At 61.0% G+C, this 138661-nt stretch overlaps 2 protein-coding genes across 15 annotated transcripts in view; one reads left to right on the top strand and one right to left on the bottom strand.

The window, feature by feature from the left end:
* Positions 1 to 18989: 18989 nt before the first annotated feature.
* On the top strand, positions 18990 to 79770 carry BRSK2 (BR serine/threonine kinase 2). Of its 10 annotated transcripts, none has more exons than XR_006208280.1 (22): positions 18990 to 19136; positions 55298 to 55392; positions 56658 to 56743; positions 59298 to 59438; positions 61009 to 61125; positions 61810 to 61843; positions 62015 to 62083; positions 62179 to 62325; positions 63410 to 63441; positions 63774 to 63938; positions 64031 to 64128; positions 64214 to 64364; positions 66461 to 66526; positions 68574 to 68634; positions 69372 to 69579; positions 70192 to 70240; positions 73565 to 73688; positions 74995 to 75175; positions 75247 to 75336; positions 75528 to 75622; positions 77914 to 77961; positions 79618 to 79770. XR_006208280.1 is itself a non-coding variant. In XM_042958289.1 (21 exons), exons 1-21 carry the CDS (start codon positions 19043 to 19045, stop codon positions 79635 to 79637), a joined length of 2076 nt encoding a protein of 691 aa, XP_042814223.1. In that variant the 5' UTR covers positions 18990 to 19042; the 3' UTR covers positions 79638 to 79770. The 10 variants fall into 10 exon arrangements, 7 of the variants coding, with proteins under 7 accessions (XP_042814223.1, XP_042814221.1, XP_042814225.1 ...); XR_006208279.1 differs by lacking the exon at positions 79618 to 79770 and adding an exon at positions 79158 to 79199; XR_006208281.1 differs by lacking the exons at positions 66461 to 66526; positions 79618 to 79770 and adding an exon at positions 79158 to 79199.
* A 7518-nt stretch (positions 79771 to 87288) lies between these two features.
* Positions 87289 to 138661, bottom strand: part of MOB2 (MOB kinase activator 2) — a 75137-nt gene continuing 23764 nt past the window's right edge. For 3 of the 5 annotated variants that reach the window (XM_042959505.1, XM_042959508.1, XM_042959507.1), the window contains exons 2-5: positions 96329 to 96489; positions 95686 to 95779; positions 89094 to 89218; positions 87289 to 88386 (exon numbers count right to left, since the gene is read on the bottom strand). In XM_042959505.1, coding sequence (XP_042815439.1) covers positions 88055 to 88386; positions 89094 to 89218; positions 95686 to 95779; positions 96329 to 96489 — 712 coding nt within the window. In that variant the 3' untranslated portion in view covers positions 87289 to 88054. Of the gene's footprint in view, positions 88387 to 89093; positions 89219 to 95685; positions 95780 to 96328; positions 96490 to 103566; positions 103730 to 104171; positions 104307 to 138661 lie in introns of those variants that run through there. The other 2 variants (XM_042959506.1, XM_042959504.1) reach the window with 2 other exon arrangements.

Raw genomic sequence — 138661 nt, 5'->3', positions numbered from 1 at the left:
CATGAGTATTTTCTGCTTATCTTTTCTCTATTGGATTCTAGCGTCATTCCACTGCGGTCAGAGAACAGACCCCGTACACTTTCAATCCTTTCTGATTTTTAAAACATTTGCTTTATGGGCCAGGATAGGATTCATTTATGTAAATGATCCATGTGCTTAAAAAAAAAGGTACTATGCAGCTGTTGGTTTGTTCATATAATCTAGGTGCTTACTGACATCTTCTCTACTTGTTGTATCAGTTACTGAAAGCTTTATTTAAAAAGTCCCACTATGACTGGGGATTATCCATCTCTCTTCGAAGTACTGTGAATTTCTGCTTTACGTGTTTTGAGACCATGTTACTGGGTGCATAAAAATTTAGAATTCATATCTTCCTGGTGAAACAGGCCTGTTATCATTATGAAGTGACCTCCTTATCCTAGTAAAGCTTTTACCTTAAAGTTTATTTGTTTCTGATATGGTTGTAACTATCTCATCTTTCTTTGGGTTAATACTTACATGGTATTCGCTTTCCCAGCATTTATTTTCAGTCTTCTACATCTTTATGATTTAGATATGTCTCCTGTACATATCACAGCGTTGAGTTTTATTTCCTTTTATCCAGCCTGACAATCTTCGTCTTTTAAGTGGAACATTTAGCCATTTTATATCTAATATAGTTACAGATATACTGGGGGCTAAGTCGTCATGTTATTACATGAGTTCTATTTATCCTGACTGTTCTGCGTTTCTTTTTCTACCCAATGTTGCTTTCTGTTGAATGGATTGGGTCTTTCCTGTTATTGCATGGTTTTCCTTCTGTTAGTCTGTAATGTATATAGAATGTTGGAATGACCGATCAAAGATTCAATAATGGCACTAGGTTGGAGAGAAAGACTTTGCAAAGCTGGGCACTCTCTCAGAATTCCACCTGCTCAGCATTGATAGATGGTGCTGTTCCTAGTGGTGGCAGCTTCCTAACTGGAGCAGAGGCAGAAGCCCCAGTGGTGGCAGGACTCTACCAGGATTGGGTATTGTTTCTAGGACAATGATTCCTGATAAGTTTTTGTGACTTTTTAAACAAATCCTTTTCTGCTTAAATTACCAGCAGTGGATTCTGTTGTCTGTGATTAAGGACCCTGATCAACACAGACTTCAGTCTTTCATTTATACTTTTGAGCATTCTAAGTGCCCTTTGTCAGACTATTCTACAAAGTTAATTTTATATGATTGTATAACCGATAAATAATTAATATCCAGAACATACAAATAACTATTACAATTCAACAACAGACAAACTATGCTATTTTTAAATGGGCAAAGGACTTGAATAGACATTTCTCCAAAGAAGATATGTGAATGGCCAATAAGCACGTGGTCGGTGAGAATGCAAATCGGTGCAGTTGCTGTGGGAAACAGTGTGGTAGTTCCAGAACTACTGTTTGATCCAGCAATCCCACCACTGGGTATTTACCTTAAAGAACTGAGAACAGGGACTCGAGTGGATGTTTGCACACCTGTGTTCACAGCAGCTGAAACATGGAAGCAACCCAGTATCCATCTATGGACGAATGGATAGACGTGGTCCGTCACCTCCCGGGACTGTCACTCAGTCCTGACAAGGAGGGACGTTCTGACACCTGCCACCACGTGGACGGACCCGGGGAACGTGATGCTCACGTGTGATCCACTCACACGAGGCCCCTGGAGTCTCCAGACTCCCGGAGACAGAGAGTGGACGGTGGGTGCTGGGGCTGGGGAGGGGCTGGGGGTCCGTGATTCACGGGGACAGAGAGTGGACAGTGGGCGCTGGGGCTGGGGGTCCAAATTTCATGGGGACGAAGGTTCCATTTGGGAAGATGGAAATTTCTGGAGACAGAGGGTGGGGACAGCTGCACAACAGGGTGAATGTGCTTAATGCCCCTGAGCTTAGAGACGGTGAAAACTGTACTTTTCATACTCTGTATATTTTACCACAGTTAAAAAATTAATTTATCTGGAATGCATTCGTGCTGTGACCATTGGCTCTTGTCACTCGTATTTCGGTTTTACCTCCATCAAGCTGCGAGATACCTTTAAAAATAAAAAAAAATTAAAGCATTATTATGTGTGAAAGAAGCCAGACACAAAAGACTAGGTACAGTTTGATTTCATTTCTGCGAAATTCAAGAACAGGCAAAATGAGTGTGGGGTGCCAGACGTGCGAACGGTGCTCGCCGGGGGCACGTGAGGGTCTCTGGGAGGCGCCCCGGGAGCACGCCGTGCCGCCATCGGGTCACACACGAGCGTGCGTTCAGCAGGAGTCATGAGCTGGTGCTGCCGAATCTTCAGGTTTCAGGTGCAGATGTGTTTTCTCTTGGTTTAAGAAAAACGCGTGATCTAAGTGGAGAAGTAGACAAATCCACATTTGTTGTTGGAAATCTTAACCCACTTCCCGGAGAGACAATAAAACAAGGGAAAAAATCAATACCTCTATAGGAGAGGCGAATCCCGTGATAAAACAGACTGGTTCCCAGGAGCGACGCTGTTGGAACTCCCGCCTTCCCACGTGTAAACATCTGGAGAGACACAATCGCGTTCTGGTCCACGAAGCAAACGTGAACCGCTGAAAACAGTTGGCGCTGCGAAGGGTGTGCTCTCGAGGATGTCACCAGGGAACACCTGCACGTCTGGAAATCGGGAAGCGTGCCTGCCCCGTCGCCTGGCGTGGGGCCCGCTCGTCCCCACCGACCGCCTTGCCTTCGGGTCTGCTTGGTTCTTGCTCACCTGCCTGCGGGACTCCGGATTCCGCCCGTGTCCTTCCAGGGTGTGCCTTCCAGTCTAACCGGGGACCGACTGCCCGCCCAGTGACCTCCCTACCACCGGCAAGTGGGTCTCGGCGCCCCCCAGGCCCCCTCGTCGCGCTCCTCAGGTCCCCCCCTTCCACCCCCATCCCCTGTGAACTGGGGACGACTCTGCCCGCCTCACAGGGCTGCTTCAAGAGTGAAATAACGTCAGCAAGCGTGTTTTATGAAACTGGGAGCTCTGTTCGTGTACAAGGCCTCATTCTGAGGCCCTGCAGAGTGCGATGCAAGCAGGTGATGTGCCCCAAAGTCTCAGGATCTGCACCCGCGTCAGGAGGGCGGCAGGGACACCTAAAGTCAATCCGATGGCATGACATGATTGCAAAGTAAACCACACAGGTGCACGCAGGGGGAGCGTTCGGTGAGCAAGAGCGTGCTGGCAGGCAGAGGAGAGGCAGGGTCACCGAGGAAGGCTTTGCACGACCCACTCACCTTCCTGCAACCACGTCCTCTGATTCCATTCGTCGGCTGGGACCCCAACACCCGCTCGGGCTCAGCTGTGCCCGGGCCCCAGGGCTGGTCCTTTGGGGGGAGGTGGCATCTGGCAGCTAGGGGCCCCTGGCCACAGCCAATGACCCGGTCCCCTGTCAGGCTAGCCGCTGATCCCGGGGCCCCACTGGATAGATGCAAGGCCCCGGGAAGCACAAGGGGCCCGCGCCCAGTGGGAGTGTCTGGGAGGGCTTCCGGGAGGAGAGAGGCCGACACCCTGTTAGCAGCCCAGTGGAAGTCTCCCTGAGCGACTTCCTGGTCAGCAGAGCGAGAGGCCCCAGGGCCACAGTCAACAGCAGCCACAGCCAAGGGGCTCCTGGGGCAGGAGGCTTGGAAGCCCTTCCGGTGCTGCTCCCTCTGGGCCTAGAGGGAAGGAGGCAGGCCTGGCGAGGCCGAGGCTTCGGGGTGCTGCGTGCCTGGGGGCCTCTGAATGATCCGGCAGGGAAAAGGGTCATGTTCGGGCCTGGCAGCTGGAGGCAGCCACAGGGGAAGGGGACGTCAGATCAAGGCTGGCTGGAGGTTGATGCTGGCTAGCGCGTCCTGTACTCCGGTCCCCGTTCTCCCCCGAGCCCAGCAGGCTGCATTGAGATGGAGGCTCTCCCCGCCCCCTGGGTCTGCAGGGACTTCTAAGTGGCCCATGAAGCCAAGGTGTAAAAGGCGTAAAAGTCCTCCTGGGGGTCGGCCTTCCCCTGAAGGCCCTGGGAAAGGCCTGCGGGACCACGGTGGGGGTGGTGCAGAGGGGCATGGGGGCCGGCCCTCTCACAGCAATGAGGTGGGTGTGATGGTGGTCCTGGAGAAGGCGGGACCTGGGTGGGCTTGGCTGCTCAGCGGGCGGTGGCCTTCCAAGACCCCTCACGCTGACCCCCGCAGAACCGTGCCCGGAGAGGCGAGCGTCCCGAGAAGGCCCCAGGGCTTCGTCTTCAGCAGACCTCTGAGCCAGACCACCAGGCACCGTCCACGGGACAGGCCCAGGAAGGGCGCTCCGCCAGGCCCCTAATGCGATCCCGCCTGGCCGCTTACTGAACATGCCCTCCCCGTCCAACAGTCCCTGTGACCCTGCACCGGGGGCTACGGCCACCACCCTCACTCACGGACAGCAGAGGCCAGGAGAGGGAAGGGGCCCTGCCCTCCCGGAGGGGAAGCAGGATCTGAACCTAGCCGGGCCGAGCCCTGACCTGGGGAGGCTAACCGCTGGACCGTCCCGTCTGGACCATCACAGGGAGCCTCCTGTCCTCAGTAGAGCCAGGGAGCTGGGGGGTCTGCCCCAGGGTGTCAGGAGCCAGGGGAGCTCAGAGCCTTGGCCAAAGAGGAGACCCCCGCCACGTGGGCAGCCGACGCCGGCAGCCGGATTTCATTCCACCAGCGGGCAGTCCTGCCCGGTCTCTCCTTGTTTCTAATCCGCTCAGAGGGACTTGAAAGCTCGGGTCTGTTCACCCCCAGCCCTCCCGTTTCCTTCTTACCCCCCAGCTTGTTTGCTCCTCGTGTAAAACCAAGCAGGGCACGTGCAGCGTCGTCGCAGTCCATGGGGCCCGGCCGCCGGGTGTCTAGGTCGGGCCAGGTTCAGTCACCGACCCTGGTCGTGCAGCCGTGACTCTAACACGGGTGCTGCTGGGTCCCGATTCCCGAGATTGGCCTCCAGACTGGCTGCCTGGAGCCCGGGAGCCCGGAGGCCGGAGGCAGCACAGCCAGATGCAGTTTCTGTCTGTGGACGCTGGGCTCCGGGGGCGGTTGGTCCTCTGGCTGGGCCTCGTCCCTCTGTCCCCCCACTGGACCTGAAGCGTGGAGGGGGAGCACCTCTGCAGCTCTGTCTCCACCCGCCCCCCTGCTGCCTCAATGTCCCTCCAGGCCCCAGGGCCCCAGGACACACGCTGAAAGCCCACAAGGTTGCGGCCCGGCCCAGCGATCTGGCGTCCCGCCTGCTCCCCCCACGATCCCCGCCTACTTGGCCCACCTGCACACACCTCTTACGCGGCGGCGGGGGGCGGGGGGGGCTCCCCAACCTGCTCACCGCGTTGCTGGGCAGATTGTAGGACACATTTGAATTTCAGATAAACAATGACTATTTTTTCCAGCATAAATATGCCCTAAATATTGCATAGGACACACTTATACTAAAAAAGATGTTCATTGCTTATCTGAAATTCAAATTCAACTGCGCATTCCGTGTTTCTATTCACTAAATCCAGCCACAGACTTGCCCCATGTGCTACGCTGTCCGCCCTCAGCATCCTCGGACACAGGCTGAGCCCAAACCGTGCCCTGAGTCCCTCTCCTAGGGCGGCAGCCCCTGCCAGCCTCCACCCTCCCCCTGCCTCAGGGCCCTGGGGGGCCGTCCCGGTCTGGACAGATCCTCCTGCCTGACCTCAGCCCTCAGGCAGCGGCCTCCACCCGCCAGGCAGGTCCGTCTTAGGTCCTCCTGGGGCCCAGAAAGCTCCCGGCTTCACAGAAGGGGCAGGCTCCCCCGGGCACCGCAGGGGAGGGCCATGGTGGTGGCGAGAGTGGGGGTGACACGGGGCCCCAGGCTGGCCCACGCCTCTGCACTCCTGTCCCCGTGCACAGGCTCACGACACCAGCTCCAGTGGGCTGGCCGCTGGCCCCGGGCCACAGAGGACCAGCAGGGACGGGTGCAGGGTGCACGGGACGGTTAACCCTGGTGGTGACTGCTCTGACTCCGGCTCTTGGTGTCTGACTGCTGACAGCTTTTAGGGCCCCCCACACCCCACCCCGGGGAGCTGAGAAGTGCTTTCTCCTCAAGCCCTGTGCCCTGCCCCCTGGGCTCGCACAGTGACCACTCGTGAGCACAAGGACGGCCATCCCGCCCCTCCCCCGTGCCATCAGTCTCAGTGTGAGCCACGTTTTCGGCAGGGGTCACGGGCCTCCCTCCCTCCCACCGGCAACTCGGTCATCTGTGGAACCGCCTCACCCTTACCCAGGGCACCCCGTCAGCGGAACGCGCTTGGTGCCACGGCCTCTGAGCATCGTGAAGGAGATGCTCTCGTGTCCTCGTGTGTGGACATCCGGGCCTTGGGTCCTGGAGGCGCACCTGGGGTTGTGACCGGTCAGAGGCAACAAGGGCCTGAAGCCCGGGGTTGGGGTTGGGGCGAGGGGCGCATGCGGCTGGGCGTGGGTTTCCCCTGGCACTCTCACGGGGCGTACAGAGGAGTAGGAGAGGCCGTGGAGCCTTCAGCCCCGCGTCAGTCAGCTGTTGCTGCATGACAAACACCCCAAACCGGCCGTGTCTGCACAACGAGCGCGTGCGGACCAGTGGAGCCACCACGGGCTCTCTGGGGTCAGTGTGCTCCCTGTGTCTCCTCTGGGGAGCCCTTCAGAGATGGGGCTGGGACCTACATGCCACCCCTTGTGGCCACACCCACATGCCCAAGTCACACGGCCAAGTGGCCTTGGTGCCCACGCCAGCGAAAGGGACCTACTCTGTGCCAGGGTGGAGGGCAGGCCTGGGGTCAGGAACTGGTCCCCCACGCCCTGGGCCCAGGCCTGCATCGTGGACGGGCCACGGCCTGTCCCAGGAGCCTGGGTGCTCTCGGAACCCATTTAACATCAGCATATCCAGACCGGGAGCCGTGTGAGGGAGGGCAGCGGGGAGAGCGTGGGTGGGATAGGCATAACAAGACCCCACAGCCCAGGGGCTCGTGCAATGGACATTCACTGTCCCCTGTCCTGAAGGCCAGAGCCCGAGGTCCAGGCGTGGGGGGGGGGCCGGGTCCCCCCGAGGCCTCTCTCCTTGTGTGTGGACGGCTGTCCTCTCCCAGTGTCCTCATGGGGTCGTCCCTCTGCCCGTGTCTGTGTCCTGATTTTAGCTTCTTGTAAGGACCCCCCTCACAAGGGATCAGGACACATCCCGGTGACTTTGTATTATCTCAGTCACCTCTGGAAAGGCCCCATTACCAATTATGGTCACATTCTGAGTTACTGGGGTTTACCTTCAACATATACATTTGGGGGACACAATCCAGGCCATAGTGAGGAAGTGACACACAGGGCCCGGTTCCCATCCCCCAGGCATGATCATCACATGACCTGGCCTGACAAGACCAAGGGAACCGCCCTGAGTACCCTTGAAGTCAGGTGCCTCAGCAGAGGCCTTGCTCTGGCCGGCCTGCTGCTGGGGCAGAAGTCCTGCCTCGACCCCCCCAGGCCAGCCCCCAGACCGCACTGCTCACCTGGACTGTGAGTACGTCCCTCTGTTCCTTCCTACCCCAGCCATTTGTTCCTTCCCAGAGGGCCAGGCGGTAAAGAGAAAGGCCAGTGCCTTCCTCAGGAGCCAGTGGTTGGAGGGGAGATAAATCAGTAGAACAGGAACCGATGGAGACACAGCCAGTCCGGGGGGAGCCTGGAACTGGGTCCTGCTGGAATCTTCGGGAGAGGTGCTGTGGACCGGGGACCAGTACAGGAGAGGCCAGGAGACTGGGAGACAGAGACCCCACAAAGCCCGCGTGAGCAGGCCAGCGGCAGAAAGGGAGCCATGAAGACTGACTGAGAAGGGGTACAGAGGAGGAGAAAGGGTGAGCCCCGGAGCTGGGGGCACAGAGCCGCGGGAGCCACAGGGCTTGTGGGGGTAAGGGGACCACAGGAGCCACGAGGCCACAGAAGCAGGGAAGCTCCAAGCTTGGAGAATGCCGAGTGGGATCAAGGCTGCCCCGAGGTGCACCAAGTGCAGAAGGAGCTGGTGCCCTCGGCCTGGCCCTGAGGTTGGGCTGGAGGGCTGAACGTTCCAGGGAGGGAGCAGGTCTTCTGCCGCCCTCCTGGGGCTGCCACACGTGGCCCGCGTGACCAGACCTGAGGGACGGAGAATCCTCGGGAAGAGAGCAGGGCCGGCGGGGGTGTCTTCTCTGTGCCGGTGGGCCCGTGGCGCCCTCTCCCTTTCGGGATGGGTCCCTCCCAGGACCGGCTGCCGGCAGCCCTCGGTAGCCTTGACCAGTCGCGTCCCGGCCGCTGAACTGCGGCCACCCGACGTGACACATGCCCAAGAACGCGGTCTCTGCGACTTTCCGTGGGTCTTCACCGGCGGACCCAGCTATAAAAGGTCACCTTCGGGCGACCAGAAAGAATTCCAAATCTGAACCCCTGAGACACCCCCACAGGACTCCTCCAGGGAGCACCGGCCTTCCCTGTTCCTGCAGCTCCAGCCCCGAGCTCAAGCCCTCCTCCTGGGCCTTGGGGAGGGGCCTGGGGCCCCCGGACTGGGGCTGTCCGGGGCGGTGGGATGAGACTAAAGTTTCTCTGGTGAGCACATATGAGTGTGTGTGAATGGGCGTGAGTGGGAGTTTGTGGGCCTGTGTGAGCACCTGTGAATGTGGATGCGTGTGAGTGTGAGTGTGTGTGAGTGCATGTGGGCACGTGTGAGTGTGTGAGCACGTGTGGGCGTGTGATGGGGCGGAGCCAACATGACACCAATCAGATAGCCCAGACACCAACCACGGACAGCCTCACCCCCTCATCCCCTCACCCATGACTCAGGAAATGGGTCAGGTCAAGACCGAGTGACCCATCCTCGTGTTGAAGGGGTCCCGGAAAAAACAAGGGAAAAATCCCTTATTAAACACCAATGTCACGGGAATCGCTTCCGTTGCGTTAGTGCAAATCCGCGGGCTGGTCACGTGTGGAGAAGTGATTTGCGGGCTTACCCTGTGATGAAACAGGCAGATTCCGAGAAGCGTAGACTCAATCCACTGAGTTATAGTAAGTTTAATTATTCACATTCCACGTAATTACGAGACATTTTTCTTCCGCTCACATCTGAGGAAAGCTCTCTGCCTGCCCTTTGGAGACATGTGACCCGCTTCTGGGGGTGAGCGAATGCCTGATGGACTTCTAATTCTGAAAAAACAAATAACAGTGATGACAATAATAATAAAAACAAATTGAAAACATAAATACACGGTCTGGTTACCAGGCGCCGAGCCCCGGCACCTGGAGGTGGGGCTGGGGCGCGGGGCGTCCTCCCCTGGACGCGCCGGGGCCTCTCCAGGGCCTCTCCAGCCATCGTCATCCATCGAGTAAGTGCACAGACAGCCATCCCGAGACGCATGGAATATGAGGCCACTATTCATCGGGGTATAAGGGTCCTTATCTCTTGATACGGCCGCTATCAATCAGCCGGGGAGACCCCCTTGGTGAGCTCTGTGCTCGAGCGCTCCCGGCGCGGTTTCTTTCTGCACCGGCTCTTTGCAGCTCGAGCTCCCGCGGGGAAGAAAACACGCACCCCCATCCCCCGCAGGTGCAGCCCTGCTCCGCTGCGTTCACCCCCGAAGTGTAATCGAAAGCCTGGCCTGCCTCGTCCTTCCTCCTGCTCCTTGGCGGGAGGAGGGGGTGTGGGACTGCGCTGCCCCGGAGGAACCAGATTAATGCTCCAAAAAATATCCGGCCAGTGCCCGGAGAGCCGACTGGGAAACAATGCCCTCCTTCCACCCCTGTCCCCAGCGCCAGCCGGCTGCCTGTGCCGTTCCCAGCACCTCCCTCGGAAGTCACGGAGCGGGGAGAGAACAAAAAACCCCGCTTTTAAGAACATGACCCTCGACTTCTTTTCCAGCCTGTTTTTAAATTTTTAATTGCAGCTAAAAATATACACAAGATTTACCATCTTAAGCGTTTTTAAGGGTGCTGTTTGCTAGTGTTAAGTACATTCACTTTGTCCCGTAGCCAATCTCCAGCACCCTGGGGGCTCCTAACTCCCCATTTCTTATTCAAATGCCAGTTGAAATACACAGGTGCCTTTGCCTTCCCATGACGCCTAAGGGGCCTGGGAGCAAGGCCATGCCTAGGCCCTCTATCTTGACCTGGCAGGTAGGAGGCTCTACACCCACCCACTGATGTGCACACTACCCCCCCCCCCCCCACTGAGCTGGCAGGACCTCAGAGCCTCCTGGGGCCCCAGGCCAGCCCACCCCACCTCTGAATGACCGGAAGTCTTTCTGTGGCCTGAGGCCGGATCCCCGCCTCTCCGTCTCTTGGTCTCGGGCTCACCCATCTTTCCCCAGGCCAGCCCTCACTGGTCAGAGGCGGGCACAGACTCCCGAACTTTCCTTGCTTCACCGTTTCCCTCTTCAGCTCTTTCTCTTGTGCCCGAAGAGGGGGAAGGAGCCACAGCCTCAGTGTCTGTGGCGGGAGGCTGGAAAGGGGTCTGCGGAGGAGCCATCATCCTTAGGCCGCAGGGGCTTGGTCTCTCCCCCAGCAGGCAGCAATAGCAGGGACATTGTTACTGGGACCCTCGGGCCAGTCAGCTCCGAGAGCCAGGAGTCCATTCCACAGAGCCACTGGGCACCGGCATGTCCCGGCACGGCACAGCCGGGAGGCGCCTGGGGCCCAAGGGATGACCTGTGTCCCAACACCTGCTCCAAGCCCTACACTCCCTCCTCCACCCTGAGCTGAGTGGATGGAGTCGTGACCCCCAAGAAGTGGTGACCATTGCAGCCAGGAAGAAAGTAGAACTCGATCTCAGGTTTTCCTTCAAGGCGAGTCGGGGGTGGGGGTGACACAAGTGGCAGCGCTTGGTGGCTCTCAAAGGTTTTATTTCAACAACCAGTGAGGATGCCAGACACCGTCCCTCCCCCTGCCCTGCCACCAGCCCTTGTGCCCTGGATGGGCTTGGTCAAGGATCTCTTGTGGCAAGTGACCCACCTAGCTAAGCCCAGCGAAAGTGGAAAATGACCTCAAGGACACAGGACAAGAGGTCTCCTGGGCCAGAGGTCAGGCCTGGGGTACTGTCTTTATCCCTATCCGCTCATACGTCTCCCAGCCCAGCCCTCTCCTCCTCCCTGTTCTTTTTTTTAAATTTTATTTACATTTATTTTTGTTATCTTTTTTAATGTTTGTTTTTGAGAGAGAGAGAGAGAGAACGAGTGCATGCATGCTAGAGGGGGAGGGTCCAAGAGAGAGGGAGACAGAGGGTCCAAAGCAGGCTCTGGACCCATGCAGAGCCCGATGCAGGGCTTGAACCCATGAACTGTGAGATCACGACCTGAGCTGAAGTTAGACCATCAACTGACTGAGCCCTCCCAGGCACCCCTATTTTTATTTTATTTTTTTTTAATGTAGGCTCCACACCCAACATGGTGCTTGAACTCACATCCCTGAGATCAAGAGTTGCACTCTCCACCTACTGAGCCAGCCAGACGCCCCTCCCTCTCTGTTGTAATCTGATTTTGCCATCATCTCAGGGCCCCTGGGGGCTGCCCCAACCTCACTCTCCCAGGCTTCTGTGTCCTCAGGTCAAGTGGGCAGCACTGCCTGGTCATTAGTGTGGGTACTAGACCAATACTATAGGTGTCCTTACAAGAAGAGATGTGGATACAGTCATGCATGAGAGAGGGCACCCTGGTGACACAGGACCCATGGAAGGTGTGAGCAAAGGAGGAATGAGATCTCACTTACATTCTCAGAGGGTCCCTTGTGTGCTGTATTTACCCCATAAGGGGCAAGGGTAAAGCCAAAGACCCCCCAAGGACTCTGAAACATGAATATACATGTTCACCAGCACATCAGATAACTCGGGGAGATGGGCGAAGTCCTAGAGAGACACAAACCATCAAAGCTGACTCTAGAAGAAGCAGAAAGCCTGGATAGACCTATAACAAGTAAAGAGATTGAATCCGTAATTTAAAAACTTCCCATGAGGACAAACCCTCGGCCTGATGGCTTCTCTGGTAAATTGTACCCAATGCTAATGAAGAATTCACACCAGTCCTTCATGGACTGCTCCAAGAAGAGGAGGGAGCACTTCCCCACTCGTTCTGTGTGGCTAGAACAACCCTGATACCAAACAAGACAAAGACATTACAAGTGAACAACACACCAGTATACCCTATGAATATAGACACAAAAATCCCCAACAAAATATTAGCAGACTGAATCTAGCAGCATATAAAAGAAGAATTATAGACATGACCAAGTGGTGTGTAACCCAGCAATGCAAGACTGGTTTGGTGTTTGAAAATCAGTTAATATAATACAGCATATCAATAGCTTAAAAAAAAAAAAAGCACCACATTGTCATCTCAATAGATGTGGAACGAGCATTTGACAAAATCCAACCCCCTATCATGATCGGAAAAAGACAAAACAAAACATTTGACGAACTGGGGATAGAAGTGAACTTCTTCCACCTAATAAAGGGCATTTACAAAAAACCCTGCAGCTAACATCACGCTTAATAGTGAAAGACTGGATATGCTCCTTATGACATCAGGAACAAGAAAAGGACGTGTGGCCTTGCTGATTTTACCCAACGTTGTATTGGAGATTCTGGACTGGATAATAAGGCAAGAAAAAGAAATAAAGACATCCAGATGGCGGCGGGGGGAGAAGTGAAACTACATTTGCAGGTGGCATGAGCTTGAATACAGAAAACCTGAGGACTCTACTAAAAACTATCAGAATGAGTGAGGTTGGCAAATGTGCAGGATGCAGTGCAAACATTTGTGTTTCTATACACTAGCAAGAGTGACCTGAAAATGAAATTAAGAAAGTAATTATAGGGGCGCCTAGGTGGCTCAGTCGGTTAAGCGTCTGACTTCAGCTCAGGTCATGATCTCACGGTCTGTGAGTTAGAGCCCCACGTGTGGCTCTGTGCTGTCAGGTCAGAGCCTGGAGCCTTCTTCGGATACTGTCTCCCTCTCTCTCTGCCCCTCCCCCACTCACGCTCTGTCTCTCAAAATATGAATAAACGTTAAAAAGAATTAAAAAAAAAGAAAGTATAATAGGAAGGAATAAATTTAACAGGTCTGTTCAATCTGTATTCTGGAAGCTACAAAGCATTGCAGACCTAAGTAATGAAGAGACAGACCATGTTCATGAACAGGAGGCTTGATACTGCTGTACAGAGATACTCCTCTTTTGTTTCTCTGTCCTGACTACTCTCAACAAAGGGGAGATTATAAACTGGGCAGAGGCCTCTCATGTCCAGGACTGCACCATTCCATTCCAGAGTGGCATGTGTGGGTCAGACGTGGCCCTCATCCAAGATAAGCCACTAGGGGCAGGAAGAGGAAGGGAGGACAGCAGAGAGTCTGGGTGGCCAGCAGGAGGACCCAGAGCCATCCTCCTCAGAGACACTAAGAACGAGAGGGGCAGAGGAAGGTGGGAGGCCAGGGGCTCCTTCTCCCTCCCCCAAGACCCAGAGGCAGAGCAGAAGTTGAGGGATAGGTGGAGTCTGGCCAGATGTGGGCCAGGTGGCCTAGTATACCCCTGAGGGAACTAGGGGTTTATGCACAGGATGGAGGGATAGCTAGGGTGGTCCGTGAGCAGGAGAGGAAGACTGAAAGGCAAGACAGACAGTTCCTAAGGCGGTTGGGGTCAGAGAGGATCCTCAAGTCCTTAAACAATGCTAGGAAAAGAAGGCCGCTGTCCTTCCCTTCTGGACACACCACCCCTGGCAAATGGGCATGGGAAGTCCATTTCCCTGTGGGTGAAGGGGTGGGGAGAGGGGCTAGGAGGCACATTTGTGCCCTGAGAATGCCAATAACAGCCAGGTAGCTGCCCACCTGTCAGGTCAGCTGCCCATCTGAATAACTGTAACTTCTCCCCATGAGGATGCCCGAGGTGCCCTGCCCCCCAACCCCTGGCTTCAGGGCCCTGCTTCCTGCTTCAGACTTTAGACTTATAACCACAGTCTTGCCTTTTCTGTAACGTCGTACGAATGAAATCAGAGGATATGTTACCAGAGTCTTTCCCAAAGCAGGATGTCCCTGAGATCCGCCCATACAGTGCGTCCCTCTTTATCGTAGCAATGCACTTCTCATCCAGCGGTGGCCCACTGAAGGACATTTGGGGCACTTCCGACTTCTGGCGATTACAGATAAAGCTGCTGTAAACACTGGTGTCCAACCCTTGTGTGGACGGAAGTTTTCGTTTTCTCGGGAAAATACCTATGAATAGAACTGTTGGATTGTGTGCCAAGTGTGTGTTGGATTTTGAGACATTGCCAAGCTGGTTTCCAAAGTGGCCAGACCATTTCTCATCCCCCATCAGCCACATCCAAGGGTTCCAGGTGCTCTGAGTTCCCGCTACGGGTGGTGTTGTCTGTGTTCTGAATGTCAGCCCTTACTTAACGGGCGTACAGTGGGCCCCACTGTAGTTTTACCGTTCCTGTATCGGATGACTAATCCCTTTCTCATGTGCTTATGTGCCATCCGTGCGTCTTCTTGGGTGAAGTGTTTTGTCCAATCTTTCAATCCCGTTTGTATCTTAGTGACTAGTAAGCTATGTATACTAGACACAAATCTTCTACTAGAGAGAAGTTTCGAAAATATTTCCTCCCAATCTGTGGCTTTTCATTTTCTTTACAGAAGCAGCACAAAGGTTTTTAATTTTGATGGGGTCCAACTGTTATTTAAAAATTGATCGGCTTGGTGCTTTTTGCATCTTATCTAAGAAATCTTTGCTTAACCCGAGGACACAAAGATTTTCTCCTGTGTTTTCTTCTTGAATTTTTATTGTTACAGATCTTCTGTTCAGGTCTGTGGACTGTTTCTACTTAGTGCTTGTTAATATCAGCCAGTTAATCTAGTCAATATTTGTAGATGGTGTGAGGTAAGGGTTGAGGCTCCTTATCTGCATATGGATGTTTATTTAAGCACCTTTTTTTGAAAAGATTATCATTTCTTCATTGGACTACCTTTGCTCCTTTGTTGAAAGCCCACTGGCATGAACATCATTATTGATTTCTGGACTCTAGTGTCGTATTTTGATTTATAGGTCTATCTTTAAGCCAACAACATTCTGTCTTGACTGATGCAGCTTTACAGTGAGACTTGAAATCAGGTAGAGTGAATCTCCCAACTTTATTGTTCTTCAACACTGTTTGGGATTTCCTTGGTCTTTTATATTGCTTTTTGCATTTTAGGGTCAGCTTATTAATTTCTAAAATTAAATAAATAAATAAATAAATAAATAAATAAATAAATAAATAAGGTCACTATGGTTTTGCTTGAAATTGCATTGAAAATATAGTCAAATTTGGGGAGAATTGATATCTTTTTAAATATTTATTTATTTTTGAAAGAGAGAGAGACAGCACGAGTGGGGGAAGAACAGAGAGAGAGGGAGACACAGAACCAGAAGCGGGCTCCAGGTTCTGAGCTGTCAGCATAGAACCCGACCGTGGGGCTCGAGCTCACAAACTGTGAGATCATGACCTGAGCTGAAGTGGGACGCTCAACCGACTGAGCCACCCAGGTGCCCCAAGAATTTGAGATCTTTTTAAAAAAATTTTTTTTAATGTCATTTCATTTTTGAGAGACAGAGAGTGAGTGGGGGAGGGGCTGAGAGAGAGGGAGACACAGAATCCGAAGCAGGATCCAGGCTCCAAGCTGTCAGCACAGAGCCTGACGTGGGGCTTGGATCCACAGAACGAGAGATGGTGACCTGAGCTAAAGTTGGATGCTTAACCGACTGAGCCATCCAGGGGCCCTGAGATTTGATATCTTAACAAGTCTTAGAATGAGCCACGCCAATGAGCATGGCATGACTCCATTTATTCAGGTCTTTTTTAGTCTCTCAGTGGTATTTTATAGTTTCCTGCGTGCATATTTCACACACATTTTGTTAAATTTACCTCTAAGTATCCCAAGGTTTTGATTCTGTTTGTGGGTGGTATTGTTTTTATAACTTCAATGTCTAATTGTCCATTGTTAGGATACAGAAATAGAATTTTTATATACAGGTCTTGTATCTTGTGATTTCACCAAACTCACTTGTTAGTTCTGGTAGCATTTTGTAGCTTAGGGTTTTCTACAGACAATAATGTCATCTGCGAATTGAGATAGCTTTAATTTTTCCTTTCCGATCCTGTAAGAGCAGAAACACAGGTGTTTGTTTGTTTGTTTGTTTTGGTTTGTTTTCTTTATCCTACTCCGTTGGCCAAGCCCCTCCAGTTCAAGATATAGTGCAGGGACCCGCTCCTGCCTCATCCCAACTGTCTTCCACCATCCAGGGAGAAGCCACTGGGGGGGTTTTGCAGATTCCCTTTCTTTATCAGATTGAAAGAATCTCTTCTGGTCCTAGTTTTCCAAGATTTTTGTTTTTGAAATCATAGATCGGTATTCAATGCTGTCAAATGCTTTTTTTTTTTTTAATATACACCTATTGAAATGATTGTATGGTTTTTCTATTCGACTGCTAGCATGGTGAGAACATCAGTCAATTCTGAAATGTTAAAGTCACTTTACATTCCTGGAATCTGCCCCGCTTGGTCATATGCTTTCTTCTTTATCTACGTTGTTGAAATTGATTTGCTAATATTCTGTTAAGGAGTTTTGTGTCTGGGCTCCTGAGGGATATTGGGCTTGGATCTTCTTTCCTTGTCTTATTCTTGTCTGGACCTGGTAGGGTTACGATGGTCTCCTGGAAGCCGCTGGAAGCGCCCTGGAAGTGCTTATGCAGTATCCGTGTTATTTCTCACTTGAGTGTCTGGTGTACTGCTCCAGCCATGCCTCCCACCTGCACTGAGGCCAGCACTGGACTGGGCTAACAGAAGCCTGACCGTGGGGGGTCGTGCTCTTGACCCCCACGACGACGGGGAGATGAGGTGTTCTGCCATGGAAGTGTTGAGTGTGAGAATTTGTACAACAGACGCAAGGAGAGGTTCAGTAGGGACCTGGCCCCACGGCCTGGAGCTGGGGTGAGGCTGGCAACTCAGGAACAGGCTGAGGCAGTCACCTGGAGGACATGGAGGGGCAAGGAAAGGGGTCCCCCACGGAGCCCTGAGAGATGTCGATGTGAGGGGGCCCCACGAAGAAGACTGAGAAATGGCCACAGAGGGGAGACCCCAGGAGCCCAGGGATGGGGTGGCAACGCAAAGTGGGAGTCTGGAAAGCCAGGAGCGCCCAGATGAGAGCTTTCAACAGGGCCGGGTGCTACTGGGGTTACACGGAAGATGGGTCCTCACAAGTCCTACAGGCTGGGGGTCCAGGTGACTGTGGTGGCAGCACTCCAGCGCAGGGGGTTGTGCAGGCAGCCGCTGGACCTTGTTCGGGCACCCGTGCCTACGGGGGGCCTCATCCATCACGCTCCCTTGATTGCTCTGCCTCCAGCTGGCCACTGGGTAACTTCAGTGCAAGGTCCCAGATGCTCCTTACATCCAGCCAGCCCCCAATCCCAGGCCTGGAGAGGAGCCTCTGGCCGTGTGTTCATCGCGGGGACCCCTACACGGGCAGGGCCCAGTCTAGGGCCGCCTCCCACCCCGGGAGGGGGGCTGGAAGGATCTGGGAGTTTGCAGTTCACACAGCCCTCCGCTCCAAGGGTGGGCAGGAGCAGCGGACGGTCCTGATGGGAGTGAAGGCAGCTGGCGGTGAACAGCGGGGAGCGCGCAGCACAAACCCTTGCAGGTGTGCGGCGCCTGGGCACCGGCGGCTATGAGGTCGCGGGACCCGGCACACGCGGGGTTCTGGGCTCCCTGCCCCCCGGCCCTCGCCTCCCCGCCCCCACCGTCTGCAGCGCTGGCGTCTTCCTGCGGAGCAACAGGGGCCTCGCACGTGTGGCGACCTCTGCAGCCGCCTCTCCCCAGCCGTCGGGGCCTGCGCGCTCCGCCCCAGCCGCCGACCGGACGGGAGCCCGTCCGCTCAAAGGCCCGAGAGCCGCCTCCGGAGGGAGGCCGCTGCTGTGTGACCTTGGGTGAGTTCCTTGACCCCGCTGTGCTGGTCATCGTGGACACCCGGGAAAACCGAGCGGAGCACGGCGTCCCGGAGACCTCGCAAGGTCTCCGCCCGGCCGGCCACTCGCCTCCGCGGCGCCGCCCCGCCCGGGGCAGGGGAGGGGGCGAGAAAGTCCTTCCGACCGCGGTGGTCGCGGCCAGCAGGGACGGCGCGCGTGGGCCGGGAGTGGCCGCAGGCCGTGCGCTGCCCCCTGCCCGGGCGGCCCCGCCGCAGCAGCGTCCCGGGATGAGCCTGCACCGCCGCTAGCGGGCCTGCGGGCGCGCGGGGGCCAGAGAGGGGTCCGGGCCGGGCGAGGGCTGCGGCGGAGGGCTGGAGATGCCCAGGCAGCCGGCGCGGCCCCGCCCCCGGGACCCGGACCCGCCCTGGCCCCGGCTCCGCCCCGCCCCGCCCCGCCCCGCCCCGCCCCGCCTCGCCTCGCCTCGCCTCGCCTTGCCTCACAGAGTAGGGCTCCGAGGAGAGCTCTCAGTAGCCGGGCGGGCAGAAAGGCGGAGCTACAGGCTAGGGCGTCAATGATTGGCTAACTCTAATGATTGGCGGGCATAGCAGCCACTCGCCGCCACCGCTGCAGCCCTATGCGCTCGTTCGGGCTCGGCTCGGCTCGGCCGCTAAGCTCGGCTCGGCTCGGCTCGACCCGGCCGTTCGGCTCAGCTCGGCTCGGCTCGGCTCGGCTCGGCCTCTCGGCTCGGCTCGGCTCGGCTCGGCCCGGCGGCTCGGCTCGGCTGGGCTGCGCGGCCGCGGACTGACGGACGGGCGTGCGCTGGGGGCGCAGGGCGCGGGGCGCGGGCCTCGGCGGCGGCGGCGGCGGCGGCGGCGGAAGCCTGGTGCCCCCGCCCGCCTGGTCCTCTCTGAGAGCAGAGGCAGCGCCGCGGGCGCGGGGGGCGGCGGCGCGGGGAGGCGCGGGGGGCGCGGAGCGAGCGCGGCCCGCCCGGGCGCCGCCGACCCGGCCCAGCGCACGGACGCGCGGACGGACGGACGGTCGGACGGACGCGGACGGACGCGGCCCCTCCCTGCCGCCGCCGCCCGCCCGGGGCTCCCACCTCGCCGGCGCCGGGCCCGGGAGCGATGACATCGACGGGGAAGGACGGCGGCGGGGCGCAGCACGCGCAGTATGTGGGGCCCTACCGGCTGGAGAAGACGCTGGGCAAGGGGCAGACAGGTGCGTGCTGGGCCGGGCCCGGGGACCCGCGGGACAAGGGGTGCGGGGAGACAAGGGGTGCGGGGGGGGCCGGGAACACCGAAGGGGCTCGGGGACACGGGGGTGGGGAGTCTGGGGACCCGGACACGGTGGGGGGGGGCAGAGGACGGGGGACACCGATGGAGAACGGGGGCCTGAGGGACCAGGGCGCCGAGGGGACAGGGGGTTTCGGGGAGACCAGGCGTCCGGGGGGAGCGGGAGTACCGAGGGGCCCAGGAACACGGTTGGAGGGGTACCAGGGGACCGGGGACACCGAAGGGGACTGGGGACATGGATGCGGGCCGGGCGCTGGGGAGGACCAGGGGCGCTGGGGCGCCGGGGCGCACAGGCCGGCCGCCGAGAAGGCCGTGCTGACTGTGCGCCGATCGGGCGGGCGGGCGGGGGGGGGGGGGGGCGGCGGAAGGAGGTCGTCCCGAGCGGGGAGCCGTAGGCCCGGCCCGTGGCTCTGGCCGGCGGCCGCGAACAATGGGCGCCCGGGCACCGGGTCCCGCCGCGGAGCCCGTAGGCCGCGCCGCTGCGGTCGGCCGGGCGCGGCCCAAGGACACGCGGCGCGGACGGGGGCGCACGGGCCGGGCCGGGCCGGGCCAGCGCCCCTCGGCTCCGGCTGCAGGTGCGCGGCCCCGGCCGCATTGTGCGCCGGAGCGACCGGGCCCATTGTGCCGCGGGAGGAGGGGGCCGAGCGGGCGCCCATCTGCCGTCTGCCGCGGCCGCGCTAATAGGCGTGCTGCCCGAGCAGCTGCGCCCCGAGCCTCGCGCCCCCGGCCGCGACCCCCAACTCCCGGCGGCAGGCAGGGAGGCGGCCCTACGGCGTCCTGCGGGCCCACCGGGCCACCTTGGCCAGGCTGGGACCTTCCTCCACGGTGGGACTGGGAGAGTACCGAGGCGGCCGTGAGGGCTGGACAGCGCCTTTCTCGCTCCTCCTAGCCTCTGTTCCGAATGTCTGCGACACTGCGCTCTCCCATGGGAGGGAGAGGGAGGCTGGAGCTGGACCCTCTGCCAGATCCCAGGCCATGGATCCCCAAACCCCAGTCTGTGGGAGGAGGGGGCTTCCTGGCCGGTCCTGGCTGGCTTTCTGGTGATCAGGCTAGGTCCTAGCCCAGCGGCCATGGTCTCATCCAGCTGGCCAGGCGTTCACAGAGTCGCTTTGTGGGAGGCTGGGCTCAGCCATTTTCTTTCTTCTCCCAGGATGGGCCTCTCCTGGCAGCCCAGAGGTCCGATTGGCACTGACTGCTTCTCCCTGTCTCTGGGAAGTTCCTGGGACCTAGGGCCGGTAGGGGAGAGGAGGAAGGGAAGACGAGGGTGCAGCAGTGCTGATCCCACTCCGCTGGTGCACGGCGGGGGTGGGGGTGGGGGGGCCGGAGGGAGCTGCTCCCGCCAGGGAGGCTGCATGCAGGCCCTTCCCAAGCCCCTCTGGGCGGCACAGAGGAGGAGCCAAGAGGTGGTGTTAGGGAGGAAAGTGGGCCAGGCCCTGGGCTCTCCCAGGAGGGCAGTGGTTGTGATGTAACTAAGGCAGAGCGTGTATGAAGGGACCCGGGGGGGGGGGGGGAGCTGCCCCCCCCCCACTGTGGGTAGACAGCCGCTGTGCCAACCGCTGAGGCCCCGAGGGATCCCCGGCAGTAGGGCAGTGCTGTTGGGAGTGGGGGTGGTGTGGCCCGGGTTCAAGGTGGGAGACAGCCGGTGTCCCTCTGAGTTCAAAATACGCATGTTTCCTGCAAGGAACAACTGGAGTTGGTGAAATCCTCAGTGGGGGAGGGGCCTGGGGCAGCACAACGTGGGAGCAGTGAAATAATCTAATTATCGCACCGGTAAAATGTGATTATAAGGAAGCATCATCGTGTGAGTGGTGACAGCGGTGAATTCTACGTGTGCCGCCGGTCGCCACGGGTGGGGGCCGGTCTCCGTACTCCTCATCGAGTTACAGTGTTGTACAGTTCATTACGGGACGTTTCCACCGTAATTAACAGTAATGAATACAAAAGGATAAGCCGCGCGCGTGTGTCAACACCGCGTTGCCATGTGATGTTTAGGAAACAGCTGCAAGTGGGACACAAAGCAGCGGGCCTTCTCCTCGGGTCCCTCTCCCCTCTGAGGGGAGTGGGCTCTCCCTGTGGCTGAGGCCCCCTCCCCAGGGATCTGTTGATCCCGCGTTCCTTGTGGCTTCGTCCAGGGCCCTGGGAGTGCCTGCTTCCCGGGAGGGCTGTCTCCCTGTCCCTTTTGCGGAAGGGTTGTCTGGACTTCGGTGGACGTGGGGCCCCGGGGGTGTGGGTGCACTGGGCCTGGCCACTCGGTTTGCTGCCTGGTCTTGGGCATCAAGTGCCAAGGGAGTTGCAGTTTCCCAGGCCTGTCCTTTTGCCCGGGAGATAAACGTCTGACCTTATCCGGGGTAGGCTTGCTGCCAAGAGACCTCAGTGGAAGACTGTGTGACCGAAGCTTCCGAGCGCTGCCTCCGTCCCTGGACTGCCTGTGCCCGGGTCCTCCCCGGTCCTCACGTGTGCTCTGCCTGGGGCCCTGGAAAGGGAGGGAGTCACCCAGGTGGCGGTGAGCTTCGTGCTGCCCACCCGCTGCGGGTACCCCGGCCGGCAGCCCCGAGCCAGGGGACCTGCTGCTCCGCCTCCAGGTGCGGGAGTCGGGGGGACACTGCCGGCTGCCGAGCGCAGGTGTGGGCAGACTGCCCCTCTGCCTGGCTGGACGCCCCTCTGGTGGCTGGTGGGGTCCCGCTTGTCCTTTCTGTAGCATCTTTTCGGTGGTTCTGTCTCGCTTGTGTGCTCTTGGCTCAGCAAGCGGGTTCTGTCACTTGGGTGGGCGTTAGGCCTCTGCCTCTGGGCAGCGCGGGTGTGACTGAGAGGTCATCTTCCTTCTGCCAGGGCATCTCCCCTACATGGCTGTCCTCGGTGTCCTGGGGTCGCCTGTGGAGGCCGCCCTGGGGAGGCGTCGTGTTCTCCGGTGGACCGGTGGGTCTTTGGCACCTACCCACCTTCCGGTGGGGGGCAGGTGTCCCTGTGCGGGCCGGAGTCCACTGCCGAGGCTCTGTCTGACTCAGCCCTGATCCCGGAAAGGCTTCTTCAGCTGGGGAGCGGGGGGCACCTCCAGAGGGTCCAGGTGGGGCCCGAGCAGGTCCGGGGGGGGGGGGGTGTGTATTGTGTAAGCCATGTGGCCCCCTGGCCTTCACCCTTCCAGCCCCACCAGGAAATGGAGCAGGGCAGGGCTGCCCAAACTAGAGCACAGCAGGTGTCGATGGGGTTCAGCTCCCATAAGCCAGGAGGACCCTGTGGGAGGAAGAGGAAGGTGGTGGGCTCTCAGAGCTGGGCCCGCAGTAGGATGTGGAGCCTGCCCTCAGGGACCCTTTGGTAGGTGGGAGCTGAGGACAAGGTGGCAGGGCCGGGGCTTTCAGATGATGGCCAGGGCAGCTCATGAGAGAAGACGCGGGTGAGGCGGCTGCCCGCAGCTCACCTGGCTGGGCTTGAAGGCTGGAGCGTGGGCCAGGGGGAAGGATCTAGACTGCCATGCTGAGGGCACTGGGGTGTCCCCTTCAGGGTCTCCGGGGACCTTTAGGAGAATTCGTGTGGGGTGCTGGTCAGGCAGGCTGAGGAGAAGTCCTGGGGTGGGGGAAGCCAGTGAAGATGAGACGAGGGAGGGAGGGAGGGAGAGACACAGGTGAGCTGGGAGAAGAGACAGGTGAAGGAGAGAGTCTGATAGACCTGGGGGTGACCATGGCCCAGGGCAGAGCAGATGGGGGAGCAGAGCCAGAGGCAGGAGTCAGGGGAGGTGCCTTCGACCTGAAGGACACAGTTGATTTTGGAAAGCTGTGTAGAAGAAGGCAGCTTGAGAGCCAGAGAGGCTGCAGGTCATGGGCCCTGCACACGGGGCTGGGGGGCGGGGCATTGGCTGGAATGGGCCCTGGGGTGCTTTAGGGGGCTGAGGCCGGGAGAAGGGGCGTGGCCATGGCCACAAAGGTGGACAGGGCAGGGAGTGTGGTCAGCCTCCGCTGGCCATGTGTGGACCACCTGTTGTGTCTGAAGGTCTCCCCCTGCCCCCATGAGCCTCCGCCCTCTGTGCAGCAGGCACGGTGCAGTCCGTCTGTCCGTAAGTGAGGAAGCCGGCTCAGAACTCAGTGCTTTGGCCAAGGGGAGCAGTTCCAGTCTGCTCAAGGCACAGGCTCGGTTTAAAAGTTCAGAGTAGCAGGACCCTGTTCTCAGATGGTCATGGACAGAGCTTGTGGGGAGCCCCCCCCCCCATGCCTGTCTCCCCTGGCCCCTCGGGAGCTGTCGGAGAGGCCTGTGCAGTGTCGGTCGGTGTCCCGCCCATGACTGAGTGGGACAGATAGCACTCCAGCCCACCTTCCACAGTGCAGGCTCTCTGCCAGGAAGCCCCCCGCCTGGACCGAAGGGCTGTCCCTGGGTGGGCTGTCCCTGTCGAGGGAGGGCAGCTCGGCATGGCGGTTTCTGGGGTGGACGAGTCCTGGGGTGGGCAGAGGCCATGTGCCCAGGGTGCAGAGATGTCTCTAGGACCGTCTGGGAATGGGGTGCCCCCAGCTGCACGTGCAGAGGCTGGCTCTCACTTCCTCTAAGATGCTTGGACAGCATTACCCACAGCCCCAAGGAGGGGCTCTGTTTCTAACGGATCCTCACAGAAGGCTGTAGGGGTGACAGCTGCCCAGGACTGGGTTTGGGCAACAGAAGCCGTGGGGCGAGGGGCTCCGGGTCCTGCCCCATTCGCAGCCTGCCTAAAGGTGGCCAGGGCCATCCGGATCCTTTCTGGTTGCTGACAGGCTTGACCACGCTTGGTGAAGCGTGCGTGTTGGACGGGGCCTCCAGGGCTGGCTGGCTGTGCCCCCCCCCCCCCACCGCCCCGCGGCCCCTCCCCGACTCACCTCCTCAAGGACTGTGTGGGGCCAGCAAGTGGGTCGCTGCAGGAAGCCAGCACTGGCCTGGGCCCCGCCCGGGGGCACGTTTCTCTGGCTGTTTCCCGTCCTGGTTTACCCAGGTGTTGTGGGATGACCTCAGGGCCTGAATGTGCACCGTCCGTATCCTCTGCCTGAGCATAAGCCCTGCTCCGCGCTTGGCACCTTCGGTGTTTCTGGAGCAGACGGGTCCTTCCGGCGTCAGAGGCTGGACGCTGTGGGTGGCGCCTTGGCCATGCTGCCTGTCTGCGGACACCACGGAGCGTCTGTGACTGGTGTTGACGCGACGCAGTCAGGGCACCTTCGTGGTTACCTGGTGCTCTGGCTTGGAGAACACCTGTGCCTTCAAAGCCACTGGACTCAGAGCGGGTTTCTGGGGGGAACTTGAGAGGGTAAGGCTGCTTTGAGATCAGTGCCCCAGCCAGGTGGCAATGCCAGGGGTGGGGGGAGGAGCCATCTGACCGCTGTGGCCACCCTGCCTTTGCCCACTGGGGTGTGGGTGTGCCTGGGGCTCCCCGGACCCCAGAGCTCCCTCCTGCCCGTACCCACCTCCGGTGGACGGCGTCCTTGTGGCCGGGGAGTGCTTGCGCTTTCTGGAGGCCTGTCGCCACACAGTGAGTGCGGGGGCCACACGCGTCTCAGAGAGAAGCTTGCTGCTTGTCCGTGGCCCCACGTGCTCCCCACGTTGGCTGGTCCCTCCAGCTGTGCAGGGTGGGGCCCACCGGCCTTCGTGGCCACCTTGGAACTTAACGGGGTAGTCCTGTGCTGGAGGCACAGAGCAGGGGCAGTGTGGACTCTGGCGCTTAGTAGCTGGTGGCTTTTGAGCCCCAGCCCCCACCCCCCAGAGCAGGGTTTCCCGCGGCTTTTGTGAAGCTCATGCTGGGAATGATGTCGGGGGGGGGGGGCACATCTGTTGTGGGCAGTGTCTGGTGGCAGGACAGTGGGTCCACATCTGTCAGGTCCCATCCAGGGTCTCAGGGGATGGGGGAACCCCCCCCCCCCCCCGCCCCTGGGTTCCTCTGGACTCTGCAGGAAGTGGGGAGAGCTGGTGTCTCCTACAGCCGCTCTCTGTTGGAGCATTCTGGGTGCCTGGCCAGGTCAGCCCCAGGCCTGAGATGGGCCTCCACGAGCCTGGCCCGGAGCCCCGGGTCCTGGCCGAGGACGGCTGAGCTGCCCGCGCCCTGCCTGAGGCCTTGTCCCAGCCGTGCCGGCTGGCTGAACGGGACTGCCGCGGGCACTGGACAGGATGGAGGCTGGGCTGGGACAGAGGCCGCAGGGACAAAGCGGGGATTGTGTTGGGCCCCACCCTGAGAGGTGGCCCCGGCCTTGCTCTGCAGTCTCTGAGGGGCCAGTGTTCTGGAGCTGGGCAGCAGCGCCCCCCCTCAGCCCCCAGAGCAGTGCTCCCAGAGGCCCCAGGGCTTAAGGGAGCAGAGCTTTTCTTCCAGGGTGGTTTCCTTGCTTGAACCTGGGCTGACAGGGCCTCTGGGTGGACTCTGAGGGTCACAAAGATAAGGAGCACCACATGATATCCTCGGGGGGGGGGTCATTTTGTGAGGACAGAGCCACTTCCCCAGGTGGTCGCCACATCCTCACACACAGGCCTCCTACAGGCTCACCCCGCGAGCCTGGCCGAGGGGGCAGAAGGCTCTCCGGGCCTTATGGTTCTGGACTGGACACTAGTGGAGGGACTGGGGGTCCCTGGGAGCGGGGGCTCATGGCCTGCCACTGGTAATGGAGGCACCTCGGGACACCCACACCATGGCCACCCACTGTGGGCTTAGGCGGGGCCCGAGGGTGGGCCCTGGAGGGCAGGGCTGGCCTCCCTGGCCCCAGGGCAGAGGTGGGAGGGCAGCCTAAACAGGGCCTGTGTGGCCTGAGTGACGAAGCAGGAGCCGGGGACACGTCAGGCTGCGGCTCCACATCACTGCCGTGGGCAGTTTGCGGGGGCGGCGGGAGGCCGCCTGGCCGGGAATGTGGCATCTGTGAGGCGTGGTTTGGCCCGAGTGCCCCTGGGTGACTGACTCCCGTGGCCAGCTTCAGCCTGAACTGCAGGCCGGGAGGCCAGAGTGGAGGTGATGTGGGGAGCCACTGCCTGGGCTGGCCCGGCCGGGTTGGGAGCTCACCTGAGTCCTGGCTGGCTGTTTCCCTGGGTAGGGGGCCTCCCCCAGGGGCCAAGCCGAGATGAGAAAGGCAATGGACGGAGGTGGCCACTGGGTGAAGCAGGGCTGTGGTGGGAGGCAGCTCCAAGGCAGGGTACTTAACTCACCTGCTTCTGTCTGAGACGTGGGTCCAACGGCAGACCGGGTCACGTGTCCAGCTTCCTGGGCGGTGACACCGGCCTCAGGCTCTCGGCCAGGGCCCAGCTGGGCAGGGGCAGTTGGGAGCCAAGGTCTGCGGAGGCTGGCGGAGCCCCCTTCCTGGGTGGGCAGCTGCAGGCTCTGTTAACACCCCTTTCAGACCCTCCCCCAACCCCGCCCGCCTGGCCGAGAGCCTGGGTGTAGCCCCAGGGGGCTCACGGAGCTGGCCTCCTCCTGGGCACGGGGAGCACGAGGGGGCGAGTCCCTGATGCCTGTGGGGAGGAGCACCCTGGAACTTTCCAGCCCCTTTGTTCTTCAGGGTGTGTGGCTTGGTGTGTGTGAGGAGCTCAGGTCCCTTGGGATCGTTCAGGTGTGTGGGGTTGGTGCGACCCCGAGGCCTCTCTCTCATCCATCCCTCCTGCGCCCACCCCTGGCACGGGGCGCTCGGGGGCCTGGAAGGAGCGGCCGGGTGTGGGATGCTGTGACCGTCCGGGGTCTCGGGGTCATGCCCATGCGCAGGGCCCCCACTCTCTGTTCCATGAACGGCCCAGACTGTTGATACCTGTATGACTGCTTGGATGGTCTCACACCTCCATGGTTGTGTCTTTGCTCTCGTGTGTGATGCGGGACGTGCGGGACCGAACCCGCAGGGGACCGGTGTGTCCTGCTCGGGCCGTGTGCTGGACATGCTGCCTGAGGGGGGCCCTGGCTGGGGAGGGGGGCCGTGGGGAGAAAGGAGGGCAGATGCACTGTGGGGACAGTGGGTGGGGGCTGTCGCAAGGCCCAGCTGGGCGACCGTGCTGGGCTGCAGGGCCGGGTCGGGGGTGGGGGCAGGGAGCACAGTCGGGGCCGCAGAGTGGCGGCTGCCCCAGCCGCAGGCTCCGAGCCGGTAAGGGGCTTATCCTGCCCTTCCCTCTGCCGCACGGTGCCACGGTGCCCTGGAACGTGGCCCTGCTCCTGGGGTGTCGACCGCAGAGCCCAGCCCACCCTCGGCAGCATGAGGCCAGTTTCCCTCCCTCCCCCACACCCGGCGTTAATGGGAGGTGAGTCCTAGAGCAGCTTCAGTATTTCGGTGTGTGTCTGACAGACCCTGAAAGAGCACAGTACCAGGTCACCCTGCGAAGGTAGCTGGATTCCCCAAACCGGCAGAAATTCAGTCAGATGCTAGGTTTTTCACTTGAAGTGGCTGTTTCCCGGAGGCCCAGTGTCCACCCTCAGCCAGGCCTCTGCCCTCGCTGCCTGGAGGCCGGGACTTCGGGGGCCCGTGTCCCTAACACCCTGACGATGCACATGCGGATGGGGCCCCTCATTCGCAACCCCCGCCCCCTGTGTGGCAGCAGTGTGGCCTCTGTTCTTTAGTCCACGGTCCTCTATGCTTGGTGCCGGTTGTGGGGCACAGCAGGGCAGGGGCTCAGCCCTTCCTGGGGCCCCGGACCTGCCCGGTCCGGACGCATCACTGCCCCTTGTGCACACGGAGGTCCAGGCCCAGTCGGGAGCACGTGTCGTGCAGGGTCATGCTCCTCCCTGGGTCCCTCCTCCCGTGCCCCCTGCTGCTGTAGGAGCGTGGATGAGGGAGGCGCCCTCCCAGTGTGGGCTGCCTGGTCCTCCTGGGTGCGGGGACCCTGTCCTCGGGTGCTTTGGGCTCCCTGGAAGGGCGGACAGACAGCAGTGTGTGCAGCGACCGGAGCTCAGCCGGGGTTGGCCACGGCCCTGCCCACCCTGGGCCCGTGTTCCTGCCCTGCCAGCCCACCTGGCCTGTAGCTTCATCATGTGACTTCACTGGAGCAGCTGAGCCCCCCCGCCCTTGTGGTGTCCGTGTTTTTGGGTTTCCTGCCTAGTGTTAGGGTGCTGCTTGAGGGAGTCGTGCCCACTCCTTGCCCTGCAGTCAGGGCTCACGTTGTATGTGCAAATGTGTTCCCCGAATGTGTGTGCATTTTGTGGTGGGCCATCTGACCAGGGCTGTGGTGGCCTGGAGGGGTCTCCCTTAAGCCCCTCAACTGTGTGCATGGCCCGGGCTGCCAGGAGCCCCGGTGCCCAGGGGCCAGCTCCCTGTGATCCTTGTCCCTGGAGCAGGGCCATCAGGGCTGTAACGGGAGTGGGGTGGGGGCAGGCAGGCAGTGTTCCTGGGAGTGCCCCTCATTGGTCCTTGCCAGCAGCCTGTGGTCCCCCCACCCGGTCCCCCCCTTCCTGAGTCTCCAGGGGGAGCAGTCACAAGCTCTGGGTCGTGCCCCCATCTCTGCTGCGCCATCCTTGCGGGGAGGGGGCTGTGGGGACAAGGCTGGGGCAGCTTGCTGGCCACGCTCTGACTCTGGGGCCTTCAGACTGGGAGAAGACCGCCCTGTGCCCAGTCCTGGGTGTGGGGGTGCGAGGGGCCAGTCCCTCTCCCTGGAAAGGCCTGCCCGCGGCTGGGGAGCTGTCCAGCAGGGCCGTGCTGAAGTCGGCAGCTTCCGTTCCCTGTGAGGGAGGCCGCAGCTGGCAGCGTGTCCTCAAATCTCTGCTGCCGTGGGAAGGTCCAGGTGTCTGGCAGGCTCCTGTGCCTGTCGCCTGGCTGTGGGACCGGTTCTGTGCTAACAAGGGGCAGGAGGTGGGAGCTGCCTGGGTGCTAAATGTACTTAGTGGTGGCACGCCTTCTGTCGTGCTCCCAGGGGAGACCCCGGCCCCCAGGCTCTCCCTCCTCTTGCAGGAGGAGCCCCTGGCCCAGTCTCCTGGGGGCAAGGGGAGAGCCAGGCCTCACAGAGGCTGTGGGCACGAGGGCACCTTCTCTGGCTCTGGGGTTGATTTGAGGTGACTTCCCAGAGCAGCCCCCCTACCCCCCTCTGATATTTACCTTGTATCTCTGGGGCAGGAACCTTCCGTCCGGTTCCCTTGGAGATGTGTGTGGGTGCTGTGAGGGCACAGGACAACCTGGGAGTTCTCGGCCGGTCCCCTGGCCCAATGCCCTAGAGGCTGTGGGTGCCCTGCACCGTCAGGGCTCCTTGAAGGGGAGGTCTGGTCCCCACCGGCCAGTTTTTGCCCTGCCTTGCTGCCAGCTCCCCTTGTTTCGGGGGTCATGACCTGGGGGTGGATGAAGTGTGAAAGTGTCTACAGAACACTGAGCCGTGGGTGGACGGCCTTGGGGTGTCTGAGGGGGCTGGGTTTTGGGTCACAGGTGCGGCTGCTCGAGCCCCTCACCTGGGGGACAGAGATGTGGGGGTGTGAAGGCGCCGGGTGTCACCCTCCTGCAGCCCCCTCCTTGGGCCCGGGCATTACTGGGAACTGGGTAGAATTCAGGAAGCCAGGCTCTCAGCCCCAAACCCGCATCCTGGGCTTGCTGGGGAGGGAGGGAGTGTGTGTCTGAGAACGAGGCAGAGGAGGGAGTGTGTCCTGTTGTTGGAGGGCTGTGGGCTTGGCGGATAGTGAAGGGTTGATGCTGGCTTATCTCTAAAGAGGCAGAGGGCTTGTCACAGATTGGAGGTTTGCTGATTCTAAACCCCAAATCCCAAGGGATTTATAACTAATCATAAAGTGGCACAGATAGAACATCCTCCCGCAGACGCCACGGAGCCACGGGGGGGGGGGGGCATGTGTACACGTGGGCTGTGTTGTCCTAGGCGGCAGAACAGACATATGGAGGGCTCGGCAGGGGCTACAGGGGAGCCCCCAGGTGACGCCCAGCGGCCCAGGGTTTCAGAGTGGGTCCCATCAGATTCCTTCTAGCTTTGCTGCTGACTAGGGGCAGGGGTGCGGGCATGCATGCCATTGTCCCCAGAGGGCTGTTGCCCTGTGAGGTGGGGACAGGCCCACATCCAGGCCTCCACCTCTTGGGTCCCTCTGCCTGCGGGCGGCTCAGACCCACAGTCCACAGCTCGGGGTCAGCTGGCCGCGGGCTAAATACCACACCACCCCCTCCACAGTGCACCGCCCTGGTGTCTGCAGCAGTGGGACCTAGAGCTCAGCGGGGTCAGTGGGGGGGGCCAGTCACGGTTGTCCCTACATCCAGAGACCCGGAAAGGTGGCCACTCCCTACCCCAGGCCATGTCCTCCTCAGTCCATGGGTCAGTATGAGGAAGGATCACTTCCTGGTCAGGTTGGGCTGCAGATGCCCCTGTGGGGGGGCCAGATGACCCGCGGGGGGTGTTGGAGCGAAGGGCACATCCAGGCGAGGGCTGGGGCACCACCTGAGCTGGCTGGCCAGCCCTGTGGTTCTCACTCACTGCTCCTTCTGCAGCATCCTGCAGCATCCTGAGTCACCCCAGCTGGGCGGCCTCTAGGTGACAGTGCCACCACACCCCAGGTGACTCGAGCAGGGTCCTGTCCTGCCCATCTGTCTCTGCGGCAGGACTTTAAGGTGTAACAGTAGGTCTCTCTACTGAGGAACAGCCTTCTCCTTAGCCTCTGTATGGCTGGTCTCTCTCTGTGAGGGCCCCTGGGGGAGCCAGGCCCCCTGTGAGGGGCTGGCAGCTGCGGGCACGCTCCCCAGGCCCTGGCTGGGGGGCTCACCAGTGCAGTGAGTCCCGCGTACAGGGAGGGCTGCAGGCCCGCGCCCTCCCCACGGAGGTGCTCCTTCTCTGGACGCTAGGTGCCTCTACCCTGGGGCCTGGCAACTCCCAGAAATGGCACGGGCAAGCAGAGCGAGGCCGTCAGCTCTGAGCAGGCACAGGACAGGTGTTGCCTGGGTGGTGCCCTGTGCCTCTCCTCCTCTGCCTGCTCTGGAGCCCTGGGCAGGAGGGGGCTGGGCCTGTCAGCGGGTCAGCAGAGACAGAGGCTGGGAACCCCACGCTGGCAGGATCACGTCGGGTTCTCTGGCGTGTGCGGCCTCCGGATGGGTGGCCTGCATTTGGGTGCAGGCCTTCGTTTTTTTAATGTTTATTTATTTATTTTTTAACATTCTTTAAAATGTTTATTTATTTTTGAGAGACACAGCACGAGTGGGGGAGGAACAGAGAGAGAGGGAGACACAGAATCGGAAGCAGGCTCCAGGCTCCGAGCTGTCAGCTCAAACCCATGAGCTGTGAGATCATGACCTGAGCCCAAGTCGGACGCTTAACCCGCTGAGCCACCCAGGCGCCCCAAGGCCTTCATAAACCAGGCCCGTGTACAGCGGGCCTGAGCTGAGACTAACCTGCAGGGTTCCCAGGGCAGAGGACATGTGTGTCCAGAGGACCTGGCCTGCCCCAGTCCCTGGGCAGTGGGTGCTGGTGGGGGTGGGGAGGCTCGTGGGACAGGACAGTGGTCTGGGGGCGCCGAGCAGGGGCCCTTGGGGCAGGGAGTGGTGGGCACATCGAGGACCGCAGGGACCTTGTGCCCCTTCTCGCCGTCTGGGGGGCAGATGCCACCACCCGAGTGCCAGCCCCAGCAGGGAAGAGGTCGCAGGGGTACACGTCCCCCTCGCCCCGGGCTCCGAGACCGTGGACAGCTGTGGGCAGGGGGCCCTCCCGGAAGTGGTCCTCAGACCCGTGAGGGTGTTTGGCAGGATGAGGGTGACACGTGTGACAGGCGGGTCTTTGACTGTGTCCTCTCTCTCTGTCCTTTGGAGCAAGCTGCCTGCTAAGCACATTCTATGATTACCCCTAGCGGGAGATTACACCCTCCCGCGTCCTTCCGGGGACGGGGGTGGGCGGGCTCTCCTGGCTCCCAACCTCCGCTGCGCGGGGGCGGCGAAGGGCCACAGGGCTGCTCTCCTACTTCCTGCCGGTGTTGCAGGTGGGCCTTGCGGCCAGCGGTCTGTCTGTCTCGGGAGCACATTCCCTTGAGGCAGCCAAGCGCGTCTGGATTTGCTCCCAGGGAGGTCGCACTCCTGGCAGAGGGGCTTGGGAGTACCCCCAGACCTCTGTGCTTCACCCAAGCCTGGTCCCAGGCTCCAGGGTCTGCCTTGGCCAGGCGGGGAATGGCCACCCCCCCCAGCCTTGCAACCTTGGCATCTGTGTCATGTGGGGCACCAGCCAGGGTCCCTGGGCCCAGCCACCCTGCCCCAGCATCGGCCTCCGGCCTCAGCCCCTCTGGGTCAGGTGCTCCCCGCAGTCGGGGTCTCTGTGCCTTGGTATGGAGGAGCAAAGTGAGGCCCAGGGCCCGCCCACAGCTAGCACCCAGCAGGTTCTGGACAGTGGGCTCCAGGCCTGGCCTCCTTTTCTAGGTAGTGCCACCCTGTGCTGCCCAGGACCCCCGAGCCAGGGCTGCTCTCCCAGGGCTCTAGGAAGAGGGCATGACTCAATGTGCCCCCACCCCATAAGCAGGGAGGGGACACAAGCTCGCTGGCCCCTGGGAGGGTGGGACTCAAGACTGCCGTAGTGATTGGGGAATCCAAGTCAGATAGTTGTTTTTTTTATTTTATTTTTTTTAAGGTTTATTCATTTTTCAGAGACAGAAACAGAGCGTGAGGAGGGGAGGGGCAAAGAGAGAGGGAGACACAGAATCCGAAGCACGCTCCAGGCTCTGAGCTGTCAGCACAGAGCCCGACACGGGGCTTGAACCCATGAACTAGGAGATCATGACCTGAGCTGAAGTCGGATGCTTAAATGCTTAACCGACTGAGCCACCCAGGCACCCCCAGGTAGTTTTCTAAGTGTAGATCAGGTCTTTTTTTCAATGCTAAACCCCAAATTGACAGCGCAGAGTGGCCCCCATGGTCTCTGCTCTGCTGCAGTCTCTGTTTCTTGTGACATTCCCACAGAAACCCTACTTGGGGGACGGGAGGCCTCACTGTGCCACAGGGGTCCACCCGCCTTCATGTTCCTTCTCCAGCCTGCTGGGCCTCCAGGGCCACCCCGGTTAGCCGCCCCAGGGCTTCTGGCAAAGGGGCCACCAGGGGTGCCTGGTGACCACAGGTGGGTGGGCTGTGATTTCATCTGCTTGACCACGGGCTGGCCAGCGGATGCAGGGGGCCTCACCTGCCTGTGGCTTCACTGTGTCCTATGTCAGGGGGCTGGGGACAGCCAGGGTGCTCGTGGGAGCTGGGAAGCAGTCAGGGGTGGAGGGTGGCCGACCTCCAGTGTCTGGTCACCTGCAGCTCCCACTTTACAGGGCAGGGGCTGTGGGGAGGCCAGGAAGCTTCTAGGAAGTATTTCCACCCCTGCCTTAGCTTGTGAGTGCCCCTGGGCCTGGCTCTGTGCCCGAGGGTCCCCCACGGACCTTGCAGGTGTGTGCAGGGACAGGTGTGTGTGCATAGTGACAGGTGTGCCCAGTGACAGATGTATATACACAGTGACAGATGTGTGTGCAGGGGCAGGTGTGCGCAGGTGTGCACGCGGGGGCAGGTGTGTGTGTGTGCAGCGGCAGGTGTGTGCGGTGACAGATGTGACGTGTGCGCGGGGGCAGGTGTGTGTGCCTAGTGACAGGTGTGTGTGTATGGTGACAGGTGTGCACACGGGGGCAGGTGTGTGCTCAGTGACAGGCGTGTGCAGGGGCAGGTGTGTGCTCAGGGGCAGGCGTGTGCGCAGGCGCAGGCGTGTGTGCAGTGACAGGTGTGTGTGTGCAGTGGCCGGTGATCCCACTGCTGTCCCTGGGGCCTGGCGGGAGGGGGGCGGCAGGTGTGGAGAAGGGAGGGAGGCGCACCTGTGCTTTGCTGGGCAGGTAGACTGAGGTATGTGTCTGCTGCTGGGACCTGCTCGCTGCCCACCTCTCCTGGCGGCCCCTCCTCTAACCCCTGCACGAAACTCAGTCACTGACTCGGGTGCTCTGCCAGCTGCCCCTGCACTGCCCCACCCCACCCCCACAGCCCCACACCTCCCTGGGGGACTGGGCAGTGTGGGCCATCAGCAGTGCTACCTCTGGCCACGCCACAGCGTCCACACTGCAGGTGTGACCCCAGCCCCTGCAGCCTCGCCTTCTTGCGCACAGGGTTCCTTCTGTGCTAGACCCTCCCCCTTCCCTTCGCGGCAGCCCCCAAGCCCTCGTCTTCTGCCGCCTGCTCCCCGCAAGCGTCAGACCCTTCCTCGGGCCCCCAGCCCCACCACCTTCCTGCCTCCAGCCTGTGGGCACTGGCAGGTGACCCTGTCATCAGCCTCCAGTCCCGAGGCTCCTGAAACCAGAACACCAGCTTATAAAAACCACAATTTACCAGACTGAATTTCTGAATAGTTATGGGGTTTAATCAAAATATTTCACTGGGCTGATTTTACAGCATTGACTTGAAAACCAGTTGGTAAAAATCTAACGTGGTCGTCTGCCACCGTTGGAACCGGAGACGTGGTTGGTCCCCGCTCGCCTGCCCCTCCGAAGGCATGTTCCTCCGGATTTCCCAGTACGGAGTGGGCGGAGGTTGGGGTGGAAAGGGGCACGCGGGGGCCGGGCCAGCTGCTTGCCGTCGCTGCACGCAGTGTACCCCCGGAACTGATGGTTTCACAGCATTCTGCCCCCAAGACACGGCCGCGGTGTCCCCTTGGGTGTCCTGCCCCGTGCCTGCGTGCGGCTGGCCCGGCCCTCCCTGCCCACGGGGCCGTGGCCAGAGGGGTGTTGGGGCCCAGCTGTGTCGGAGGTGGTGGGCACCTTCCCCTTCCCCCCTGCCTCTCCCCCAGGCAGAGGGACCCCCTGTCGTTCTCAGGCCGGGCCATCGGGTCTCCTAGCGCCTGGGCCTGGTGCTCATAGGATGCAGAACTGAGCACACAGTAGGTGGACGCCCCTTGGGGATGCTGGCTGGGTGGGTGGGCTGCCCAGGCCGAGGGAGACCCTGCTGCGCCTGGAGGAGCCCGGCCTGGAGGCAGGGACGGTGATGCCCGCTCTGGACGGCGGCCAGGGGAGCGCAGCAGGGGGAGGAGTGCCTGCCCTCCTGTCTGGCTCCAGGGCGAGTGGCCATCTGGGGGCTCCTGGTCCTGGGGGAGTTGTCCCGGGGGTGGGGAGGAGAGGGAGGGGTGTCCCATTGCATCACACACGCCACCCCCCACCCTGTCAGTCCGCCCGCCTCTGGTCGCCATGGCAACCACCCAGCGCCCAGCCTGTGACTCTGGAGGAGAGGGGAATCCGCTCCCTCCTCCAGCCAGCCCTGCCCCCTGCGGGCTGGGTCCTTCAGCTCAGGGAGGAGGCTGCAGCCTCCTGGGGACGTGGGGCAGCCCCGGCCTCCTCTGGCCTCCCGCTCCATGGAGCTCACGGTGCCTTGCCAGGGAGTCCCCTGGCTCCCCCCCCACCCCCCAACGCCCGGACTCCACAGTCCTGGGGGGAGGGGCGGGCTCCCCGGCCCACCTCGACCTGGCTCCTCCTACAGCCCGGAGCGAGCCCCTGCTTGGGGTGGGACGGAGTAGGGTGTCCCAGACACAAATGCTGGCTGGGTCCCAGGGCAGTGGTGTCCTCGGAAGGAACTGGGGCAGGTGTGGCATCACGGGGGCCTTCACGCCACAGCCCCAGGCTCGAGGGGACTCGAGATGGCCTGCCCTGCCCTTGCCTCCTGGACTCACCAGGGAGGTGGCCAGGGAATGGGGGCCTCTGGGCAGGAAGGTCAGGCCACACTGGGGAGGCTGGCATCCTCCGGCTCCTGCGGTTCCCCCAACTCTGCCTTGAGCCCCTGGGCCTCGCCGCAAAAGGGGCCCTGGCAGCGTCTGCCTCACAGGGCGTGGGACCCGCGCACCATGGTAGTGGCGCCTTGCTGGGACCGGGCGCCCAGTGGCGCCTGCTGCCGTGTGTGTTCTTGTCACTGCACCCGCGCCTGACCTCCAGGCATCCTCAGCCAGACGCGGACAGTAGGGCCGGCGCTTGCTTTATTCTCGAGGCCTCCTTGGCCCACCTGCAGGTGATTTGAGGCGGCATGTGGTGGCGGGGCTGCGGCTGTGTCTCCACGGGTTGGTCCCCTGCCACGCAGTAGCCAGGACCGTGGTGTCTACGCATGCCTCAGGGTGGGGCCCGGGTGGGTGGCCGGGAGCACTGCGGGGGGTGGTGGGTCAGGGACCAGACAGGCCTCCAGCCATTCCCTGACGCAGGAGGGGTCCGACCCCGGTGGGCGGGGGTGGGGGGCTAGGTTGGGGATCTGGCCTTTTGTGCGGGAGGCAGATGTTCCCGGAGCTGAGACCAGGCCCACTGCTGGGGGCAGGGAGGCCCCGAGGCCAGTGTGGGCTGCGGCCCCTGGAGCCCGCCCAGCTCAAGGAGCAGGGAAAGCAGGGGGTTGGGGGAGAGCGCTTAGTGCGCCTGCCTTTTCTGCTCTCATTGCCATGGCAACAGATGGCGGTTTGGCAGGAGAGAGGAGGGGGAGGGCTTTGTACGAGGCTGCTCAGGGTTTGGAGACCAGCTGGGGTCCTTCAGGGGTGGGGTGGGAGCTCTGGCCACCAGGCTGAGCAGGCTCCCCGGCCCCGGCCCCCGGGGGCAAAGCGCAAAGCCACTCGGGGCTTCCTTTCCCGGGAGCTCCAGCCTCACACCTGCTCACAGTGGGGCCCTCTCGCCCCCTCCCCTCCCTCTTTCCTCCTCTCCTGGGCCAGAGCCCCCACCCGGACACCCCCACGAGCCTGGGTCAGCGGGCAGCGTTGGGGGCACTGCAGCTGAACAGCGGGCATGGCCCTGCACTGGCTTCCGACCACAGGGGCGCCTGCCACCCCAGGATGGTCGTGTCCCAGTGAGGCCCGGGGACACACCCTGTCCCCTCTCTGCTCCTCTGTAGCTGGTGGGAGGGCCCAGGCTGTCCAGGGTGATCACCTGGGCGCACGGAGCCCGTGGCCCCTCCTCAAAGCCAGTGTGGCTCCTGCTGCAGAGATCATTTCCACCCTGCAGGCTCAGCCCCGACTGCCGGGTTATCTCCCTGCGTGGGTGTGAGTCCGTGTGTGCACGTGTGCATGTGAGTGTGCGAGAGCCACCCGGGAGAAGGGCTCTGCGCGTTCGCCGGCCCCAGGTGAGGCCCGGCTGTGAGGTTCCCAGGTGGGAATGCGTGCACCTGACAGGAGTCCTTGGCCCGCCACCACCCACGCCCTGGCAGAGGAGGCCGCGGGCCACCGGCCAAGGCTTGGGGACCTCCGACCAGGCCACCTCAGTCGGGCTCTCCCACCAGGTCCGGCCCCTGAGGCCCCGCTGTTGCCCGTCTCCCATGTGCTACCCTCCCAGACCAGCAACACGGCCGGGCAGGGGCTGCCTGGCCCCAGCCCCAGAGGCAGCTCCAGGCACTCAAGGCTCACCCCCCGGCCTCTCCTCCTGCCCCCCCCCCGCCCCCCCCCACGACTGCTGGCGCCTGGGCTGGTGTTAGGCCTTGTGCGCTGTCTGCCCTGCAGGCCTGTTGGGAAGGACCCGGTGCCACGGGGCCGATGCCTCTGTGGCATCTTGGGGCCCTCGGGGCTCAGACATAAGCCAGGGTCGGAGGGAGCGGGGCAGCCCGGGGCCTATCCCAAGTTGCTCTGCTGTCAGCACCCTGGGGGCATCTGCCCCATCACCAAGGCCCTGGCAGTGCCCTCCCTGCAGCCTTCAGCCCGATGCCTCCCAAAGGCTTCCCTGGGACCCCCGAGGGCTGACCCATTCGTTCACCTGGGTCTGTGCCTCGGCCCCACCACCGTCTCTCATCAGCCCGGGAGACCCCTCCTCTGCCCCACCTTCAATCTCCCTGCAGCCCCTGTCAGCGGCTACTGGGGAGGACCTGGCCCCGGGCCCAGTGCTGAGGCCCCCCCAAAGATGCTTTTCCGGGACTGGATCTCCCCGTCAGGGGCCTCGAGCTGGGGCTCAGGGAGATTGACCGCTGTGGGAGGCGCGGGGCCTGGTGAGGTCCCTGTGCGGCAGAAGGTCCCCAGAGGGCCCGGGCTGCGGGCTGCCTTCTTGATCTTTCGTTAGGAAAGAGGTGTGTGGTGACAGGAAGCACGTCAAACTTGCACCGTTAGTGTGCGTGCGTGCGTGCGTGTACACGTCTTCCTGTGAGGCCCCGCCCCTGCCCGGCACTAACCAGAGGGGGAGGGGTGGGCTTGGCACCGCCCCCCACGGCGCCCCGCCCCTGCAGCTGCCCTCCCCTTTGGGGTGATGAGGGCCGGTCCTCCACCTCCGGTCTCTAGTCTCTGCAGCCTGCTTCTCGAACTCTGGGCACGTGGCCTCAGAGCAGACAGCTGACCTATCCCCCCGGGTGGGGGGGTGCACCAGGGAAGCCGTGGCTATGGTGGGAACTCCCCTCTCCTCTGCCCTGTGCCACTGGGGGAGGTCTCTGCCTGCTCCCAAGGCTGGGGGACTGGGATGGGAGTGTGCCCCTGCCACCCCACCCCACGGGCCTCTGGAGGAGGTGGGGAGCAGCCAGGCCCTGGGGTGGGGGCCGCTTCCTGTCCCTTTTCCTAGGGGTCCTTTTCGGAGTTGGGGCGGCACCTGCCATGCTCCCACCCTTGGAGAAGTTGTAGGCAGAGGGCGGGCTGGCTGTCGCACCTGCTGGTGGAGAAAAATGAATTTCATAGCTGGTTTGGTAAAGTGCTTGCTTTTTTTCTGGTCGGACTTCGCTCGACTGTTTTCGATGTAAGAAAACTATTCCTGGAAGGCGGGGAGGGGCAGGCCAGAGCCAGCAGAAGTTTGGGGTGAGGCCACCGAGTAGGGAGACATGGGGGGCAGCCGGGCTGGGGCCAGCGGTATGTGGGGCCATGATGCTGAGGCTGTCTTCCCGCCAGCCACACCCCGCCCTCGGGGTCCCCTGCTCCCCGACAGAGCCCCCTAACTCAGGAGGGGAGTAGACATGAAGCATCTGGGCCTGTGGAACTGGGGCTCTTCCCACACTGTCCTGCCATTGCTGTCCCCTGACCCCTCTAATCCAAGAGCTGTGAGGGCCAGGAGAAGGGGTCCTGACCTCAGCCCTGCAGTCAGCGGGACCCGCTACCACCCCCCACCCCCGCTCTGCCAGCCCCTCATGCCATCTTCAGGGACACTGGTGGTTGAGGGGCGGGTGAACTTGCATTGGCCGTGACCCCCCTCCCCCACGCCAGGACAGTGCAGGAATGCTGTGCTGGATGTGCTGACTGCTGACCCTGACCTTGGCTGCATGCATCGAGATGGATGTGGCCCCTGGGTGGGCTCTAAGACCAAGGCCAAGGGCAGCCCCGGCCAGCACTGCAGGGCTTGGGACTGGGGCCACCCCTGGGGCCGAGGCTCGTCCACAGGTCCTGGCACGTGAGTGGGGCTGCCCGCAACAGCTGTGTCTGGATGCCTGTGGGTCTGCGTGGTGAACCTGCCCCAAACTGTGGGACCCCCTTGGACGATGGCCCCCCCAGGACAGGTTCTTGCATCTCACCCTGATGCCCAGATGGCTGTTTCTTAGCTGCCCTTCTTTATACAACGAATCTTTGGCAATTGTCATGGACTAATCAGTGATGACTGCTGTTTCTTGATCTGTGCTTTAGTTCTAAAACAATCATCAAATAACTTCGTTTAAAAAGAATTTTCTTTCATTTTCAAGGATAGCAAAGTAAAATATTTTGTGTAGGAACTAAGATTTGCACTTGCCAAAAAAAGTCGCCCCCCGGAGGTCACCCAGTGTGATTTGAACAGAAGCTCCCGGGGTCAGGTGCAGTGGCCTCACCCTGCTGGCCCTCGGGTTCACGCTCTGTCCCTTGAAGTGGGCTTGCTCCGATGAGAGGGTGGGGCCTGCCAGCTTCCAGGGGGACTCTGTGGCTGTCCTCCTGCTGCACCGAGGCCACCACCCTGAGAAGGCAGCCTTGGGAGCCCCGGAGCAGCTGGCCTGGTGCCCCCAGCACTCTCAGTACTTCTGTGCTTAGTTTGTACAGGTTTGTGCAACTCAAGAGTTTTGAAGTCCAGCGGGGACCCAAAACAAGATGGCTAGAGTTCATCACTGGCTCCTGTGGCAACCCCGGGCCTCCTCTGGCACATGGGGTGCTTCCCAGTGGCTGGGGCAGTGTGGCCCCGGGGGAGGGGGCAGCTGGGAAGCGAGGCTGCAAGTGGGGGAGTGGGGCACCTGGTTGGCCGGCTGCTTCCTGGCTGGGCTGGCCAGCCCAGAGCTGTGTCTCGGTGTGGACGGGGTGGCTGCCTGCGCAGAGTGCCAGGCAGGCTTTCTGACAGGATGTCTGGGAGGCGAGCCAGCTGCCCCGGGGGGTTGCTGCTGGTCTCTCGAGCCCTGTAGACCCTGCGAGGTAGGTTTTGTCTTTATTTTGTACCAAGGTGGCGCACATATAGCAGACCACACGTGGTCCGGAATGGGGTTCTGCAGCCCCTCCCTGAGATGTGACGGGACGGCCGACCTTGAGTAATTCTCAGCCTAGTATGTTAGCGTGATGTGACAGAGTGAAGTGGCGGGAAGGACACCCAGAGTCCGTGCGATACGAGCCCACACGTCCACCCATCTTGTCCTGGTCCGCAGGCTGCACTCTGAGTGGTCTGGGTGTGGGGGGCTCAGCACGCGCAGCCCCCTGGTGGGGAGCTTGCACCTGAGTCTCGACTGGCACTTAAGGCAGTGCCCAGTGGCCCCTGCACCTCCCTGTCACTGGTGCTAGACAGCACAGCTCTTCTCGGGTACTCCTGCTCTCAGTTTGTAAATACCACACTAATCTGGCTCCATCAAGATGGGGTGGCATCTCTTCCGTCCCATCCTCCTAAAAGATACTTTCACCTTCCCCCACCCCGCTGCCCGGCAAAATAGCATTTCTGTGTGAGTGTCAGCCACACCATGTTTTCTGGGGTTTGACTATTGGTTGACCTTCAAAAATGAAGTCATAAAGAGGGTTTCCATAATTGTCAGTGTGGAAGTTCTGTTCGGTGCTGGGCTCGGTGGTGTGCCCAGATTATCTGCCCTTGCCAGGCTGGAGTTCTGTAACCCACTAGAAGGAAGCTGTGTGTGTGCGCCTGGTGGTTCTGCTCTGGGACCTGGTTGCTATGGATTTGGGAAAATCAGAGGCTTCAAAGTCCTTTGACAGATTGTCTTTTCTGACATCCCGTGAATGTTTACATTTGTGATGCATTCCTTTTGCATCGCCACAACTTTCTTGGAGTCCTTTGATTTTTCTGGAGTTCCCAGTTGCCTTTTTTTCCCCATTGCACTATTTGTCATAAACTGTGTGTGTGTGTGTGTGTGTGTGTGTGTGTGTGTGTGTGTGTGTAGAGGGAGAGAAAGAGAGGGAAAGGGAAAGGGGTGGAGGTGGGGAGGGAGACAGATTGATCATCCATTCTACCTAGTTTTCTTTTTTTCTTGGTAACCTCATTCTGGGAGCCCTTTGTCCTTCTTCAAACTGCTGTGTTTTTCTAAAAAAGCCACCTTCAGGGGGTTTCCCAGGACACCCCCTGGATGGGATCTGCTGCTTCCTTCTGGACTACCACCTCATTTTGTCAAGTCACTTCCTAGGAAAAGTTACGTGGAAGAGAAGCATTTCTAAGTCCCAGAACTGAAATTATCTTCTCTGTGCACACATGTCCCCACAGGGAGTCCTTTGCCCCAAGCACTTGGGAGATTTGGTTCCATTAGCTCCTGACCTCAGTGGACAGAGCAAAGATGCCAGTCTGATTCACCTGCCTTTTTCCTTGCCTCCATTTATATCAAAGCTCCTGAAAAGTGTTAGTCTTGTTGAACCCACATCTTTTCTCTTTATCTCTTGACCCTGCTACCCTACTGAAGTGACCTGAATGGTGGCAAGCCAATGGTCCTCTCTCAGTCCTTAGTTAGCCAGCAGCATTTGACACAGTGGAACGTTCTCCTCTATTCTTCTTTTCACTCTGCTTATGAAATTCCACATTTGTCCTTATTTTCCTACACACCATCCATTTTCCCCCAGTCTGTTTTGCTGGCTCTTCCTCATCCGGGAGTACCCCAGGGTCACTCTGGGTGATCCCATCCATTCCCATGTGCTGAGACCCTTCAGCATGGTCTCATCTTTATCATCCTTGTACTTCCAACCCGTGTGTCCTTGTATTTAAAGCATGTCTCTTGTAAACAACACACAATTAGGTCTTAGACTTCCTTTTCCCTCTGACAATCTTTTTAAATTTTTTATGGTTTGATTTCAATCTGCCATCTTTCTATTTATCCCGTTTGTTCTTTGTACACTCGTTCCTCTTTTTCTGTCTTATTTTGCATCAGCCAGGTGTTTTTTAAAAAAAATTTATTTCACTTTCTTTACTGTATTAATGTTTTTGCTACACTGCTTTCCCCTTGTTATCTCTTTAGGGGTTCCTCTAGAGCAGCTGTTCCCAGAGTCTTAGGCCAGGGCCCCCCTTGGGGAAATCCCTACAAGTGTCTATTTTGTTTTTTTATTGAAGGATATTTTTGCTGGGTATAGAATTCTAGGATTTCTTCCTGCACTGAGGAGGTGGTATGCCACTGCCTCCTGGTCATACTCTTCCTGGAGAGAAGTCAGGCACTATTGGCACTCCCCCAGTGAAGTGCATCTTTTTCTCTGGCTAGTTTTTTAAGATTTTCTCACTTTCTTTCAATTGTATCAGGTTAGCAGTGATATGCCATGGTGCGGTTTTCTACGTTTCTGCCCTGCTTTTGGTTCAGTGAGCCTCAGGGATCTGTGGGCTGATGTATGTAATACATTTAGGAGAAAATCATGGCCATTATCTCTTAAAACATGTCTTTTGCTTTGTTCTCTCTTTCTCTCCTCTTTTTCTGGGACTCCTATTACAGTTATGTTAGACTTTTTGGAATTGTCACATGGGTCTCTGATGTGCTGTTACGTTTGTTTGTCTGTTTTTCATTCTTTTGCTTTCTGTATTTCAGTTTGGGCAGTTTCTATTGACCTGTTATAGAGTTCACTAATCCTTTTGTGTGTGTCTGCTCTGCTGTTAAGCCCATCCAATGGATTTTTTTTTTGGTCTTTCCTTTTCTGTAATAAAAAAACATATTTATGAGGGAAGAAGAGGGAGAGGACAGAGAAAAGGTGTATATATTTATAATGTTATTTTAAAGTCCTTTTCTGAAAATTTTAATATGTGGATTAGCTATGGCCTGCTTCTTTTGGTTATTTTTTCTCTTGAGAGTAGGGTCACATTTTCCCACTCCTTTGTGTCTGGCGTCATTTTTATTGTATGCTGGATATTGTTTATTTAAAAAAAAAAAAGAACAGTTCAACTGCACCAGGTAAGGTTTTTCCAGAATGGGCGCATCCCTCCCTGTCAGGCATTTAGGGTGGGGCCGGTCAGTTTGATCTACGCGGGACTTCAGCTGGGTCAGGACCGAGTGGCCACTTCAGTGAGTTTCTGTTCAGTGCTAAGTATGTTGAGTCTGCGGGGCCTTTCGCTGTGGCGTGTCCGTCCCCACCGGGCCTTGGGCCTTAGGAACATCGGTCCACTCTCAGCTCCTCTTGGCTCATGTCTTGTCTCTGTGCTCAGTCGCGCCGCACTGCTCACGCTGTGGTGCTGCGTTCCGCTGTCCCTTCCCCCCGAAGGCTAGTCTTGACTTCCCAGAGCTCCTTCCTCACATCTCATCCTTTCTGCAGGCTTCTTGTTTTACAGATGTAGCAGCTTACTAAATCTGAGCGAGTCATTGCGCTAATCAGGAAGAGAACTTCTGAACACCTGTTTCCACCAGGTCGGTTCTGTCTCTCTGTCCTGGACTCCCTCTGGCAACGTGTAGTTGGCTGTTTCCCGAACTGAGGAGGCCTGCACGGTGGCACGGCTCCTCCCGTGTGGGAAGTGGGTCTCTCTGGCGGGGGTGGGGGGATCCCCTGCTCAGAGTGTGGGATGTCGGGGCGGGGGAGGTGCGCACGGGCAGGGACTGGCCATCAGGCCTGTCGGAACAAGAAGACTTGCTCGGGGCAGCCTCCTGGCCCCTAGAGTGCTGGATTTTGTCCCAGGCTGTCTGTCCTTCTTGGCATGGAGAGGGGCGTGCCAACCTGGGCTGCTCCCGTCTCTACACCCTCAATAAGTGCCACATCTGTCTTTGCAGCCCTGCCCTCAGGCCTGCCGCGTGCTCCCTGGCTGACACTGACACCTGGAGCTTCCCTTGGGTCTCCTGGAGACCGGCAGGCCCAGTCCTTGTCCTGTCCCTCATTACCTGCTCCCTGACTGACCCCCTGTGGAGACCCCCTGGCTCTGCCCAGGGTTAGTCCCCCTCCACACACACAGCTGAGCCTCTTTATGGGCGCAATCCCAGGCTGCCTCTGGGAGGGGAAGGGGTCAAGTATAGGGTGCTTCAGGTGGCGGGCGTGTGTGCGTGGGGGCGGGTCTCATTCCATCTTTACACAGGTGGAGAGGGTATTAGGATACCCCAAGTTTGATGGAGCCACTGAAGCCCCCGCCCCAGGAGAGGAGGGAGAGCCAAGCTTCCAAGCCAGGTCCTTGCCTATGGTAGGGCTGCACAGAGGCAGAGATGGCCCGCTGTACCTGCGAAGGGCCTTTGGGCCCCAGAAGAGCCCCCTGTGATGCAAGGAGCTCTCGAATGACCAGGGAGGCAGGAAGAGGCAGACGGGGTGGGTATGGAGCCGGCCTCTCCCCTCCCCCATGTCCCTTTCCTCCCTGGGGTCAAGGGTGACAGGAGGAGGGGCTCCTATGCATCCTGCAGAGGGGGTGGCAGGCCCCCACGTGGTGTTTGGGTGCTGTGGGTGGGGAGGGTGGGGAGCTTGGCAGAGGGGCCCAGCGGCTGCAGCGGGTGTGAAATATTTCAGGGCTTAATTAATTTAATTTGAGAGGTTCCTTTTCAGAGCGTGAACAGTTGTCTCCCAAGAGACGCGCGCCACCGCCTCCCCCCTGGCGCCTGGTGGGCGAAGGAAACGGCGGGATCTATATTGAGACTGAGCCTGCTGGGGCCAGTGTCCCCTTCCTCCCTGTCCCCTCTCTGGGCGCCCCCCCCCCTCCGTTGGGTCCTCCTTCCCAGCCTGGGAGGAGCATGCGTGGGTGTGAACCAGGAGCCGGCCGCGTGACGGTGGGGCGTGGGGGTGTCGCCGGCCTGCGGGGCCTCCACGGAGCCCAGAAACGTGGGTGCACGGGGCTTATGGATCCGCCGTGCAAGCTGAGGGTGGGGATCCGCACCTCCCCGCCCCCAAAGTGAAGGAAGAAGGGTTTGGGGAGCACGGAGCCCCAGGAGGAGGCCGGGAGAACCAGGGTGCCAGCCTAGCACCCCTTCTCCCCCTCCCCCAGCGCTGGGGCAAGGGCCTGCAGGAGGGGAAAGGAGGTCGGGTCTGGTGGGCACGGGCGCGGGAGGAACGCAGGCCCAGACGATGCTTCGGGCAACAAGGCGCTTTGAAGTCTGGGCAACTTCAAAGCGGCCGCCCCCCACCCCCACATCAGTAGTCAGTCGGAGTCTGTGAGCCCAGGGCGGCCGGGGGGTGGGGCTCCGGCTCACAGCCGGCCTTTCTGCAGAGGTGCTGTGCGTCTGAAGCGAATCCGCTGGGTCTGTGTGTCCCACGTGGGCAGGGGTGCTCCTGGAACCTGGGAGCCAAAGGCGCCCACCGGGCGCCCCCCCCGCCAAGGGCGCACAATCAATCCTCCGCCAGCGGCGGCCACCGCAGAGCCCCCTCGGAAGCCAGACGTGAGCACTGGCGGCCCTGGGTCCCGGCCCGGGAGAGCAGAGAGGAGAGGGCGATGCTGAGGGCTCGGGGTGGGTGGGGCGGGCAGCCTCCCAAACGGCTTCCTCGTCGCCCATCTGGTGTCTGGGCGCCTGGTCAGGGTGCGGGGTAAGAGCTCAGTGGGCTGCTGGATGGTGGGGCCTGTGCCCATTTATTCATCAGAATAGACACCAGGCCTGGGGCCTGACCCCAAGCCCCTCACCCCCAAGGAGCTGGAGGCAGGGGGGAGTGGACGGCAAGCAGCTGGAGGCCCCGCCCAGTGTCCTCTTGTGGCAGGCCCCTGGGTGGAGGGGCTGGGCCTCAGCACGGCCTACACCGCCGCCGTCTTTCACCAGAGCCTAGTGGGGAACAACCTGGACTGTCTTCCAGTTCCTGCTGTGAAGAGAGGCACGGGGTGGGGGTGGGGGGGGCGCCTGGGTGGCTCAGTCGGTTGAGCGACCGACTTCGGCTCAGGTCATGATCTCGCGGTTCGTGAGTTCGAGCCCCGCGTCAGGTTCTGTGCTGAGGACTCAGAGCCCGGAGCCTGCTTCGGATTCTGTGTCTCCCCCTCTCTCTGCCCCTCCCCTGCTCATACTCAGTTTCCATCTCTCGGTAATGAATAAACATTAAAAAAAAGGGGGCACAGGGGGAGGTGCCGCCAGGACCTGCAGGGTTTCCAGGCTGGGGACCCCCAGTGGGGCCTACGCAGTGAAGCCCTCCCACCTGAGTCCAGAGGGACCTTGCATTCTCCCTGGCCATGGGTCTCAAACCCTCCGTCGGGATCCACGCCCACTGGTCTGTGAGTGCACAGTGAGCCCCTGGCAGTCCTGGCCTCCCGGAGGCTCTCCCCAGCTACAGCTTGCCACCAGGTGGGTGCCCTTCCAGGAAGGGGGGGGCCTCCACAGCATCCCCTCACCCTTTGGAGGGGGTGTTCTAGCCACGGAGGGCTGGTCCCTCGGCCCTATGCGCCCCGAGTGTCCTGGTGCCGGGGTCCTGGGGCGCGCCTCCTGGGGTTGCCGCAGGTGCCCGAGGTGGGTCAGACGTGTGTATGTGCTCCACTTGGTGTCCTGGGCTCACAGGTTACTGCCATGCCACGGCCCCCAGAACGAGGGCAGCCAGGCTCGGGAAGGAGCAGGGGTGTGGTCAGAGGAGGTGCCCAGGGAGTGCTGACCACCGGCTTCCCAGGGCACCCTGGCTCTGGTGTCACCCAGCTGTGTAGCCCTGAGCAAGTCCCCCGAGCCGGAGGGCTGCGGGGAGGGGGGTGGGGCTGCACTGGTCCCCGTCCACGGTGCTGAAAGGACCCCCCTCCCCACTGTGGCGGGAACCTGAACTCATTCCCTTCAGCGTCTTTGGGCTTCCGCCCCACCCAGCTGACTCCCTGAGCCTGTTCAAAGGGGGTGCTGGGGCTGGGGCTTGTGCCTGACCCAGCTGGGGAAGCACTGCCCCCAGGCCCAGGCATGGGCAGGCTTCACCCTGACCCCTTGGGCAGTGGCAGGAGAATGGGCCCCCTGCTGTGAGGACCGAGGTTCAAGTGGAAAATACTTAGGAGTCTCCTTCCTGACCAGCGGCATGGCTGGAGCGGGCGGCCACCTCCAGGCGTGGCCATCCCCCCAGAGTCCAACCTGCCCCAGGGCCTTAGCCAGGGCTCAAGTGACTGAGGCTGCGGTTCACAGGGTGCCTCCTCCCAGGGCTGTGCCTGACGCAGGCAGGGCAGTGGGGAGAGCCTCTTACGGAGGAGGCAGGACCAGACCCCCTCCCGCAAATCCTGTCCTTAACACCTTCAGGCTGATGCTGGGTCAGGAGGCCCTGTGAGCTTTGATGCTGTAGCAGCTGCCCGCTCTGGCCAGGCACAGTGGCTTGCTGAGCGTGTGTGTGCGTGCGTGCGTGCATGTGTGTGTGTGGGGGGGGGGGGCGGGCCGGGAGAGAAGCTCCCGTTATAGTGAGGGCCCTGGACACACGTGCTTAGCCGAGGTCGCAGTCGAATGAATAGGAAGCTTTCTGAGATGCACTGGGAGGTTTACGATGGCGGAAAGGTCCAAGAAATACGTACGTGAGCAGAAGAGGCGCAGTGTCTGTCCCTGGGGCCGACGGAGCAGCGTATCCCCGTCTCAGTTGTGGGGGCCGGAGGCCTGAGGGCTGTGGGGGGGGCCCATTCCAGTCCCCTTCCCCGCTTCTGGCCGCTTGCTGGCCACCCCGTGTCTGCTTTCATGTCTGTGTGGCATGCTTGCTGTGCCCCTCTGTCGCAAGAGTGCTTGTCATTGGCTTCAGGGGCCACTCTGGAGGATCATCATTCTCACGATGAGATCTAGAGTTGGCCTCTGCAAGAGCTCTTTTTCCAAATGAGGTCACGTTCGTGGGTTCCAAGGAATAGGACCCGGACTGAGCCAGGCTAGCAGAGGGTCTCTAGCCTGGAGACCCCATCGGGTGCGGAGAGAGGCACAGCCTGGTGTGCCCCTCCTCCGGTGACCGAGTCTCCAGGAGAGCTCCATGCTGTCCAGAAGGGTCCGGGTGGGAGGGGCTGTGTTCCCCACTTCCACAGGTGAGGTGAGGAAACTCAGGCTGGGGCGCCTGTCTGGGAGCACCCGCCAGGCCGTCCGTGAGGCCATGCACCTGACTCCAGGAGGCTGCTTCCCGCGTGTGTCCAGATCATACCGGACGCCAGACCTCGACCCTGGTGGTTGGAGGGCGGAGCGTGTTTGTGACCTGCTGTTACCTAACAAGGGACCCCCAAACTTGGTGGCTTGAGACAGCAAACGCTCTCTCGTGGTTCCTGAGGGTCAGGGGTCCAGGGGCAGCTGAGCCAGGCCGCTGTGCTCAGGAATCTCACGAGGTTGCGGGTGAGGGCCAGGCTGCGTTGGCTGGAGGCCTCTGTTCTTTGCCTCAAGACAAGGCAGTGGGCTCCTCAGCGCAGGGACCCTGGGGAGTGGACGCCAGAAGGAAGCTGTAGCTGTCACCTCTCCTTGAAGGACGCAGGGTTCTTTTCTGCCACCGTTCATTGGCCACACGGGCCAGCGTGGTGCAGTGTGGGAGGGGCCGCAGGGCTGGGAGGCTGGCTTCCAGCAAGCGGGGCCTGTGCCTCCTTCCTCATGGCCTCTGCACACGAGCTGCTCCCGGGAGCTGGGGGAGGGGCCTCTGCAGCCCCCAAACCAGCTCTATTCTGGGCTCAGCTCAGTGCTCAGCTTCTTTGGGAAGCCCCCCGGCCGGCTGGTTCTGCGGCCCACTGCCTCTGGCTGCGTGCCCCAGGCATGGCTGACCGCACCGAGCTCCCATCTGGGACCCTTGGCCTATGGAGAACGCCATGCCTGGCCTCTGCCCCTTTGGTTCTGCCTCCAGATCCAGGCATGTGGGTCCTGGCCTTGGCGTGGGGTGGTTGTATGTGTGGGGACAGTGGCCAGGGCAGGAACACGAGGCTGCTGGGGGCAGCTGAGACCACCTGTGATGTCCAGAGCTTCCCCCAGCGAGGCGGTGTGCGTCTGCCCTGCCTGCCGTGGGCGGCTTGGGGGAGGGGGCTGGCTCAGGGCCACCAGCCCTGCTGACTCATTTTTCCAACAGCCAGTGTGGTGCCACCTCCCTGCCTCCTCCAAGGAGAGCCCAGGCAGGAGGGGTGACAGGGCTGTCCACCCCCAGGAAGGCAGGCGTGTCTGCTGTGCCGGGCTCCCTCACACCCCCGCGAGCAGAGCCCCAGAGTGAGGCATGTTGAGGTGGCAGAAAATGGGTCACTCTTAGCTATGCTTTGCGGCCCCAGGGGAGCTGGCTGCATGGTCCCAGAGGTGCAGCGGCTAGTGATGGTCTCAGGTGTTAGTGACCCTCGGGTGGCCCTGTGAGCACTGGTGGCCGGACACTGGTCTCTCCCGAGACGCAGATGGGAACCCCACGGGGTTGGACAGGCGCTGTGCCTGGGTCAGCAGAAGCTTCCTGCCCCCGCTCCCCCCCATGAGCCTCCCTCCCCAGAACCCACGGCAGGAGCTGCTGTCCCTTGTCCCCCGTGCCCAGGGACCCACTGACCCAGCACAGGCCCCCAGAGTGAGCACACTGCGGGTTCCGTGGGCAGGCAGCGGCTTGGTCAGCACCGCGGACAGTGGCCTTCCTCTTCAGGGCCAGGTTCCAGATTTCAGAGAGCCACCCTCCTCCCCAGAGGGACTGCTGTGTCCTGCTCCTCGGCCCACGTGCTCTCCTCCACAGGCTTTTCCGGAGCTCAGCTGCCCCCACCCTCTCCCTGAACTCTCACCTTCCTCCCGGGTCTTCAGGCTGCTAGACACCAAGAAGGGCCTTCTGGCAAATTCCTGAGGCAGGACCGCGGCCTGTGGCTAAGGGGGGCACAGGGGCTCCGTGGGCGCCCACGGAGCCCCTGCAGACGGTGTGGGGGTGGGGAGTGCCCAAATCTCCACCACGTTCAGAGAAGCCCCAGCCCCAAGGGGCTCCACTCCCCAGGGGTGGGCGCCCGTGGTGATGGCAGGATCTAGACGTGGTGACTGGAATGAGAAGCGGCTGAGGCAGTCATTTCTGCCTTTGCTTGTGGCCCCGTGCGCATCGCTTCACGGGGCTCTGCAGGCAGGGTCGGTGGCGTTTCCAGGTGCCTGCAGAGCCCTCGGGACTCACCTGGCCCCGGCCCGCAGCCAGTCGGCAGTGCGGGGGGTGCAGGCGTGGCAGATCATGCCACGGGGCCTGTGCTGCATGTGCACATGCCTCTCGTGCTCCGGGTTCCTCTCTGCGCAGGGCCCTCCACCCTGGCACGTGGCGGACACGCAGAGAGGGCGGCCAGTGGGTGCCTGCCGTGGCGCTGGCGGTTAATGACCTCACGTGGCTCCGCGGGGAGACTTCGAGGTCGGTCTGCCGTCGTCACCTGACTCCTCTCAGGCTCCCCCACGGGGGACGGGACAGGGGCCTGCCAGGGAGGGGAGGATGCACAGAGGCAGGGGGTTGGAGGGATTGGGCCACCGTGCTCTTCTGCCCGTCCAGGGGCTCAGGCAGGGGGGCAGCGCACGGGGACATCAGAGATGGACCTCACACGGGAATGTTACCAGAAGGAGTCAGGCCTCTGTTTGGTCCCCGCCTCCCTGCGGCAGCCACGCAGGGTGGCTGCAAAAGGGTGCTCAGCTCAGGACGCCGTGGAGCCAGCCCGGGGAGCGCTGGACCTGGCGGCCGCAGGTGGAGGAATGGGGGCAGGGTGCTTGTGTGACGTGTTCCCGAGCACTTGGAGGAGGCCAGGCCGTGGGGCCCCAGTGCCTGGAGGGAGAGGAGTGGACGGCCAAGGGCTTCAGGGACGGTTCTTGGCCCCGTTAAGGAAGGACAGACCGGATGGGCCCCAGGGGTGCTGAGCTGCATGTCCGCGGGGCCTGCAGGGCTCGAAGCGGGTAGTGGATGGAGTGACCGGCACTCCTGAGGGTCAGGCTCAGGGCAGCAGGCTGTGGCCAGGCCACCCTGAGACATCGAGAGGCAGGCCTGGGGCCACGTCAGACCAGGGCTCTCCCCAGGTGGGCGCCTTTGGCCCTTGTGGGGGAAATGGCACTGGAGGCTGGAAAGCGTGGGGGGCTCATCGAAAGCCCCACCTGTCCGCGTAGGGAGGGCCGCCCCCAGGCTGCCCCACCGCCCATCAGCCCTGACCGCCCTCCCTGGCGACGGGGCTGGCGCTTGGGGCACAGAGGGTTCCCCTCCCTCCCGGATGCAGCACCGTCACTTGCTCCCCGACCTCCGCCCAAACCGAAGGGCAGCGTCTGGGCAGTGATGTCCGGGTCCTCCTCTGGGGGCTCCCGGGGCTCGGGGCACTCCAGCATGGTTTTATTCCCAAGGACCATGGCCACGAAGAGAAGGGAGGGCAAGGTCAAGCCCCAGGAGCCAGAGGGTGAGGCATCTGCTCAGGACTGCCCCCGGCCCTCCAAGGCCCCATAGGCCACCTCCGTGCCGGGGCCCCGGAGGGTCTGGCCCTTGCCAGCCCCGCCTGTCTGCTCCCCACGGCTCTGGGGCTGCCCTGGCCCCCTCACGGCCACTCGGGGCCCAGCACACGCAGGGCCAGCCTCCTTCCCCCTCCAGACCGCCGCAGCAGGTGTGAGGGCCGGTCAGAGCCACCAGGGCAGGAGGGCCGGGCACTGCCTGCAGAGAGCTGCTGAGCCCACCCTGGAGAGCACAGCCAGTCCAGCAGCTCCCCGCCCACCCGCTCTCTGGCCCCCTCTGGGCCCCAGGGGCCCCAATAGCTGAGTGAGAGTGCAGGAGTGCACCCCTGGAGCCCTGTCCCCAGCCCGGCACGGGGAGGGCCCCACACTGTCTGGGGCCCTGGGCCCTGCGTGCAGGCTCTGCTCTCAGATGGCGGCCTACAGGCCTCTGGACTCTCCTGGCCAGGCTTGGGGCCCCCGGGGGTGGGCACCCCCGTTAAGGCACAGGTGTGTTTGTGCCCAAGTCTGGGGTGCAGTGGGGAGCCAGTGGGTGGGACAGCCCTGGGGGGCTCGGGGCTCTTCCTTGGCCTTTCGCCTGAGCCCTCCCCGGGATGCCCCTGGGGCTCCTTGATGCCTGGAGTCTTCCTGCAGCGCAGACACAGGCGGTCCAGCACCCTCAAGCGCCCGCCGCCTGCGCGGGACCATGTCCGCGGCCCCGGCGATCATTTGTGACGCGGCAGACTTTGCCTGCGTTGGTGTGCGCCCATGTTTGCTGCAAACACAATCGTACATCACAGTGGGGAGCTCTGCCTGCGCAGCTGCAGGGTTGGGGAATTAGTCTGATTGCAGGCTTCCCTGCAGACGCTGTCCTCCCACCATCCCGAGCCTGCTTAGGAGGGCTCCCCGGTGCACACTCTCCACTCTCTGCCTCCGGGGAAATGGCAGGCCTGCTGGGAACCCAGACACCCCACCCCAGAGGCCCCCAGTCTAGGTCACCTCCCAGGGTGGCAGGGAAGCTTCACTAAGGAGGGGCACCTCCACGCTGGGTTTTGAGGGGTGTGTAGGAGTCTGCGGGCCTGAAGACTTTCTCGGCGGGGGTAGCAAGTGGAAGAAGACGAAGGCGGGGAGGGAGCTGCCAGAGTCCCAGGTCACTGCCCAGCGCAACCCCCCGCACCTGGCCATGCCTCCTGGCTGGCCCCGCCCCACAGGCCCATGAGCTGCTGTTGGGGGCTGGGCCCGTGGCGTGGGGCTTGTCTGGCATCCATTGTCCTCCGGGCCCTTCATCCCTTGGCCTTTCTGTGCAGCTGTGCAGCGGCTGGCGATGGGACCGCCGCGTTTCCTTGTGTACGAAGTGGGAGTCCCTCTTCTCACACAGCGCCCGGCACGGGGCACTCGCCAGGATGGCTGTTCTGGTCACGGCGGTGGCACCGGCTGGGTCGTGTCCTGCTCCTGCCGTCGGCTGGCGTGTTTGTCAAGCGCCCTGTCACTTTGACACCCGTTTGTTTTCCTTTTCTCGAAGCAGGAAGATGTTTTTCCCCCGCACGTCTGTGATTCCCTCCTTCTAAGGACGCGCGTGCACCGGTGTGTGCGGTGTGTGCGCGTGTGTCCTCGTGTGGGCCCCGCCCATCGGCCCAAGCGCGTCGTCCCTGCTGTGCCGTCCAGCTGTGTTGCGTTTTCAAGTCTGCTGGGTACCCTGGTGGCTGAGCCAGAAGCACTTCACTCCTTCCCGCTTGAGGACACCTGTCCCTGCCTGGTCTTTGCTGCGCGAACAGTCTGGCAGAGCTGGCCCCAGGTCACACCGTCCGGTCTCGGGAGTGCTCTCCCAGATGCGGCGATGGCTGTCTGCCCTGTGGGGGTCGCGTGTCTGGACCACGGGTGTCTCTTCGTGGGAGGCGTCTGTCCTGAGCCTGTGGGGGTCGCAGGAGCCTGTCCACTTTGGGGTGGTGGCCTTTGCTGCCTGTTTCCCCAGGTCCCCTTGGCCCTTCAGCCTTGTTCTGGGGGCTTGCCAGGCAGAGTCCTGCTTCGAACTCTGGCTTGTGCCTGCTGTCTGGAGATAGGACGGGCGGTGGGGCCGGTTCTGTCCTGGAGGCCGTGAGCCCCCTGGCCTCCAGCCATGGGTTACAGATGGGTGACAGCAACGCACCTGCTGTCTCCTCTTCCTGCTGTGCACTCCCTGCCCCTCCCGCAGACCCGGAATCACAGGGCCCAGGGCCAGAGCAAAGGCAGCCCCAAGAGGCCCCAGGGGTCTGCAGCCCTTCCTGGGGTGGGAGCCGGGGGCCTCAGCGGCCTCAGCGGCCTCAGCGGCCTCAGCGGCCATGTAGCCGAGCCCAGGAGCTCATTTGTCTTCGCTGAGCATGGGAGCTCTGGCCCACGGGCCCCACCCAAGAAGGTGCCCTCCCAGAGCTCCCTGTGCACCCGAGAGGCTGTGGCTGGCAGGCCCGCCCATCCTGACTCAAGGGGAGAGTGAGAAGCTGGGCCTGGAGGGTCAGGGGTGACCACGCTCCACGGGAGGACACGGAGGCCATGCAGAGTTACAGATGTGCGGTCCATTAAGGGACCGTGTTTTCCATCATATGGCGAGGGATCCATTTCTCATAAAGTTGAAGGGCTCTTGCAAGTTGGTAAGAATCTCCCCTACCTAGGCCCCGCGTAGAAGTGGGGGAAGAGCACACCAAGCAGCTGGTGAGCACGAGGAGTTCAAAGTCACGGCCGAAGCAGCAGCAACGGGGCCTGCGTCACCCCGAACATGGGGCAGGCATGTGCTCCGGGCCCTGACTTTGACCAGGTCTGGGTGAAGCAGCGCGGGCATCCCTCAATCCCCGTAGGAGGGGCACCCCCCGCAGAGCACAAGTCAGGGTCGGGCTGCGATGCTAAGGCCAAGGGTCCTGCCCCCTTGTCCCCAAATGCATCACGATAACCTTCACACGCCTGTCTGAGAATGACAGTCACCTTGGAGGATGTCACAGTTGGGGGTCCAGGCTCAGGAACGGACAGGTGGGGATGTCCTGGTCCCAAGGCCACAGCAGGGTCCAGCCAGAGGTTAGGACGGCAGCTGGCCGTGGCTGGGCTGCAGCAGGGGTGAGGCTGCTGGTGGCCCTGGTGGCCTGTCCCAGCCAGGGAGGGGAAGGGGATGCCTGGCTGTGGCCACATGACAAGGGAGCAGCAACCAGGACTGTGAGCCCTAGAAGCATGGTCATGAGAGCAGAGGTGGATTCTGTCCTGTGGGGAACCCAGGACGGGGGGGCATGGGCATGGCAGGCTGAGGTGGTGCTGCCCAGGGAGTGGCCTTAGGCCCGTCCTGCTGTCCCCGAGACACCAGTGAGCTGGACACTGTTGTGTGGGGAGGGGTGGCCCTGAACCCGAGGGCACCCTGGCTCCCCTGCTGGAGGTGCCTGGGCAGTGGCCGAAGGCCTGGGGCGGGGGCTCTCGCTGTTATGGCCTCCAGGGCATGGGGGAGGGGTCCAGGAGGTCAGAGGGCTGGTCCCTGGGAGGGGGACATGGTGTGGGGCAGGGCTGCTGCTCCAAGACAGAGCTGCTCTGGGCAGTGACCAAGGGGCATGGGAGGGCGGGCAGTGGCTGTGGGTGTCCGGCTTGAGGCATACTTAGCAGAGAGAGGTGGGGGACAGGAACCAGACCCTGAGTGAGGGGCCTGTGTGGGGAGTGGGTGGGGTCCCTACCGATTGGGGCCCTGGATGGGGTCTGAGGGGGCTTCTGTACCCCACAGGCCTCGTGAAGCTGGGGATTCACTGTGTCACATGCCAGAAGGTGGCCATCAAAATTGTCAACCGGGAGAAGCTCAGCGAGTCTGTGTTGATGAAGGTGAGCTCGGGCGGGGGGCCTAAGGGGGCCCTTTGGGGGGCCTGGGGGGACAGCCTGGCGGCGGGTCCCCGTGGTGAGGGTCCCATGGGTGGGGTTACAGAGAAGCCAGCCCAGGTGGGTCCCACTCGCTCCTGCTGGAGCCCAGGGCGGGCAGCTCCTGGCTACAGAGCAGCCTCCCTGTGCTGGCGTCCGGTGACCACGGCCACCACCTTGCACCTGGCTTCCCTCCTCAGCCCTGCCCGCCCTTTCTCCTCGCCTCAGCCAGGGGCCCAGGAGGGACAGGCCGCATCCTGGGGCACAGTCCGGGTGCCGTACCAACCTGCTGGGATAGCTGGCTGGGCCTCAGTTTCCCCAGTTAGACCCAGGAGGAGGCCTCTTCCTCTGAGGAAGTGACAGTTCCCCAGGGACCACAACAGCTCCTCCTGCTTCCCACCCCCCTCCCTCCCCCCATCCCGGGAGCCCGTCCTGTGGTGGAATCTGGACCCCTTTTGGGACCGGACCGGGCCCCGCACGGACTGGTGCTTGGTGGGAAGGGGTTGCCCAGGCCTCAGGTTCCCCCACCTGCCTGCTCACTGGGGGGTGTGGCACTTACACCTCTGCATGTGGGTGGCATGCTGGGGGCTCCGCATCACCGTGGCTGCCCCCTGCCCTGGGGACTGTGCCTCCCGCATTTCCCCAGACATCTCCCGAGGCGGGCATGTGTGGCCAGTATGCCAGGAGGGCAGGGAGGGACTGGGGTGGGCCCCGCTGAGGAACCCCAGGGACCAAAGGTGGGGCAGTTTTAAGAGAAGGCAGCGGTGGCTTGGACGGGTGGGGGCAGATCCCGACTTTGCCTTGGACAGCTCCTGGGACCGTGTTCAGTTGGGGACCCTGAGTTCAAGATGCACATAAGCTATCTGAACAGAGACGAGCTCAGTGGCAGGGGCCCACAAGGCCTGGCAGGGCCAGGGTGGAGGCGCGGAGGGGCGGCCCCCCTTGTGTGATGCCCCTGGGACGGGATGGGCCAGCCCACAGGGGCGGAGACCCCATCAAGGCTGGCCCTGCTCCAAAGCCTCCACCCCCCCCCATGAGCCTGACCGAGGTGTCGGGCGGGGGGCACAGCCCACTCAGATCCTACTGTCTCCCCACCAGCCAGAGACCCCCTCGAGGTCAGGGCAGCGTGGCGTCTACCTGGCCCCAGGGCTGCGTGTAGGAGGGGACAGGGTGGGTGGATGCAGGTGGCAGGGGACGCTCCCGCCCCCAGCTGGACCTCTCTCCCCGTGCAGGTGGAGCGGGAGATTGCCATCCTGAAGCTCATCGAACACCCTCACGTTCTAAAGCTGCACGATGTTTATGAAAACAAAAAATATTTGTAGGTATTGCCGGGTCTGGAGAGCTGGGGAGGGGGCAGAGGCGAGGCCGTGGGGCCCCGGGGAGGGAGCCAACTCAAGAGGGTGTCCACGGTCAGTGCTCCTGGCCCAGACCACGGCAGAGCCACCAGCTTGAACCGCCGAGGGCGCAGGGCTTCTCTGGAGGCAGGGCCTGGGGGCCGGGGTCAAGCCACAGGAACCACTTGGCCCAGTCACTGTGCCAGGGCCCCCAGGGACCCTCCCCATTCCCACTGAGGCCCCCATCTGCTCCCTTACGGGACTGGGACCCCAGGTTGGCTGACGGCTCGATGGCCACACCAGGCCCCTCACCCTCCCTGGGCACCCACCCCCGTGCTGCCGAGGTCAGAGGCCAGCGGAAATCTCACTATCTTGGGCGCTCCTGGGTTGCAAATTGGAGACTGCCCCCCCCACCTTCCCCCGGCCCCAGGTCGCCCGCCGTGTGGCCTCAATGAGCTCACCAGGGGTGTGGGCGGTGGTCACTGGGTCACTGCAAGGGGGCGCTCAGCCCTGTCAATACTGCCTGTGTGGCTGTAGGAGGGCCCCATCCTGTGATGCCCTGTCCCTCAGGGAGGGGCTCCAGTGGCACTTTTCTTGGGGGCATTCAGATTGAGTGAGGAAATGCATGCAGGGGTCCGGCCCAGGGGACCTCGAGGTCTCAACTCCAAGCCCCAAGCCCCAGGCCCGACTTTGGGCCCCCGGAAAAGACGTGGGCACCTCACGGGCCAGGCCGGCTGGCGCCAGGTGGCCATCCACAGCCCGGCCATACTGTCCTGGGCCATGGGGGTTGGGGCACGAAGCCGGACAGTGAGGGCTGCTCTGGGGGAGCAGGAAGGCTTGGGCACATGGATTGAGGATGGTCCTAGTCCCACCCCTGACAAGTTTGTCCCTCTTTGGGCCTCAGTTTCCTCATAGCTGTGGCAGCTGGAGGCCCAGTGGCATGAGTGGCCAACTCCAAGTGTTTGAGGGTAGGGTGACCAGAGTCACCCACGTGGGGGCCGGAGATGAGTCAGTATAGCTGTAGGGGCACCAGGAGGCGGGTTGTGGTCCTGGGGCCCCTGACACCAGTGAGTACGAGGAACTCTGTCTCCCTGAGACCCCTGCACGACCCGCCACCATCGGCCTGACTGGGGCCCACCTTGTGGTCGGTGTCCAGCAACATCCCGTGAGTGTGGGGGCCGGCATTGTTGGCCACCTTCACACACAACATGTAGGGGACCCATCGTGTCTCATTTATGTTGAGACACTTGCAGGGATGGACCTGGGGTGGGGGTCAGGAAGCCAGGGACGGGCCTGGGACGGCAAGGCCCAGTGGAGGCACGGCCGGGCACAGGCCCAATGACAGGGACACCATGGCCAGCAGGAGAGCGATCAGGCGGCCAGGCTGGGTCCCGCTGGGCCCAGCACCCTCCCCAAGGCAGCCCTGGGAGCATGCAGGTGAAGGAGCAGGCAGGGGACCCCTTCACCGAGGTGCTGTGTTTGGGCCTCCCACTCAGGAGCAGGGCAGGACCCCTGGGATGGCCCCTCCTGCCAGAATCCCACCTGTGCCCCCTCCCTGCCCCTTCTCTCCTCAGGCCCCCTATGCCCCCACCCCTGCTGAGCCCTCCATTCCTGCAAGACAAGCTTTTGAGACGGCCGGTTCCCTACCTCCTGGCCCTCTGCCCGTGCCCTTGGCCTCCTCCAGCAAGTCCTCGGGGGTTCCTGCGGGCATCAGTGAGGCTGAGCTTGGACACAGAGGCGGGGTGGGGTCCCTCCCCTGCAGCCACTGTCACCAGGCCAGAGACTGTACTTGCCCCCTCCAGCTGTCCCCATCCTGCCCTGCACAGGAGCCCAGAGGGCCCTTCGTCCCTGGACCCCTGCCAGCCACCTGCTCTGCAGACCAGGAAGCAGGCTAGCATAGGGGAGTGCTGGGTTGGGGACCACTGGCCTTGGGGCAGGTGCTCTGCTCTGGCCCACAGAACCAGGGAGCCCAGGCCCCTGTCAGAACCCCCTAGTGGCCCAGCCCCCAGCCCCAGCCCCAGTCAGGCCCCCAGGGCCCCCTGAGCCAGTGGGGGCAGTTACTATCCTGCTGGGGGGCCACCCTGTTTACGCTGTCTTCCAAGACCCCGTTTGAGGGCCAGCCCTGGGGGACCCCCCAGCCATACCCTGCCCCAGCCCCTTGGCCCACCCTGTTTTGGGGTCTCCCCTGTTGGCCTGGGCGCCCCGCAGGCCTAAGCGTCTGATTCATTCCCCTGCTCTGGGAGCCCAACCTGGACTGGCAGGGGAGGGCCTAGAAGGGTCACAGCCCGGCTTGCATGGGGGTCAGCGGCCACAGCGCCCCTCTTGCCTTGAGGCCCAGCGGCCCCTCAGCCAGGGGGTTGGGCGTGGCCTGCTCCCAGCTTCCCTGCATCAGAGGCCTCCCGAGGCTGCGCTGGAGGCAGGCCTGCCAGGAGGCCCATCGTGCTGAGGGTGCCGGAGGCTGGGACGAGGCAGAGGGTGGCACCGGGGCAGGCTGACCACACGGTGCACAGCCAGCTGACGCCCACCTGTCCCCTGCAGATACCTGGTGCTAGAACACGTGTCTGGTGGAGAGCTCTTCGACTACCTTGTCAAGAAGGGCAGGCTGACCCCCAAAGAGGCTCGGAAGTTCTTCCGACAGATCATCTCTGCGCTAGACTTTTGCCACAGCCACTCCATATGGTGTGTGCCCCGACCCTGCCAGATGCCCCCATCCCATCAGGTGCCCCCATCCCCCACCGGGTACCCCCCGTCTCCCACCAGGTGCCCTCCCATCCCCCCAGGTGCCCCCCACCCCACCAGGTGCCCCCCATCCCATCAGGTGCCCCCATCCCCTACCAGGTGCCCCCCACCCCACCAGGTGCCCTCCCATCCCCCAGGTACCCCCCACCCCACCAGGTGGCCCCCCATCCCACCAGGTGCCCCCATCCCATCAGGTGCCCCCCACCCCACCAGGTACCTCCCCATCTCCCACCAGGTACCCCCCGTCTCCCACCAGGTGCCCTCCCTTCCCCCAGGTGCCCCCCCACCCCACCAGATGCCCCCCATATCCCCCACCAGGTGCCCCACCCCACCAGGTGCCCCCCCATTCCCCCAGGTGCCCCCTAATCCCACCAGGTGCTCTCCACCCCACCAGGTGCCCCCCCATCCCATCAGGTGCTCCCATCCCCTACCAGATACCCTCCCCCACCAGGTGCCCCCCACCCCACCAGGTAATCCCCCGTCTCCCAACACGTATCCCCCCCCGTCTCCCACCAGGTGCCCATCCCCCCAGGTGCCCCCTAATCCCACCAGGTGCCCCCCCATCCCATCAGATGCCCCCATCCCCTACCAGGTACCCCCCTATCCCATCAGGTGCCATCCCCCACCAGGTGCCCCCCACCCCACCAGGTGCCCTCCCATCCCACCAGGTGCCCCTCCCCGCCTCCCACCAGGTGCCCCCCATCCCACCAGGTGCCCCCCACCCCACCAGGTGCCCCCCATCCCATCAGGTGCTCCCATCCCCTACCAGATACCCTCTATCCCATCAGGTGCCATCCCCCACCAGGTGCCCCCCACCCCACCAGGTGCCCTCCCATCCCACCAGGTGCCCCTCCCCGTCTCCCACCAGGTGCCCCCCATCCCACCAGGTGCCCCCACCCCACCAGGTGCCCTCCCATCCCACCAGGTGCCCCTCCTCTCCATCTCCCACCAGGTGTCCCCCATCCCACCAGGTGCCCCCCATCCCATCAGGTGCCCCCCACCCCACCAGGTACCCACACCCCCTACCCCGTCTCCCACCAGGTGCCCATCCCCCACCAGGTACCCCCTCCCCACCCTTGCACTCCCCCCACCCCGCCCCGTGCCCCTGGGGCAGACAGCACATTCTCTTTTGACCCCTTTCAGGAACATCAGGAAGCTTCTGCCAGGTGTCCACCCAAGGCTCTGGGAGCCCCTTCCTCAGCCTTTTTAGGGCTCCTGGGGCCAGGTCACCCTGGATTGAAGGGGCTCGGGATGGCCTCAGCCTAGAGCTCTTATGGTGGGGAGACCCCAGAGAGTAAGGCAGAGCCTGCCCAGGATGGGTGGGAGCATGTGGTGTGACCCCAGAGGGTCCCCGTTTCTCCATCCCAGCAGCCAGGCAGGCGACTTCTGATTGGCTGCCTGTGACATCACCAGGCTGGGCTGCCATTGGCCCCGTGCTGTGTGGGTGGGCTTTGGGGGAGGGGGAGGCAGCTACGGGACCGGTCAGCCTCATTCCCGCCTTCCTTCCCAGCCACAGGGATCTGAAGCCAGAAAACCTTCTACTGGATGAGAAGAACAACATCCGAATCGCGGATTTCGGCATGGCGTCGCTGCAGGTTGGCGACAGCCTGCTGGAGACCAGCTGCGGGTGAGCGGAGCCTCAGGGCCAGGAGGGGCCCGGGCCGCTGCCCCTGAAGGCCTGCGCTCGGGCACGGCCCCCAGCCCCGCCCCCCATACAGGCCGCCAGTGGTCTCTGCTGCGGGCCGGGGGCAGGGTGGGGGTGGGGCGGCCACAGCCCCAGGACCTCTGGCTCTGCTCCCTGATTCTGCTCCCAAGTGCCATGCAGTGAGTGACCCGCCAGGCCCAGACCCTCCTTCCGCTCTCTGGCCGCGTCCCGGAAGGCTGGTCCAGTCCCAGCGGCCACCTGTTCGCTCAGGGGCATCCCGGGCGGGCCATCTCTCTGCGGGGCCCATTCAGCAGCGCCCCAAGGTCCTTCTTCTGACTGTGCTCTCCTGGGACCCGGACGGCAGGCAGATGGCCTCGAGCGTGGCAGAGCCCAGAGGCTCCACAGCCCCTGTCTCCCCCAGAAGCACACAGTGTACCCAGCGGGGATTAGGTCGTAAGGGGGTTGTCATCAAAGTCCCCTGAGCTTCCTGCTGGGCCTGAGGGCCCCACAGTGGGGCATCTGCTGCGGGCAGAGCGTGCCTCAGGGTGTCTGTGCTGCTGTGGTCCTGGGGGCAGCCTGGAGGTCCGGGCGGGGTGGGACAGCCAGGGCAGGCAGCAGGGCCCCGGGGCCTTGGACCTCGGGCCTGACCGCCGTTTTTGCCTGTAGGTCCCCCCACTACGCCTGCCCCGAGGTGATCCGGGTAAGTGGCTGTTGCCCCCACACCCCCACCCGAGTCCCTGCCCGACCAAGGGCCTTCCCCACGTCAGCTGTGCGGACCCCCAGGCCCCGGCTGGCTCCCTCCCCGACCCTGGGTCTGGGCGAAGCCCCCCACCCCGGGCGCTCACCCTGCCAACCCCACTGCCGCCTGCAGGGGGAGAAGTATGACGGCCGCAAGGCGGACGTGTGGAGCTGCGGCGTGATCCTGTTTGCCCTGTTGGTGGTGAGCCCCCTGCCCGTCCTCCCTCCCTCCCTCCCGTGGTGCTGCCCGCCCCCCGCCTCCGCCCCGCCTGAAGTGACCCCGGTCCCTGCCGGCAGGGGGCTCTGCCCTTTGACGACGACAACCTGAGGCAGCTGTTGGAGAAGGTGAAGCGGGGTGTTTTCCACATGCCGCACTTCATCCCACCCGACTGCCAGAGCCTGCTGCGCGGCATGATCGAGGTGGACGCGGCCCGGCGCCTCACGGTGGGTCCCAGGCGTCGTGGAGGGCCCCCCCCTCCCCCACCCCGGAGCCTGCGAGATCCCTGCCCGGGGCCACCCTGTTAGGGCCGGGCTCCTGTCTCCGGAGCCTCCTCCCAGAGGGAAGGGCCGGCCCGTGCCTGAGTGTGGTATGGGGGGCTCTTGGTGCGTACGGCGTGTGTGAGAGGGAGCACAAGGGTTGGAACCGTGTGCACGTACACGTGTGCACAGCTGCGCGGGCGTGTGTGCACAAGCACAGGCGGGTACACAGGGATGCACACGTGGTTTGGGAGTGCTGGTGTGCCTGGCAGGCCGGTGCCCGCAATACAGGCCCCTGTCTCCCGGGCTGTCCAGGGCTAGGTTGGTGTGAATAGTTCCCCACCACCGCTCCCCAGGACAGCTGGGGACCAGAGAGGGTGGTGGGGGGTAAGCTCCCACTTCTGAAAGAGGCCCCCAGCTGGCCGTCTCCAGCCTCCCTGGGGCTCAGCTAGTGCCGGGATGGCAGGTCCCCAGAGCGAGGGCAGCAGGACTCCCCTGACTGTCCTCTGCAGGACAGGGGCGGCCCGTGCCCAAGGGGCCACCCTCTCCCCTCCTCCCAGCCAAGCTGTCCTGGGTGGAGTTGGGGGGAGAGCAGGGCTGGCCCCCAAGCCTCCTGCTCACACCTGCACCCAGCCCCTCCCTGTGCACCAGGAGGGCCGCCCTGGCCGCTTCCCCTGCTCTCCTCCCCTGGCCTCGGCCTGGAGCCGCCAGACCCAGGAGGCCACTCTGCTTCCCTGCTCACTCCCTCTGCCCCCAGCCCTGCCTGCAGCCCCCAGCCCTGCCCACCTTCCTTCTTTCTCTAGGCCAGCATTTCCTCTTCCACTTGGGATACGCAGGGTCAGGGGTACTAGGTCAGGGGTGCAGCCCCTCTCCATGCTCCCCCCACATTGCCCCCCCCCCGTCCCTTCTCTCCTCCCCTCCCCACCCCTCCTGTGCTGCTCTCTGCACACTCCTGTGGTCCTCCCTCCCCGTGCTCCCGCCCCCTCTGGCCTCCTAACGTGGGCTCCTCCCTCCCTGCTCGTACTAACTCCCTGTTTCTCTTTCCTTGTAGCTAGAGCACATTCAGAAACACATATGGTATATGTAAGTAGCTTTTCCTCCCACATCACCTGCTTTGCCTGTCACCCGTCACCGTGGCCTGGAGGGCCTGCTAGGGAAGGCGGGGGGCGACCCAGCCCAGCGCAGGCCGGCTCCCAGCCTCAGCCGCTCCTGGCTCTCAAGGCCCCCCGGGCCGGCCTGCGCTGGGCACGGGCCGGACGCAGGAGGTGTGCAGGGGCCGGGTGCAGGGAGAGCAGCAAGCTGCAGGGCCCCAGGAAGGGGTGGGCCCCGCCCTCCCAGCACCTCAGGGTGGGGGCGGAGAAGCCCCAGGCTGCAGAGGTGGGGGTGAGTGACCCCACGGTGCCTGTCATCCACAGAGGGGGCAAGAACGAGCCCGAGCCGGAGCAGCCCATCCCCCGCAAGGTGCAGATCCGCTCGCTGCCCAGCCTGGAGGACATCGACCCCGACGTGCTGGACAGCATGCACTCGCTGGGCTGCTTCCGGGACCGCAACAAGCTGTTGCAGGACCTGCTGTCCGAGGAGTATGTTGGCGGGGGCTGCGCTGTGGCCAGCGGGCGGGGCCCCTCGGGGAACGGACTTGCCGACCCTTCTCCCTGCCTCTCACCCGCTGCAGGGAAAACCAGGAGAAAATGATTTATTTCCTTCTCCTGGACCGGAAAGAAAGGTACCCGAGCCACGAGGACGAGGACCTGCCCCCCAGAAACGAAATAGGTATAAGGTCCCAGGGCGGCCTGGTCCCACACTGCCCCCTCCAGGCCCAGCGGGCTGCCTGGCCCTGACCCCTGTCTGCACACAGACCCTCCTCGGAAGCGTGTGGACTCCCCAATGCTGAACCGGCACGGCAAGCGGCGGCCGGAACGCAAGTCCATGGAGGTGCTCAGCGTGACAGACGGCGGCTCCCCGGTGCCCGCGCGGCGGGCCATCGAGATGGCCCAGCATGGCCAGAGGTGCGTGCCTTCCAGGAGGACCCAGCACTCTGCCTCCTGGTGGCCCGGCCTGGTCGGCATTGGCACTCCTTCCTCACGGGCTGTGCTGGGCCTGGCGTGGCTCACCTCTGCCCCCTAGTCCTGGGGCTGGGCCAAGGCCACCGGGCGGGGCTGGACCACACGCAGTGCCAGGGGCTCGGTGGGGCTGCTTGGGCTGCTTGGGCTGGACTGGACTGAGCTGGACTTGGCTGAGCTGGGCTGAGCTGGACTGGGTTAGACTGGGCTGGACTGGGCTGGACTGGGCTGGACTGGGCTGGACTGGGCTGGGCTCGGCTGGACTGAGCTAGATTTGGCTGGGCTGGACTAGACTAAGCCGGGCTAGACTGGACTGGACTGAGTCGGATTTGGCTGTGCTGGACTTGGCTGTGCCGGGCTGGGCTGAGCTGGACTGGGTGAGGCTGGGCTGGGCCGGGCTGAGCTACACTGGGCTCGGCTAGACTGAGCTGGACTGGACTGAGCTGGGCTGAGCTGGCCTGGCCTGGCCTGGCCTGGCCTGGACTGGATTGAGCTGGGCTGGGCTGGGCTGGGACTGGACTGGGCTGGACTGAGCCGGGCTTGGCTAGACTGGACTGGATTGAGATAGGATGGGCTGGACTGGGCTGGACTGGGCTGAACCGAGTGGGATTGGGGTGGACTGGGTTGGACTGAGCTGGGTTAGACTGGATTGGGATGGATTAGGTTGGACTGGATTGAGCTGGGCTGGGCCGAGCTGAGCAGAGCTTTGCTCTGTTGGCCTGTGTTGAACCGGGCTAGTCAGGGGTTGGGCTGGACTGGAGTGGCCTGGACTTGGCTACACTGGGGTCAAGCCATGTTCAGAGCTACCTAGGAGGCCTGTCCCCACTCGATGCTGGCCCCATGTTTGGGTCACCTGTGGTAGTGTTGGGATCAAGGGCATGGAATTCTGTGGTGGGGATGGGGTGGGCAGGGGGAGGGGACGCGGGGGGGGGGGGGTGGTGCAAGCAGGTGTGGGCTGAACCAGCAGCGCCCCCTGGAGGAAGGAAGGGCGTCCTGGTCCTGCAGAGCCTCCGGGGACTCTGGCTGGCTGGGAGAGGCCCTTGGCAAGTCAAATCCTCACCCTGGCACTGGGCGGGGTCTTTTTGGGGTGAGGCCCAATGTTCCTGCCCAGGCAGGGGCTTTAGCCAGAGCTCTGGGGCATGGAGACCACCATGGGAGGTCCCAGCTCTCCGGTCAGCTGGGGGCTAGGTGCTGGGGCCAGCCGGGCCTCCCAAGGAATTTGCCAGGAAACAGGGTCACTGTCAGGATTAAAGTGGGCACGGCTCCCTCGGTGGTCCCAGGCCTTCCCCGGGGCAACAGGCTGGCTCCGGACAACCACGGCCCACTGCCCGTGGGCTCTGGCACTGGGAGGCTGGCTAGGGTGGTGGGGAGAAAGGTGTCTGCTGGCTGAGCTCCTGCCCTGACTGCCTCGCGTCCTGCTTGTTGTGGGCACCCCTCTCCCCAGGAGGCCCCCAGGGTGAGAGGCCACCTCTCCCCAGCCCACCTTTCCTGAGCCTTGCTCCTGGCCTCCCGTTCGGCCTGCCCAGGGCAGGCCGACTGCTGACGTGGGGCCCACCCCATCCCAGCCGCCCCACGTCCCTCCCTCCTCACCCGTTTAGAACAGGGGCCAGGCGTGGGAGGCCACCGAGCCGAGTCTCCCGTTCTGCCTTCCGGGCCTGGCCACCTTGGGATGGGAGGTGCTGGGACCGGGTCAGCTGTGGGCCGTCCCAGCGGTCACTGGAAAAGCCCCTTCCTCCCGGCACCTCCCAACTTGCCTCTGCTGCTCCAGACTCTGCTTCTTCTGGCTTGGCCGCTCGGCACTGGGGCTGGAGGGGCCCTAGGGCTGCCGGTGGGTGCTGGGCATATCCTCCAAGGCCTGGCCAGGCCACCCTGCCCGGCAGGCCATCAGGGTGGGGTGCGCTGTGGCCCTGGCACCCTCCTGCCTGGCCTCCCCTCGCGCCCACGTGCCCGGCCTGTGTGGAGCTGTGTGGAGGTCCGGCCTCCCAGGCCGCCTGCTGGGGCTGCGTCAGTAACTCTGTTTTCTCGCTTTGTTCCTGCTGTAGTAAAGCAATGTTCAGTAAAAGCCTGGATATCGCTGAAGCCCACCCCCAATTCAGCAAAGAAGACAGGTATACACCCTGCCCACCCATCCCCCGCCCCCCAGCCCCGAAGACGACGGTGGGCCTGGTGGCAGGGCTGGGCCCGAGGCGCATCCGGCCCTCTCAGCTCTGGCGAGGGAACCCTCCAGCGAGCTGGGGACGGGCCTGGGCCAGACAGGGCTGAGGCCCCGAGGAGGTGTGGGCTGCTGGGGCAAGGCCGATGGCCGGCCTGAGAAGGGCTGGGAGACCCACTGCGCTCTCCCTGCCCTGGGACCCCCCGAGTGTTTGCAGGCTGTGAGGCCCCCCTCTGTGTTAGCCCTGGTAAACCTCCCCTCCTCTGTTCTGTGCTGGCCTTGGGTCCTGGGGTCACCCTGCTGCCCACAGGGGCCAGAGTGGAGGTGACAGCCCAAGGCGGCTGCAGGCTCCCCAGGAGGGGGCAGGAGGCATGACAGTCTTAGGGGTCTCTGCATGGGGCCTGGTGTTCCTGAGCACCCCCCCAACCTTGCAGGGCCTGCTGCCTGTGGGCAACGGTGGTTGGGCCTCACCCCTGTTGCCCTCCCCCTGCCTCCAAACCTGCCCGTGTCCCTGCCTGCTCACCGCTGGCCTCTTGCCGCCTACCTGTCGCCCGGCCCTGGCTGTTCTCTGTGCCGGCCCCATCCTTTCTGTCTCGGGCAGGTGCAGCCTGGTTTCCGGGGCCGCCTGCTTAGACAGGAGGGTATGGAGGCAGCCCCCACCCCTGTTCCTTCCACTGCTGCTTTTCTGGTTTCCTTGTGCCAAGTGATAAGCGCATGGCTGGCCTAGTGGCAGGCAGGCCCTGGGCGCTGGCCCTCACTCTCGGCTGCTGCCCTGCTGGCCTGCAGCTGCTGGGGTGGGCACCAGCTGGGACCGACGGCCCCCACTCCTTTCCCAGTATCCGGAAGCTTCGGACCCAGGCCTGGCTCTGGGCACTGTCCTGGCCGTGGGCATGCTGGGCTGCGGGGCCGGAAGCAAGGTCAGCGCCACCCCCTGGCTCCGTGGCTGTGTTAGGTGGGGGAGTCGGAGGGTCGCTGCCATGGGGTCCTAGCCCACAGGTGCCGGGGCCCTGGTCAGAGTGGGCTCAGCTCCTCCCTGAGGCCCAAGGGCTGGGCCAAGGCGTGGGCGGGCAGGCCGGCGGGCGGGCGGGAGCCCTCTCAGGGCCAGGCTGGCTGGTGGGGGCGGGCCTTCACTCATTTCCTTTTCTCTCCCGTGGCTGCCTCGGCACCACGCCCCCCCCCGCCCCCCATCTCCTTCTTCGAAAGGGGGCAGGTGCCAGTACCCAGGGCTGAGCGGGCGTGGTGTGCCCTCCCTTGAGGCCGTGTGGTGTGGTGGAGCGAGGCCTCTTGGGGTGCCGGGTTCCTGCCCGGCCAGGTCTGTGGGCCGAGTGGGGCCAGTGGTGGACTGGGCTCGTGGTTTCGGCCAACACTTACCCCAGTCTTGCCTTGCCCAGGCCCTCCTGTGCCAGGAGGAGAGGGCTGCAGGCTGGTGTGCTGTGGGTGGCTCTGGGCTGGGCAGGTGGGCTATGGGCATGGAAGGGTTGGGCTGGTGCCCAGCTGGTGGCCCACGTGGCAGGATGGGAGGTGCTCAGCAAAGCGCAGGACTCGGGGCCTGTGACAGTTCAGCCTTGGGGGTTCTGGCCGGGCTCAGGGCCCCCGGGGCCTGGAGAATGGACCAGGCACGGGTCGGATTCAGCTCACCGGAGGCACCCGTCTCCCCTCGTCCCTCTAGCCACCTGAGCCCCCGACAGACCCTTGCCGAGGGCTCCCCTGTGCCGTCCTGGGCCTGGGCCTTGGACCCGGGGCAGCTCCCACGTAGAGAAGAGGCGGAGCCCCTGGGGGGGGCAGGCGGCCAGCCACCCCACTGGGGCTCTGACGGGGACCCCGATGGGGCTGCGGGGCCCTCTCGGGCCTGGGGAGAGACGGGGTGGGGGGCACCGCTGGACAGCCCTGGGCCGCCTCGAGGCTCTCGGCCGGGGCTCCCGTCCTCGTGGAGGGTCCGCCTGGGGGACGGAAGTGGAGAGCACGGCCCCTCCCAGCTGACCTGCCCGCCCCTGTGTCTGCAGGTCCAGGTCTATCAGCGGCGCCTCCTCGGGCCTCTCCACCAGCCCGCTGAGCAGCCCCCGGGTGAGCCCCCCGCCCCGACAGGCCCGGCGTGCACGGGGGGGCAGGGGAGGCTCCCAGAGCCGGGGAAGCAGGCCCCTTCGCCCGCTGCTGGGGCCGCCCGCGGTTGCCGCTGCCCTCGCTAACTGCACGTCTTTGTTTTGTTTCGTTTTGTTTGTTTTTCTCCTGTGTTATTTGTGTACTTTTATGGCACCCGCTCCCACCCCCACGCCTGCCTGCCCCCGCTGGTCCTGCCTTGGGGTCCTGCTTGAACGTTGCTTTTCTGGTTCTCCTGGTGCCGTGTGTGCATGCGGGGCGGGGGTGGGCGCATGCACGGTGGCTCTCGGGGACCCCTCGCGCTCTGATCCCTGCCCTCCGCGCCTGCCCTGTAGCCTGTTAGAAAGTTTGCCCTGCCCCCCCCGCCCCCCGAGAGCCCCTTTGTGGCCTGCCCCCTGGCCACCTCCGTGGAGCCTGAAGCTTGTCGGAGCGCCTCTCGGCCCGGACACACCCTCCCTCCACAGGCCACCTCGCGGCCCAACCCCAAGACCCAGACCTTGCCGAGCAAGGCCAAGCTGACCGACAAGCCGCTGCAGGGCACCAAGTCCAACCCACTCCCGGCCGGCACCCAGGCCCGACCCCCTGTCCCGGGGGGCCTAGGCCCCCAGCTGGCCCTGCCCCCGGGCCCGCCGACCATGCCGGCCCCCACCCGGCTCCCACCCGTTGGGACTGAACCGAACACCAAATCTGTCCCCACCATACAGGTGACCCCTCACCCCTCTCCAAGGGGTAGTCCCCTCCCCACCCCTAAGGGGACGCCCGTGCACACGCCCAAGGAGAGCCCGGCAGGCACACCCAACCCCACGCCACCATCCAGCCCCAGCGTCGGAGGGGTGCCCTGGAGGACACGGCTTAACTCCATCAAGAACAGTTTCCTGGGGTCACCTCGCTTCCACCGCCGGAAATTGCAGGGTAAGCGGAGGGGAGGGGGACCGGTGGGGCAGGCGGGGTGGCGGGGGCCGCCCCCTCCCCACTTTCCTGGTTCACCCCATCAAAAGCACCAGGCAGTGGCCTGAGTCCTCTAGGCCAGCGAGGGCCCAGGCAGCAGCCCCGATGCCTGCTTACTCCCGAGCCTGCTCACGGTGCACGTCGAGGGCCTGGCGGGTGTGGCCGGGCCGGGCTACCTGAGCCCACGGAGGGGAGCCAGCCGAGGGGCGGGTGTGGGCGAGGACAGTCAGAAGCCCGTGGGACCGGGGCAGCGGTGGCCAGCCTGCTCCTGCGCGCTGGGTGCCGAGGGGCGGTTGGCAGCTCCACTGGCTGTTGGAGCCTATAGCACAGCCGATGGGCGGGTGTGGGGGGACCATGGCTGTCTGTCAGTGACAGCGGGGCTGGCTGGAGGCTAGAGAAAGCACGGCCCGATTACAGCACCGTGGGACTGCCCCGCGGCCCTAGGCTCTGGTGGTGAGCCCCCAGGAGCTTGTGGGGTGGCTCCCTAAGACCCTGCCCGCAGCGCAGGGGGATCCCTGGTGGGGGAAGGGCAGAGGGTCACCATGCCTTCTCTTCCTGTCCTTCCCATGTGCACAGTTCCAACACCCGAGGAGATGTCCAACCTGACCCCGGAGTCGTCCCCAGAGTAAGTGGCCACTGCCCAACGTCCACTGTGAGCCACCGGCCTCCCTCCTGGTGCCCAGACACCGAGTGCGTGGGGAGGCTGGTGCTGGGTCCTCCCACATGGCGGGCTGGGGACCCGCGAGGGCTTTGGGGTAAAGCACCCCAGCCCCTCCGGGTGCTTATTCCTTCTCCCTGTGACCCTGTGCTTGCCCCAGGTGCCCCCTACACCTCCTGCCTCTGGGACACCTCCTCTCCGGCACTCACAGCTCTGTGTCCTGTGCTGTGAACGCCAGGTCAGGGAACTGGGTCTGGGGTAGGGAGCCTGGCTGGAGACCAGGGAGGGCACGGCCGTGCCTTGGACAGACTGCCGCACACCGGCCTGAAAGCCCGGGCTCCACACTGGGGGAAGCGTGTGGACCCTGAGCCCGAGCCCTGGTGGCCAGGCGTGCTCACGACTCTCCGGGCGCAGGCTCAGCCCTGGATGCGCTGGGCACAGGGGGCCTGCGAAGGACCGGCCTGTGGTGCTTGCGGCAGGCAGCCTCCGGGGAGAGGAGCGCTGGGCCGTGCTGACACGGGCTTTCCAAGGGCGGAGTGGAGCCCAGGATGCGTCCAGGAATTTGGGGGCTCGTCAGGATGGAGGGTCTCAAGGCGAAAACCTGGCGCTGGCCGAGGAGGAGGAGGAGGAAGCGGGCTGCGGAGGGTGGCACTGCAGGAGGGTGCCAGGGGCAGACCAAGCCCTCAGCTAACCATCGCCATTAAGGAGGAGCAGGTCCCGTGGGAGGCGATGGGCGAGCGGAGCCACAGCCACCCCGCAGCTGGCCTCAACTGTGGCAGAGACCCTGGAGAGGCCGCGCCCCCACCCTCCTGGCCCTCGTGGTGGCCTTGGCCTGCGGCTCTGGCAGCATGGCACAAACAGGAAGCGAGGCGTGGGTGTGGGACAGGGCCAGCGAGGGGAGCAGGAAGCCGCCATGGCCTCATATGGGCAGCCCATTCGAAGGCCACGGTCTTGCTGACTGAGCAGAAGGTGCCGCCATGGGGCAGGCTTCACGCGGGGCCTGGGGACGCGGTGCCTGCAGGCAGGGCGGACACCCGGGCCGCGGCAGGTGCGGCAGGCGGGCCCCACGTGCTGGGTTAGGGCCTCTTCGACCCTTCCTGCTGTTGTCACCACTCACAGACAGCCCTGTAACAGGACTGTTGTGCTGGCGGACCAGTTAGGTCCCACAGCACCTGATGCCCTGAGGCCTTCCCGTTCTTGAGTCCCTTTGGGGGCCTCGCCCCTCCTGGGGGTCCCGATGGGACCCGGCAGGTGCGCAGCCGCCCAGGGAGCTCGGTGCAGTTAATCCCCAGCGCCGCCTCCTACAGGGGACATCCTCGCCGGCAGCGTGTCGGTCAGGGTCCCCCCACCCGGTGGGGTGCGAGTGCACCAGTGTGTACACGTGGGGCTGTTTCTCGGAACTGGCTCACATGATTGTGGGGGCCGGCAGGCCTCAGGCCGTGGGTTCGGCAGGTGGAAATAAGCAGGTTTGGGTGATGTTACAGCCCCGAGTGTGAAATGTGCAGGTGGGGAACCCCACGGTGCTCTGTCGAGCGGAACTCCTTAGGGAAACTGCAGCCTTCCCTCTCGAAGCCTTCACCTGGTTGGATGAGGCCCACCACATCCTGGAGAGTGGTCTGCTTTACTCAGAGACGCCTGGCTACCACACGTCTAAGCAGCAGCACCTGGCAGCCGCCCGGGGGGCCGAGCTGACTTGTGGACTCGACCGGCAAGAGCCTCTCTGGCTCCCTCAGGCACGGGACTATTTGTGCCGGCTGCCCAACAGCTGGGCTCCCAGGGTACAAACAAATGACGTTTTCAGTGACTCTCCTATCATCTCTGTCAAAGGAGGAGAAAGAGAACCCCCGGCGGGTTCCAGACGGACTCCCGAGTACCTCTTGGGCTGCAGGCCCTGGGGACGGGTGCTGGGGCAGAAGCCTGCGCTCCAGGGCAAGGAAGCAGAGCAGAGGGCTGGCGGGGAGGCAGGAATGGGGGGTGGGGGGATGTGCACTGTGGGGTCGGGGTCCCCGAGCTGAGCAGAGGCCGCTTGGGCCCACAGCAACGTGCGCGGCGGGGCCCTGCCTGTGCCTCGCTGGCTGCCTCGAGGTCTGAATGGGGGTGTTTGATGGCTTGACGGGCGGAACTCGGGTCCGGTGTCACTGATGCGGTGAGAGGCGGTGAGAGGCGGCGAGACGGCGGCCTGGAAGACCGCTCCAAAGCTTAGCGGCTTCAACGACACGCGTTCCTCCTCTCGGGCTCTGTGGGTCAGGACCCCGGGCGGCCCCGCTGGGCCCCCTGCTGCAGGCGGTCGGCGAGCCGTGGTCCTCTCAAGGCTCAGCAGGAGCCGGGCCTGCGCCAAGCTCGTGTGGTTGTGGGCAGGACGCGGGTTCCTCGGATACGGGCCTCTCCGTCGTGTTAGCTGGCTCTGTCACGGTGCCGTGGGGACCTGCTGGCAAGCAGGAGTCGCGGCCTGTGCAATGTGTTCTTGGAGGCGACATCTGTCACTCTCGGGGCTCCCAAGGGAGGGGCCGGCACGGGTGTGTGAATGCGGGAGGCAGGACGGTGGGGCCAACCGAGGGTCTCCCGCGCCGGTGTGCTCTGAGCACGTGGTGGCCCCGGACGCAGGGCAGAATAACAAGGCCGGACGGAAGACAGAGGACAGTAAGGGAAGCCCTGGGCGCCAGTGAGGTGAGGGGCTCAGTGTGTGCGGGGGGATGCGGCCCCTGCCCTGCCCAGTAGAGCAGCTGGGTTGGAAGCAGCCTCCGTGTTCCACGGGGTGACCGGGCTGGGCAGCAGGAATGTGGACGGCCGGGCGGCCCCCGGGGAGCCAAGGCTGCCCCGTCAGGTGGGAGGGGCACACAGCCTCCTGGGCCCCCAGCCCCCATTCTCCACGCAGCGTCCCCCCATCCATGTGTCCACGTGGGTGCACGTGTGGGTGCAGACTTCCCCGGCCAGCCGCGACCCCCTACCCTGGCCTCCCGCGCTGCGCCCGCTCCCCGTGCAGCCCCAGGGCAGGGGCACCTCCCTCAGGGATGGCGTAGAGCCGATTTCCCCAAAACTCGGCGGCTGAAGCAGGAGTGAGGCTGGGCTCTACCTTCCTTTGTGGTGGGTTCTGCTGGGCACTGCCCAGACCCAGGCGGGCACGGGAGGGGAGCAGGGTGGGAGGAGTCGGGAGCCAGAGCAAGAGTGGGGGATGGGGAGGGGGCAGCAGGGCAGTGAGCCGGCCTCGGCCTGGAGGGGAGCGCGGGCCTGTCCCCAGAATCTCTGCCGACAGTGAGCAGACCCTGCCCCCGCCCCCGCCCCCCTGCCCAGGCTCGCCAAGAAGTCGTGGTTTGGGAACTTCATCAACCTGGAGAAGGAGGAGCAGATCTTCGTGGTTATCAAGGACAAGCCCTTGAGCTCCATCAAAGCCGACATTGTTCACGCCTTCCTGTCGGTGAGCCCCTGTGCCCCCACCCACCTGCGATGTGCGTGCCACACAGCCACTGGCTCCAACTGCCCTGGCTGGCGCCTGAGGGTCACCACGTGGGCCCCTGAGGAGGCACTAGTGTGTCTGGGGCGGGAGACAGGTGTGCATGAAACAAGTCCTGCTGAGATGGGGCTCAGTGGGGCTGGGCCTCGAGGGCCGAGGGCGGGGACTGCTGGGGGCTGGGGTTGAGCCCCGGGGGGTGACACCTCACTGAGACCGGCAACCATGTAGCAGCTCCCCAGGGAGGGGACGTGGGGTCTGGACACAGAAGGCCCTCTGCTGGGTCTGGTGGACGTACCGTGGCCTCGGGAACTGTCCCAGAGGCCTGTCCCCTGTGTGCTCTCCCACCCCCACTTGTCTCTGACGGAGGCCTGGTGGCTCCGAGGGTGGGCTGCCCTCAGGCCCTGGGCGTGCTCCTTTTGTCTTTGCGAGACCTTTGAGTGTGTGAAGCAGAAAGCCCTGAACGTTTTCTTCCGGGTCCTGTCAGGGGGCCTCGCCCCGGGCTGGGTCCCCCAGGACCACGGCACCCCTGCAGCTCAAGCTGGGCCACCCCAACCAGGGTGGGCAGGACCCGCCAGTGTGGTTCCCTGGGCTCAGTGAGGCCTCAGCCCTGCCGTCCCGGCTGCAGCCAAAGTTCCCTTTGGGCGAGGGGACAGCTTAGAGCGCTGACGAGAAGTCTCCGGGGACCAGGAGGAGCCAGCAGCAGGCCCAGGGTGGGGGGTGGGGGGCAGCCTGCCTGCTCGCCTCCTCAGTGCCCCCAGTCTGGGTCTCCCTCTCCCTCAAGCCCTCCCAAGCGCTCCTCCCAAGTGTGATGGGGATTCGGCCGACACCTCGTTCAGCCTCCTGGCACGGTTGCTCTCCTGAGCAGCAGAGCACCGTCCTAGGGGTGACCCCCCCCCCCCCACCAAGGCAAAACCACCTCCTGAGTCCGTCTTCAGGGGCATGCCCCCTTGCTGCCCGTGACTCAGGTGCACAGGGGCCCCTCTGCCCGAGCTCAGCGATGGCCAAGTGGCCTCAGCCTCCGGAGGCACCTTCGCAAAGCACAGCAGAGGCTTTAGCCTTGATCCTGGCCGCCACCGCCGCTGCTCTCAGGGGCCTGCGCCGCCCTCCTTGTTCCTGCCTCCCTGTTCCCTCCCACCCTCTCCTCTTCCACTCGGCTCTCGTGTCGCAGCCTGCACGGAAGTTCAGGGTTAGGGGCTCCAGCCTGGTCCACAGGGTGGCGTGGAGGACCGGCTCGGGCACTGCACACTCACACCACCCTGCCGCCCTGCAGATCCCCAGCCTCAGCCACAGCGTCATCTCCCAGACCAGCTTCCGGGCTGAGTATAAGGCGACAGGGGGCCCGGCGGTGTTCCAGAAGCCGGTCAAGTTCCAGGTGGACATCACCTACACCGAGGGCGGGGCAGCGCAGAAGGAGAATGGCATCTATTCTGTCACATTCACGCTCCTGTCAGGTGAGCCGCTGGCCCAGGGCACGGGCTCCGGGCTAACCCTGGGCCTGGGCATGACCCCCTATCTCCCCCAGGCCCGAGCCGCCGCTTCAAGAGGGTCGTGGAGACCATTCAGACCCAGCTACTGAGCACACACGACCAGCCCTCCGCCCAGCATTTGTCAGGTGAGGCGGGGGCTCAGCTTGGGCTGCCCTGCGGGCTGGTGAGCAGGGGTGTGGCCCCCCTCCGACGTGCCCACCTCGCTGCCCCCCAGGGGGCAGGGCCCTCCCCGGCGCAGTGGGCCGGCCCGTCTCTGCACACCCAGGGAGGTAGGGCCCAGCACACCACACTGAAAGGCGCCTCTTGTCCACTGTAGAACCCCCCCCGCCAGCGCCAGGACTAAGCTGGGGTGCTGGGCTTAAGGGCCAGAAGGTGGCCACCAGCTACGAGAGTAGCCTCTGACGCTGGCAGGTAAGGTGTCCGGCCCCCGCCGCAGGGGCAGGGAGGGGGCTGCGGGCAGAGCCTCTGGCGAGAGCCAGACTGGCCCCAAGAAGGGCACCCTGTGCCCGCTCACACATCCAGCGGCCAGCTCCCGGCCCTGGACAGACCGTCTAGGCCCAGCACCCAGGCTGAGCAGCCGGACACGGGCAGCCTGGCCCCAGGCCGGTGAGAGCAGGCTCCAGAAGAGCAGTGGCCAAGGTCCTGCGGGGAGCCTGCCACCCTCCGGGCTCCCCCAGCCGTACCCTGCGAGGCTGTGGGCCTAGAGCCCACACTGGCTGACACACGGTGGGGCTACCTGCCACCTCACTTCCCCGTGACAGGCCCGTGATCGTCTGGCCTTGAGCAAGACGGGGGGGCCTGAGTGCCCAAAGGAAGAACTCCCCAGCTGGGCCTACGGGGTGGGGGTCGGGGGGGGGTGGTCACACAGGGAGAAGGGGCTGCCCAGGCCTGGAGGTGCTGGGGGTCCGAGAGCCCGAGGGTCCACGCTGCTCAGCACCTGGTGGGGAGTGGGCTACGTGCCCGCGGCAGGGGTGGGTGAGCCTGTGTAGGGCCGGGTGGGCATGTGCACACGCAGCTGTCCGTCAGCGAGGGTGTGCGGGTCCTGTCAGGATGGTGGTAAGGCACTTGTTGCCGTGACGGCCCAGTCTGGGTTTAGGGTCTGGGGAGCACGGCGACCAGCACAAGCCCTGCCTCTCTGAGCACCCCCTCAGGGGGCCCCTTTTCCAGCCTGGTGGGGTCCCAGGGGCCAGACCAGCCCCGCTCATCCACCCTGCCCCTGCCATCCTCATTCCATTGTATGTGTTTCACCCTTTTCACCCCCAATGTGTGCCTCCTCACCCCACTGGCAGGTCAGGGCTGGGGTGCCCCCAGCATGCTAGCCCTAAGCCCACGGAGTGGGCTCTGGGAGCCAGGCTGGCACTGGAGGCAGGGAGCAGGGGGGACAGGTGTCAGGTGCCTCTGGCTCCCTGGGAGCCTTCAAGGCCTCCACATCAGAGCAGAGCAGGGCTGACAGAGGGAAACTGAGGCCAGGGAAGGACAGAGCTTGTTGAGGGAGGTGAGCGAAGGCCAGGGCCTGGTGTGTTGCCCAGAGGGTACCCAGGCCTGCTCCTGGCTGGGTCATTCTGCCCATCAGCCGGCGTCCCTCATGCCAAGTACCAGGCACAGCAGTGAGCAAGGTGGACGCTACTCTTCCCCTGGGCTCCACACCCCACCGCAGTCCTGCCCCCACCCCAAAGAGGGGGCCCCTGTTAGTCCTGACCCCACTCAGCCTTGCGTCCAAAGCTGTGTCCCCGCAAACTCTCGGGTACCCCCTCTGGGCTCCAGGCCCGTCTCCCCTGACCTCCTTCGGGGGTCTGGGACCTGGGGAGCCTAATCCAGGATCCTAGCCCATGCCCTGGCCCCATCCCTAGGCCTCCTGTACGCTCTGGCCTTTCCCAGCACCCTCCCTCCCAGTCTGGATGCTCTTGTCTGTCGAGCTCAGTTCTAGAGCCACTGTGAGCAGGGGGCAGAAGCGGGGGCCCCTTAGCTACTAGGGCAAGAGACCTGGTGGTCACTCCAATTAGGGAAAGGAGGCCAAGAGGTCACATCCCACCCAGCATAGGCCCCTGTGAGAGCCTTGAGGAGCCCTACACTCTAGGCCCCTGGAGCACCAACACTCCCAAGGCCCAGCAGAAGGGAACGGGGTGCCAGCACGGGCTGAGGGGCAGATACAGCTGCCTGAGCTGCAGAGTGGCAGGATGAGGACACTCACCCGTCCAGAGTAGGCCACAACCAGAGCCCTGAGCTTCTCGGTTCCAGAGCACATGTCTTGGGCCCAGGGCAGGACAGAGGAGACGGAGGGCCAGGTGGGTGCAGGGCACCCGATGGGCAGGGCCCCGTCTCGCCCTCAGGCTCTGGTTGCAGCAGGACCCTCCTCTGACCAGGATACTGCCCCACCCCCCTCACTGCCCGCAGTCCGAGCCGGCCACGCCCCAGGCTCCACCCCCCCCTCCCCCCAAGTCCCACCCAACTCCAGCTGGAACCCACCCTACCTGCCCCAACCCCCCTGCTCTGGGCTCCACCCCTCCCAGCCTCCTAGCCTCCTTCTCCAGCGAGCCAGGCCCGGCAGCACCGGCCCCTTCCCCCGTGGCCCCGCCCCCAACCCGGGCTCCGCCCCTCCCTGAGGGCCTGGCCAGAGGCTGAGGGCAGTGCCTGGCCTGGGCTCCGAGTGGGAAGACTTTTTCACACGTCTCCCTCCCTCCTTTCTCCATTCTGTGCTCCAGACACCACTAACTGTATGGAAATGATGACGGGGAGGCTTTCCAAATGTGGTAAGAACCCCTCACGCTCACCTGGGATCCCCCAGCCTGTCACCCCCACCTGCAGCCCGCTCCTGGCTGCGTGCTACCCCTGCCGCCCTTAGGGCCACCCTGGGGTCCCTGTATACACGTGGGCCCCCCCCCCCCCCCCCCCCCCGCCCCCCCCCCCACCTCTGCCAGGAGCAGCCTCGGTCACCCACCCCCTAGGGCAGCCACTGGCCCAGCCCTAGGATCCAGGCAGGCCAGGAAGGGAACCCGAGACTCAGATCAGTCAAGGGTCTCCACACCCCAGGGCCAGCAAGGGTCTGTGTGGGCTCTGGTCTGGGGTCTGGGTGGACTCCAGACCTTGGGCAGGAGGCTGCTGTAAAAGCTTTCTGTCCACTGAAGGGAGGGGTGGGGGAGGGTGCTGTGCACGCACTCCCCTGCCCACTGCTCCGGGCTGGGGGAGTCAGGTTTGAGAGGTAGAGCGGAGGCACCTGGACAGGAGGACAAGGCCCCCAGGTGGGGGTGGTCAAACCATCTCTGCCTTCTTCCTCTGGGATCAGGGCCCCCACTCTGGCTGCCTGCCCCCGGCCCTCCCATACCCAAGCTCTCCATGCCTGTTCACCCATCCGTCCATCTGTGTGTCTGCTGCTGACCTCTGTGTCCATGCGGTGCTGCCTGGGCTGGCCGGGGGCCGGGCTCCAAGCCTCCCGGGAGGAGCGTGGCGGGCACACTGGCTCCAGCCTCCCCAGCCCAGAGAAGGCTCCCTGGTCCCGTGCGAGGAGGCAGCCGGGGGGCCCCAGGGTCCTGCTCAGCCCTGGGGCTTGTGGCAGTGGTGGCTTTTCTGCCTCGGTCTCCAGAGTGGGGCTGGCCGGGTGGCCAGGCCATGGGGCGGCTGAGGTGCAAGGGGGGCCAGGGCCTCAGGGCCAGGCGCGGTGAGGGAGGAGGGGTCTCTCCACCTGCTGCCCCCACCCCTCGCTTGCTGCCCACCTGCCCCCCCCGCCCCCGCCTGCCACGCCCGGCTCAGACCTCATCTCGTTGGGTTTTCTTTCTCTCGTGGAGACCCTTTCGTTCATTTGTTTGTTTGTTCTCTTTCTCTCTCCTTACCCCCCTTCCTCTTTCTCTTTTTTTTTTTCTTTTTTCTTTTTTCTCTTTTGTCTTCTGTTCTGTGTACCCAGGCAGCCCATTGAGTAACTTCTTTGACGTAATTAAACAACTTTTTTCAGACGAGAAGAACGGGCAGGCGGCCCAGGCCCCCAGCACGCCCGCCAAGCGGAGTGCCCACGGCCCACTCGGTGACTCCGCGGCCGCTGGCCCCGGCCCTGGAGGGGACGCCGAGTACCCAACGGGCAAGGACACGGCCAAGACGGGGCCGCCCGCCGCCCGCCGCGAGCAGCCTTAGACACATAGCCCCCTCCCCCAGCACGGCCCTGACAGTGGCCCCCAAGGCCGCCCCGCCGCCCGCCCGCCCGCCGCCGCCCGCCCGCCCGCGTGGACCCGGGGCCGCGCCCGTCCGCCCGGCTAGACTGTTGCGGAGCCGGGGAGGAAAGGAAAGGGGGCACCGGGGGCCAGCGCCTGCGGCGGGGGCCAGCGCCTGCGGCGGGGCCCGCCCGTGCTCGCTCTTTCTCTCACTGTCTCTCTCTCTGCCTGCCTCTGACAACGCCACTGTTTCCGCTCTGATACCAGGAATTATCCCGAAAAGTTAACATGTCACCTCCACGAGGCCGTCCTCTGTGCTCCGCGCCGGACACCGGCTGACCGAAGGCAGCTGCCGCGGACCCGCCCTCTCTCGTCTCCTGCTGCTGCCGCCCGCGGCGAGGCCCCGCCCACCCGCGCGCCGCCCGCCCCGCCCGCGGCGAGGCCCCGCCCACCCGCGCGCCGCCCCGCCCGCCCCGCCCGCGGCGAGGCCCCGCCCACCCGCGTGGCGGCTCCGCGCCGGCCGGCCGGCCGGCCGGGCTCCGGACTCGCGGCGACCTCCCCGGCCGGGCCGCGGCGGGCGGGACAGCCCAAGTCACCGGCCCGCCGGCCAGCCTGCACGCGGCCTCCCCCGGCACGGCCCCTGCCTGCAGCCGCCCGCCCGCCCCGCCGCTCGCTCGCGTCCACCCGCCCCCTCCCCTCCCCCCCCCCTTCCCCGCTCGCCTGGGGCTGCAGCGTGCTCTCGCGCTTGGCGACCCTGCCTGGCCCGGGTGGACCCTGACCCTGCAGGCACCGGAGCCGCCTGCCTGCTCCACGGCTGGCCGAGATCAGTATTATTTATTTGCTGTTTTAACTTACTGAGTTTCTTTCACTTCTCTGTTCAGGGAAGGGGCAGCAGCAGCAGCGTCCTCCTGCCATCTGTGTGTCTTGGGCGGGGCGGGGTCTGGGGCCGAGGAGGCGCCCCGAGGAGGGAGCCGTCGGAGCGCTGGGGGGCGGCGGGGGCAGGCCGGTGGGTGCAGCGCCGGCAAGCTACTGTAAACTTTAAAGAATTCCTGCAAGATATTTTTATAAACTTTTTTTTCTTGGTTGTTTTTGGAAAAGGGTGTGGGGGTGGGGGGAGCCGCTGGGGCAGGGCTAGGTTTTGTGTTCAGGTCTTTGCTCTTGGTTCTTTCTATATACATACACATATATATATTTAAAGAACGGCGCGGTTCGCTCTGTCCCATGTTCTGTCCGGTTACTGTGTAGACGCAACTCCAGTCCCACGGGGTGGGGGGGTAGGGACGGGGCAGGGCGCTGTCTCCCAGCAGGATGGCCCTGCCCAGGGCCCCTCTGTCAGGCCCAGGCTGGGGACCATCTTGGTTTTGTCTGAGAGTGGGGGTCGGAGGAAGGCCCTGGGCTGGCTCCCACACACGGGACAGCAGAGGCACCGCAGGGTTTTTTACTAAAATGACAAAAAGTAAAAAAAAAAAAAAGAAAAGAAAAAAGTTGGCGGCGTCCTCCTCAGTGTGTGTTCTCTGTACACAGCAAGGTCACGGGGTGTGGCCGCCTCACTCCGTCCCTGTCCCCAGCTTCTGCCTGTTTCTGTTGGTGGGCCCGGTCCCTCCAGGGTGGCACAGGCCCCCGTGGTGTTGAGAGTGTGCGGGGGGGGGGGGGAGGGGGCCTGGCCGCTGTTGGGAGGCACCAGGCCAGCGGCGGGCCAGGATGGCAGGTTTTGATTGCATGCCTTCGCTGTAACGAGTCCACTTTGCTTTTGGTGTGTCTTCCGCCTCCCCGCCCGCCCTGCCCCCCTCCCATCGTGGACAGCTTTTAATGCTTCTGTTACATTGACCCCCCCCCCCCCACCACAGGCTGGGATTTCAATACATAAGAAACAATTAAACACCTATAACAGCATAAGCCACGCGGTACAAGCGGGAGGGGCTTCTCCAGAGACAGAAGACACCGAAAGCAATACCTCTTGTTAGCCTTCCTCTTTTGTACTCGGGACACACGCAGACGTCACGGAAACGAACAAGCCCCACCCCGTGTATCCCCTGTCAAATAACTGTGAGCAACCTTAGTTCTGGAACAATAAATTCCTTCAGTAAAAATACCCGACGCCAGTCTCCGTCCAGGCGGGGGTGGGGCAGGGATGTGGGACAACCGGGTCCAGCTCTTGTCCCCCACGTGCATTCCTCTGGGCTCTGCCGGGTGTGGACGCTCCAGACAAAGAGGCCAGCCTCCTGTGCGGAGTTGGGGACTGCCCCCACAGGCTGTGCTGGGCTGGGGGCAGGGGAGGCCCAGGGGCACAGGGAAGCGCGCCCGCGGCTGACGTGGAGCCCCGCCCTGCCGCTGCAGCTCTACTGCCAACCCCTGACCCCATGGGGTCACCCTGGCACCTGGAGAATGAACCTTCTTTTCGCTCCTCTCTTGTAAGGGGCAGATGGAGTGCCATGACCCGCAGCCCTGGAAGTGATGGGCAAAGGCTGCTGGCTGGCAGCCCCGCGAAAACCTGGGCTGGCCTCTTCCGCGGAGGGGAGTGGCCCGAGCCGTGCCCACCACGCCTGTCAGCCACATGGGCACCATGACCACGCACCGGCCATCCATCCCCCACCAGCTCCAGGGCTGCCCAGCCCCAGGTCGTGCAGGAGCACTTGGGAGTCTACCACAGAGCCCTGAGAATGGGTGAGGAGTGGTCCCCGACGAGCGGTCCGAACAGAGACCACGACGCCCACGGAGCCCTCCCAGGCCTCCCACACAGGCACCCTCTCCCTGTATGTGAAGATCAGGCACAGCGTGGGCACGTGGCTTCGTGGCAGGGCCTGACTACACCCAGCTGTCTCCACAGCAGGATCCGGCCGCCACGGCACTGACATTTGGGGCCTGGTGGTCCTCTGTGGCGGCGGGGGCTGACCTGCATTCTACAGAACATCAACACTGTCTCTGCTCTCCCCCTGCTAGATGCCTGTAGCCGCCCCCTACCTCCGTGTGACAAAACCACTCCCCGAGGTGGCCACGTGGCCCCTGGTGAGCGGGGCCAGCCCCGGAGCCCACGCTCCTACGCCCTGTGCCATCTTGCTGGAGCAGAGTGCTGCCAAGGCCCCGGGCGCCTCTGCCAGAATGACGGCCTCCAGCTCGGCTCAAGGCCCTGGACGTGAGAAAGAACCTGGGGTTGCGGAGCTGGGTGGGCTGCTCCTGTGCTGGCCCTGGAACAGCACCGTGCCTCTGAGGGGGGTAGGCGCCCAGAAGGTACTTCCGAAGGGCTGAGGGACAGGCTCCACTGCAGTCACTGAGCTGCACGGTGTCCCGTTAGCCGCAGCTCAGAAACAGGCTGAAGGAGGGGCTTCAGTTGCAACAGGTCAGCTGGGCATGACCACAGAGCTCCCGGGGGCCTGGGCTGCCGGCCGCGGGAGCAGTTTCCCTGACCGGTGGTTCTGCAACCGCTTTACCCAATGAGCGGCGATGCACAGACCTCATCCTCCTCTACTTGGCCCTCTGAACACTGCAGAGTGTCAGCCGTAGCGGGCCACGTGACGGGAATCCTGAGTATCACAGCACGCCTGCCGCCTGCCCACCGCACCCCTTCGTCATGCCACCCCCCTTCTGACGCCAAGCTCCCTCTTGGTTGTAAGAAACAGAAACCAAGGCAAGCGAAGCCAAAGACTGTTAGTATTAATATTTACTAATATAAAGTGTATATAAGGAACCTGCTATGCAACAGACACTGCCCTGAGCACTTACACTGAGCAGTAAGCCAGACGGTCCCCACGCTATTTCTGTAAGGTACAAACTGAAACGGGGACTTAACAGCAAAAGGGAGACGGTGGTGGATCTGGCACCTGGTAAGAGGACGGTCTCTCAGGACTGTCAGTTCTCAGGCACTGACACACGTTGGGGGCCAGCCATTGCTGGCCTGCGGCCCCAGTGAACAGACACATGCCCCCACCCCCACCCCAGGAGCTCTGAGTGCCAGCAGGTGGCAGAGGCAGGGTGGAGGCCCGTGAGGAGGATGTGCTCTGCTCTGCTCAGAGCCTGCCCTAGACCGTGCGTGCTGTCAGCTGACAGTGGAGGCAGAGGGCCCCACAGGCTCCTGAGCCGTGAGACAGAGCGACTGCTGGTGTCCTGAGGCCTCAGAGCTTGGAGAGGGGGGCGCACCCTCAAAGTCCCGCAACCCAGCTTCAGGGAAGGGTGCTACAGCATCCCTGCTCACACATCTCCCACGCCAGGGAGCTCACTACCAGCAGCGGCCCAGCCCTCGCCAGTGGCTCCGCCTCTCCCTCGCCCTGCAGCTCAGTGCCCACTCCCCTCTGCCCTCGCCCCAGGCTACCGGCCCCACCCTGGGGCTTGTCCCCTCCCCCCACCCCCATGCTTCCCCTTCCTGGATCCGCCCCACTCCCCACCATCAAGTCGAATTTCTGCCCGTGTGATTCATCAAGGGCTGGAGGTTAGCAGGGAGCGGAGGAGATGACCAGTGACAGGAAGAGAGAGAACCGGCGGTGAGCATCAGGGCAGCGATGCCGGCTGGAGGAGAAAGGCAGCTGGGACGGACGGAGGCAAGGGAGGGGGCACCTCTGACCCGGGCAGTGCGCCCGCCTGGGGCTCAGGTGGGATGGCAGTCTATGCTGCTGTCTGTCCAGCTCATCCTGGGTGTCGGGCCCTGGGCTAAGTGCCTTCAGAGGCCATCTCTGTGTGCCCTCAAAATGACCCTCCAAGAGCTCCATGGCCCACCTTCCAGACGTACTAGTTTCCCACCTGCCGGAACAAGTGAGCACAAACTTACAACGCCGATCGTTACCAAGTTCTGCAGGTCAAGAAGCGGGTCTCACTGGGCTACAATCGCGGCCTTGCCAGGGCTGGCTGCTTCTGGAGGTTCTGCAGGAGAATCTGTTTCCTGGTCCTTCCCGGCTTCCGGAGGCACCTGCATCCCTTGCGGAGCGCCCTCCTCCACCCTCAAGGCAGGGGCACCAGGCCAAGCCCTCGTCCCGCCTTCCGGCTCTGGTTCCCCTTCTTCTGCCCCCTCCCCCGGTTTTAAGGAATCCTGTGATTACACTGGGCCCAGACAATCTCGCATCTCAAGTTAAGCTTATTAGCAACTTCGCTCCGTCTGCAACTTTAACCCCTTTTGCTGTGCAGGTAACATGCTCACAAATCCCGGGGACTAGGGTGTGGACGTTTGGAGGAGACCGACCTCCTTCTGCCCCCTGCAGACGGCTCTCTAGCACAACCACCTCACATGGAAAATTACTCACCCCAAACTTTGAGGTCCCCCAAACTCTCAACAGCATCAAGTCAAGCCCCAAACGTCACCTAAGTCACTCAGTCAGGTCTGGGTGAGACTTGCATGATCCATCCCAGTGCAAAACCCCTTTCCACGTGCCATCTTTGACACTGGAAATGCTACCTGCTTCCAGAATACAAAGGTGGGGCAGGCACAGGACATTTCCATCCCCAAGGGGGAAGACAAGTGGAAGGGGAGACAGCGGAAGGAAGTGGGCATCACTGGGCCCAGCCAGGCAAACCCCACGAGGTGCTGGCAAGGCCTGGGAATAACTTTGTGGCTCAAGGCTCTCCCCTCTGGGCTCGCAGCTCCCCCTGCAGGCCACGCTTTCTTTCAGGAAAGGCAGCCCAGCAGCTGCCGGTTCCCCGTTCCCCCGTGTCTCCTGCCCACGGGGCCTGATTCCCTCCTCCCTATGCGCCCTCATCCCATCTGGCAGGGTTTCTGATGCGTGAGATTCTCAAGCACGGCATGGGTCTCCTGTGTACGCCATGGGGATTTGCTCCACAAGACGAGAGGCGCCTCCAGATCCTTCCAAAAAAATCTTCTCTTCTGTTTTGGCTTTTGCCGAGAGGAAGGAGGCGTCTGTCGGTCATGCGTACAATCTCCTCCGGGTGCCCTCCGCAGGACTGAACGCTCTGACCTTACTCATCTTGCCCAGGTATTAACCAAAGGCTGTCCAGCTGCGCCCTCGACTTGTTCTCTAGAGCACACTGTCTCTGACCATGAACCTGCCGTCCTTCGGCTCGGCTAAGTTCCCAAACCATCAAGTGCCAGGTCCTTTTGGCTCAAGAGCTCTGCCTTCCGTCTGACTCTCCTCCCCCGTGTCGCCACGAGCAGCAGAGCAGCAGGAAACGACGCTGCGCAGCTACACTTTGCTTGGAAACCTTCTTGGCTAAACATCCACGCGGACTGCTCCCAAGTCCTGCTTTCCTACAACCGAGGGGCAGAAGTCGGCGGAGCTTTCCACGAGGTAATGCTGCACATCCAGCCTCCGTTCCCGCTGACATGGGCCTCGCTGTTCTGGGCCCTCACCGGCAGCGCCCCGCATCCCTGCTTCTGCCGACAGACGCTCGCGCTGGCTCCGGGCAGTCCTCAAGGTGAGCTCACCAGGATTCCTCCGTGGCGCCCCTCATTTACTCCTGGGTCTTTGGTAGGGGACACATCAATGTCCGGGCCCCCTCCTACCAATCGTCTTGCTTCAGAAAACCGAGGCTTTTTCTACCGTGCCCCTCAAAGTCCTTCCAGCCTCTGCCACTGCCGCACCCCAAGGCCACTTCTAAATTTGATGTGTTTGCTGCAGTGGCACCCCACCCCGGGACCGAGATCTGCATTTATTTCCTGTCCCCGCTGTGGCTGCTTACCACAAACCTAGTGACTTACGTCGCAGCTCTGGAAGACAGAAGTCCAAGATGGTCCCTACCGGACGACAATCCGATGTCAGCACAGCTGCTTCTTTCTGAGGCTCAAGGGGGAGAAAACGTTTTCTTCCTCTTCCAGCTTCTCGAGGTGCTGCACTCTGACTCAGGGCCCTTTCTCTCCCCTTCATCGAGCCTCTCCCTCCACTGATACGGAGTCCTGTGTGGTTTCTCGCTTTCCGGGACAGAGCTAACAACGGGGTGTGGGCGGGTAAGCGAGCGGCCTGTCGGGGCAGAGTGGGGACTCCACTCCCGGTGTGCCCACCGAAAGCTGAGTCCTCAGCACGGAGCCCAGCTGCCCCGGGAGCGCCGCACGCAGCCACTTGCCGTGCGGGCCAAGGAACCAATGCAGAGGCGAGAAGGCTTCCCCGAGGCTTAAGCGGGCCAGGATGTTCTGGCTCTTGCAGCAAAGAGCCAGCCAGCTGGAGGAGAGCACAGGGCACTGCCCTCACCCTCAGGAGGCGTGCAGCCTGCTCCTCATCCTGGCTGCCTGTCCCTTCCTGGGTAGACTTTCTGAGGCCCTGTGCCAGTGCTGTGCCCACGGATCCCACAGCTCTTTCCTGAGTCAGAGCTACACGGATCATGTGTGTCCTGGACAGCTTTCTGCAGATGCAGGTGTCACACACGTACACTCACACGCAGAGACCATGACTCCCACCGTGTACGGGGTGTTGGGGGAAGGAACAGGACAGCCGTCAACAGCCAGAGAAGGCAGTCCCCAGGCCAGATGTCAGGGCACGGCGCCCTCTACTCTCTCCTCTGCCCACACAGTACCTAGACCGACTCCAGGGTTCAGGTACCCCCTCCCCTTCTGCTCCCCAAGTCCGGCCTTGCCCCTGCATTCATCCCACTCCGGAGCTCTCCCCTAAGCTCACCCCTTGGACCACACTGCCAGGCCAGCGCTAGCCCTTGCAGCAGAGCCCCTGGGGCCAGGCTGGCCAGGAAGCCCCCCCCCCCCCACTCCAGAGCACACTCTGGGGTCCCTGCCACCTGCACGGGAAGGCACAGCACGAGAGATCAAGCCCCCGCCCCCCCCGGAGACAAGGCATGACCCCCACACCCCCAGCTTCCCGAGGTCCTGCAAGCCCAGGCTGTGGACACAGGTCAGCAGGGGAGCCTGTGGTTGGCCCTGGCAGGAAGAGCCCAGCCTGGGGTGCGCAGAGACCACACGAGGGGGCGGGAGGCAGGCCACCTTCAGTCTGGCACCAGCCCTGGCACTCTCAGCAAGGGTCATCGAGACGCCGAGGATACACACAGGCGCTGACCTGAGAGAATTCTTTTTATTACGACCGACCGAACAGGTGAGCGGAGCAGGGACACCCAGCCTTCCGCCAACAGCCGCTTCTCCACACAGGCCGTCCGTCCGCCCAGGCACCTCGGTCCTAGGCCCAGCTAGTCCAGGGGCCCTCGTGGGCAGCAGGGGCAGGAGAGGGGGACATGGCCACAGGGTCAGGGCCCCTGTGGGGCACCCCCAGCCACGCCCACCCTACCCCACCTGCTCTGAGCCGCCAACAGCCAAGATCCAAGCAAGGCCAGGAGAGGGAGGTCTGAGGGGGGGATGGGGCGGAATCTCTAGAATAACCCCACCCTGATGACAAACCAAAGCGAGCCAGAGTCCCTCCTGGGAAGGAGCCCCAGCTCTCACTGGTGTGTTTCTCTCAAAAGAGCAGAGCCCTCAGGGGAGGCGGGGGCAGGCGCCACACGGAAGACCAAGGAAAGGAAAAGCCCCACAGGAGAAGGAAACTCAGACCGGCAGTCCCATAAACGCTGTCGAGCGAACGAATGAAATCCGAGGGTCCTTCTTGACAAGCGGCACTCATCCATCCGACAGGACAGCCCCGGCGGGGGCCAGTCCGACGCGCGGCCTGCCGGCGTCCGGGGAGCCCGCGCGCTCGGCGCGCCCGGGGCCGGGCAGGGGGGCGGCGTCAGCCTCTCAGACCTCCCGCCGAGCGCGCCCGGGACGTGTGCGCGCACACGCAGGCACACGGACCACCGTCTCTCTGCACACGTGCACGCCTGTCCGGCCGGGGGCTCACCTCTCCTTCACGTGGTTCTGTGCCCCCGCGCCCCCGCCGCCGGCCCCGCCCCCGCCGCCGGCCCCGCCCCCGCCGCGGCCCCCGCCGCCGCCGCCGCCGCTGCACAGCACCTCCGTGAGGTCGTCCATGACGGCGGTGTCTTTGGGGTCGAGCAGGTTGAACTCCCTGGCAAAGAGGATGAAGTGGACGTAGAGTGTGTTCAAGTGTCCGTGCAGCTCGAGGGCCAGGGTCTCCTTGAAGTGGGACCAGTAGATGTGCGCCAGCACGTGGAACAGGTACTTGCAGATCTTCTTCACCAGAGACTCGAAGGAGCTGGGGAATTCCCTGCCTGGGGAGAGAGCCCACGACGTCACGTCACCGGCACTCCGCTCGGTGGGCCACGTCCCACCGAGCTCCCACCAGTCTGGAAGGAGCTGGCTGGGGTGGGGGTGGGGGTGGGGGGGACCGACTGTGCAGGAGCCGTCTGGAGGGCCCCCCCTACCTCCCACCTTCCCCCCATCGGCAGGCGCTCCAGTGACCTGTCGCCCCGGGCCTGGCTCCCGGAGCTGCGTGCCTACTGACCCGGCAGGTGCCTACTGCTCTGTACCGGCTGCCTCTGCATCGAGGGGCCTGCCTCAGGCCACCCTCAGCCTGGCCCTGGCCCTGGGATTACGTGTGCTTCCGTGATGGATGCTCTCGGGGCCCTCGATGGGGCCGGGGCCACGGAGGATGACAGGAACCAAGATGCACGGGACCCTCTGGCAGCTCTGTACTGGCCTGGAGCCCCCGCCACAACCACCGCTCCTCGGCTGGCAGGCCCCAAGTAAGGGGGACTGCCATGGCCCCAGCACACGGGGGGTGAGGGGGTGGCAGAAGCCACGGGTCCCAGAGCCTGGGGTGGGGATGGGGGTCTCGACCCAGGCCGAGCTGACCCCTGCCAGAGGGCACCTGCCTGGCTTTACAGCCACAGTCACACGGCTGCCCCCTCCCGATAGGTCTGGCTCTGTGTCCCCTGCCTAGCAGGGAGGGGCACCCAGCACCAGGGGAGGGACGTACCGTATTTCGTGGGGAACACGTCCTCATCAGTCACCAGCTTCTGCACAGAGCTCATGACAAAGTCGACGTACTGGGGAGCGGTGCACTTGACCTTCTTCCCCCGCTCATCGTACCAGTAGTACTGTCTGTGGGGACAGAGAAGGCCAGTCACGGCATCACCACAGACACGCAGGCCCCACCCCCGGCCACAGCCCCCTTGCTAATGGACAGGCCCTGGGAGGAGGCCAGCCCTCGATGGGGAAGGGGACTCGGCCCCGGCTGCCACTCGGCACCAGAGCCACCCACTCGGAGGTGGAAGGTCTGGGCTGTGACCGGGGTGTAAGGTGGCACTCCCCGGTACCTGCAGGGAGGCCAGGCTGCATGAGCGCCTGGTGCCGTGTGCCCCACAAGGCCCAAAAACGTGAACAGGCAGGGGAGCTGGTCAAGACGAAGCCCTCGGAAGCTGGAAAAGCTCCCTGTTTTCCCCCAGGAAGGGAAACTCCTGCAAGGCCCTGCCGTCGGTTAGAACGCCCGCCCTGGCGCCCTCCTCACCACAAGGTGGCTCTGCCTCACCCCTCTCTTGTCTGCCCAGGCGTCAGTGCGGGTGCGTCGGAGCACCTGAGGACACCCACACAAAGCCCTTTTCTGTGTCAGTCTGGACAGCCTGTGGGGTCCCTGTGCCAGGGAGTGGAGCCCGGCCTCTAGCGGCCAGGCTGAGGCCCAGGTCTGCAGTGAGATCCGGAGGACAAGGCCCAGTGCGTGGGCAGCAGCACAGACACCTGCTCCACCCATTCCCCAACCACCCCCCCCCCCCCCGCTCCCCACGTGATGGCAGGTGCACCTGGCCACAGGTGCCGGCATCGGAGAACACAGCTGACCCCAGAAACTGGGAAACAGGTCCCCACAACATGCAGCCCCGAGACACTGGCTCCTGAGGGATGACGAGGACTGCCCCGTCTGGAACCAAGGAAGATGAGATGCTCCGTTTCGGACGTTCCTCTTGTTTGTTTTCATTTTAAATCACCACGCAGGAAAGATGACCTGGTGGCATGTGGTCCCGTGCTCCTCACCCATGCGGACGGCCGGGTGCTTCCCACATGAGCCGGACACAGCTCATGCTGCCCTCCTGCCACGGCCCCTGGTCAGTCCCCCCCCCCGCACACCAGCGATGTCCCCCGGGGACGCCACATGGCATCCTGAGCTGGGGGGTGACCCGGCCACGTCCGTGCGCACATCTGCAGCCCCTTCCTTCTTACGCTGAGACGTGCTCCTGTGTGGAAGTGCTGGTGTGTCCAGCCACTCACCCGCTCAGGCACCGGCTTGTCCCCGGCTCGGGGCGATGACGGTTCAGGCTGCGACACGCACTCCAGGACAGGTTCCTATGGGAGCACAAGCTCTCACTTGTCTAAGGCGGACACTCGGGACCGGAACTGCCGGGCCCAGGCAAGGGGAAGCGCCCCTTCCGAAGGAGCCGCGAAACCACTCCCGGACTGGCTTCCGTGTCCCTCCGCGGCCCTGCCGCACACAGTGTCGCCAGCGCTGGGCCCGCCAACGCGGGCTGTGACTTCTGAATCCCCATCCACCTGCTGCTTGAGGGGCTCATCTGCTCTCCTGTGTCTTCTCTGCTGGCCTGTGTGTCCAGGCCCGGGCCCACCGGTGACCAGGCTGTTTTCCCACAGACGAGTTGTGAGGCTTCTTCACACGTTCTGGGCCGAGTCCCTTCTTGGGTACGTAGTCTGTGGTTTGTCTTTTCTTCCTTGTGATGGCGTCCTTCTCTGAGCAAAAGCTCTACATGTTGATTATGCTCAATTTGCTGATTCTGTTTCATTAACGACCACGCCTTGTGTCACAGCCAAGAGCTCTTCACCTGATGGTACGTCATGAAGATTTCCTCACTCTCTTTCAAAAGTTTCATAGTTTTACAATTTAGAATCATTTGGAGTTGCTTTTGGCATGGAGTGCCGGGTTTGGGTCAAGATTCACTCCCCACCCCCCCACAGATGACTGTTTTTTCCAACAGCTTTGGTTGAAAAGACTATCCCTTCTGCACCAAATTTCTTTTGCATCTTTGTCAAGAATCAAAGGCCCACATCTGCGTGGGTCTACGTCTGGACTCGGCTGTCCCCTTGACCTGTGCGTCTGCTCCTCTGCCACACCGTGTGTCTTCGGTGCCGTGGCCTTACAGCGATTACAACTGGGTGGTGGGATCCTTCCGGCCTTCCTGCTCTTTCCCCAAAACCGTTGTCGCTGCGCCAGCGGCTGCGCCCCTCCACGTGTCTCAGCCAGCTCATCGGCACCCACGACGGCTCCGCTGGGGCTCCGACGACAAACGAACAGGGCGGGCTGAGAGAGCTCCCCGTTGGAGCTTGTCAAGCCTCCCAGCCCACAGCGCGGCACGCCTGCCACTGGCGCAGGCCTCTGACCGCGCTCACCGGGACCGGGCACTTTGCAGCGTACACACCCGAGTGTACCCCGAAGCACTTGGCTGTTTCCGGAGCCGTCAGGAAAACGATCATATTTATGCCGTAAGAATTTGTGATGTTTAATATCTGCTGAGTTTATGCTGACACCCCCTTCACTGCTTATATTGATAATCTGCACCTTTCTCTTTGTCAGTCTTGCTAAAGGTTTATCAATTTTATTGATCTTTTTAAGAAACTGGCTTCTGGTTTCATCGATTTTCCTGTTTTCAGAAATCACTTTTGATCGTTTCTGTTACTTCCTTTCTTCTGCCCAATTGGGGTTTATTTTGCTCTTCTTTTTCTAGTTTCTTAATATGGAAGCTTAGGGTACTGACTTGAGATCCTTCTCCTAAAGTAAGCGCGTACCCACAACTGTCCCTCTAGGCATGGCTGTAGCTGTGTCCCCTCAAGTCCGGTGCGCTTTCGTTTGTGTTCCGTTTAATACATTTCTAATTCTGAGACTTCCTCTTCGATCCACGGATTATTTAGAAACATGCTAATTTCCAAGTGTTACTCATTCTAGTTTAACCCCATGACATCAGATGACTGACTCAGCACGATTCTGATTCTTTCAAGTTTGCGAAGGGTTGTTTTGTGAGCCAGGATGTGATCTATTTTGGGGACTATTCTGTGTGCGCTTGGGAAGAATGCGCTGCCGAGGGTGAAATGCTCTCCAGTCCATCCAGTCCAGCTGGCTGGCAATGCCAGTGAGTCTGTGACCTCGCTGGCTTACTGTCTCCCAGCCCTCTGCCTCCAAGACAGGAGCACTGACGTCCCCTACTCTGATTTTTGTCCGTTTCTCTCAGTTCTGTCCACGTCCTCTAGGGAAACGCTGCTGTCTGGTGCATACACGTTCAAGATCGATCCTCCTTGATGAATTGACTCTTTTGTAAATATGCAGACTTCTTCACACCTCATCATTGACTCTGCTCTGAGGCCTACTGTGTCTGGGATTAACAGACACTCCGGCTTTCCTCTCATTAGTGTTTTGCTGATACATCTTCTCTGTGCTTTTAGTTGTGATCTACTGATGTCACTGGAAGTAAAGTGAGTTTCCTGTGAACACTGTTCAGTTGGCTCATTCTCACACAGTGGGGCGTGCGGTTTCGCCTTCCGTGGGGTCAGTCCCTCGCGGTGACCCACCATCCAGAGGCAGACGCTGCTGCTCCCCACGCAGCGGCAGAAGGCAGAGAAGCGACCCAAGGCCACGTCACGATGCCCGCGCCGGCCCCTCACTTCCTCTCCCTACGCAGCCACTTTTTCGTCTCGCACCATCACAAGAAGAATGTGGGTACAAGCTGAGAGACAGAGCGAGCACGTTCACGCAGCTCTCATTGTAAGACACTGTCATGACGGTCCCATTTTATTATCAGGTATTGTTGTCACACTCTGTGCCTCACGCATAAATTACATTTTGTCACAGGCATGTGTGCACACACAGGGGTCGGGCTGGTCTGTAATTTGAGGCCCCCGATGGGGGCCCAGGGGCACGGCCCTTGGACACAACCTCTGCCTAGTGATCGGCATGTCTGCACCACGGACGCTCACTAGAATTTCTGCTGAGTCTGAATTTAAGTCTGCCATCGTTTGTTTACTGCTCATTCCCTTTGCTTCTCATCGCCCTTGTTTCCTCTTTCGTGCCTTCTTTTGGGTTATGTTTTAGTATTTCCTTTCAGTTCATCTGTTACGAATCTGGCTATGTCATCTACACAACTTCTATAGAGGCTGCTCACAGGAGTATGAACTACATACTCAGTCATGCTTTCTGCGCTGTGCTGAGAGCACAGCCCCCCGCGGGCCCCTCCATCTGGCCCATCAGACAGGCGTGGCTTCAGGAGCTCGGAGGGCTGGTCCCCAGCCGCAGCCCCCTTGCCCTGGGACCCCCCGCAGAAACTCCCGTGGAGCAGGTGCGCCGGCTGTGCGCGGGTTGGTCTTCCTCCGTGTGGGGAAGGTCCGTACCTCACCCGAACTCCTGAAGGACGGGTTTGCCCGAAGGACTCTGGGACACCTGCTTTTTCTCACTTTTCTCACTTTTTCTCACCTCCTTTCCTCACTTTAAAAACGTGGCGGAGCCTCCTTGTGGCCCAAGGCTTCTGACAAGAGGCACAGGCACCCGCCAATGTCCCCGCAGGCGCGGTGCCGCGGGCTCTGCTCTGTGAAGGCCTTCTCTTCTCGGCCATTTTGTTATGATGCATCTGCCTGTGGATTCTTTTGTCCTACTTGGATTTCATTCAGCTTCCTGAATTTGTAAGTTTGTGTCGGCCACGCTTGGAAAGCTCCCAGCCGTTATCTCCTCAAATACACCCTCCACCCAGCCCTTTCTCTTCGCCTTCTGAGACTCCAACACTACCCTCTGGTCTCCATCCCTAGGGCAGCAGCAGGGTGCAGACAGGCCGCGGCCCCACTCGGGACCCAGGTGGATGTGCTGATCGGTCCCGAGGTAGCAAGCAGCTCTGTGGGGTGACTGACCTTTGGCAAACCTGCCTTTTTCTCTGAAACTAATTTGGTATCAAACAACCGCTAGGAAGGCACTAGAGCACACCAGGTCCTGTGAGTCTGTAAAAACCCCGTGAAGGAGGCCACAGAAGGTCGAGAAGAATGAAGAGAAGTGGGCTTAACATTCCCCAGATCCCCAGTCTCACACAGCAGCGCCAACATCCGGGCGCAGGCCTGCCCGACACCAAGCCCTACGCCGTCTCAAGGCGTCTCTTCTCAAACACGGTGATGCCAAAGGGCACACGGGGGCAGGGGGGAACGGCTTCCCCACCCGCCCACCCTACCGGTCACCTCTGACGCTGCCTGGTCAGGCCGAGCCAGCAAGCATCCTACTGAGCACACCACACACACAGCTCTCGAGCAGTGTCCTCGCCCGCCTCCAGCACCTGCCGCTGGCGTCACTCTAGCGAGGGCGCTTCCCTCCCACATCGATGTCCTCCTGCCTCAAGCCGACCTGCCCCACCTGCCCCGAGATGCCCTTGCCTGTGGCCAGGGGGGACACATGTAATGCCTGGGCTCCCGTCGGTGGCTCTTTCTGGGTGACAGAACGGAGAGTGTACATCGTCTACATTTGCTCCCATGTGACCCAGCCCTGAGCTGTGACCTGCTGGGGCCACGAGAGCAGGGCCTGGCAGGGCTAGGAGCCAGCTCAGCCTGCCTACGACCGAGCTGGGTCTGTGCCCAGCAGCCTGGCCAGCAGCTCTGCCGGCAGGATGGGCTCAGGACAGCACAGCAAATGTGTGTTCGCCAGCAGGGGCTAGCGGCTCATGTACGCTTGCATCGGCCCCTGACCTGCAGCCCCGGTAACAAAAAGGAGGCGTCAGAAAGGAGCTTCCGCGCTCGTCCTCAGTCCCAACGGCCCTAGGCTGAGCCCCAGCACACCCGGCCTCTTGTTCAAAGCCCCTTCCATCCCTTCTGCCGTCAGGGGGCCAGCCCGCACTGTGCAGGGACCCTCCCGCCCACACCCCAGTCAGAGCTGCTGCAAGTCCAGCGGGGTGCCCCCCTGCTGAGGGCACGAATGTGCACGCGCTTCCGGAAGAGAGTGACCAGCACCCAGGCCCACCGAAAACTCACGGAGAAGGCGTCCCAGCCCCACAAAACCTGCCAGTGAGGAAGGCGCCCAGTCCCTCGCCGTCCCCCGTCACCCCCTCCACACAGAGCAGGGGCTCTCAGGAGAAGCTGTCCTTCGGGGGCCTGGGCGGCCACTGGTTGGGCGGCTGGCCCTTGATTTCAGTTCAGGTCATGATCTCACGGAGCGAGCCCCCCATCAGGCTCTGCACTGAGCACGTAGCCTGCTTAAGATTCTCTCATCCCTATCTCACTTGCGCGCACGATCTCTCTCTTTCTCTCTCTCAAAAAAGAAAAGAGCCGTCCTTCAACTGGACCACTAAGTAAAGCAGAGAAGTGCCTGCAGCTTCATGACGCTCTGACATTTCAGGAAACCAAGCCGGGCATGTACTGCGGACACCCCCCTACCACACACTGCCGAGTGCCCCGCCCTGGCTGGGCTCTGCATCTGGTGTCCCTGCCCCACAGCGACAGGAGGTGCAGCCCCGGCCAGGATGTCGTTGAGGAGGACCCCACGCCATCAGGAGACCCTGCACGGGTGCAGTGAGAGGGTCCAGGGTCTGAGCTGCAGCCAGGCAGCGACTCACGTGTTGCACACGGCCATCGTCTGGCATGCCTCTCCTGTGCAAAACTCAGAGATGGTGCTGTACTGCAGGTTGACGTGGTGGAAAAACGTGGTGGCTGTAAGAGAAGAGAAGGGGCAGGCGTGAAACCCACCATCGCGTCCACGAGGAACAGCCTCCTTTCCTTGGACCCTGGGGCAGCCAGCACCTACCGCAGACCAGAGACACATGTCCCAGCGCAGAGCACCGGCCCTGGAAGCCGGCCACCAGCCACTGCCGTGCGGGCTCGGGCGTCTGCTTGGACGGTGCCAAGCTGGGCAGACAGGCAGGGGCCATCGAGCTGAGTCCCCCTCTGCTCTGCCTCAGGGGCAGGCACACAATCTGTGAGCCCTGAGCCCTGAGCCCCAGGCCTGCCCAGCAGGTGGAGATGGAAGCCACCCCCCTGTCCCGTGGGCCACGGCCTTCCCATGACCTGGGCACTGCTGGCCTTGCGGCCGCACTCCCACCCCACAGACACTCCCCGGCACGGCCAGGACCTGCGCTGGGTCCCTGTGTGGTGGAGACCCCAAGCGCACTGCAGGGCCGGCCACCGGCTGCGGGGAGGCCTGGAGGAGGTGACCACCTGCAGCCGCCATGGCGCCCTTCCCCACCCTGTGCCCACACGCACTGTTGCTGGCCAGCCACTCGTTGAGGTCGATCTCCCGGGGCAGCACCACCAGCTCCTTGAACCCAACGTCAGTGATTCTGGACTTGGCGTACTCCGGCTCCAGGTACATCTTCTTCTCCTCCGCGGCAGGTTTCTTTCCATTGGGCTTTGCTTTAGACTTCCTGCCAGGGAAGAGGGAGCAGAGGGTCACTTCCTGCCAGAGACGAGGGAGCAGAGGGTCACTGCAGACAAATGCCGGCATGGAAGCCACGAGCTGGCCCAGAGACACGAGTGGGGACACGGGCCGCTCTGGGCCCACTGAAGGAGGTGCGCCGGCCAGGCTAGTCAGGCTCCACCTGCCACGTGTGACCCTGCAGCCATCTTGGCCCCCAGGGCCACCGGGTGGGACCGAGGGAAGAGCGTCCCTGGCCTGGGCCCCGGTCCTTTTGTGCAGATGGTCCAGTGGCCCACTGTTACAGAGCACTGACTGACACGAATGAGGCTCCCCCCTGCACAACCCTGGGCTCGGTCCCAAGCACACGGTGCAGGTTCCGGGCAGGGGCAGAGGGAAATCTGCTCAAACTACCGCTTTGCACCAAAAGGTTTTCTTTGTTTTGAAAATAGTTCTTTTCCAAAACAATATGCTGTCATACGAAACAGAATAGGTTTGTTATAGCTATTTTTATAGGACTAAATACATTTTTTTGAAAGGTCTTTGTTTTTATTCAAATCCAATGAGCATCAGTAGCTAAGCCCCACGAACCAAAAGTTCTTGGTGCTGAGGGGGCCCCTCCTTGGTGGGGGAGTCCTTAGCCTCAGAACCAGCCTCCCACCAGCTGCCCCAGAGGCCGGAGCCAGGGTCGTGGTGTGTGCGAACTGGGTACACAAATAAGACAGGACGTCCTCACGAGAGACACGTGACCAACACAGTGGCCCAGGGTGGGTTTGTCAGAAGTCACTGAATCTGTCACACTGGAGCCCACACTGGGCAAACACGCCTCAGGGCAGAGGACCCCGGGGAGGGCCACGTGCAGACACGGCCCTTCCCCCTTCCGGGCAGCAACCACCCAATGTGGAGGGGGCAGGGGGGCCTCCCGCCATCTAGCGGTCAGCTCAGAGCGACACTGCAATCCTCCTGCACCTGTAGGAAATGCCCAATTCTTGAATTGGGCTCCTGGGGGAAAGTTTGAGAAACTGAAGGGAAATGCTTAAAAGCACGAATGAGTCGCTTGACTCTTAATTGAACCGAATTCTTTAACGGCAAACACTGTGACCCACGGAAGACAGACTGCTCGTCATGAAGTCTTATTGACCAGAAAAGGCCACCGTGGCCATCAACTCTCAAGGAGGGATCATCCCCGTCCCCGGAGCGGCCACGGGCCTGAGGGCCAGAACCCCAGGGGACGCAAGCCCATCCACCTCCTGCTCTGTGGGGGTGAGGGGCCGGAGTGGGCACGTGCCCGCCCTGGCAAACCAGCAGGCGCTCCCGTCAGGATGGCCATGAGCCCACTGCACCAAGGGCCACCCTCCTCCACCTGGCCCCCTGCAAACTCTGGGGGGCTGTGGTCGCCGTGCTGGCTGGGCCGCAGAGGTGGGGGGGCAGGCGGGCAGGGCCTGGACTTGGGGCCCAGCATACGCGCACCCAGGCCGCACCCGCTCACACCCTCAAGGGCTGTGGTGCCTGCGGAAGGAGCGGCAGACCGGCTCACTGCGCCGTGGGCCTCGGCGGGGGCATGGCCTCATGGTGGCGGAGCTGAACACTGCCGTCCCGACGGCTCGGGGCACTCAGCTCCCTGTGCATCCCTCCCCCTGCCAGCCCTGCTAGGAGCAGGGGTGAAAGGTCTCTGCAGCTCCCTGACCTTGTCCTTTTCTTCTTGTTTTGAAAAGTCGCTGGTGGTTTATTTAAGAGAAACAGGAAGGAAATATGTTCCCCGAATGCCAGGGAGATGTTTTCCCTCAGCTTCTCAGCAAATCTTCTCCTTAAAAGGCGACGTGTGTTCAGCCTCCTGGTGCACCACTGGGAGTGGCCAATGCCACGCAGGGCCACAGCGTCCTGGGGACAGGGCGGGACAGACCCCCCCCCCACCCCGACCGGAGCTCCGAGCCCTGCCTGAGCAGGCCAAGGCTGGAGCACAGGCGTGAAGGTCTCTGTCTCTCTCCCACACACACACTTGCAGTGAGCACTTCAGGGGTCCCTGCCCAGGGGACTGTGCGGTGGGGCTGTTCACTGGGGACAAGTGTGGACAGGGCCCTGTGGTCCCCTGGCCTGGGAGAGCGAGGCTCCCACCCTTCCCCAGAATGTGTCGAGGGAGACCGGGTCCTGGAGGGTTCAGGGAGCCCAGGAGCTCTGCTGCTGCCCTCAGATGCCCCGGCAGGTCGTGGGAAGGGCCGTTTCACTCCCTGCCCCCTGCCCTTCTCCTGACCCTCGTCTCTGCTACTGAGTCACATGCCACCCTGTCAGAAAGCCTTGCGTCGCCTGGAAGATCTCCTGTGCCCAGAGCGCCAGGCACGAGGGTCCAGCCCACGGGAGGCACTTCAACCCGTGCAGCTCTGCCCCGGCCACCCCCACCCCCACCACCGAACATCCACCTGCTGGGCACATTGTCCACCCTGCGTCTAGGCCCCATCTGACCCCAACCCCTCACCTGTGCTCTACGTGCACACCTGCCCGCACCTCACTCTGACTCACCCGGCCACGACCACAGATGCCGGGCCTTGATCCCCGGGTCTAGAGGGTCCTACGATCACACGTGTAGGGATGGGGCAAGAGCCAGTTGTCTGAGCACCTCCCTGCCCTGCCATTTAGGAGCCACGTCACCAAGTGACTCGAGGACCACGCATCAGAAGCAGACATGCGAGGAGCAGCAGGAACCGGTGTGGTGCAGGAAGTCGTTGGGGTCACACGCAGGCCCGCTCGCGGACACTGCCTTAGGAAGGGTGTGGCGCCCTCATGCTGGCGAGTCCATTTCTAGGGGAGCCTGGGAGCCCCTGTGGGCCGAGTCGCGGAGGGCCAGGCAGGCAGCCCCGGGAGGATGTGGGCTGCGACCCGCGTGGTCAGAAGGCCTCGGCCTCCTCGCCCTTCTCACCTGCTGCTGTCTGAACCTGTTCTCCTGCAACAAACAGGCAGACGCAGAGCAGGCCCGCCAAGCTCCACCTCTCCAAGCCGGTTCCCCCTGGTCTCACTGTCCTCACCACCCAGGGCTGGCCTGGGACCTCTGGACCGAGTCCTCTTCCCCTCAGTCCCACGAGCAGACAGTAGACAATGGGCTCTGACCCAAAGGGCGCAGCACGAAGGCACAAGCGTGTCTGGGGCTCGTCTGGGGACCCGCAGGGCCTCCGTGCCGGCAGGGCCTGTGCAGGAGGGGCCCACAAGCCCAGCCACGACAGGTCCCTCCCGCCCCAAGTTGTGTCCCGTCTACTGCCAAGACACTTGGCCCCTCTGGCCAACAAGTGGCCCTGACCCAGCCCCACTCCTCTGCCGCCAACAGCAGCAGGCGCAAGATTTCAGAAAACACCTCGTGGCCTTCAAGGTAGAACAGGCTGCTATATGCGACACCGTGCTGGTACCTGTCCTCTGTCCCTATGGCCACATCGGTGGAGAAAACGAGACCCTGTGCTCCCCACCCCACGGGCACTGGGCTCTGGAGCCGGCTCTGTCTGGCCAAGACCCAGGGGTCTGCCCAGGGACCACACGGCTGGGTTCCTCCTCTCTGGCTCTCCCCGCTACTGCTCGCTGGGACGCCCACAGCTACAGTGAAAGTCTGGGGCCCTGGCACGGAGCTGCACTGAAGGGATCAGAAGGCGGACACAGGCTTTGGCTCGCCACAGGGCCTGCCGGGACCTCGGGAAGAGTATGGCCACAGGCATAGGCAGAGAGCCCCCGACGGAACCCTGCACGTTGCTCCGGGTCTAGCGGCTGCGCTCCGAGGCTGGTCATCCATTGGGGAGGGGCCCAGGCCCTACGGAGAACGTCTTCCCGGTGTCTCCTCACCCCAGTGGGTGCCTGCCCGCCAGCCTCACCGTGCACCCTCCACTACTCCTGGCACCTGTGGAGTGTCCTGGGATGACCTGTCCTGCCTCTGCAGGAGTCCCCATACCCCACACATGTCCCTCTGCCCACATGCTTGGCCTAACACACTTCCTGTCCAATGTCACACCACTGGTGCCACCAGGAAGGCTCCCGAGGTTGTTCTGTGTAGCCTGGCAATGACATGTAATCCATCCATGTGGTGATGCCTGCCCAACAGGCTGGGAGGCATCTGTCAGCCACAGGAGAGGGGTCTGCCCTAGGGACACAGACACACCGTGAGGAATCCCCAGCTGCCCAAGAACACCTGGGGACGGGCTGGATTTGAGGGGACACTGGGTGTCCCATGCCAATGCGACCAGCAGTCAGCTCAACAACGCACAGGGCTGGCCCCCACGGGCAGACGCGGTAATGCCCTGGCTGGCCCGGCCACACCCGAAAGGAGCAACAAGCAGCTGTGAGGTTTGAACACGGGAGGCCTCCTCAAGCCCTCAGCCATGCTGGGGCAAGGGGCTGGTGGTCCCCGGGCACAGAGCAGCGCCTGGCGAGCGGACAGAGCCAGGGGAAGAAGGGCAGGACGGGGGGAGACCCCTTCTTTCCTCAGAGTCCTGCTCAGCCTCCTGTCCCCCAGTCTGGCCCCCGAAGTGCTCACTGGACGCTGGTACCCTGAGACGGCTAAGGATGTGGCTGGGAGGAGGCAGGGCAGGTGTAGGAAGGGACCCCCGTGGGAAGTCAAGGGAAGCATGGAGACCCCGGAGGAGGGGGCACGCTGACCGAGGCAGCCTCCCGGGATGCAGGCCAAAGGTCTGGGGGTGGGGGAGCAGGATCACGAGGAACCTGCGGGTGTGTGAACGGTGGGCCTGCGGCATGTAGAGGCCCCCAGGAAGTGCTGCACGGACACAGACGGTGCCGACGGCGGTCTGGGAAAGCAGGGGCGCATGGAGAGAGCAGCACAAGTGGACGCTGACCGCCCTGGGCCCAGCCCGCCGCCCCCCACGGCAGCCTCGTGCAGGAGGGAGGCACACGGGCTCAGAGGCTCAGCTCCCGGGCGCAGGCTTGACAGACGCCGCCACCTGGGGTGGCACGCTGGGGGAAGCAAGGGCAGCCTCCGGGCCGAGGGCACAGGAACGCACCGACCTCCTTCCTGGGACGGTGGTGAGGGCACAGGCTCGGCAGGGACGTCGCTGACGGCCCTGTCACCCCACACGGCCAGGGCACACACGGGCCCGCGACCAGGGCCAGACACACAGGGGACCTTCCTCCCACAAGCCCCTCAACCCCGGGACAGTGAAAGCACTGGGGCTCGGCAGCACTGCCTACCCTCAAGACTGTGACGTGGCGGGCCTGGCGTGGGGCCCGAAAACCACCGTGACGTGTGGAGACGCCCCTCCTGGATCGCGTCCTTGCTGGTCTTCACTGGCCCTGGGGCCCCTGTAACCCCCTTCCTGTCACCGAGCCTTGGAAACCAAAAGCTGGGAAGACCCAGCTTGGGATGGGACCCCCACTGAGTCCCCACAGGCCACGGCCAGCCTGAGGCTGCCGAGAGGGACCCGCAGGGCGTCTCCCTCCTCCGTTCAACTGCCCGGCGGTCCGCACCCCCGAACAGAGCAAGCTTTCACGAGCCTTCGTATCCCCTACAGAACAAGAGACCCACTGAGAGTGGAAAAGCCACGGCAGACTGAGAAAAGCACGCAGACACCCCGGACCCAGCGTCCACGTGCGCCAGGTGTCCCTGAGTGCTGTCTGAGCCACGGTGTGGCCACTGCTCAGAGTTCAACGTTAACTCTTGCTACTCTGTGAAGTGAGTGCTCTTCCCCTAATCTGGCTGAGTCGTCACCTCTACTGTGAGGTCCTCCCAGACCCACCTCCCCCCCCCCCCCCCCCCCGTGAGAATGGCTCGGCCTCCAGTCTGCCACAAGTGCACGCAGAGACTCAGCAGAGTCGGTCTTGCCTCTTGTCTTCTGTGGAGCCCACCTCAGCATTCGGCCCTCACCATGGCACGCACGTGGGCACCCGCGTGGTCCCTGCACGAGGCCAGGGACGGGCGCTGCTCCGGGTCTGAGCCAAACTTCTGGAGGAGAGCACCCACAACCTGGCCACGTTTCCAAATCTCACACCTTAATGTGACAGAAGGACAGCTTTGGGCAGCTAACGGGCTGGATCTCTGGTTTCTACTTGTAACTCGCCGGGGTCCTCCCTGTGCGGCACACTCGTGACCCGCTGTGGAAGAGGGGGGTGGAAAGCAGAGGTGCCCACGGAAGGTCGGATCGGTCACTCCGCGATGACCACCAGCAGTCACACCCTCACCCAAGAGGCCTGCTTAGTTTGGTTACAGCTAAAGACAGAACAGAAAAGCAAGAGGCACTCGCTTTGAGTTTTAAAAGTTATGACCCACTGAAGTCTCAGGCAAAGGTAAGATGATTACACTGAAGAAAACTGGATTTGAGTCTCGACTGTGACACGTTCTGGGCACGGACTCTGGCTGTGCTCCTAACCCCTGAGAGCACAGAACAGCCCATCTCTGGAGGTCAGGAAGGCCACTGCTGCTCACTGGCCCTCCTGGCCGCCCCCGCCCGCTCCCGGCCCCAGGCTCTCTCACACAGCAGGCCGCACCTGCTCTACCCAACGCCCGAAACAGACCTACTCTGACGCAGACATGCACTGCACTGGCTTTCTCTAAACCCTTCTGTAGGTCAGAAAAATAAATTTAAACAGCTCGCAAAAATGGCTTTTCTGGCAACACCCCCCCCCCCACACACACACACACACAGCGGAGAGCCGTGGCCCACGACAGGTCTCTGGACAAGGCCACTCATGGACAGGCTCCGGTCATCCTGCCTACGGCCAACAGGCAGGACACCCTACCGGGGGTGAAGCACCTGTCCGGCAGGCTCGGGAGGGGGCAAGGCAGGACTTCCATGGTCACAAACGTGGTTAACCACCAAGAGGGAGGTGGGTCACTGGTGGGCCCCCTGTCCTCATCCAGATCCTCCGGGGCCACTCTGTCAAGTGAGCGAGCTGCCTCCCACAAGCAGCAGGAAGTGCAGGCGTTTAGGGAAGACTGGACTCCAAACAAAGTTCCCGACCAGATCCAGCTGGCCGCCCCATGCCCTGCCAGCGGCTGCCTGCCACCGGCACTTTAGCGGACGATTACCGCCAGTGCTCCACAGGCTGAACCCTGGGATATGGACTGGGGACGGTCAGACCACCCCCACTGGCCCGTCCCGTTCACCTGAGCACTTTGCCGACTGCCTGAAGCACCATTTTGCAGCTGAGTCCAGTTTTGGGGGGCTGGCTGAGCAGAGCTCGGTCTGTGGGGAGACTGCTGTGGTCTCCAAGCATGATGGGGCAGTGCAGACACGGGGAGGGAAAGCAGGAGCCTCGGCACTGGCACGGGACAGCCGCGCCCTCCTTGCTCTCTCCTCCCTCTCTCCCTCCCTCCCTCCCGGAGACCAGCCAATGAGGACACGCAGGGAGAGAAAGGAGGACTCTGGCCTGGTAGAAAGGAACAGCTGCTCCTTTTACAGGCGAAGGCTGGCCAAGTCTGGTTAAGTGAGGGAGTGTCTCGATGGCCTTTTCAAAGTGGCGCCTTGCGGGCGCTGTGTGGGGCAAGGCCACTGCCGTGGGGAGAGGCACAGCCCTTGGGAGGACCCATCAGCGAGGCCCCAGGGTGGCACCACATGGCCCTTCAGACAGAGAGCAGGCAGAAGGTCTGCCCCATGTGCTCCTGGGGCCAACACACAGCCCCTGCCTGACCCCAGCCCAGCTGAGACAAGAAACCGGTGGAGGCATGGCTTGGGGCAGGGGTGGGGGTGGGGGGACAGGCTGACCGCACACCTGCAGAGCATGGGCATGAGCCTGTGGCGCACCGACACTCATACAGCCTTGGAAAGATAAAGCTGGCTGGCTTCCAGGGCATCCAGGGCAGGCACCGAGCTCGCACTGGGCAGAGGCTGCTCCTGGAGGGCAAACCTGGATAGAAACATCCAGAACACCTTCCTAGGAGGGTGAAAGAAGCTGTGTGCCCAAGAACTTCTCTGTAGCTGTTGTATACGCAGGAGGCCACAAAGTACTGACAAATCAAACATCTGCTCAACCCTGGTTTCAGTTCCAACCACAGTGACAGTGACAGCCCTTCCCCGTGCCCGCTGACAAGCCCCAGCCAGCACGGAGCACAGCCACAGGTCTGCCAGGCCCCTGCACCCATATGCCCAGGCTCAGCTCTGCCCTCCGCCCACCAAGGCCACATCCCACAAAGGGCCCTACTGACCTTCTCATCTGTCCAAGTTCAACCCAGTGGCAACTCCAAAACCTCCAAGAGGACAGCTCAGTGACAGCGAAAGGCAACCTCTGCCCGGGCACAGCTGAGGACACCGCCAGCAGAGCTCCAGTCACCTGTGAGGCAGGGCAAAAAAGGCCTCTCCTGCCCTGGCAGGATGGCGTCCCCACTGCCACCCTGGGAGTCAGCATGACCTCAGGCACCACACTCATTTGCTGTCTGTCCAGGGTAGGGATGCCGACAGGAGGACCACGCAGCCCCGGGCAGGTGAGGTGTGGAGCCCCCGTGAAGGGATGACACCACCTGCTCGGTCGGGGCCCCAGCAGGCTGGGCAGCTGAAACCAGCTCGTCTTTCTCTATTCCCTGCCCTATGTTAGAACTGGTCATTTCTCCAAGAAGCCTTGGTCCCTTCCAATGGAGAAAACAAAAACCCGAGATCTGGCTCTTGGGTGGTCCTTTCCTATCCTAGGTCCTCTCCGCTGACAGAGCAAAGTGTGTGTGCTCACCTGCACACGTCTGTGTGCGTATTATGCTACACACGTGTTCATCCCGATGCCTCCAACTCTCATCTGTCACCCGTGCGTCACTCCAGCCTCCTCCCTGGCTTGTCTATAAGCTCCCCCTCCAATAGTGAGACAACTCTGAGCAGCCACAAGGTTATGAATCACTCTGTCAAAACCACAGCAGAAGGAGCTCCGTGCTCTGAAGGCAGCAAAGGGAACAGCCCGGCATCCCTGTTGAAGGTGCAGGAAAGCTCCGGGGCGCTGGGGAGGCTCAGCTGGTTGAGCATCTGGCTCTTGGTTTCGGCTCAGGTCATGCTCTCACGGTTCGTGGGTTCGAGTCCCACATCAGCTCTACGCTGGCAGCATGGAGACTGCTTGGGATTCTCTCTCCCTGTCTCTGCCCCTGCCTGACTCGCATTGTCTGTCTGTCTGTCTCTCTCTCTCTCTGTAAATAAATAAATAAATAAATAAATAAATAAATAAATAAATGCATGCAAATGGGAAAAGCTTCATGGTTGAGTCCAATGAAAACAAGAAAATAAGAGAGAATAAGAAGCCTCCTGATGACAACCAGAACACCCCAGAAACACACACGCACAAAACAGCTGAAAACCGTAACCCAACAAATTAGACAACCTCAGAAATAAAGTGACTCAAAAAAAGGTAAGATGAGAGAGGCAAAAGAACTCAGAATAAGAACCAGAAATCAGAGCTTCTGACATGCAGTGTAAACCAGAAGGAGCACAAAGCCAACAAGGCTGGAAGTGCAGGACGGGAAGTTTTTTAAATAAAAGACGAGTGAAGACACTCTCCCTTCCGTGGCAGCAGGGCTGGCCAGGTGCTGGGCTGGCCTCCTCGACGGCCACCAGCTACAAACTGGGTGAAATACACAAAGCAACTGGTTTCGGATGCTGGACAACATGCCATGCTGGCAGCTGGCAGCTCAGGACGGTGCCCCTGAGAGCAGGGGACCCACGGGTGAGCAGACATCAGTTACCTGCTGGAGGCTGGAGCGCGGAAAGGCTAAGCCCATGCAGGCCCCGCAGTCTTGGACGGAGGCAAGGCTTGAAGGTGGGGCTGTTGGACTGCTGGAATGTGCAGGGTAGGGTACCAGAGGGGCTGGGCTGCCCAGAGAAGGGACTCCAGACAGAAGGACAGAGCCAGGTAAGCCTTTGGCCAAGCACTCGGCTGAGGGCAGGCGGGGCCTGGCAAAGGGCAGCTATGGGGAGCTGCAAGCCAAAGGGGTGTTCTGGAAGGCTGCAAGGGCAGAAAACAGGCATCCTGCTCCCAAGTAGAGACAGAGGACGCTCCAGTGAGGCTCCATGGGGCCTCCACCCAAAGCCATGCCAGGAGCAAGGTTAGAGTAGCCTCAGAAGGAGGTTTCTCTAGACCTGCCCTAATAAAGCTTCACCAAGCCTCAAAAGGCTCCTGTTGAACCCACAGCACATGAACCGCATACTGGAATACGCACAGCATTCTTTAAGGAAGAACAACAAAACCTAGCTCTAATAACACTAGCCACCACAATGTCTAACACACACACACATACACGCAGAGACAGGTGAGGAAGTAAAAAATGTAACCCATAACCAGGAAAAAGAAGAGTCAACAGAAACAGACCCAGACACAACAAAGAGGCATCATACATTCAATGATTTGAGGATTTACAGGAAAGGATGGACACAATGAGCACAAATATTAGGACTCTAATATTATAAATTTTAAAAAAGAACAAACAGAAATTTCTAGAACTGAAAAATAGAATATCTAGAATGAAATTTTATGGGGGGGGGTGCCTGGGTGGCTCAGTTAAGCATCCTCTTGATTTCGGCTCAAGTTGTGATCTCATGGTCAGTTGTGAGATCAAGCCCTGCGTTGGGCTCTGCGCTGGCAGAATGGAGCTGCCTGGGATTCTCTCTCTCTCCTGCTCTCTCCACTCCTCCCCCACTCATGTTTATGCTCCCTCTCTCTCAAAAATAAAATAAAATAAAAAATCTTAAAAAACTTTTTTATGGGATAGACTTAACAACAAATTAAACAGTGGAAAAAAAAAGATTACAATAAAAATATAACTTATTAAAGTTTGTAGAATACAGGTAAAAAGCCAGGCTTAGGGAAAACTTATAAGTTTTAATAAGTTATAATATGTAAAGAGGTACATATTAAACCCAAAGCAAGTAGAAAGAAGGACATAACAATAATAGAAGTCTATGAAACAGAAAACAAGGAAAAAAAAACCCACAAAGGTAACTTTCAGAAGCTTAAGAAAATGGATCAATTCCTCAGCCAGACTGACCCAAAAAGGGGAGAGAGCGTGAGGGAGGGCGTGAGGGTGCAAACTGCCAGTGTTAGAGGTGAAATAGGTGTTGTTAAAGATCCCAGACACTGCGAGGACCAGGGACCGCAGTGAACAATTGTGTGCCAACAGAAATGAAACAGGCAAGTTCTTTACAAACACAAGTTACCCAAACTGACAGAAGAACAAATATAAGATTCGACTTTATGATTAAAAATTTGATTAAAAAATTCAAAAAACCTTTCTACAAGGAAATGCCAAAAGCAGATGGCTACGAGTGAATTCAACTAAATCCACAGAAGAAATAACACCATTCTTACACACACTTTCTCAGAAAATAGCTGAGGAAACACCTCCCAGCTAATTCAGCGAGGCCAAAATGGAAACATCACAAGAAAAATTACAGAGCAATATCCTCCTTGAACACAGATGCAAAACTCCCTAAGAAAATATTAGCAAAATGAACCCAGCAATATGTAAAAGGAGTAACAGAGCATAACCAAGAGAGGTTCATCATCTAAGCTTAGCCGACATCTGAAAATCAATGTAATTCACCACATTAACAGATTAAAGGGGGGAAAAAGTGATCATCTCAATTACATGATCATTCTCATGTACAGGTAGAAACACTACACGGCAAAATGTTCACATAAACCCTCAGCAAACCAGGAACAGAAGGGGATGTCTTCAACTGGAAAAGGGCGCCTACGGATATATCTAAATATGAAAATCAAATATCCAGCTGAAAAAGTCTAAACATCTTGCGGGTAAGATTGAGACCCAGGCAGCGATGTTCACTCAGTACTGCTACTCAGCACTGCGTGGATGGTCTCAGCTGGTGCAATGAGGCCAAACAAGAAATGAAAGGTATAGATATTAGCATGGAAAAGAACATCTTGCTTGGGAAATAAGATGGTTGTATATACACAAAGTTCTAGGAACCTGCAAAAAAAGTCTGCTACAGCTGAAAAATAAATTTAGCAACATCACACGATACAAGGTCAATATATAAAAATTCACTTTATTCCGATATACTAAGACCACACAAATGGAAAATGCAAGTTAGAAAACTGTTATTTACAACAGAATCTGTAAAGTTTAGAAATAGATTTAACTAAAGTGTACAGAGCCTCTTGCTACCAAGCACAAAGCGTTGCTGAGAAAAATTAAACACATAAACAAACGAGAACATCTATCCTCAACCTAGATTAGAAGCCTCGATGCTGTTAGGATGTCAATTTTCCCACCTGAACACAGATTCAGCACAAGCCTATTACCATCCCAGCAGAATGTGTTTGTAGAAATTGACAGGGTGATTCTGAAACGTATATGGAAATGTAAAATGGCTTACAATAATGAAATCATTCTTGCAAGAAAAGGAATCAAGTTGGGGGACGCACTAATTTCAAGACTTACTTTAAAGCCATAGTATTCAAGAAACTGTGTTACTAACAACATAAACAGATGTTAAAAAAAAGAATAAACATGGTCAATTGGACTTTAACAAAGATGTCAAGGCAATTGTATGGAAAAGGAAAGTCTTTTCAATAAACACTGCTGCAAAAAGTAAACAGCTATTAAAAAACAAAAACAAAAATCCTCAACCCCTACCTCACACCACAAACAACAGGCAACTCAGCACGAGCTGAAGAATGAAGTACGAAAGCAGAGTGACCACACTTCTAACAGAGAGCTCAGGAGGAGTTCTGTACCACAGTCAGAGCAGGCAAAAATGACTCAGGACACATGACGCATTAATGATAAAAGAAAAAGGTGATCACATTTCATCAAAATTTAATTACCCCCCCACCTCCCACCGCCAAACACACTCCTTCCACTCAAAACACCGTTAAGAACAGGCAAGCCACAGATTGGGAGAAAACATTCGCAAACGTGTATCTGGCAAAAGACTGCTATCCGGACCATACACAGCAGTGCTACAACTCAATAACAAGACAACCCAGGGCTTAAAAAGGGCAAAAGACCAGCACACTTAACAAAGGAAGCTGTCTGAGTAGCAAACACAAAACAAAGTGCTCAGCATCACTGGTCAGTAGGGAAAGGCACGTTAGATCCATTCCCAACGAGATCCCACCAGGCTGGCTAAAATTAAACACACGAACACCACCAAGGGTCGATATGAAGGCAGAGCGACCAGAACTCTGATTCCCTGCTGGTGAGAACAAGACACAGCACAGCTCCTCGAGAAAACAGTCGGCAGTTCATCATAAAGTGAAATGTGTCATCTATGCTATGAACCGGTAAGTCCGTGCCTAAGTATTTATCCAAGAGAAACAAAACACACATCTACACAAAGGCACACAGAACGTTCACAGCGGCATTACTCGCAATAGCCAAACACCGGGAACAACCCCAAAGTCCATCAACAGGAGAACAGACTGATTATGGTAAATGCACATAATGAATACCACTCAGCAACCAAACACATCCACATGCTAAACCTCACAGGCATCACACTGGGGAAAAAATGCCAGGAAGAAAACACAGGTACCCTACAGTTCCATTTATGTGAAGTTCTAGAAACGGCGAAGTTAATCTTTGATGGAAATAAATCAGGATAGCGGTCGCGTCTTGGGAGGGGACGCAGCAGGGAAATGGTGAGAAGTGGCTGGGAAGCACAGGACGGAATCTTCTGGGTTTGAGGGTGTAACTGCAGGGGTATTCACATCTGCCAAGACTCACTTAACTGGACGCTTAAGACCTGTGCATGATACTGTCTATAATTGAGACACCAAATTTTAAAAACAACTAAAAATTTTTATAAAGGAAGACAGAAAAAGCATTTTAGTGAAAGCAGTGGGTAAACTTAAAAGAAAAAAGGCCTGGATCCACATAGTGAAGAGGCACATGTCAAACCAGAGCCACCCACACCAAGGTGTCATGGTCCCATCACCAGACTTACAACGTGGAAAGGCTCCTTCCACAGAAAGACCAGCTTACGTGCAGGGGAAACCGTATTTGCTTCAGACTCCAACAACAACGCTTTACGTCAGAAGGCCGTTGTTACAGACGGAATGTTGGTGTCGCCCCCAAATCCCTACACTGAGGCCCTACCTGCTGATGGGATGATGTCTGGACATGCGGCCTCTGGGAGGTGATCAGGGGTAGATGAGATGGTGAGGGTGGGCTCCACGATGGGATTAGTGCCCTTAGAAGGAGAGAAAGACATCTCCTCCCCCAGCCTCCCGACACCCAAATCACCCGGGACCTCGATGTCAGACTCCAGAAGCGTGAGGCTAAAGGTCTGCTGTCTGAGCCGCCCGCCTGTGGTGTTCTGTTCCGGCTGCCGGAGCGAAGACAGCTACGGTGCGCTCAAAGATGCACAAGGTGAGAAAACGTGAGCCAGAGACTTTATACCCATCCATCCAGTCTTTCAAGTGTGAGTTCTCAACCAGGGGCAATACTGCCCTGCGGAGCATCTGGTAATATCTGAAGATGTGGGTAGAGGACAGGGCTGCGGCTCCACACCCCACAGCCAACAGGGCCGCCTCTCTGCCCCCCGAGAATCACCCAGCCACACACGTCAACAGTGTGGAGGTGGACGAACCTGGGTGAAGGCTCCAGACAAGCTGCAAACGAGCTCGCGCCCCACGGCACCCACGAGGCCTCTCTGCACTTAGGTCACTGCTTCTCAAGCGGCTCCCAGACCGGCATCAGCAGCATCACCTGGGAGCCTGCCCGAAATGCCAGTTCTCAGGCCCACGCAGCCCAACCAGCCTGGACACTCTGCCGTGAAGCCAGCACGTGGGTGTGAACATGCTCTCCGGGAGACTGGGATGCAAGCGAAGTGCTGACAAGGACGTCCGTGGGGCGGCCCTGTGAGCACCGAGGGTATTCTATCTTGAGAACCAACACTGAGCCAACAACTGAACAGCAGACATCACTCCAAATCACGGGGTATAGGAGGAAGCGGAGTGGGCAGAAGCTTCTAGCTAATATGACGTTTCTCACTTCTCACATGAGGGGACCAAAGGGCAACAGCCAAAAGATGATAGGATAGGACTGGAGGCTTTATAAAGTAACTGCTAGAAAAACATCAATATTTCTAAACAATCTTCTTTTTTACTGTGACAAAACACACCTTAAAAAGCACCATCTCCACCGACTCTTAAGCGTGCAGCTCAGGGGCACTAAGCACGTTCATACAGTTGTGCGGCCGTCCCCACCCCACCCCCCCGTCTCCAGAACTTTCCATCTTCCCAAACGGAAGCTCTGTCCCCGTGAAACACGGACCCCCGGCCCCTGCCCCAGCCCCGGCGCCCACCGTCCACTCTCTGTCTCCGGGAATCTGGAGACTCCAGGGGCCTCGTGTGAGTGGATCACACGTGAGCATCACGTCCCCCGGGTCCATCCACGTGGTGGCAGGTGTCAGAACGTCCCTCCTTGTCAGGACTGAGTGACAGTCCAGGGAGCGGACGGACTACGTCCATCCGCTCGTCCGTCGGTGGACACGGGCTCGCTTCCGTGTTTCAGCTGTTGTGAACGTGGGTGTGCAAATACCCACTCGAGTCCCTGCTCTCAGTTCTTTGGGTAAATACCTGGAAGAGGAACTAGGGGTCGCACGCTCGTTCCAGATGCAGTATTTGGAGGAACCGCCACGCTGTCCTCCGCGGCAGCTGCACCGGCTCACGTTCCCGCCGACAGGGCCCGAGGGTCCGTCCTCCGCTTCCTCGGCACACGTGTGGTCCCTGTTTTCTGTGTTCCTCTTGTTGGTGTGGTTGGCATGGGACGGGCACAAGGGTGTGGTATGGCGGAGAAAGGGCCTCGTGGTGTGGGGACACAGGTGGAGGTGAGGTCCTGAGCCTGGACCTGAAGTAGCCGTAAGAACTCGTGTGCTCCACACTCACGCCTTTCCTGCCTCTGTCCACTGAAAAGGCCAAGAAAACGTAACTGGCTCAGAAGCGGAAAGCACACCCGATGTCCAGACCGTGGCCTCTGCACGTGCGTGCCCCTGCAGTGGCCAGGTGGGCTCCTGCACACGGACTCCAGGGCTGCACCTTTCTGTCATGGCAACGGGCTGCAGCTGAGGTTGGTAGGGTCACTGTCACTGTGACTGTGGACGAGCCTGAAGAGATTCCCTGGCCAAGGATGGGGCAATTTAAGTGTACAGGACGACAGCCCAATGGTCTGAAACGCAGAAGTGTTTAAACCTTTATCTAACGATACTTTTTACAAAAACACCTGGTTGTTTACCTTCGGAAATGGCAAAAACACAAATCTGCATGTTGAAAGACAGTCAATAAAAGGAAGGATTGAGTATTTATCCTGCTTCTCAAGCTGCCCAGTTAGTTGAAGAGGAGAAGGTTTTCTTTACAGAAGTATTCCATCTAACCGACCAGGAAGGATGCAGAGAGACAGCCTTTGTGCAACGCCTAACAAAGCAGCGATTCTGGGCGGCCGGTGGTCACGAGGGCCACACACCAGTCACAACAGCCAGAGTGCAAGCCTCCTGCTGGAAGCTCACCACCACTGACAGCGAGTCTGGCCCCCACATAAGAAGAACACGACCCAACTAGTGTCTCAGGAGAGCCGACAGCTTACGGGACACACAGAGGAACACGCTAGACTGGACCACAAGGACGGCTGGGTGACACCACGGGAGAAGCTGCCTGGTTTCATCAGCGTGACCGCAGGGGGAAGAAGAAGGAGCAGCGCCTGTGGACTGAGGACTCGCTGAATAAAGTCTGTGGCCTGGTGAACAGCACTGTGCCAACGTCACCCCCTTACACCCCAGTTGTGTGCAATGTCACCACTCGGGGCTGGCTGAAGTGGACACTGGATTCTCTGTGATGTTTTTGCAATTTTTTGTGAGTTTTTATTTCGAGATATAAAGTTAAAAAAGAGAAAGTTATAAAACCTGTCAACCAACCACGATGCATGGACTTTCTTTGAATCCAAACACTAAAAAAAACAGTTGTAAGAAACTGGAGAAAACATGAACACAGACCGGATGTTTGATGTTACTACGGATTGCTGCTCTGACATGGTAACGAAATGTCCTCTGTGCAAGGAAAAGTGGCCCTACCCTTTGTGCGCACACGAAGACATTTACAGACCAAATGTCACGACGTCCAGAATTTGTTTCAGAACAGCTTGGGCAATGGGGTGAAGAAAAGAGAACGGCAAGATTAGGGTCACACTGGATGTAGGTTCAGAAAAGGAGCTTCGGACTCACGTGCCCGCTGAAGCCTCACCCTTAACAACACACTCCTATAAAATCCGGCCATGAATCTGGCCCCCAGCCAAGAGACGGGCCTCCCCGTGAACACCTGGTGGCAGCTCCCCTCTTTCAGTGCACTGAGGCTCCCTCGGAATGGCCAGCATGGCCCAGGCGTGGTCATGCCTGGTCAAGCCCCAGGCAGCAGGGCGTTATAACACGACACACACACTGACGTTATTCATGGCCCGCGTGTGTGTAAACTGGCACTCTGAGAAGTCAGGTCCACGGCGACGTCCCCGGAAAAACCAACGGCAGCAGCCCACTTCGTCAGGTGGGGAGCAGGGCGGACCGGGGGCACACAGGCGCGTGGCAGGGGTGAGGGCGTTCACCGGGCTCTTCTGGGCATGGTCCACACTCAGCCAGGGGCACCATCAGCTTCCACAACAAATGGAAGTGAGAACCGTGCGGGGCGCATGCGTACTTGGAAAGCAAAGTCTGAGCGCAGCTAGTGGTGACTGGTGTGCCTCCTCCGGAACCGCCAGGCAAGGAGGGAGACGGCGCTCTGCTGCCGAGACCATGGCCCATTTCCTCACACCCAGGCCCACCTCCGCTCGGCCCGGGTGGGGATGTGCACTCCTCCCAAGCTGCCCCTCTAACCTGCATGGGCGGCAGCTCAAGTCTTGCTCTTCTCGTGTGCAGCCAGGAGCTTCTGGAAACCCACCGTTCCCGACTTGCTCAGGGGCTCTGTGGGTGGTCCTGTGCCGGGGGGCGGGTGGGACCCCGGCTGCCCTGCCTGGCCCAGTGGTCACGGGGTGGCTGGCCGGGATGTGGCTGCAAACTCAGCAGGACCAGTCAGGAGCAGCTGGCATGCACCCCTAAACACACTGCACCGGGCTTGCCACGGAAGGAGCAGACGAAAACGTAAGGCCAAGGGCTGCCTTTCTCTGCCATCAAACGGCCCGTCGCTTTCATACGCTGAAGAAAGCAAGTCTGGGGAGATAAAAGTGATTTCAGACCTCACTCAGTTTTGCTACGTGTGCGCAGACTGAACTTCACGGGCACGTGAGGAGGGAGACGGCGTTACAGAGCAACCATGGGTGGCCAGTCTGAGCACGACCTCTAACCCGGAATGTCCTCAAAACAAAACTTCCAGTTGGGGCGTCCACTCTGGTCAAGGTGGGGTAACGGGGACCAGATTCTACCTGCTGCTTCAAACAACAGGACACTGGATAAAGTGTGTGACAGCTTTCAAGATCCTGGACACCAGACAACACGGCACAGTGACCCCGGGACGGGAGCAGACAAGGTAAGTCTGCATGCAGGGAGGGGCCCAGCAGACCCTGGGTTGAGGAGTCTCCACCGGGGGCTGGGGGCAGGGGACCCCCAAGGACAGCGCTGCACAGATCTGCCGAGGGCCCCACTGGCCGGGATGGGTGGGCGAGGGAACGAACTACTGAGTGTGGGGCGAGCCACCTGGGAAGGTTACAGGGACCATCCTTGGGGCTCATGCAGGGAAAAGGGGCACCCTGGCCGGAGTGGAGAAACGACTCACGGCATCAGATGCCATACTCGAGGACTTCGGCATCAGCGGGAGGAGAATCGGCTCCACGTGAGACCCTGCCAGAATCCCAGCAAACAAAGAACATACACAAGAACTAAAAAGGTTCAATCATTTCCCAACAGAGTCCAAGAAACACAGCTCAAGAACAGCTAGAAACATACAAAGACATCCAGCACCAAAAAAGGCAGAGCACATGTCGTCTTGTGTCCAGTCGGAAGCCTTCAAGGAAGGAGGAAAATGCAAGTCATTGTTAAGAGTCAAATGACTGATGGAAAAGGACCCCGAAATGGCCAGATGACAGAATGAGAAAACGTTAGAAGGTTGTCACAACGGAGTCCCGCCTGCTGCAGAAGCTGGAGGAAACACTGAGCACGTCACGGAGAGACAGGAAGGTTTCTTTTAAGATCCCAATTGAATTTCTGGACACAGAAAGGATAACACGGGCGATGACAAGTACTCTGGGTAGGATTAACGGCCAACCGAACACGGCCAGAGCAAAGAAGCAAAGATGCATGAACTTGAAGCTGCGACCACGGAGGCCATCCGAAATGAAACATGGGAAACAGACGATGACTCGAGGAGCGGGCCTCCTGCGAGCCCACGCCCCCCCTCCCCCCCAGGCAGCTGCTTGCGGACCCCTCTTAAAACACGTGTCTGACTAAGGGCTTGCATCCAGAACGCTTAATCGCCCCCTGTGACTCAACAAGAACACAGACTCCGTAGAAAACGGGCAAAAGGTCTGAACAGTCGGCACTGAGAAGACCTGGAGGTCATGAGGTCATGAGGAAGCGCGGACCGCAACCGCGGGACCCCGCCTCCCTCCCTCACAAGGGCTCTCTGACCGACACTGCCGGCACCCAGTGCCGATGACGGGCTCGCTCTGGGGCCGTCACACGCGGCTGGCACAAAGACAAGTGGCGTGGTGGCTGCAGAACACGGTCCGACAGTTTCTAAAGATGTTGAACGCACGTGTGTCGTACGACCCAGGCGACCCACCGAAGGGAACGCGCGTGTCTGTACAAAGACCTGCACGCGTGTCCAGAGCAGCTGCATCCGTGTCGGCCGACATGTGAAAACAGCCCCCGTGGCCGCCAGCGGGAAAGCAGACCACTAAGCTGGGGCCGGTCGGCACCACGGAGCCCCGCCGGACTGCAGACAGGAGACACCGGACGCACGCGGCGTGTGGGGGCCTCACACTCTGCTGTCAGACTCCCTCCCGTAAACCGCCAGACTATTTCACTAACCCGTGACGACAGAGGCGTGCCAGCGGTCACCTGGGAGGGAGTGGGAGAGAAGTCACGTGGTGCCTTTTGGAGGTGACGGGTGGGCTCACTTCCCTGACTGGGGAGAGGGCTCCGAGGCTCGCGCACGCGCATGCTGACACCGGCAGGACTGGCCTCTCAACAGGCGCGGCGTGTCGAGAACCGCTTCCGGCTTCCGTCGCGCGTCCTTGCTCCGCCCGTCCCGAGGTCGCCTTAAGTTCCCCCTTCCAGCACGGCCCCTCCGGCATCCTCCCAGCCCCCACCCACACCCGTCCACCAGCGTGACATCGAGGCTCTATCTACCATCGGCGGGTCCACCCTGGCCGAAGCCCCCCGTCGCTCTCACTGCGGGACCGTGGTGGTTGACAAGTCTCCCTCCTCCCGCCTGTGCCCGCCCTCAGTCCGCTCCCCTGTCTCGGGATGCTGCCTGCGTGCTCACTCACCGGCACGTCCCGAAGCACCGTGTCGCCCCAGGAAAGGGCTGCTGCAGCAGAAGGGCGTCCGCGGGCCACGGCGCCTGCCCAGGGTTGGGTTTCTCAGGACAAAAGTGCACTGTCCATCTAAAGTAAGCGGACTCCAGCTGAAGGCAGCAGCAGGCCCAGGGCCGGGCAGTGTAAGTGCCCGCGTCTCCTGCTGTGGGTCAAGCAACGTGACGCGGACCCAGCCCCCCACCCCGGCATCCAGCCGGCAAACAGCTGCTCCCGCCTCTTCCAGGTGCTCTGCCAGGAGCCCGCCTCCTCCTCTCCCACCTCCTGCATGTTACTTCTGACCCCAGTGCCTTACAGGACTGGAGCGACAGGGCCCTGGCACCCCAAGTGCCCACCACACTGAGCCAACGTCATCCCAGTGTCTCCCGCCACAGCAGCCGGACCCCAGCCAGGCACCTGCGCACGCTTACTGCCCAGGGCCGGACAGAGCCGGACAGAACAGTGACTCTGTCTACGAGCATGGCAGACGCCAGGAGGGAGTGAGGGTGCTGGGCGGGTGCCACTCCCCCGACAACACACAGCTATGGACGGAGCACCCATCCGGCCGGGCTGCACAGAACTGCGTTGTGACTCTACCCCACCCCCACCCCCGAGAACCGCCAGCTCAGGGGGCCAGGCTATGTGCCACTTCCTCGGCGGTACACTCTGTACTTGGAGCGCACCTGGCACACTGAGGGCACAAAAAGAGTATGTGTTGACAGGTGCGTAGGCCAGCTAGGAGTTAAACGAGGAAGAGAGGACAGAAAAATGTCTTTCTGTGCGGTCATTCTGGAGAAGCCCCGCGCGCTATCACGGCTCTGCCGTCTGGCCGCGGAAAACCCCAATCCCCGCCCCCCTGGCACACAGACACGTGCACACACGTTCCGCCTGCCACCAAGCTGAGGCCCCGCAGGCCACCACGGACACCGGTCCTCCACTGGACTGCCACAGGGAGGAGGCCTGACATCCAGCCCTGGGAGAGTCCAGGGGTAAGCGGCGGCCACCGGGGGCTCCGTGGATCCCTTAAACTGCAGAGTGACCTGGACAGGAAAGCATGTGCGCTCCTTGCCAATGTGGGGAAGATGGCTTCACCCTTCACCCCCAACTGACCCGCTGGCTCCTGGGGGCATCTGACTTTGAAAAGTGAACACCGGTAATCCTGCCCTCCTGGCACTCTCTCCGGAAGCCAACACCTATCACGGGCGGCGGACACGTGGCCAGGCCGAGGGCGCCCTGAGTGCCGAGCAGAGCGTGACGGCACGGTGGCCTTGGGCTTGCTGGGGTCCCCCCGACTCCCCCACACCCGCTATGCAGCCTCAGGCAGAGTGTTGCTCCGGAGAACGGGACCGCCTCTGCAGGGAGCCTGCGCAAGGAGCGTGCGTGGCTTACAGGTGGCGTGTGTGTGTTGTGAAAGAGAGAGGCGCTCTGCCCACACTCACAGGCTCTGCACATCCCTGCCCTTCACTCGACGCTCTGGGTGGGACAGGGAGCGAGCTCACCCAGCCCTGAGCACACACGAGCGTCCGACCCCGACAGGCTGTGAGGGAGGGTCCAGACGGGTGAGGCCCGAGGGATGAGGAAAAGAAGGGTCTGTGCAGGGAACAGCATACGCAGACCCCTGGGAAGGAGAGCTCCAGCCACCAGGAGAGCCGTGCAGGGTGGCTAAAGAGACAGGGCAGCGGGGCTGAGATCTGGACTGTGCCTGAGGCGTGTGGGAACCCCTGAAGGATCTGAGTGGGAGAGCGGTGATCAGAAGGCCTAACTTGTGTGGAGAAGGCGGGAGGGCCAGTCTGGGCTGGAGTGGCACGGCTGGGCCAGGGTCATGGCGCCAGGACGAGAGAGGCAGAGGCTAACAGGGCTGCACCCGGCTGCCACAGAGTCGCCCAGACGTCCCGGATGAGCACCTGTGCTGGCACCGCCACCGCAGGTGACATCTGCTCATCACTGTGCAGAGGCATCAAACCCTCGCCTTGGCCCAATGACCCTGACAGGAGCCCCGTCCCAAAGCTCCCCCGGACGCCGGCCAGCTGGGCAAGGTCCCCAAGCATGAGGGTGCTCGCAGCCAGCAGGGCCTGGGCACGGCCCAAAGGCGGGCGAGCCTCACACCACAGTGCAGGACCCGTCTCCAGACCACAGGTGCTCCGCGTACCTCCCCATACACAGATGATCGCACGGCTGGCTCGAACTCCCAGCCAGGCCGTGGGGCACGGAGCACACCAGAGCCGCCTCCCCACCGTCCCGCCGCTCTCTGCACCCAGGGGAGGAGGCAGTGTCTGACGGGCCTGGCCGGCGAGGACCTGGCCAGCATGTAGGAGCCGTTCCTCATAAGCCTCGTGCCTGGAGGGAGCATTTTCTGGAAGAACCCAGAATAGCTGCTGCCGACTTCAGCTCCACAAGAAGGAAGCACCTGCTTACCAGACCTTTTGGACAGGAGGTTCTCCCTCCTTCCTGGTTATCCAAGAACCTTGTAGGAAAGGAGGCGCCTCCCAGGCAGAGACAGGGGCTGGGTATTTCAGAAAACGTTTCTGCCTTGGACTTTGGTTCTATGCCCCCCCAGGAGCCTCTGAGCAGGCAGATCCCAATGTCAAGGGCTGGAGGCATATAGACCAGGGCACAGAAAGGGGCTTGTGAGAAGGTAAACGGTGGCGGCTCATCCCCAGCGTCTCCTGGAGCACCAACTGGCCTAGGCCTGCCGGAAGGAGGGAGCAGAGTTCTGAGAAGAATTGGCCCCTGAGAGCAGCCCCTCTCACGTCCTCTCTGACATCCTCTTCTGGTGCTCCAGACCTGTGACCCTGCCTGCCTTATTGGTACAGAAGGCATGACACGATGGTCTGTTCAGGGCACACTGGCACCCTCTTTCAGAAGAAAACACAGAACCTTTATAGCACTGAAGAGAAGCTGGAGAGCCCCAAACACCCACAGAGGCCTGGCAGGCAGGAGACGGAATCAGTATTTTCTAATCTATGACAGCTGGCGCGATGCCGGCTCCCAGAAGGAGCATCTCCATGCCAAAGCCCTACGGGCAGTGCCCCATGGGCATGACCTCAACACGTCCTCCTAGCCCAGCGAGGCGACCAGATACTTCCATATCCATTTTACACCCAGGAAAACCAGCAATGAAGAAGATCCACACAAACCCTTTCATGACATCACACACGGCGGATTCCGCGTGCCACGTGCAAACTTCCAATCGAGAGGGCAAAGAAAGCTTTCCAGCAGCTGATCCACCCTCATCTATTGCTTTTCTCTACGTAAGACAAGCGTCTGGACTGGCCAGGCTGCACACGGACTCCTCCAGGAGCCACACGCTGCAAAGCAGAGAGTGCGTATCTATCTGCGTATTGTGTGCATGGGTGTGTGTGTTTGCGACTATGTGTATGTGTGTGTGTATGATTATATGTGGGGTGTGTATGTGTATTTGTGTGTTTATGTGGATGTGAGTTGTGTGTGTGAGCTGTATGTATGCACGTATGAGTTGTGTGTGTACACGTATATGAGTACATGTGTGTGCACGCACATGACCTCCAGGCAGCTGTGCTCCTTTCTTCCTAAGGCTCTCCCCCCACCCACCCCAGCCCGTGACCCCCGACGCTGCTGGGCCGTGCTGGCCCCTGACCACGCCGAGTGCAGGAGCTCGGGCCCGAGCACAGGGGGCTGCTGTGCTCCTGCTCTCCCTCAATTCTCTCTCCCAACTGTTCACGTGCCGCTCCCTCACCAGTTCCCAGAGATGCCCCCCCCATCCATGGTCGGCCCCCCCGTTCCCTCACTCTCTGCTAGCGCACAGCACCCGGCACGCGGCTTGTTATGTCCCCCGTTGCCACGCCAGGGATTAGCGTCAGGCGTGCAGGGCATCGCCAGACCTGTTAACGGCCGTGTCCCTCACTCAGAACGCGTTGAGGGCCCGCGCACTTGCTGACTTCTCACACGAACTGTTTCATCGACTGTGCCCTCACCTCGGCAGCTTCCCGGGGAGCTCTTAACGCAACTTTCAGAGTTCAATGACCTGCCACTGGCGCTAGGACACACTCCTGACAGCCTTCCGGCTGAGGTGAAGGGTCACTACCACGCTAACTTCATCCAACCTTCGTCTGCTTTCCCGGCACTTCTGTCAAACTGGCACGAGAAGCAACCAAATTTTCAGGACGCTGGATGAGCTCCAATGTCCGGGCAGACAAGGGACCTGGTGAGCAGGTTCCTGGCTGGAAGGCAGCACCGCCACACAACAGCTAAAGTGTTTCCACCAGTGATTATCCAGGTCCCAAGAGGGTGCAAAGAACACTTTCGGACCACAGATCCATAAAGCCCAAAGGCACGGCCAGCGAGAGCCGGACATTCCGAGTTTCCAGGGATGTGGGCGCACAGTGGTGTCAGAACTCCTCTCTCCTCGCTTCCCAGCTTTGCGGCTTGCACACCTGCTGGGCCCAGGAAAGCACACAGAGACAGGTGCTCACGCCCAACCTGGCACCCTGCCCGCCTGACCCTGGCCCCCCAGGAGCTCGCATGATACACAGAAAGGGGGGGCCTGCACCGGACTGGAAATTCTTCTAGGAAACAGCAGGAGCAAGACCTCAGTGTGGTACATAAACACGCCATCTGCCGAGGGCATGGCCCGTAGAACACGACGACGGATGAGCGGCACATCATCAAAAGGAAAGAGGGGTGTGTCTCAGAAAAGACAAGCCACAGGCTGGAAGAGATATTTGCAAGTCACATAGTGACACAGGGCTTCCATCCACAACAGATGAAGCACTCTCAAAACTCAACAATAATAAGACAATAAAAAGTGGGCAAGAGCTTTGAAAAGACGTGTCCCCAAAGGAGGAAAGGAGGGCTACAAAGCTGTGAGCAGCCGCTCAGCATCAGTCGGCAGGGAAACCACAAGTCAGCACCCCACCCCCCCCAGGCTGGTGGGGTCCATGGTGACGACAAGGGCTGAAGAGGACACGGAGAAACCGAGAGCTGCTGGCGGAAAAGGAAGGGGCTGGCGCTTCACGAGAAAGCCGTCCTCTGAGGTCACGCGTGCACCTCCCGTGCGACCCAGAGTGTACCGCGTCTGCAGGAGAGACCAAGACGGGGCCGGGACGGTGCGCGGCAGCACTGCTCACAACCGCCAGCCCCCGGAAGCAACCCGAATGCCCAACCACGGCGGGAGGTTAAGCAAACGGTCTCACGCACGGAAGCCCGTGCATCTGTGCTCTCCCCATACGGGACGTCGTGATGAACTGTTTACTTAAGATGCAGAAACACAAAGATGACACGTGTTTGGGACACCTTGTCTGTACACCGGGCGGTGGCTACAGCATGTTCACCGGCCTTCTCCGTCCCTTTCTGCAAGACGACCACACAGGACGAGTGGCATCGCCCACGCTGTCGAAGATGAAAGGAAGGAAGGGAAGGTCCCACCCACCCAGCTACCCGGGAGACATGGAGAGAAGCCACCAGCCCACAGCATCTGCTCCGTCCCCTATGGCTCCTCAGCCCCATCCCCCAGCGACCCCCACCCCTCTCCAGGCCACATTCAGGGGCCCAGCACGCCAAAAGAGCACTCATGGCCAGCTAGAGCCAATGCATCAGGCCTGTCCCCTGGAATGTAAAGAAACCTTCTGTTGCAGTGAGGTTGCCACTTTAGTGGAAACATCCTGGGAGGGACCTGAGGGATGCCACTTCTGTTATTTGGGACAGCCAATGCCGCAGCGGTCACCACCCACATGGGGTCAGAGAGAGAGAGAGAGAGAGAATGCTAGAGTCATCCCACGACTAAAACCAGGCTGGAGCCGAGCAGAGAGCACGCAGGGAACCCTCAGCAGCAGCAGGAGTCAGAGGACAGAGACGAGAGAGGAGGTGAGGTTTGGGCGGGGAGGTGGCAGCTGACTTTGGTGCAGGTTTTCTGTGGTGAGAGCCGCTGGAGTGGGGGCTGACACAGTCCCCTATGGCCAGAGGTCCCCACTCCACTCTGTCTAGGGCACAGAGGAGAGAGGCACAATCCCGTCCACAGTGCGCAGGTGCCCCTGCACACAAGCGGCCAGGACCTGCAATCCCGTCCACAGTGGGCAGGCGCCCCTGCACACAAGTGGCCAGGACCTGTGACGTGGCTCTGCATGCACCAGCCCAAGAGGCCCAAACTTGGCGCACCCTGAACTGGGTGGAAAGAGCCTTCATATGCTTCCCTGAGACCCTGCTGGGCCAACAGCCTTGTACACACAAGAGGGGAAGGACACAAAAGAACAAGTCACTAGAACCTCTGAGTTCTGGGGCTCGGCGCCCCCACCCCATTCCCCTTGCCTGTGCCACCAGGGGTGGCACCTGCGTGCAAGCCCAGTGCTGGCAGACCCCTCAGAACACTGCGATTGCCCTCCAGGTGTCTGGACGTCATTCTACAGAGGTCGACACCGAGGCAGGCAGGGAGAGCAGCCCAGATACGATACTGGAAGTCTGCTCCAGAGTCTTTGTTCTTAAACACCCCACCCCCCAAGAGGGGACGGGCACCTCTAGAAAGGAAAGCAACTTGTTTCCATGCTGGTCCAGAGCTCAGCTGTCCTGAGCAGAAAGCAGGCCCCGGGCAGCCTGGCCACAAGCAGCCATGCAGCGGACTCAGGAGGCAAGTCGGCTCCAACTTCCCAGGGCGAGCATCTCTGCTTCTCTCTCCGCCCTGGCAGCAGAGGCAGGAACCAGAGAGAGAAAGAGAGCCCCAAACCCACCCCTGCACCACCACGTCACGCCAAACACACCATACCGTCTCCTTTGCACCCTGGCCCAGGGAAAGCAGGAGCAGTGACAGCCCGGCCCCCTTCCGAGGCTCACCCTGGTACTAGCATCCGAGTGGGGGCCAAGTCTGCTATGACAAGGCAAGAATGTAGACACGGGGGTTGGAGGAGAGCTAGGGCTGGGCCCGGGTCCGCGACCAAGCGGGGCCCACCCTGCATTCCTCACACACTTGCCCAGCACCTCTGTGAACCAGGCCGAGGCGGTCAGGGGAGAACCCCTAGGTGGCGGGCGAGGAAGGCCTGCAGGGATGAGGCAGGCGGTCAAGTGCCTTCCTGGAACCCAGTACCAGAGAAGCCATGGGTCCCAGGGAGCAGGTCTGAGGTCAGGCTGAAAGAGCCGCCTCGATGGGAGAGGAGGCAGGCTGTATGCCACACAGGGCCGGGCGCCAGGATATTAGCACACATGCAGAAAGCAGAGAAATGCACCACCACGCCACCAAAATCGTTCCGTTCCAACTTCAAGTCAAGCCAAACTCCAAACAATGGCAGTGGCTGTTGAAGCCTGCCTAGTCATCCCGCCTGGCCCCCGGCCACCGCTGACCACAGAGGGCAGGGGCGTCCAGGCCGCACGGCAGCCCCCTCTGGCCAGTCTTCCCTCCTGACCCCCACACTGGCATCGGCCAAGACAAGCGCCCACTGGCCTGGGCAGAAGCAAGGCGGCCTGCTCGTGGCAGGCTGGCTGAGACTCACGGACTCCACAGCACCCCTTTGTTTAGTGCAGCAAAGCCCATGTGCCCCAGCCCTCCCTTGCCCATCTCGGGGCCCAGGTGAGTGCCAGCCGTGGCAGTTACAAACAAGGGGCGGGTGCACCGGCGCTAACTCCTCCGGGCGAGGTCGTGGTCAGGAAGGCCAGTCTGCTCAAGGCAGGGGACGGGTGACCGCCTCTCTTCACCCCCCCCCCCGCCCCCGCCAGGCTTCAGAAGCCCAGCAGGCAAGGAGCCCACAACGCCTAATAGGGCGATGTGGGTCCTGCCAAGCTGCCCCGCCCTCCCCGCTGGTATAAAAGCCTAGGCTGCAAAATTTAGCCCAGACTCAGACCAGGAAGGAGGGGAGCACAGCCCAGTGAGACGCCGCCTGTGCCCAGCCCCTCCCAGTGCCCTTACTTCCTGTATGACCCCACCACGGGCAGATACTTCAGCACAAACACTGGCGAGCTTTCTTTTTCCCCCCAAAACACTGAACTCGAAGCAAGAAACAGCCTTTCATTAGAAAAATGCCAAAGGGAAATAGATGAACGTCTCTATGTCATGGAAGGGTGGAGGGAAGCTTCCAGAGAAGGCTGTACTCCCGAGAGAGGCATAGATCAGGGAGCCCCAGGGGGGTGGAGACAACCTGTCCCCCATAGCACCCCCCCGGTTGCTTGCCCCTGTTAGTCCGCTCAGCCACGGGACCAGGCTGTCCCTCGAAGCCCCGCACAATACAGCCCAGGAGCATCGCAGGTCTGGGGAGGGTGCGGGGTGCCAGGAAGCACCACGCTGGCCCAGCAGCTCCATGCACCAAAGCCAGGAGCACCCGAGTTACCCTGTTAAAAAGGGCATAAGGGTCAGAAACCCCCAGAACTCCATCCTCATGAGAGCTCTGCCAGCAGCAGGCCTGTGGCTGGGCACCGTCCACTTCGTGCCGTGGCTGTGGGGCCCCGGGGAGCCGGTCCCTGGTTGCAGCATTAAGGGAAGGCTGAGGCCGTGCTGGCAGAAGGGTCCCGGGTCCCCTCCCCCACACGCTGCTCCCCCACAGCACATTCCCCTCTAATTGAAAGTGCTGTTTTCTTCTCTGACATGAGGAGGAGGGCAGCAGGTATGGGAGTTCAGCACAGTGTGAAGAAGCCAGAATCTGACATGCCGAGGCCCATACTTCAGATTCCTCGGGGGGAGGCCCAGAGAAGCCGCGGGGAGCAGACACTCAGCACAGCACTCTGGCCTGGGGACAGAGGGTCCAGACAGGAACCTGGCCTCCCACCCTGGTGCCTCCCGGGCACGGAAACTGCTCGAGGCCCCCATGGCCACCTGCTGGCCCCAGGCCACAGTCCTCAGAGGGCTCCTTCTAAAACCCAGACCTGTTCATCTCACTTCTTAGCTCAAATCTGCCCAGGGCCCCCATTGGCTGTGAAGGCTCATGGGCTCTCAAGGGTCTTGGAGGCCCCACGAGATGTGTGCCCCTGCCCAACGCCCAGCAGGCCAGCCCGGCCCCAGGGACAGAACCTTGTCTTGCTGTGTTCTCAGCCCCAGTAAGCCTCAGATCCTCCCTTGCTCCTACAAGTCTTGGCACAAATGTCACTTGAGACCCTCACCCTCCAAAAAACAGCACCCTGCAGCACCCCCGCCCCCCCCCCCACTCCACTGTGTCTAGGAGTTAAACGGGAGTGGGAACCAGGCCTGTCATTTTCTGCTGCCACCTCAGCGTTGAGGACACGGTCCAGCAACAGCAGCAGCAGCACTGAAAGGCTTGTGCTTCTGAACGAATTAACTACGGATGTACAAATCAGAACATGTGCAAATCAGTAAGGAAAACACGACCCCCCTCCCCTCAGAAATATGCAATAAAGGGCAAGAAAAAAAAAACATCCATAAGAGAGAGGAAAAAAAAAAAGACAAATGGTCAATGGTCAATAAACATAAAAAGAGGAGGCCGATTTCCCTAACTCAGAAGCAACCCCACTGAAGACAAGACAATTTTTTCCTGCTTCGGATGTAGGACAAGGACAGCCAGTGCTGGGGAGACTCGCCCACACTCCCTGCCCAAAGACTGCCCCACAAAATGTTCCATAATGCACAACGTGAAGACCCTTTGGGCCAGAAAGTCTACTTTTAGGAATTTATCACAAATACTCAAACTCAGAATGACTTACGAATAAGGACTTAATTGCTTGAAATTAAGATATTGGAAACCGTCTAAGCCTGTATGCGCAGGGGCCTGGTCAACAAGCCGTGGTGTGTCCCCATCAGAGGGGCAGTCTCTGTGTCCCTGCTGGGCGCACGCTGGCACGGATGGGCCACAGCACTGGGAAGCTGGAAGGGGCCATCCCGAATGGCTGCTTGGGGGTGAGATTTGATGTGGATTTCTTTTTTTTGTTTTTAAGTTTATTCATTTTTGGGACAGAGAGAGACAGAGCATGAATGGGGGGACGGTCAGAGAGAGAAGGACACACAGAATCTGAAATAGGCTCCAGACTCCGAGCTGTCAGCACAGAGCCCAACACGGGGCTTGAACTCACGGACCACGAGATCATGACCTGAGCCGAAGTCGGACGCTCAACCGACTGAGCCACCCAGGCGCCCCTTCATTTTCTTTATAATTCTATGAATTATTGGAATTTCCCATACAATCAGAAAGGGGAAGAAAGCTACTGCAATTTTGGAGAAAGTCAAACATGAAAACACCAAGAAACAAATGCTAATAAAGGGAGGCTTTGTCCCCAGGTCTCCAAATTTTATAATTGGAAAAAAAAAAAAAAAAGTTACTACATACATCCTAACAAAGATTTTTAAAAATTAGGTGCAGTTAAATATTTGGCATTTCCCAAAAAGTGAAATACACAGTGGGCACCCCATGACGATGCCCCTCCTAACCCCTAGGGCACAGGCCACACGGCCACACGAGGACCTCAAAAGCTCTGGAAGGAGCTCTGGCCACAGTGGGAGAGGAGCCGACCGCTGCCACACACACGGTGGGTGACCTCGAGGCCCAGGAAAAGCCTGAGACAGGTGGCAGGCAGGCAGGCATGGCTGTGGGAGGGCTAGAGGAGGGAGCCATCCATCTGCAGGGAGAAACACATGAACCCACACCTTTGTCAAAACTCCTCCAACAGCACTGCTGACCTGAGAACTGGGTTGGGGTGGACGCTGTCCCCCCCACCCCACAACGCTGACCACACACACACATACACACACAGCAGCACTGCCCCAGGTCGACCTGGGTCCGCTGAGCCGAGGGTGGGGCCCACGGCCAAGAAGACAGGGTGGCCGCCAGCGAGCATCCGGGGGACTTCCATTACAGCTTACTTCCCGGTGACAGCGGGGCCTCCGCTGTTCCCGCCTCCCTCCCAGAAACTGGGTGATGTGCACGGTGAGGAAGAGGGGACAGGCACTCACGGAGCAATAGCACGTTGACACCACTCACCTAGATTTAGGTCAATGTGGCTTTCTAGAACCTGAAGCCAGGAATTATTAATTAGGAAAATTCAGAGTAGGACAGGGCCCAACCAAGACATGTGACTGGACGGACCCCTGAGAAAGCGCTTTGGTAAAGCGCCCCCCAGGGTCTTCCCTGGGTTTCCTGCCAGTGACCCCGTCCCTCAGTTCTGACCAGGCCTGCTCCCCAGCACTCCACAGGGCTGCCCTCCTCCCCCTTCAGCACCAGGTCTCCTCAAGAACTTCCTGAAAGGAGGTGCATGAAAGTAATCCTTTCTTGTAGAACTTATGAGTGAGAAGAGATTTTTTATTCTAACCTCACATGTGACTAATGGTTCGGCTGATACGAAGTCCGTGTTGGAAATCCTTTTCCGACAGTTCCTTGAAGACTATTTTTTTCTTTTCTGGGCTAGAATTTGTGTTTGGATTCCTTTGTTTTTTGTTTTGTTTTGTTCCTCTCTCTGGAAGTTTTTAGAATCCTTTCTTTATCCCTGGCATCCTGAAATGTTGTGGGAACAGAGGACACTCCCTGTGTGAGGCGCTGAGCCCATTCAATGTGAACCCACTGCCTGTGGTTCTGGGAGAATGGTGACTTGGCTTAATAATTCCCTCCTTCTGTTTCCTGCTCTTTCTGGAACTCCTCTGTGGAGTCTGTGCGCTCCCTGCACAGATGCTCGGACACCCTTACTCTTGTGCTCCTGGGGTCGAAACCTGACTTTCTGTTCTACCTGCTGGGAAGTACACCCAATCTTATCTCCTATCCTTTGAGCTTTTAGTTTGCTCTTACATTTCTAACTTCCACACAGAAGCCCACTCCACCTCCTTCAGGCATCGGGGCCAAGTGCACGGGATGCAGGCAGGCGGCCCCGGGCTCCGCATCCCACCTACCAACTGAGGCCCACGCCCACTTGTCTCTGTGTATGAGAGGTGAGTGGTGAGGCATCTGAACTGGGCCACAGAGCATCCTGGCTGGTGCGGGCCCCACGCCCATCACTCGGTCCCACGCGGGACCCAGGGTCTCTGGCTCACCAAGGAGCCGCTGGAAATGTCAGTTCTACTCATCTGCTGGCACACTTCCCACCCAGCTCAAGCCCACTCACATAGGAGGATTCTGCCCCACCAGGATGGAGCTCGACTGCAGGGCTGGCCAGCCTTAGAGGAAATGCATCCTGACAGCCCCTGCCCCTTCCTGTGCAGCCCAGCCCCAGCCCTACTTCCTAGCCAGCATTTCAGGATCACCTGTCCCTTTGTCCCCTATCCCCAAAGAGTCAGAAAGCCATGGACTCGATCCAACCCTGAGGGTCAGTGGGTTGTACCCGAAGGCCATGGGCGATAGACCCCAGCCCCAGCCGTGGCCCAAGGCTTCCAAACACACACCACTGTCTCCACGGAGGTGTGCTCAGAGACCAAAGACAAAGCACAAATCTGTCAAACGTGTTGGACTCTCATCCCAGAGCCTGGCCGAGGCTGCTAACTCAGGCTCGTGTCTGCATGGCAGGAGTGTGGCAGGCAAGGGAAGGCGCATGCATGTCTGCTCAGAAAAGGGGGTCCCCTCCCCTCCAACTAGCTTCAGCTGCCACTACCCACGTCCCAACCCTACTTGGAGAAGGCTCGCGTGACTTGGAGAGGTCCCCACGCCATCTCCCTGTTGCAGCCTCAGGCAGAGTCCCTGATCCTGGCAGTCACCCGGCCCTTGGCCCTCGGCCCTCGTGGTGGGGAGTGGGCACAAGTGGACAGCAGGCTTTCACTAGGGTTACTATCTTTGTGAGGAACCCTGAAAAGCAAATACTTAACGCAAGGTCGACCAAGCGGCAAAATGCGGACACCTCCTCTTGGTGCCCCCTTAGGAAGCTGCTCAAACACTGGCACCTATTTATTATGAGCCAGACACGGCCACTCGTGTTCACCGGGGACAAACACACACCTGCTCTCCAGAGCTCAGAGCTTAGCAGGGAACCCAATACAGGCGCCAAATGGACATGTTCCCCCCAAGACCACCACCCTGACAGGTGCTACAAGGCAGGGGATGGTCGCGGGCTGCCTAGAGTCTTCCAAACAAAATTCAGGGGCAGGTGAGGGACGGGGGGTGGGGGGCAGCACTAAAACAAATGAGACCAAAAGTGGACCAGTGATGACAATAACCTAGCAGACAGTCAAAGACAGACGCTAAGGCCACCGGCACTGGCAGATGTGACAGTGCGTGGCATTTCCGTGGCTGTGGGGGAGGAGCAGCCAGAGCAGGCAAGCCAGCCTGGCAGGGCGTCCTGCTGGTGATGGCACGCCCTGAGGCCTCCCGTCCTGGGGACACGGCGTGCACTTCGTAGGCAGGCCGGCTGTTCCACAGGGCCACCTCCACCAGGCGTCTGGTCGGCAGGACGCTGAGCCGGCACACACCCAGCAGGACCCCTCAGGGTTCTGGCAGCCACAGCATGTGGGGCAGCAGGGCAAGGACCAATAGCATACACAAACACACGCGCAGGCTCCACAGCGGCCCTCTCCGGCACGCACTCATCTTCCGGGTGATGATCCAGCCCCAGAATCTCCATTCCGCTGTCCAGCCTGCTTGCGTGGTCACCTGCGCCCTCTGGTGGACACAGGCTCCTTCTGCTCATAGCAGCTCCTTCGAACCCTCCTCCTGCCGGGAGACCAGGTAAGTCCCCCCCCCCCCCCCCCACATTAAGTCCCACCGTAGGCCGCATGGTCTGCACTGGCTGTCTCCACTTCACCTGCCTCCTCAGCTCAGAACCGTGGCAGGTGTGCAGCTCAAGCCTGTGTCGGGAGGTCTGAAGGCAGTGGTCGAGGTGGGGTCAGCCTGCTTCTTGGGGAGCACCCAAGCGTACCCCAGAGGCTTTAGTGAGCAGGCTCGGCGGGCTCCAGACTAGAAAGTGGGCACATCAATCCCTGGCAGCACGGTTCCCAGACTCAGGACCCCGGCAGCCGCTCGACCTCTCTGGGCCGTCTTTTCCAGTCTATAAAGTGGGAACGCTGGCGTCCAGTCCAGTCCAGTCCAGTCCAGTGTATCCCGAGCAAGCAGACGCAGCCTCGTGTGGTGTCTGACCCCAGCTACCAGATGTCCCTGGGTATAAGAAAGCTGGCCGCCAGAGAGGAGGGTGCCTGGGCCTCTGAACTTACGACGTGAGGAGTGGTCTTTAAAACTAACAGAACTGAGGTGATAAGGGAAAGGGCCACCTCTGGCAGGTGTGGAATCTCGAAACTTGAATCTTCCTGTCATGCAGTGTGCAGAGCTATGCAAACAGAAGGCACCAAGCACTGGCTGCTTCCACGGTCTTGCTTCCTCTGACTTGATGCTCCCCTCCAGTCACCTGGAGGGAAGCACCTCTGCGTGGTGAACACAGGTAAAGGAATAAATAGGATAAATCTCTTTTTTGGTAGTGACCACACCAATCAACACAGCATTCTGAGACTAGAATGAGCAATCCAGAGGAAAACTTAGAAAGCTAATACAGACATAAAAAATAGGCTTGGCCCCACTAACAAAGAAACACAGAGGACAGTGGGACTGTGTTCCACCAGACTGGCAACCCCTGACCAGAGCAGGCCTTTGGCCACCCAGCAGGCAGGAGGGCACAGGAAGAATGTGACAGTGTATCATCAAGGGAAGGGACAGCAGTGATTCCCTTGGTAAAAAAAAAAAAAAAAAAAAAAAAAAAAAAAAAAAAAGTAGCAAGGACAGATGGGCCAAGACGGTCCCTGTGAGACTGTCCCTGTGACGCTGTTTATAATTACCACTATAACCACTCTCACCACCACCCACGATGGCAACAACAGCCGACCCGAGATAAACACGTCACAGTCACACAGTCACACGAGCCGGGGGGAAGAGGTCCACAACAGGTTTAAGCAAGGTCTGGAATACAGTCGCCCTACTTTTGTTTCAAACAGACGAGAACGGGAGAGAATACTCTGTATCTCCAGATCTAGGGGTTCGTATGCCCCTAAGAGGGAAGTGGACGGGGGAGGGGAGGGATGGGGAGGTGTGATCTTCCCTCTCTTCTGCCAGAAGGTGGAGCCTGTGTGGCTTTACCTTGAGTCTCCTTATGGAAGAAAGAACACTGCACGAAACAAAGCTCACAGCAGAGCATCCAGACGACCTTCTATGAGGCGGGCAGGGCGCGAACACCTCTCGAGGCTTATTCTCTTGTGCGGTCCTCCGTGTCACGAGAAAAAAATGCCAAGAAATGCAAGGAGATGGGAGACAGAGCAAAGTGGCCGGCACGGAGGCCGACCCAACAAGCCCCACTATCTTGTGCCCTTCACAGCCAAGCTCCTGAAAATCGCTTCCTGGATCCACCTCCTTACCTTCCCTGAGGTTGACACTGGCCCGCGCCTGCCCCCTGCCCCCCATCCATACACCAAAACCACTCTGGCTAAGGTCACCCTCAGTCCCATACCCTTCGATCCAGGCCGGTGAGCGCAGGGCACCTGTCCGCCTGCCGCAGCTGCCCACGCTGGCCTCCCTGCAGACTCCATGCTCCCCACAGCTCCTCCCAACCTGGGGCCCAGCTCCTCGGAGCCCAGCCTTGCACCTGCCCTTCTCTCTTGGCCCTCCCTTCCTCTCCCTCTGCCCAGGCTCGGCCAGGCCCGTCTGCATACTCACAGCCCCCCGGCACCTCTGCTCCACCAGGCAGAGGGCACCATTGTGCATCAAACTCACCGTGCCCTGAAGTACAACCAGGACATGGACGCCTGCGTCTCAGTAACAGAGCTGCCCCCTGCCCACTCATGTCCACACAGGGCCGGGCCACCATCTCCCTCTGCAACCCGAAGTCCACCACCAATTCCCTCACCTAGTTCTCAAACCCACCAGAGGACCCTGGAACAGACCCTGGAACAGACCCTGGCATGGCTGGGTCAGGCTGAACTCCAGCACCAAGACTTCCTAGTAACTCAGGCACTGTCCTACCCCCTCTGTGCCTGTCTTTGTCGCCTCGAAAATGGGGTCACCAGGAGTATGAGAACCCCCGAAGGCATGAGCTGAGGAAGGAGGGAACAAGTGCGCCTGCCACCCTGTCATCTCCACCTCCACCAGGCACTGCCACCTGCTGGGACCCTGATAGGTGTCCTAACTGGCCTCCTTCACGGGGTCCTGGCAACATCCTCCTGTCCAAGCAACACCCAGAGGGGTCGTGGCAAAACACAACCAGGCCACGCTAAGCCCCTCTAAAGGCTTCCTGATGTGCTTAAAACACACCTCAAGTCTGTGAGGCCCCCTGAAGCCTGTCCCTCTGGCCTCAAGGGATGTGCTCACTCGTGCCCTTCTTGCCCGCCTCGCCCCAGGCCTCGTGCATCCTACAGAACTTGTCTCCCCCGGTGCCTAAGCTTCCCTGGCTTAAGCATGCCTCCTCAGGACCCTCTGGCAGCCAGTGCACTAGAGAGACCCGCCCACCATGGGGAGGCCCTATCCACAGTGGGGTCTCACCTGGTACCAGCTACAGCTGGGATACAGCCCTGGCCCCGGGGCCCCTGACGAGATGGCCTCTCACCTTCCACTCACAATGCACATGAGCGACGTCTGCCTCCCCCCCGTGGGAGTGCCAAGGGCGGGTCAGCCGGCAAGACTCGACGCCGAGTCCCGGCCCTGGCATACAGACCAGTGGCCCTGGCAGTGAAGAGAGGACTCTGCCAGGCCGGCCACCCACAGGCTGATGTGCTGCAGCAGTGAGCCTGGGCAGGGTCGTGGTTCGCTCAGCCCACACTGTAGCAGGCACACAGACGCCGCGCCTGGCCTGCTCTGGTGTCAGGAACGTGGCAAAGTCAGTTACGTGACATTACGCTACACTGTGCAGCCCAAACCCCTGCCTCCGGGACACTGTCGTTTGTTTCCAAGGATGGAGACAAGCCACAGAGAACTCAGGTACTTTCATCGAGACCTGAGTGATGCAAAGGGACAGCCAAGCAAAGGTATTGAGGAAACGGCAAGTGCAAAGATCGTGGGACACAAAGGAGCCTGCCATGCAGACAGGCAGGAGGCCGGCAGGCTGCAGCTGGGCCCCGTGGGGCACAAGCTGACGTGGGAGTCCAGTGCAGTGGAAACCCACTGGGGCCCTAGGGGCCGAGTGACACGGCTGACGTGCTGCCGCTAGAGGCAGAGAAGCAGCAGGGCACCAGCTGGGATGCCATGGAGGCAGCCCGGGAGTAAGAAGCCGGGGTGCCCACAAGGCTCATGTGCATGGCCAGAACCCAGTAGGTTTGGGGTGTGCTTGACGGCGGAGCTGACCTCCCAGGGCCTGAAGGAGACAAAGGAACCAGAGACGCGTGGCTGTGGCAGAGCCAGCCAATGAGCCAGACCCACTAAGAGAAGGGCCAGAGGGGAAAGAAGGAGCAACCAGGGAAACTCGAGACACACGGAGTCTGAACTGAAGACATGCCACGTGGGTAGAGACAGGGGTGGAGACACAGGTGGGCAGCAGGCACAGGACGGGAACTCAGGATATGTGGGAGGTGGCGGCAAGCTGGGTCCAGCAGGGGCACAGGCACAGCCAGATTAGAGTCCAAGGCTCACAGTCATGGGAAGAGAGGGGGCCTGCAAAAGTCCTCCAAAGGACTCCCAAGAGCCCACAGCGACACTTCTAGAAATAATCCCCCAGCAATTCGCCGCTGAATGCTTAGCAGAAACAGGAAGGAGCCCGACGCTTCTGTTCTCAGACAGCTCTGAGAGTAACACCTACGCCTCACTGGAAGGTCGTCCACCAGAGCGGAAATGAGAATCGCTCCCAACCAACCCTTCCTGCTGCCTGGCCCCTGCACACAGGGCCCGAGCGGAGGCCTGGGGCTGTGCCCCGCTGCCCAGAGGCCTTCCCAGAAAGGCGTCTGCAGCCTCAGCACACCCGAGAAGAAGGAGAGCTCCCACCCCTGCACAAAAAGATGTGGCCCTGGCCCCGCAGCCCCTGCTGCTGCCTGCGTGGACTTCTCTGCCCCGAGGGCCAGACACGCAGGCAGCGAGTGGCCCTCAGCTTCCAGGCAGGCACCGCACGCGGTCAGCAGAAAGGCTTGGCCCGAGGAAGGGTGCCGGGCAAGACTGTCCCACCTGGGAAAAGCCTTCGCTCGTTCATTTAAACTTGGTGTTCGTGGTATAGAATCACAGCTGCCAGACAACCTGGGGGCCTCATCTTCTCAAAGGAGTCTTAATTCTGACTCGTCACTCTGTTGCCTTGAGCAGAGGAAAGGAAAGGCAGTACGTGCTGGGCCTACTGAGGTTCCTGGCTGGTGAGCTGCAGCCAAGCCCCGGGAAGGGGCGCAGAGGGCAAGGGACAGAGACAGCAGGGGACACAGGGACCCACATCTGCCCTCTGCCACCAGGGACTTCGGTGAAAAGCCCAGGTCCTGGTGTTTCAAGAGCCAGGGACCCCAGCCCAGGGGTGGGGCCGCGCTTGCTGTGCGCCCCTCCCTACAGCACTAGCTTTAGGACCACTCCCCTGCCCCGGAGGGGTGGGGAACCTCGGCCCACCCCAACCAGCTGCACGGCACAGATCACTAACTCGGCACCTCCCCCAAGAGGAGGCGCCCACCACGTACGGCAGGTGCACAGCCCCCATACCACGTGCATGCAAACAACGCACGCCCTGCGTGGCGAGACATGAGGGCCTGCGCAGGAGCTCTGGCCAGCGCTCACACTCCACTCACAGGATCGTCCCCGTCATCTGTCTCCTCCTTTAAAGTACGACATCCTCTCAAACAACTCTGACTGTAAGCCTGGATTTTGTCCCGTTTTAAACAGATCTCCTTACATGTGTGATTTTTCTTATTTCAAAATGGAAACTATCCTGGACCTACAGTTTCTCAAACTACAGGCCGGACCCACTAATATGGCTTATAAAACCGGCCAGGTGGGACAGACCTTTTTTAAAAAAATAAAAAAAGAAGTAGCCCAGAACAGAAATGATCGGTGTAGGGCACGTGCACCAGACCAGTGTGTTTCAGTTATACATAAAGACCACACACACGTGCGCACACACACCACATATACACAGACTTGCACAGTGTATTATTCTAAGTCACATTACAAAATGAATTAATTTCATGATCACAGAGTTTCGGAAGACTGTTCTGGAACAAATGGTGGCCATATCTGGCCTATTATCTGGGACGACCTGTGTGGACACAGGGCCTTGGAAAGTGCACCCATTGAGACGTGCCTACTGGAAGGTCCTACCTACCAACAGGGGCACAAATTCACAAATGACACATTCTGGAAACAACTGAAACATCCTCTCTGCTGAAGAGTCTGTTCCAGGGGGAAAGAGCTACAAACACACGTGGGTCTGCAACAGTCCTAAGGAGAAGGATTGCTGGGTTGACAAAAACAAAACCATGCTCGCAAACAGAATCAATGGAGAATGCTTTCCAAATGCAATGTAGTTAAGTGTGTTCACTGCGTCAGTGTTTTTACGAGCTAGCCATAAACTTTAAGTGAGGTCTGCTATTTCTGGAGCTGCTTTTCAGATTCTGCTCCAGACAGTTATTCAAAATGTCACTTAATAGAAGTTCTTCCAAAATATCTCTTACAGAACGGACACCCCAACACCCCCAAACTCCTAGCCAGCTCTGCAAAGTACCTGTGAGTTTCCTTCCTGCTTCCGCCACGGCCCTCCAACATCACGAAAGGGCAGCGTTCCCCACCCCCCCGGGATGCTCCCAATCCAAGGGGCTGTGGTGGTTAAGGGAAGCCACACTGATGGGGAGCCTTGAAGCTCCAGCATCATGTGCTCAGGGACTGGACACCACCCAAGGCCCAGACACCTTCCTCCCATGTCCCCACTCCCTAAGTGGTTATTAAGAAGCACAACACTCTTTCATTCAGGTGGCCTCAGCTCAGCAAGAGTCTGGGATCCGCCACTCTGTACTTTAGCACTTGCTGCCCTTTCTGCCCTGAGCCCAGCACCCAGCTCCTGGCCTCCTTGGACCTGAATCCCTTCTGATAACCAAATCTGGCCCCTGACCCAGGTGAGCCTGCTGGAGTCTTTCCCCAACAGAGACTGATTGGAAATCCTGGTGGCCCAAACCTAGGGCCCCTCCATCAAGTTAGAAAGCTTTGTCACCAAAGGCTGTACCAAGCAGAGCAAGAGGGGTAACTTGCTGCACGTTGTTCGTGCAGAGGAAGGAAGAAGCTGAGAAGTGAGGGGCGAGCCAAAACCCAAAAGTAGGGCAGCAAGGGGACACCCAGCCAGGGCTCCACAAGGGCAAGGGGCCCTCCTACAATGCCTCTATGGGACAGAGAAGGACCCTGCCTTCCTGCTGTCCTCAGCTTATGCAGAAACAAAGGAGGAATACCACAGGGCAGACATACGATGGCCCGTTCTGCACATTTCATTGTATAATTTAACAAGTGACTGGCTGAGCATATTATGACCAATGGTCACCCTGCCACACCCAGGAGACAGGCACTCAGAGTCCACTCCTCGCTCCTGGGAGCAACAGCACCGGATCCTCCTCCCCAGAGGCAGGCCCGGGCCCAGGGGGTAGTGACGAGGCCGTGAGCCCTCGGACACGGCGCACCACCACGCAGCCCCCTGGACTGGGGTTAAGGCAGGGCAGCCCACTCAACCTTACCGAGGAGGGGGGCGAACCAGCGATCGGCCTTGAGCAGGCTGCTAGTGGGCACAGCCAGCAGGCCAGCCGTCTGGACTATCATCACACGATGGGGCGACACTGGGCCACAGGAGGAAGCAAGGGAGGCAAACTGGCCTCCCTGAACAGCAGCGAGTCGGTCTACCGGCGACCACAGGTGCCCCTGGGAAGCGAGGCAGGCCTGGGGCACACAGAACCCGACGCGGCACGGTCTGATGGTGCAGAGCCATCTAGCAAACACTAACGACGGCTCCTTCCCAAGTTGGAGCCTGGGCAAAGGACAGGAGACACAGCTCGGACAGAGGCAGGGAGGAGGCTGATGCAACCCTCTGAAGACAACAGGAGAGGGCCACCTAGAGCACAAAACTAAAAAGACGTTTTAGGTGCTCCCCTGCTCTCCCCACCGAAAACAGAATAAAATAAAACCCAACCAAAAAATAAAACTCATTTTACTTAATTAGAAAGAGATTGACAGAAAAGGGTGATGGGTGAATCTGACTTGGTTGCTGAAGGACCGACCGAAAAGCCCAGGACTACAAGTACCCTCCATGCAATAAACACCCGCCAAAGGGGCCCACCCCTCAAGATAAAAACCATAACCCACAATTTCAAAACTGTTTTAACAATGAGGAAAATACAAGAAGCCATGAGAGGACCGTGATGCCACATCAGAATCAGAAACACTCAGAGCACGTGACAAAAGAACCTGACCTCATAGAACCAGTCCATAGCGTTCCCTCCAGAGAGAACGGTGGAGAACGGCGCACGAGTGCCTGGTGCGCCAGGATGGGAGGACTGAGCAGCTTGGGGGGGGGGGGGGGGGGCGGTGGGCAGACCCAAGGAGCTCGGGGCCGCGCCCAGCCCAAACTCTGTCGGGGGGCGAGGCTCATCCTGCCATTATATTCTGAGAGTCTTGCGTACGGATAGGGGATGAATCAAAAGGGAAACTATGCTGGTTAAGGTTGAGAATCTTGATTTCCAGCACAGTGGGAGATGGCTATAAAACGGATTCAATTAATTAAAAGCCCCAGGCCCACACGGAACGGGAAGGGTGAGCATGACTCCGCAGCACCTTTGTCCGTCCACGTGTGGTCTGTTCACCAAGAAGGCCTAGAGACCGTGGTCGACTCAAGGCAACAGGGTCAACCCTGGCACCCGGAACGTGGTCTTGGAAAAGCATTTCCCACCACAAGAAACCAGGGGTTCTTAGAGAACAGGCAGATTCCAGGTCTGGACCTTGCTATCACAGCAGAAGAGCGACACTATCCAAGGTCACTAGAGCCCGGGTCATCAGAACTC

This window comes from Panthera tigris, chromosome D1, assembly GCF_018350195.1.
Source record: "Panthera tigris isolate Pti1 chromosome D1, P.tigris_Pti1_mat1.1, whole genome shotgun sequence".
Taxonomy (NCBI): Eukaryota; Metazoa; Chordata; class Mammalia; order Carnivora; family Felidae; genus Panthera; species Panthera tigris.
Note: the sequence above shows the minus strand (reverse complement) of the source record. Positions and strands in the feature narration are given on the sequence as shown.

Excerpts from the sequence above, each read along its gene's own strand:
- BRSK2 (XM_042958287.1), top strand. The coding sequence starts at position 19,043 with ATGACATCGACGGGGAAGGACGGCGGCGGGGCGCAGCACGCGCAGTAT. Across the intron at positions 64,365-66,460 it reads ATGGCCCAGCATGGCCAGAG|TAAAGCAATGTTCAGTAAAA; the intron begins GTGCGTGCCTTC and ends TTCCTGCTGTAG. Across the intron at positions 77,962-79,157 it reads GGGGAGGCTTTCCAAATGTG|ACGAGAAGAACGGGCAGGCG; the intron begins GTAAGAACCCCT and ends AACTTTTTTCAG.